The sequence below is a fragment of the Oncorhynchus mykiss genome, chromosome 7 (assembly GCF_057628025.1).
Source record: "Oncorhynchus mykiss isolate SJ-2025 chromosome 7, ASM5762802v1, whole genome shotgun sequence".
Lineage (NCBI taxonomy): Eukaryota > Metazoa > Chordata > Actinopteri > Salmoniformes > Salmonidae > Oncorhynchus > Oncorhynchus mykiss.
In genome coordinates, this window is record NC_143028.1 from 20,741,098 (window position 1) to 20,848,155 (window position 107,058).

Here is a 107,058-nt window from a genome sequence, read left to right on the forward strand (position 1 = left end):
CATACTGTAGGTGTGTGTGTGTGTGTGTGTGTGTGTGTGTCTGTGTGTGTGTGTGTGTGTGTGTGTGTGTGTGTGTGTGTGTGTGTGTGTGTGTGTGTGTGTGTGTGTGTGTGTGTGTGTGTGTGTGTGTGTGTGTGTGTGTGTTAAACCCATAGAGAGCTTAGGGGCTATGTCATAAACCCCAGAACGCAGTATCAGAATGCAGTTAAAATGGCAGCAATATTGGTCAGAGAGAAATCCAAACCAGTCTGAATGAATGACAGTATAGGCATAATCCTGATTTTACTTAGCAAGAAAATAAAAGTAAGGTATGTGATAGATCAGAAATTGTGTAATAGAATATTTGTCAATCTAAAATATTGCAATATAATTATAAATACAGTTTATACTTGTTAAATACAGATTTTCTATATAAATAGCCTCTAAAATATATGTAAACAGACCATAAATGTCTACATTATTGTTTTCTTGTTGCATTTACAACTTGTTTAAATCCTATCATCAACTGAGTTCAGCCAGTGTTTGGCTGTGGATTGACTGCATTGTTTGTATGGAATGTTGGCATATTGGAAGTTAATTTGAAACATTTATGAAATAATTCATCTTAAACTGGCTGGCTAGCTAGCTAACAACCATGCAATGCAGATAAATCCTTAAAATTAATTATTTTACTCAATATCTTATCACAGCATTGGCAAACCATGGTTGACCAACCCCCTGACAAAAATGGCTGACTTTTATTACCATCATAACAAGGTTCTTTCCCATTCTAGTATTCTAATTCCTAATTATGTGGTTAACCAAACAACCTGAGCTGTTTTCATCCTATTTGTAGCACTTTAGCACATGACTGGGCAGTTTTTAATGATCTTACCACTTCGCACTTTTTAAATTGATGTTCTTTTTATGATATTTTTACTGAATTAGTACGTACTGTCCTATATGCGAGAGAGCTCCAACAAAAAAAATCCAATGTATGTATTACTTAATAGCTGTGTGTGTGTGTGTGTGTGTGTGTGTGTGTGTGTGTGTGTGAGAGAGATTGTGTTTGTGTGTAGGCTGTGTGTGTAAAATAAACATACTCAACGCAGAGAAATAGAATCTCAGTCAATAAACTGTACAGAAACTAAAACAATTATGAAAATATAAAAGTGCTCTGATAACCAATATCTTTTTAATAACTAATCAACACCTATAGTTTTGTAGAGAAGATGGGCAGTGATTTTCATTTTTGGATTTATCAATGTTGAGCTCAGTGTCGATTAACCACACTACATTGCGAAATGATGAATATTAAATGACTTGCAAAAATCCTGAATATCAATCCCAGTGGCACTGGAAGAGCTTCCTGTTTATTAAAATCTGTAGCCACAGTAGCTAGCTTCATATTTTGTCCCGGGAGATTCACAGTTGTTTCCTAGGCAACAAGCGGACCCCTTGCCCTTCCCTGTGCTGCTGACGTTCATTTTGGACCATACCAAGTACAGCTATTGGTAGGATGATGGTGATATTTATCTAAACATAATCTAGTTCAATTTGTTGGACAACAAATTCAATTGACATTAATAACTGTGAAAATTAGAATTACTGCAAAATTGAGTGCTAATACATGCAATACATAATAATACCACTACCCCCCTGTAGTCAAGTGCATCCTTCTTTACCATTCTTTGGCCATCCCTGAACCAAAGATATTTATAACTAACCTAAGATAGTTCATCTGTGTCGTTTACAGCGGGAGAAAATGAAGCATAGGGGGCAGAACAAGCGAGGAGGTGGGAAAATCCAAGCACGAGCTGGCGTTGTAGAATGCATTTGCATATTTCCGTTAGTGAACGTCTCCTCTGTAAAGTGCGCGTGTGTGCAGAAACTCAATTCGACCTTGCACTCCTAAACAACGCAATTTAAAACGTTGGAAAAGCGTCAAGTCTATAAAACTTAGTGCACTGTGTTCGTAACAGAATATAGTTTTGGGAAAAACATTGAGATCAGATATTTAATCGATGAGAAAATTAGAAGAACGTCAGACCAATTCCAGCTAGTTCCATCCGCTCCTACTGCCACAGGACTTCCTCTCACTACCATATTTGGTGGAGAGAAAACGTTCCAAACGGATGCTTCAGCTTTATAGCCCCTGTGACGAGTCTGGGTTACCCCTTCTTGTCTGTGACTGAACTGCAAAAGAGCTTGTTGCTTGTGCAACACGATAGCCTTACTGTAAAGTAGTTAGTGGTGAGAAAAAATAATTTCTGCCTTTACCGAATTTCTATTTTTATTTTCCGACTAGAATGTTTGCAACTTGATATTCAATATTATTTTACCTTTCCTGGGAGTTGTTCCGCGTGGGCCGATGAACGTCTCTTGACTGCGCGCGGTGACCAGTACAGCTGGATGCGACAGGTGAGCAGGTAGCCAGCTAGCATAGAATAGCTAAATTCTCGCTAAATTCTTACTTGGGTCGTTATGATTATGGTTAGTTACCTGTTAACTAGCCAGTTTGTTTACCTCGTCACCTTGTGCTTGGCTTTGTGACCGTGGTTGCCAACATAGATAGATTGCTAGCTATGTTATTACCGGCGCGAGCTAACGTTAGTTCGTTTTTCCGCAGCTACTCCAACAAGAATGCTAGCTAACGTTAGCTAGCTAGCATCTCGTAGGCTTTCAAAGTGAGTTGACAGATTTTTTTTGAAAATATTACTTCAGTTAGCCAATGTTGTCAGCTAGCACTAAATTGCCCCTGCGAGGTAGCTTCCAACTATTGGCTAGAACGGTTTCCTAAGTTCACGGCACGCGAACATGTTATTGAGCTGTCAAAGCTTCAGGTGGCTGTCAGTGTCACTAATGTTATTTATGTTATTGACTAGATAGTTGGCTTTGGCAAGCCAATGCTGCCATACCAAAGCCGATGCAAACTAGCTAGTTACCTAAATTAAATTCCATGGCCACATCTTGGTCCAATTTAAAGAGAAAAGTAATCTATTCATTACTAGGATAGGTTGAGCATCTCCTAGATGGCTCTTTCAGGTGCAAAATGACAGTGCGTTGCAGACATAATCAGCCTCAGTAACAGTACATACATACTTTTGTAGGTTAAGTAAACATAATGCAGGTTATATAACTTTGACTTATAACATATATGTTATGACTTAGACATACAAAAACTCACTCACTCACCCACTTTTCTTGTACAGTGTGAGTGAAGGTCAATAGGCTATGCTTGTGTGTTAATGTGCCAAAGATGATTTGATGCTGATCGAGGATGATTTATTTAGTAAGGCTCAATAAACAGTTAGGCTATGCATGTGTGACTCATAATTGTTTTATTCCTTGTTCTGATGTTCATGTTTGCAGGGCAGAATACAGATTTCAGACTCGATTTCAGATGTCAAACTAATGCAATAGCCGAGGCCCGATATTACAAAAAAACATAAAAAATAAACAAAATTGGGTTAACAAATGTTATTTTGCTCAGTGTCCTGGAGAATTGCTAGGCAATGGACTTTAGAAATATGTAGTTAATGGTATAGCCTAGCCTTCAAATAGCAGGTTATTGTGTGTCTTACAAAAAGAGAGATCCTGAAATGAATATGCATTGCGAAGAACTGTTGATGAGATTCACAGAGGATATATAGGTCTATCCGTGGATCTGTTTTGTCCATCTTGGGTATCCATGGAAACCCACTGCTGATTGAGACTTGAAGCTCTGCAACATAGCAGGGGCAAATGAACAATTCAACAAGATGGAGCCTCTTTGTATTGTCAGTCATCTGAACGATGTTACATAGCTGCATTCGGATGTAGTGTAAACCTATCTCATTTCACTCTATTCTATAGTGTTCTGTACATTCTATTCAGTCATGTATTCATTGGTCTTCAGAAAGTCCTTCATCCAGGGGGTTCAAAGTGAAACACAACTCTGCCTCTTGCTATTTAATTACAGCCAACAACAGGAAGGCAGCATCCCATCATTGAGCTTTCACTGGTTTCCATTATTTTCTTTATTCAAATCTTGGAAATGGAGAGATGCCACACCCTTTATTTTATGTGAACGATTGGTCTGCTTGCCTCTTTTAGCCATAGGCTATAAAAATCAAATTAAATGTTTGTCATATGCACAGGATGCAGTGTAAATGGTGCAATTAAATGCTTGCAAGCTTCCTCAACAGGGCAATTAAAAAATATGTACTATTACTATATGAAAACAGGGTAAGAATTTAGCCTAACAATGTTTCCTTACTAAAATGCACTATAAAGTTCATGAAATTCTCTTGGAAATTGCTTTAAAACAAGGGCAAAAAATGTTCCCACAAATTCTAAACCTTCCTCCAATTAAAAAAAAAAACGTATCAAAAAATATCTATGTATATCTCTTGTGTTGGTTGTTTTTGTTTCTTTAGCCTACTCATTGGAAAGTCACTTGTGGAGTTAATAGCCTGTTATTTAATATCACAGTTGGGCACAAGGGTGAACCAGGACAGAGGTTAGGGAGGGGATACCGTGGTGGGAAGGAAGTAGCCTGACTTGTTTGTCTGCAAGGCCTTTGTGTTACTGTTGGTAATCTATTTCTGCAACATTACCTCCTTTATGTCTAGTATCCCATCATTACAAAGTGATTTGGATTAGGTAGAATATTGGACTTCGTTTAGGACCACTTGCTCCCCAGTAGGCTCCTAGGCTATGTTTTCCTGCAGTCATCTCCTCTCCACCTCTGTCTGAAGCACTTTCTAGTGTTGTCAAGCATAGCTGTATTGTGACAGTTTGCAAACTGTCACTTCCAGCCCCCCCCCCCCCCCCCTTCTCTCAGCGTAGGGATGAGAGTAGAGCACCAACTGATTCTATATCACTATTCACTCAAACCAAACAGAAACAAACAGGCTGAAACTGGAGGGACCTACCTGAATATGTCCAATAAGAAACGCTTGTTTACAAAACCTTTTGCTACGATGCGCACTAATGAATATGACCCTGTAAGTTGGGTCCCCTATTACGGTCTATGGGTGGGTCGCATGCAACGATGATGTTGGTGGATGGCGCTAATATAATTGTTTTTAGTCTGTCAACTGCTGAGGTAGGATACACAATTCACTTTGTTTAGGAGGATAGATTAACACCACACCACCGATTTGGATGGTGGGGGAAAAAAAAAAAAAACATCTGTTCCTCTTTTTTTAGAGCACTAGGTGTTATTGTCCGAGCTAGCCTTGAGGGTTATCAGGTTTATTTGGCGGTGGACTGGAAAGAGCATGTCTAGCCTCATCGATGTTGTTGATAAAGCACTCAGGCTCAGGCATGTATGGGAGTGGGAGCTCAACGCAGAGAGGGTGAGTGAGATAAAAAGAGTGAGAGTTGGATAGAGAAAGGGAGAGAATACAGCTGTTGTGTTGTATTGGAATCGAAAAATCATGAAGCCGGCCGGGGCTCTGACTCATCAGTTCTGTGCTGCTGCCGCTCCATCCACCAGGTCTCACGTGATACTAAATAGGCTGCTGTGTGTGTCGTCACCGGGGTGGGGTGGGGAGAAGAGGAGAGACAATGTTCTCTTTCCTGAGGGGATGCTGCAAAGCTTATGTCATGTTACAGTGCAGGTGGGGAGAGCTTATGCTCTACATCAGATCCTTTCACATCAGACGGGTGTAAAACAAAAAACAATACGCCCTGTCTCTCTTTTTAAAATAGACTACTACTTTATAAATAGGTTACATACAGGTATTTAGCTTTATTATATAAACTTTGTGTTTTTGTTTTGCTTATAGTGATACAGAGGAGGATTTGCTGTTTTCATGTTGGTTGCCTTGTAGCTAGATGTTGTCCTTCGTGGAATGCCCAAAAGGGGGATGGATGGCTTGCAACAGTTGAGCTGGCCATGAAATTGGGGAAATACCTTTAAGATCCAGCAGTGTCTGTGTCATTGGGTTGTTCTGAGTTCTGCCTGCCTGCCAGTCAGTACCCTGCGAGCCAACCAGAAAAGCGCTATGCCCTGATATCCCTTTTCCTATTGGGCTGAGCCCTGAGTGGGTGGACCTGGCTGGAGGCGGTTGGGCAGGCAGGCAGGAAGGGGCTGGCTGTGGGGGATGGCTGGAAGTGTTTCAGCCAGATAGTTGAGCAGACACTGCTCTGCTTCCTGTCTGCCTGCTCCGCTCCGCTCCGCTCCCCTCCGTGGCTGAGAGAAAGAGAAAAAAAAATCCCTGTCTAGGCATGGGACTCTGGCTGCTGCAGCACTCGGCAGCTCCTCGCAGGGAATGACAACAGTTCACGTGGTCATTAGCTCCAGACGCTGAAGCAGGGGAACTACTCCGAAGCATAGCAGCTGCACCTGGTGTGTCTATCTATGCTGTGGCTTAAAGAGAGAGGCACGACAGAGCTATTCGGGACTCAGCAAAAAACGAGGTGGGAAGAACGTCTCTCTGATCAATTTTTTTAAAAGTAGTTTGCTGCAGTATGGTGCATACCATCCTGGGTGGGTAGGGAGGAAAGAAAGAAAGAGAGTGTGTCTGTGTGGGAGAGGGAGCTACAGAGAGTGAAAGAGGGGGAGCACAAATGCGTGAGAGTGAGGGGAACTCGCTGAAATGGTCTAACAAGCACTTTGCGGGTTACAGCCGCTTGAGTTTCTCATGCTTGTATTGGGACTTGTTGATGACGAGGGGAACTACCACAGACAGGCAGTGCCTCTCCCTTCCCTTCATGATGCAGACAAATTATGCAGACTTCTCTCTCCATGAAGTTCAGAGCACGTGGACCTCCTAGAGAGAGAATGAATTGCCCGATTTATTTGTAGTCTGCTTCATAGGCTGTTTCAAACTGTACTTTTATGCCAGGATATTGTTTGCCATATAAAAAGAGTTTCACTTTCAATGCAGTTAGTTCATAGGCGTAGCTAAAATATCTTTCTCTTGTACTGGAGGTGGACCTGAAACAGAGCCGAGGGCTGGCTCCCTAATTTGCCTTGCTTGGGCTTCTTACTATTTTAAGGAGGTCCCACGTATTTTATTATCACATAGGAGGTCCACAGCCACACTCCACAGTAAGCTCTTTATCCACTGCTCTGTAGTGTGCTAGTATGGGAGGGAGCTGTACATGTTGACCGGTGCGGCCTGGAAACAAGCAGGAAAACACTAGAACGGTGTCTGTCTAACAGTTGGCAGTCACAGGGGGGCAGTGGAGGAGGAAGTGGGTGTTTTCTGAAATGGAAGACTGTTCAGCCCTTCCTGTTACAAAAATGAACAACAAAAAACAGTAACGTCACAGACTTGCAATGGCTCTTCATTAGCAAGGCCAGGGCTGCAAGCCCAAGCAACTCCCTCCCTAAATTGATTCACACGTGAGTTGTCGCTGCTGACACAGAAAGGTAATTAGCCATGCCTTTTTAAAGGTTTGGGAGCTTTTAGGGAATTTTTTTAGCTTTCAGCTAAAAATATTCCTCCAGACCTTTTAAACATTAACAACAATCTACATTACCTTGAAAAAAATGATCTCTTAATGTCCAAGCACTGGTTTTGTGTGTGTGCTGTGAAAAGAACGCTGAATCATTTGGCCCTCATGTTAGCATGGCTTTTCAGTGAAAGGATACATCTGCTTTAAAATGAACAGGCCACATTGGAAGTAATTTGAGAATTAGCCTGCTAGTTGGTCATGAGTCATAGCTTGACAGTTGAGTTGTTTTCTCTTCCAGAACTACCGAAAAGTCTAAATGCTAGCTAAATGCTCAATTTTAAAAGACAGACAGGTTATTAGAGGATTATCTGAAGTTGGATGATATAATAGTTTCACAACATTTCTTCCTGAGTAACTTTTGTGTGAATGTACAGTTGTACTTACATCTTTTAGTACTCGAGTCAGGAAAGTTCATGACCGTCACATCAAATAGGTCTCCTGTCTGTTACAGGATACATACACTTCAAATCCATCCCTCTCATTGGCTATCAGATCTATACTGAGCTGTAGATGGCCTAATCAGTGCAGGGGATTGGTTAAATATCCTATAGGCCAGTTGCCTGTGTCAGTGGCATGAGATGACCATTGCGGTCACCGAGTTTTAGTTAAGGCAATTAGGATATGAGGCACACATTTGTGCTGACTTTGTTAAATGTTCTCTGCTTTGCCTCTTCCCAGTTGCCCTGCTTAGCTTAGTCCGCTAACCTGTGCTGAGCTAGTGTCACTCATTTCCCCTTACGCTAATAACATTTGATAATTTGAAGCTCCAGGAGCTGTAGCTAATGCCAATATCAATTTGCAGGATGGCATACTTTAATTTCCACCCATTTTATCCTAGCCTAATATTTTAATAGCAGGCCTATGAGTTGAGCTTTGAAAATATGCATTGGTAAGACATTTGTGTAGACTTGCAGGAAATTGTGGTATACAAGTTAAGCTTATTTAAATACGTTCCCTTGTGATGTGAATGCACTTTTAATTTGTGAGTTTAACGAGATCTTTTTAAGAGAAATCTGCAGAACAAAAAAAAGAGCCTAGGCTATATTTTTATGTTGGAATTTTCAGCAAATGGATTGCACGATACGGCAGTTGACCATATGGAAATTCAGAACAAAATACTGTCATCATATATGCTCTTTAGAACCATTATAATTAGGATAGTTTTTTTAAACTAGCCTGATCAGAAAAAAACAGCACTATTACTCTTGTTTTTCCACAACCAATCGATGGACATTTTCGCTTTCATTACACTGAAGCACACTCGCATTCTTTGCTGCTGTGGAAAATGTGGCCTACTTGTGTTCCTCTTGGCCATATGCAAATATATGGTGGATTGCCATGTCTGCATTGTAATCAATTCAAAAGAGAAGGTATTCATTTGCTTGGTTGTTATAGACCTGCTGTTTAACACCTAGCTGGTGCTTTAATAAGATCGTCTGTATTCTGGAAAACGATGTAAAGTGTAGACTTGGCCTTTCTCTCAGGTTGACAACATCCAGGGGAGACGAACACAGCTGATAGGATACATGGGTGGTATTCAGAGGTCAAGCTAATGACTTTCACTTGAGAGAACCCTGCACTGGCCTGCTCTCATTCAAATTCGGAGATGACCAAGATAATGCTTGGCCAGCTGGCCTTAGTAACTGTAATCCATCAAGGTCTTGTCGTAACATGGAGCGTTCCCCAGTCCCCACAAATCTTTGGCCTGCTCTTAGGTCTCCTTTCCTAGCTGGTTAGGCTAGCTGCTCTTTGGTAAAACATTGCATTTTTACTGGATGACATGGCTTTACCTGCCTCTATTCAGGCAACAGAGTAACTACAGTTTTTGAAGGTTGCCTGTCATTTCAGTGTACCAAGTGGGATATTTTTTAGTTTTGTTGCATATGTAATTTTTTTTAATTTTGTAGTGGAAAGCCAAAACAAGCTTGACTGTTGAGCACTGCGCACATCAATCTGTCCTGAAAGCACCAAGAGAGAGCTGGGCGGGGGCATACAGGACTAATCTGTGCAGGTCACAACAAGGGTGTCGCATGGCCCTACCTATCTGGGCACCATCTGTCCCTCCACTCGTCCTCATCAGCACTCTTTCCTGGAGGTGTGTCTGCTAGGCTAGCCTCAATGTATTCATACCCCTTGAATTATTCCACATTTTGTTGTGTTAGCCTGAATTCAAAATGGATTAAATATTTGTTTTTGTCTTTCACCCCATAATGACAGTAAAAACATGTTTTTGGAAATGTTCGCACATTTATTGAAAATTAAATACATAAATATCTAATTACAGCATTACTTTAGTGCCTTGTTGCAAACAGGTTATTATTATTCTGTTCAGGCTTCCTTCTTTTCACCCTGCCATTTAGGTTAGTTTTGTGGAGTAGCTAAAATGTTGTTGCTCCATCCTCATTTTCCTCCTATCACAGCCAAACTCTGTTTTAAAGTCACCATTACATTAGCCTCATGATTTAAATCCTGAGCGGTTTCCTTCCTCTCTGGCCACTGAGTTAGGAAAGACGCCTCTATCTTTGTAGTGACTGGGTGTATTGATACACCATCAAATTATAATTAATAACTTCACCATGCTCAAAAGGGATATTCAATGTCTGCTTTTACATTTTTTTCTTTACACATCTTTACACATCTGTCAATGGGTGTTCTTCTTTGCAGGCTTTAATATCCAGCCGGGATTGGAAGTCCCATAGGGCGGCGCACAATTGGCCCAGCGTCATCATGGTTTGGCCGGGGTAGGCCGTTATTGTAAATAAGAATTTGGTCTTAACTGACTTGCCTAGTTAAATGAAGGTTACATTTGCAAGGCATTCGAAAACCTCCTTGGTCTTTGTGGTTGAATCTGTTTGAAATGCACTGCTCAACTGAGTGACCTTACATATATCTGTATGTGTGGGGTACAGAGATGAGGTATTCATAAAAAACATATTGTAAACTCTATTATTGCAGACAGTGAGTCCATGCAATGTTAAGCTAATGTTTACTCCTGAACTTATTTAGGCTTTCCGTAACATTTTGACTCAAGACATTTCAACTTTTCATTTGAATTCATTTGTAAACATTTTGAAAAAACAAATTCCACTTTGACATTATGGTGTGTGTGTGTGTGTAGGCATAGTGACTAAAAATCAACATTTTCAAATGTTTAAATTCAGGCTGAAAAAGTCAAGGGCTGTGAATTTTCTGAAGGCACTGAATATGTAGCCTATATACTGTACATGGGCTAGCTTAGGCCAGGCTACAGTACAAACACGGGTTCAGTAATATGCTAGGGCTAAGCTATATCGTATGGCTGTATGAGCTCTCTCGCGCTCAAGTAACCTGATTTTTCAGGCCATTCTTCATGATATGTAGGCTACCAGGTATCTTAGCTGTGTTCTTTTGTATTTTCTGAACCAGGAAGGAAGAGTGTTAGAGTAGGCCAATAAGATGTTACACTGGTAATCTGATATTATAAATGCCTTTCTGCTTTTCTTATCTATCTCACCCTGATATGGGGTCATAACACAATTGAAAGAAGACACTGTGTTGCAATTTTGTTTGAATCTTTTAAAAAAAAGCTTTAGAGCATTTTGCAACTTTGGCCCAGCTTATGCTGTAACCCAGACAGTTATTCAAATAACACATCGATTTGTGGGGATTGCTGATGCCTGGAAATTGAGAAATACTTGGCTTCTGAACGATGATGATGATGATTCAGCCTGTCATGATTTAGGAGCATAAAAAATGTTTTCTGAGCCAATTAAACGTAGAAAGAAATATATAAACAATTGGTGATTAAATGCAGAACTGCATTACACAATCCCAACTTTAAGCACTAGTCGGGAAAAATGCTAAACTGACCCAAGATCAGCGTCATGGGGCAAATTCACCCTGCACCGTATTACATGTGGGTTTCTGCACTTTACTATTTATATTTTTGACAACTTTTTCTTCACTCCATTCCTAAAGAAAAGAATGTACTTTTTACTCCATACATTTTCCCTGACTACCAAAAGTACTCATTACATTTTGAATGCTCCTTAGCAGGACAGGAAATTGTCAATTTCATCCACTTATCAAGAGAACATCCCTGGTCATCCCTACTGCCTCTGCTGTAGCTGACTCACTAAACACAGATGCTTCGTTTTGTAAATGTTATCTGAGTGTGCCCATGGCTATCCGTGAATTAAAAACACAAGAAAATGTCTCTACATCCAGTAGGAAGGAATTTAAAGGTAATGTCATGGGCCAATGCTAACTAGTGTTAGCATAATGAATGGTACTGTATCTACTAGCATTCTAGCAGATACCATAGACTAGTTAGCAACTTCCTTTTAAACTGCATGCAGAGACATACAAATGGTATCCACAAGTACATCTTACTCTCGGGAAGTAGATAAAGGGCTCCATTGCCAAAATCCTGAATTTCCCTTTAAGACCTATTTAATTTTGAATTATACGGTGGCCTAGTATAGTATATTACAATGTAACACATACATTTGGCTCTGTACCAACCAGTAAAACAAACCCAAGTGAGGCTAAGTCATTTCGCTGCCAGGAACCGTATCCTTTAACTGTCTTGCACCCCTAATAAAATGAGACCATCTGTTTATTTTATTTTTTTTTTGGGGGGGGGGGGAGGTTGGGCCGATGATTCTAAAAATAAAAAGGTATTAATAGTGAAAGGTCACATCTGACATGGTTCTTACCTGGTTCTTTCATAGCGACTCACTTGTCCCCGGGGAGATGCTGTGGAATTAAATCCTGCCTTTGAGACTGCAGGCTTGGTGTCAGAGAGAGAATGCATCTCATTTCATATTTGCAGTGTGGTTCTAAAGTGGGCCAATTTCCAAGATAACAGGATGGTGTTTTACCACACACACTAGGGTTGGGCCGATATGTAACCCGATTCAGGAAACAAGGCATATGTCTCAAGTCACAATTTTTTTTTTTATCAAAACGAGTTTTTTGCCCGTATATGCCTTCACCGAACATGTGAACTTTCATGCGCCTTTAATAACAAACTTTTATGCCATCTGTAAATACGAATAACGTTTTTAAATTAAGAGCCTGGTTGGTTTAGCCAAAGAAAAAGTCAGGAACCTTCCCGCTAGCCATGATTGACTGAGATGAGTGGGCCGAGAGATGAGTTTCAGATTGTTCTGCGGTGTAGCATCTTGCCTATAAAATGAGTTTTTTCTAAAGATATAACTTTAGCGATGTAGAACTGCAAATATGTTGCTACTGCTCTCTGTAATACTGCTGCCCTGAATTTATCAGGTTGAAATATCAAAACAAACTCTGAACCAATTATATAATTTGGAGACCGGTTAAAGCATTAAACATTTATGGAAATTTAGCTAGCTAGCTTGCAGTTTCTAGCTAATTTGTCCTGGGATATAATCAACCAATCAAATGTATTTTTAAAGCCCTTCTTACATCAGCTGATGTCACAAAGTGCTGTATAGAAGTCCAGCCTAAAACCCCAAACAGCAAGCAATGCAGGTGTAGAAGCACGGTGGCTAGGAAAAACTCCCTGGAAAGGCCAAAACCTAGGAAGAAACCTAGAGAGGAACCAGGCTATGAGGGGTGGCCAGTCCTCTTCTGGCTGTGCCGGGTGGAGATTATAACAGAACGTGGCCAAGATGTTCATAGATGACCAGCAGGGTCAAATAATAATCACAGTGGTTGTCGAGGGTGCAACAGGTCAGCACCTCAGGAGTAAATGTCAGTTGGCTTTTCATAGCCGATCATTCAGAGTATCTCTACCGCTCCTGCTGTCTCTAGAGACTTGAAAACAGCAGGTCTGGGACAGGTAGCACGTCCGGTGAACAGGTCAGGGTTCCATAGCTGCAGGCAGAACAGTTGAAACTGGAGCAGCAGCACGGCCAGGTGGACTGGGGACAGCAAGAAGTCATCAGGCCAGATGGTCCTAGGGCTCAGGTCCTCCGAGAGAGAAAGAGAGAGAATTAGAGAGTACATACTTAAATTCACACAGGACACCGGATAAGACAGGAGAAATACTCCCCCCCCCCCCCCCCCCCCCCCCCCCCAACGACACAAACTGCTGCAGCATAAATAATGGAGGATGAGACAGGAGGGGTCAAGAGACACTGTGGCCCCATCTGATGTTACCCCCGGACAGGGCCAAATAGGCAGGATATAACCCCACCCACTTTGCCAAAGCACAGCCCCCACACCACTAGAGGGATATCTTCAACCACCAACTTACCATCCTGAGACAAGACCGAGTATAGCCCACAAAGATCTCTGCCACGGCAGAACCCAGGGGGGGCGCCAACCCGGACAGGAAGATCACGTCAGTGACTCAAGTGACGCACCCCTTCTAGGGACGGCATGGAAGAGCACCAGTAAGCCAGTGACTCAGCCCCTGTAATGGGGTTAGAGGCAGAGAATCCCAGTGGAGAAAGGGGAACCGGCCAGGCAGAGACAGCAAGGGTGGTTCGTTGCGCCAGTGCCTTTCCGTTCACCTTCACAGTCCTGAGTCAGACTACACTCAATCATAGGACCTACTGAAGAGATGAGTCTTCAATAAAGACTTAAAGGTTGAGACCGAGTCTGTCTCTCTCACATGGGTAGGCAGACCATTCCATTAAAATGGAGCTCTAAATGCTGAAAGGTCCTCAACTCCGACAATTAATCCACACACAACAAAATAGTTTCTAGTCATCTCTCCTCCTTCCAGGATTTTTCTTTTTTATATAGCGATTGGTAACTAACTTTCAAAATAAGGTGAATTACCACTACCGACCTTAGTTCATCTTTCAATCACCCATGTGGGTATCTGCTTCTATAAACCAATGAGGAGATGGGAGAGGCAGGACTTGGACCCATTCAGTGTCAAATAGAACTGACTTCTATTTTATCGACTGGAAGCGTTGGCGCTCGTTGGCGGGTGCAATGATTGAATAACATGTATGTGTCAATTAGTTTTGCAATGCTTGTGTGGTCAGCATGTAATTTTCATCCATATCGAGTGAAAAGTTTAGTAATTACAGCACTTTTTGTACATTATCTCCCCATTTTTAAGGTGATTAAAAGTATTGGGATAAATTAATCTGTGTATTAAAGTAGTAAAAGTGTAGTATTTGGTCCCATGTTCCTAGCACGCAATGACTACATCAAGCTTGTGACTCTACCAATTGGTTGGATGCGTTTGCTGTTTGTTTTGGTTGTTATAGATTTATTTTCTGTCTAATAGAAATGAATGGTAAATATTGGAGTCACCTTTAGTGTAAGAAACATATTATATTCTTAAACTAGATGAGAAAGTAACAGATGCACAAATATCATACCCCAAGCATTTTTTGTGGGGGTGCGATATTTGTGTGACTTAATCCTGACTGAATCGTGAATAATGATTATCTGTAATCATGGTAGCATCCACATTAATGTAGAAGTGTTTAGAAACATTATATTTTTGTTTCAATAAAAGTGACTCCAAAATGACACACTACATAATTTGCCATTCATTTGTAAATATTATTTCACGAGAAATGTGACTATAATATTGTAAATTAGCCTGTAAAGTATGCCTATATGTTGGTTTTCAGGTCCAGAAATGGAGCATCATGGCTGATGATGGGTTAGGCCTACTTTAACTTGGCACCAGCAGCTTGTTGCATGGTTATAGATATGGAAATGCGATGTTTTTTCTTAATTGTTTTTATTCTAACTTTATATTGAAGCAGACCTGAATGTGACAACTGCCCATGATATCGAACCAAGCGATCAAAGATAGAGCGCCTATCTTACGGTAGGCCTCTGCCATGGCTTTTACTGTCTGGACTTGCTTTCTTTCATGACCACTAAAGCTACTTCCCCAAAGTTTTGACTATGATTTGCACATAGGTCTATTTGTTTGTATGGAGTCTGACCAATGTCTCTTGTTCATTGTGGAGTGCAGTATGCTCACTATGCTAGTGTTGTTGTACTTATTTTGCCCTATGTCTTTTGAATGGAGGGATCTGTGGTATATGAAACAGTGAAGGGAATTTTAAACAGCAGCTGCAGGTTTTTACAACCCTCCCTCATTCGCCTGCCCCACCCCCACCCCCCTCTCCCAGTTATCACCAGAAAATATTTCCAGATGGGGGTAACAGGCTCCCTGCGCGGTAGTTGGTTTGTAATGGGTTCAAAAAGCAAGCTAAAGGATAGACTATGTCCATTTAAAAAAAAAAAATATCTAGCGAGTCATCCCCCCCCCCCCCCCCCCCCCTCCCACACACAACCCCAGTAGACGGAGGACAGTGCCTGAAAACAGATGCAGAGCGAGAGCCGCGAGACCTATATTCTCTCTCTATGAATTGAAAATCCACTGGTCACATCGATGATCCGTCGTCTAATTTGACTGGTCCTGTCTGGTGGGTGTTGAGGCGCTCTAGGTACCCGGGCAGTGGCGTAATCGTGTCTGGCACATGCATCTGTCTTGGTCTCTCGCTCTGCCTGTTGGATGGCTTCCCGGAATAATGCTGCGCTGCATGTTTTCTATTAGCTGGCGGCTCTCGCCACGGCATTACTCGACAGGGTGGATGGACCCCGGGGGCTTTAACCCTCCTGTCCCGCACTGGCTCAGTTTACTGCACTCTTGCTGTCTCATTGCACAGGGGTCGTTGCCATTCTCTGCTCTGCTTTGTATTCAACACGCTTGGGGGCTGCGCCGGGCGAGTTGGCACACAATGACGTAAAGTAATGATTGGGAACTCAGACCAAGTGGCAGCTGAATAACCTCGCAACCGCCCTCTGTTGGCTTACACGACACTTCAAGCCAGCCTCCTCTTACCTAGCCCCACACACACACGCCACTAAAAACAGGGCGCCAGACGTCTCTCTATCGATGCGTTTTTGACAGTCATATTATTCTCCTGGTTATTATGTGGCTAAACACTGCTATCCCATTTCTCAATGTTTGGCTTAGGCCCTACATTTCTAGGGCACAAACTTCAGTTTTGGGGGTAAAGTCCAGTGGTGTAAAGTACTTCTTAAGTATTTAAAAAAACATATATATATATATATATATATATATATATATTTAGGTATCTGCTTTACTTTACTATTTATATTTTTGACTACTTTTTCTTTATCTTCACTACCTTTCTAAAGAGAACATTTTCCCTGAAACACAGTACTCATGCTTCGCAGGACAGGAAAGGGATCCAATTCACTCACTAAATAAATGTCTGCATGTTTAACTTTTGATACTTAGCGATATTTTTGCAATTAGCTTTACTTTTGATACTAAAGTATATTTAAAACCAAATACTTTAAGACTTTTACTCAAGCAGTATTTTTCTGGGTGACTTTTACTTGAGTCATTTTCTACAAGGTAACTTTTACTCAAGTATCACAATTGGGTACTTTTTCCACCACTGGTAAAGTCTGCTAGAGCACTAACAACTGGGGTTAAAGTTAGAACAGGACAGAATAGGCCATGACATTGAGATAATACCATTTTTCTTCTAGCTTAAGCTGGTTTCGATTTGGAGGGCTTGATGCAATTCCTGATAATGGATTAGAATTATATTGTTTCCACCGAAACAAATGTGATTATAATCTTGTTATTGCATCGATACCAGTGTTTTTTTATAGATCAAAAAGGGGCTTAGGCGGTGGGCATGTCAGGGGGCGTGGGAATGAGCGTGATCGGCCTGTCTGCACGCCAAATTCTTTTGAAATCTTTGAGTTCCTCATCTTGGCGGTGTATAGTAATGTTGGCTTTTTTTAAGCACATTTTCTGCAGTTCTACAAATTTTCCCAAATTTGTCTGCTGATTTTTAAAGCTAGTTTTCTGCAATTCTATGCATTTTGCCATGGCTAATGCTGTGTTATTTTGCTTGCGTCTAATAACAAAATGTATAATATTGCTACATTTATTGAATTTTTTTCTAATTTCTACATAGCCTACTTTGTATGGTTTAGTCGTTCAAGTTTACACTGACAGTGTTTTTCCATCCCAAAAATGTAATGAAATAAAACATTTTTTAGCAGCCCACCCAAGTATCACAATGGCAGAAAAATCTCTGAATTCTTTTGTCAATGGGTATGTATTGTTAAAGCACATTCACAGCTTCATCTTGTGAACAGTGGATTTATTGCTATTTTATTTATTTTTCTAGAGTTTTCTAATTGATTGTTCACTCTTCTTGAAAGGAGTTTTGGGGAAATAATGCTGTCCCCGGCAATACGTTTCCAGTTTATTTTATTAAGCGTTTTTAGCTTTAAATAAAAAAAGACTGTTGCATTAATGCTTAAGGCAGTTGTGTAGCTACTCTGAAAATAACCTCTCTCTCTCTCTCTCACACACAGATCGTCGACAGAAAGTGCCTTCGACATTCTTACTTGAGCTGCCTGCCTGCACGTCTCCTCCACCGAGCCTGCAACATTCCCTCCCTTCGCTGTGACAGAAGATAGCTCAACCTCAGCCCCTGCCCTACCAACTCACCTTTTTCAGGCTCCGTCGCTGCACTAGAGAAACCCAAGCAGACCGATTTAACTGCAGAGGTTGGGGGAACTGTCTGGCCACTCTGCCAAAACACAGAGTGCTGACTGACTCATTCGGGCAAGTTTAGTCAATACCCAACCCAACGTCTACACCCACTTAATATTCTCGCCCAAGCAGTGCCATCACCCTCGAAATAGCACCAGTTTCAATTCTCTTCCCCCGCCACCCCTTCCTTCCCACTACCACCACATTCAGACGGTCCGTCAGTCCAGCCTGCCTCTGAGCATGCCCCCGTTGCTCTGTCAGTGGCCTGCACCTGGGACTAACTGATTGACGAGCGACGTCTCTTGATTGGCATCTTCTCTGATAGCCGCCATCTCCCAAGCAGCGACCACATCTGGGTTGCAAATCCACCAGCTCTGCTGCTCTGAAGTCTGCAAGGGCAAACGACTTTCACTGATCCACACACCTTTTTTTTTTGCTACACTTTTAGTTGTTTTTCTAGCACACTGAAGAGCCATTAGAGTATAGCCTCTCCTTAAACAAGTGGCTAGCTTTACCCCACCTCGGCATTGCTATGGCTTTAAATATTGCTTCGATGCGAGACACAAAATGGCTGACGCTGGAGGTGTGCCGGCAGTTCCAGAGGGGGACATGTTCGCGGAGTGATGAGGAATGCAAATTTGCGCACCCACCCAAAAGCTGCCAGGTGGAGAACGGAAGGGTGATTGCCTGCTTTGACTCACTAAAGGTAAGGAATGCAGAGCAGAGATAAAGGTGACGTATTTATTCTAAGGCACGTGTCAAACAAGGCCCGCCGGCAGGATCCGGCCCGTGACACATTTCTATCCGGCCCATTCTGTGCACCAAAGGCAGTACATTTTCACACACACCTCCTCCCAGAGACCCACACACACACACACCACCTCCCAGAGACCCACGCACACGCACCCAACCATGAGCCCGCCAATGTGCTGTATCATATCATCACTAAACATTTGCTTTATCCCCAACTGTTCTCCTTAAGGGCACTGACTGATTTTAAGCGTGTTGTAGGAACCGGGTCATTGTTGTACCACAGACAATGTCATATTGGTTGTCAAAAAGTTATTAGATAAAGGATTCACGTGAGTATAAATTACAACACACGTGAGTATGATGAGTCAACAGTTTGATACGCTCCCAAAGTGCGCAGGGGAGGGAAAGTGCATGGACACATGCCACAGTCCTAGGCTACTAAAATGTTGCAGTCTGGCTTCAGTTTTCAAAGCTTGACAATGAATAAACAAAAAAAACTAAACCTGCAACAAAACACCATGCAAAGGATAAACATGTAGGCCTATTACAGCAACATACAGCTGCTTTCAACTTCCTGTGATCCATGCAGCGCGAAAAATGTACAACCTAGGTACGTTTTTGTTATTTGCAGTTTTGAAATACTTTTAGGGTTGTAGCATCTTATGCACCTCTGCAAGCATAGCAGCAAAGGCTGGACAAATATGATTTATCTTTTGTTTAATGTTGAAACGCTCAATACAGCATCCTATGTATGTTTTTAATGGACATTATATAAAGGGGCATACTTTTTCAAGTAAAAGAATGGCCAAAAACAATCTAAATACAAACGGGCTATGTCTGGCCTACGAATTTGTTGTTTTTTCAATATGGCCCTTACGGTGATTGAGTTTGACCCTACTATTCTAAGGGCTTCTGTGATATCTCGCTCCAAATCCTTTGCTCATTAAATTGGGACAGATTTACTGTATATTTAAATTGGGCACTACAGAATGAAGACACTTTAAGTTTGCTACAACCAGGTTTTGTTTCATAATGGCTTCACTTTTGCCCTGGTTTGAATAGATATGTCTTGCTGTAGGCCTAATCATTGTTAAATAACTCCCTAGTTATAATAAGTTTAAAAGAGCCTGTTGAAGAAGGTTAAGGGCCAGGTAAGGTAGCATATCGAAGCAAATTAGCTTGGCCTATTACATAACAATTTTGTAATATGAGGGGACTCAATCTGGAGCAGGTTATGTGTAAACTGCATTGCGCCGTAGATCATTCATACCACAGTATCATGTAAGTACACCTGAATTTTAAACATTTTGCCGTTCCGATGGTAGGAGGCACACGAATTAGAGTGTGTGTCAGTTCTCCACGCAATGCGAGAGTCAAGACGAGCTTTACCCTATGAGCGAAAGGTCGTCGTGATCTCTGCCGCCAGTTGTGGGGTGGGTTTTTAATACGTTTAGCTCTGTTACCATTCCACGTCCATCCTTTTATACTAGTGACCCAACGTCTGACCGGTGTAGAGGTGTCCGATGGTTCTATTTCTAGACTCTGTCAGCTGTGACACATAAAACGACATGTTGAATAAGGTGAATGTTTGTTTTTCTTTATTTGGCTTATGCAAGCAGTTGTTGCAATAGCATAAAACCTACACGAGTATGGTGCATGGTCACACTTTTATTTGGATAGTCCCATATAGATGATGTACAGATAGTCATACGATAAACACACTATCTGTAGATAAGCAAATGCTTGCAACGGTTACGGAAGGGTTAGGTTGAGGATAAGGGTTAGGGTTGGTGGATAGTTAGATGAAATGTTGTTGCTACTCATTGAACTTATACTTGGGACTATCCAGATAGTGTTACCTGGCACATTCAAGGATTTATCCTTTATATTTATTTATCCAGGTTTTTTTTCTGCACTGTGTAAACATTTTGTTTCAGTCATTGAAAAGACCTAGGCCGATACTGGAACCTGCTAAGACCCTCGTATTAAAAGCAGGTTCCCTTACATAACATTACACAGCAAACTACTGCAGTGGGGATGGGGGAGTGCAGGCTCCCTTATATTTAAGACAGTGGTAGCAGTAGCTGCGATTAAACCTTGGAAACCTACCCAGTGACAATGATGAATGACCAGAGAAACTGGAGCAGGTATCTTGCCGAACAATAGTCATACGTCACAATGCCTTAGCTTTTTAGATGAAAGTGGGAGCTATTGCAGCCATTTTAAAGGGACCTCAACCAGAAGGTTATGCAGTGTTTATAACATGGTCTTCAAGGTCATGCTTTGGGTCAAAGGCAAAGGTTTGAGTTTCACACAAGAGTGAGATGCGCTTTTTACATGATACCAATACTGAGAACTCACTGGGGGTCTGCTATTTTTCTGGTGTTGTTCCCACTGTCGCTGACCCTATAAAAGCGTGAGTTAGGATCAATGCGCATTCTACATGATACAACATCTCTGTCCAGCAAGATTTAGGGCAAAAATACTATATATGTTTAATTTGCAAATTGTGAATGTCATCATCTGTAATGATCATCACCTCCTTGGCATGTGTGGAATTCTGCCTGCTTCAGTTCAGAACCAAACCCAGTAACCACTCTATAACTACATGAGTCTTGGCAGCTCTACATCATTTGAGGCAACTCGCTGTTGAAAATGGCGTTGCATTTATGGGGCCATCAGCTGTTTTCTTGGCAACCCCCTTGGTATTTGTAAAGCCCCTTTGAGTTATTGCAGAGCAATCGGCCAATTGACTGGCGGTCTATTACAGCTGCCCGGCTCCGTCAAACCCTGCAACAGCTTAATGGGTGTACAGCTGACTTAAATTGGGATCGATTTGTAATCGTGCCGCGTAAGGACCTGACGTCCGTTCTCCGGGTGTTCGCCTACGTTCTGTCGAGATGCAAGCTACATTGAAACGTTTGATTTGTCACTGACATTTTAAATGTGGTGTTATTGTTCATATGAAGTGTAAAACAGATACTGAGATGCCACAGAGTCAGATATGAAGAAACAAACTGCAAGGCTCCGCTCTGTTGAAACGGTGTGTCCTCCTAACCCTCGTAAGCTCAGTGTTATTCTGGTGGTTATCTGGGGAGCCCTGTTCTGTTGACCTGTCCCCCCCCGAGGCATATCCTCACGTGCCTCGGAAGCCAGTTGAGACATCACCGCCAGGCCAATGTCAAGAGTCCGAGCTCTCTCCTATTATATCTGGAATATATGCCTGCCTGGATCCTCCTCAGCCACCCCATCTGTGACAAGGTTATCTAGCCTGTCTATAGTGCGAGGCGTGACACGGGGAGATCTGAAGGGATCCATTCAAAGGCGCAACCTCAGAGAGAGGTGAGGTAGAGGCACTCTGCTGCATAACAGAACAGTCAGGCCTCCTCACAGAGCCCCTGGAGGTACAGCAGTCACCCAACCAAGTTCAGTCCCCCATGGTGCGGGGACAGAGCAGTGAGACAGAGGCCAGTCAGGCCACTGGCAGCAGAGTCCAGATAAACACTGGCAGGTTTGACCTGCAGAGGTAGGTTGAACAGCAGGCTTTGCATTCTCCCTCTGTGTGCCCTGCATTAACAAGAAGTGCAAGATAAATTAAATCTGTCACAGGCATCGTTTGTTACATTCACCGTTCCGCCGTGACTTTGTCTTACTGTTTTCAGCATTTCGTACTGTCTTGTGGATTGCGTGCGTCCTTTCAGGTGCTTTTCTCTCCCGATGGACAGAAGTTCTGTGTTGCATGGACACTGTGACACTGTGGGTTTTAAAACTAGGTTTGGTTTGAGCTAACAGACACATTCAAGATACGTTGGAGTGAACCTGCCCCAGAGAAGGTTAGAGCTGAAGGATGTGTTGCCATAGCAATTTACCTGGCTAAAAGGTGAGCCACCTTCATGACAACGGTTATCTGGTTTTGATTTCAGAATTGGCCTAAGCTGGCTGACTTACTCTTTTATCACGCTTTGTAACAGGCTACTGGTTTGCTTTGAACTAACCTGACAACAGTTAGACTACTGTCTAAGATGCTAACCAAGGGAACCATGACCGTGAAGGAGGAGGAGGGGTTGGGTGACCGCAACAAAGGACTAGAGGTCGACTGATTTATTAATTTTCAAAGTCGATACCGATTATTGGAGGACCAAAAAAGCCGATACCAATTAATTGGCCGTTTTTTAAATAAAAAAATTAAATGTTATTTTTATTTTTACATTTTTAAAAATGTATATTTATTTATTTGTAATAAGGACAATTACAACAATACTGAATGAACACTTATTTTAACTTAATATAATACATCTAAATCAATTTAGCCTCAAATAAATAATGAAATATTTTCAATTTGGTTTAAATAATGCAAAAACAAAGTGTTGGAGAAGAAAGTAAAAGTGCAATATGTGCCATGTAAGAAAGCTAACGTTTAAGTTCCTTGCTCAGAACATGAGAACATATGAAAGTTGGTGGTTCCTTTAAACATGAGCCTTCAATATTCCCATGTAAGAAGTTTTTGGTTGTAGTGAGTTATTATAAGAATTATAGGACTATTTCTCTCTATACCAATTGTATTTCATATACCTTTGACTATTGATGTTCTTATAGGCACTTTAGTATTGCCAGTGTAACAGTATAGCTTCCGTCCCTCTCCTCACCCCTACCTGGGCTTGAACCAGGAACACATCGACAACAGCCACCCTCGAAGCAGCGTTACCCATGCAGAGCAACTACTCCAAGTCTCAGAGCGAGTGACGTTTGAAACGCTATTAGCGCGCATCCCGCTAACTAGCTAGCCATTTCACATCGGTTACACCAGCCTAATCTCGGGAATTGATGGACTTGAAGTCATAAACAGCTCAATCCTTGAAGCACAGCAAAGAGCTGCTGGCAAACGCATGAAAGTGCTGTTTGAATGAATGCCTGCTGGTGCCTACCATCGCTCAGCCAGACTGCTCTATCAAATCATAGACTTAATTATAACATAATAACACACAAATACGAGCCTTAGGTCATTAATATGGTCGAATCCGGAAACTATCATCTCGAAAACAAGACGTTTATTCTTTCAGTGAAATACGGAACCGTTCCGTATTTTATCTAACGGGTGGCATCCATAAGTCTAAATATTCCTTTTACAGTGGGGCAAAAAAGTATTTAGTCAGCCACCAATTGTGCAAGTTCTCCCACGTAGATGAGAGAGGCCTGTAATTTTCATCATAGGTACACTTCAACTATGACAGACAAAATGAGGGAAAAAAATCCAGAAAATCACATTGTAGGATTTTTTTAAAGAATTTTATTTGCAAATTATGGTGGAAAATAAGTATTTGGTCACCTACAAACAAGCAAGATTTCTGGCTCTCACAGACCTGTAACTTCTTCTTTAAGAGGCTCCTCTGTCCTCCACTCGTTACCTGTATTAATGGCACCTGTTTGAACTTGTTATCAGTATAAAAAGCACCTGTCCACAACCTCAAACAGTCACACACCAAACTCCACTATGGCCAAGACCAAAGAGCTGTCAAAGGACACCAGAAACAAAATTGTAGACCTGCACCAGGCTGGGAAGACTGAATCCACAATAGGTAAGCAGCTTGGTTTGAAGAAATCAACTGTGGGAGCAATTATTAGGAAATGGAAGACATACAAGACCACTGATAATCTCCCTCGATCTGGGGCTCCACGCAAGATCTCACCCCGTGGGGTCAAAATTATCACAAGAACAATGAGCAAAAATCCCAGAACCACACGGGGGACCTAGTGAATGACCTGCAGAGAGCTGGGACCAAAGGAACAAAGCTTACCATCAGTAACACACTACGCCGCCAGGGACTCAAATCCTGCAGTGCCAGACGTGTCCCCCTGCTTAAGCCAGTACATGTCCAGGCCCGTCTAAAGTTTGCTAGAGAGCATTTGGATGATCCAGAAGAAGATTGGGAGAATGTCATATGGTCAGATGAAACAAAAATATAACTTTTTGGTAAAAACTCAACTCGTTGTGCTTGGAGGACAAAGAATGCTGAGTTGCATCCAAAGAACACCATACCTACTGTGAAGCATGGGAGTGGAAACATCATGCTTTGGGGCTGTTTTTCTGCAAAGGGACCAGGATGACTGATCCGTGTAAAGGAAAGAATGAATGGGGCCATGTATCTAGCTTTAAGCACCAACTGTCAGAGCAGCTCACAGATTACTGCACCTGTACATAGCCCACCTATAATTTAGGCCAAACAACTACCTCTTTCCCTACTGTATTTAATTTATTTATTTATTTTGCTCCTTTGCACCCCATTATTTTTATTTCTACTTTGCACATTCTCCCATTGCAAATCTACCATTCCAGTGTTTTACTTGCTATATTGTATTTACTTTGCCACCATGGCCTTTTTGCCTTTACCTCCCTTATCTCACCTCATTTGCTCACATCGTATATAGACTTGTTTATACTGTATTATTGAATGTATGTTTGTTTTACTCCATGTGTAACTCTGTGTCGTTGTATGTGTCGAACTGCTTTGCTTTATCTTGGCCAGGTCGCAATTGTAAATGAGAACTTGTTCTCAACTTGCCTACCTGGTTAAATAAAGGTGAAATAAATAAAAATAAAATCGTGAGATTTTGAGTGAAAACCTCCTTCCATCAGCAAGGGCATTGAAGATGAAACGTGGCTGGGTCTTTCAGCATGACAATGATCCCAAACACACCGCCCAGGCAATGAAGGAGTGGCTTCGTAAGAAGCATTTCAAGGTCCTGGAGTGGCCTAGCCAGTCTCCAGATCTCAACCCCATAGAAAATCTTTGGAGGGAGTTGAAAGTCCGTGTTGCCCGGCAACAGCCCCAAAACATCACTGCTCTAGAGGAGATCTGCATGGAGGAATGGGCCAAAATACCAGCAACAGTGTGTGAAAACCTTGTGAAGACTGACAGAAAACGTTTGACCTCTGTCATTGCCAACAAAGGGTATATAACAAAGTATTGAGAAACTTTTGTTATTGACCAAATACTTATTTTCCACCATAATTTGCAAATAAATTCATTAAAAATCCTACAATGTGATTTTTCTGGATTTTTTTTCTCATTTTGTCTGTCATAGTTGAAGTGTACCTATGATGAAAATTACAAATGGTGGCTGACTAAATACTTTTTTGCCTCGCTGTACATTGCACAACCTTCAATGTTATGTCATAATTACGTAAAATTCTGGCAAATTAGGCGGCCCAAACTGTTGCATATACCCTGACTCTGCGTGCAATGAACGCAAGAGAAGTGACACAATTTCACCTGGTTAATATTGCCTGCTAACCTGGATTTCTTTTAGCTAAATATGCAGGTTTAAAAATATATACTTCTGTGTATTGATTTTTAGAAAGGCAATGATGGTTAGGTACACATTGGAGCAAGGACAGTCCTTTTTCGCGAATACGCTCCGTATCGATTTGTATGCAATGCAGGACACGCTAGATAAACTAGTAATATCATCAACCATGTGTAGTTAACTGGTGATTATGATTGATTGATTGATTTTTATAAGATACGTTTAATGCTAGCTAGCAACTTACCTTGGCTTACTGCATTCGCGTAACAGGCAGGCTCCTCGTGGAGTGCTATGAGAGGCAGGTGGTTAGAGCGTTGGACTAGTTAACTGTAAGGTTGCAAGATTGAATCCCCGAGCTGACAAGGTAAAAATCTGTCGTTCTGCCCCTGAACAAGGCAGTTAACCCACCGTTCGTTCCTAGGCCGTCATGGAAAATAAGAATGTGTTCTTAACTGACTTGCCCAGTTAAATAAAGAATACATTTTTATTGTTTTTTTATCGGCCAAATTGGTGTCCAAAAATACAGATTTCCGATTATGAAAACTTGAAATCGGCCTTAATTAATCGGCCATTCCGATTAATCGGTCGACCTCTACAAAGGACAGAAGGTACAGTGCCTTGCGAAAGTATTCGGCCCCCTTGAACTTTGCGACCATTTGCCACATTTCAGGCTTCAAACATAAAGATATAAAACTGTATTTTTTTGTGAAGAATCAACAACAAGTGGGACACAATCATGAAGTGGAACGACATTTATTGGATATTTCAAACTTTTTTTAACAAATCAAAAACTGAAAAATTGGGCATGCAAAATTAATAAAGTGCAATGTGTGTGAAATCAATATGTTAACATGGCTCAGACATTGTATAGGCCTTTGCTATAATATGCGCTTTTTTGACTCATAAAGGGGGTGTGTCTAGCGCAGTAATTTACAATTCCCACTCTGGGGTAATGTGATGGACTTTCACTGTTAAGACCTGGAGGTCCATCCATCTGTAGTAAGCTCAATACAGGGTGCATTGGCCAATTCATTGACAACTTTGGCTTTAGCTTCCTTTATAGTGGTGGGTAGGCTACTACCTTTTTACTGAAAAGGATGCGAGAGGGCGAAGTTCGTAAGGTGGCTTGAGCACTTTTACGAGGTGCTGAAATTCCCTATTCTTCTCAACCACTGAGAATGGGTGCTTATTCGTGGCTATAAACATACCTAACACTCATAACTTCTTTGTCCCGGTCAGAATCCACTGCTTGAATGCAGTGTGGAGACGAAGTTGTGGTGTTTTTGTGGGAGTTTCCGTCTTGCTCCGGTGGTAGGAATACTGGGGTGATTTCAGTGTAAATGTGTCAACATGTTTGAGGTTTTGGCAGCTGTGTAGGCCATTCTCGTTGAGCAGTGGCAATAAACAATTTTTATCCATCGCCGTTGTAATCTACTGGAGAGCCAAAATGTTCCCAAACTGGAGATTCAAACATTAATGGAATCTTCCTGCTTTATCGACCCCACCACTCTTCATCATACAGAACTAGTTCCCAGCTGCGCAAAATAAAAGGACAGTTTGAAATGCGCCAATTAAGATAACAATTTTGATTACAACGGCTCTAGTTGTTGCAATGGAATAGGCAGAAATGTTTTTTTTCAGCTCAGATTTACTCAAAGCACACAACACAATGTAGGCATAGCAATGTTGTACAATCCAGCTCTTCAAGACTTACCCAGAAAGACTCCGTTGTAATCGCTGCCAAAGATGCTTCTACAAAGTATTGACTCAGTGGTGTTAACTTATGTAAATTAAATTTCTGTATGTCATTTTCAATACATTTGCTAACATTTCTAAAAACCATGTTTTCACTTTGTCATTATGGGATATTGTATATAGATGGGTGAGAATTTTGGGGTTTAATCCAATTTGAATTCAGGCTGTAACACAACAAAATGTGGACTAAGTCAAGGGGGATGAATACCAAGAAGGGATTCCTCAGAATGAAAACGAGGGGACAAATTGAATAAGTGTCTCACAGTAGGGGTGCTGATCTAGGATCAGGTCCCCCCCTATCCATATAATCTTATTCATTGGGATTTAACGGTCAAAACTGCGCTTGATTCTTACAGCGCCAGCAGAATGCTGTTGCGAGGTGTTGGATTATTCCTCCCTCGCCTCCATGCCTGTTATCTTCACCATCAGCGCTACTTCTCGGTGACCACCACCACGCCTGACTTGAGTGTTTACAACCAACCTGTTTTCCAACGCTGCCTCAGCCTATCAGATTTCAGAGTTTTCAAACAGAAACGGTTAGCTACACTAGTAGTAATTGTTGTTACATGTTTTGTGTTTTCCTCTTGTCAAATAAACATTGGTTGAGTCTCAAATGGCACCCTATTGACTACATAGTGCATTATATAGGGTGCCATTTGGGACACAGACATAGTCCCTCGGTGTGAACATCCCCTTGTTTTCTCTCCTCTGTAAGGACATTATGAAATGTGAAAATGGTAGTGTTTGTAAACAAATGGATTTGCGGGGAAGAGGAGGTATGAGAGTGCACTGGCTGGAAGGTCTACGGTGCACACAGCGTGTATAGTCAGGCAGGAAGCCTGGTGCTGGATTTAAACCAATTGTCAAAGACCAAAAACTTCCCCGGACATCTTTGAGCTCTGTGCAGCAGCGACTCCCTCATGCTTCAGTACATGATCTGGGCAGAGGAAACATGGATATAGCTTAACACACTTTTTGAATCTCGTTTTTGAATTTAGATCTTAGATCTTGAATTTAGATCAAAATCCTAATGCTTCACTTAGTCTTCACCTTGACTTCTCAGCTTGCAAACTTTTTAGGGAGTGGGGGGTTGGGGGAACTTGCATTCCTCAGGGTAATTCCCTAAACTGGGCCACACCCTCGCCAGAGCAAACACGCATGGACCGGGGAATGTGTGCCGCGCAGCAGGCAGCAAAGCATAGTAAAGCTAGTGATCCCCCGGGGTCATTCACAGCGACAAAGAAGCGCTGGCTGCTGACCTGAGCTTTAACGGTAGGGCTAGCGATACCGGTGGGGACGAGGCTAGACTTTGATGATCCCAGCAGGCAGCAGCCCCCTCTTAAAAGCGGCCTCTCTTTTCCTCTCCACACCGTAAACACTCCAGACTTAATTTGGCCCCTGTGACGTCACTCTTTCCTGCTACCATCTTGTGACCCCAGACCGACAGTCAGACAGTTGATAGGACGAGGCGAAGGTCTAGCTGTCGCAGATGGTTGCTGCAGCGGATATGAGGCCAGTGTTTCCCTCTTAAATGGGCCACTGCTCTGACCCACGTGTGTGTGTGTGTGTGTGTGTGTGTGTGTGTGTGCGCTCACACCTGCCTGCTATGGCCTGCTAGTCTCCACAGTGCAGTATAGCGCAGTGCGGGACCAGTGACAGTCTCTGTGGGCTGGAAACCACAGTCCTGGAATGGACTTCCTAAACATAAATTACGCTGTGAGAATCGGTCAGACCACTGGCATAGCACAGCCTCAGCTCTGACCTCTGCAGAACTGGTCTAGGCCGTTGAAGCATTGGCTGCTTTACTCTGTTATTGGGAACTGAAGCGTAGCCATTTTGTATTGATTTCTTCCCCCACATGATCTCATCCAAAGATTCAGCACAGGGTGTTAGTGACCCAGTATTACAAGCAAGCCAATAATGGGAGACTGAGAGCATTAAAAAAATCTGTCTGTAGGACAGAGGCTTCACCAAGTCCTCCCTCACTGGCTCTAAATCATTCTCTCTCGCTCTCTCAATAAAACAAGATGCTCTCTGAGAAATGCTTTCTCCTTGAATAATTTCTTCTGCAGAATGTATCCCTCTACAGTATCTCTCACACTTGCTAATTGCACCATCCATCCGCTGTGGTAAGCAGGCACTGCAGCAGACCAAGGGGAGATCCAGTGAGTGCAAGGCAGGCAGGCAGGCCGGAAGCTAGCTACACGCTTGGCCTTGGTGCCATTGTCCGCTTCCGACGTGGCACCCTATTCCCTATGGAGTAAACTACATTTGACCAGGTCTCATTGGATTCTGGTCTGAAGTAAAGCACTATGTAGGTAACAGGGTGCCATTTGGGACGTAGCCATTGTCATTTCCCCCTTTTTTTTAACGGGATTTTGAAATAAAACACAAAGCGTATTTAACTTATTTTGGAAAATAGCCCTAATGTTGTAATCTGTTGTCATCCAAAGTCACATTTATTTGTTTTCCAAGCTATATGTAACGGAGAGACAGAGTCGAGAAGCAGGTGCGATGTTTAATAAAACAACAAACATGAAACAAGACATAATAGTGGTGTCTACGCATAAACACAGGAACAATACTGACTGAGGAAAGAACCAAAGGGAGTCAATCAGGAAGGTAATGGAGTCCAGGTGACTCATAATGATGTGCACGTAATGATTTGATGTCATGTGTGCGTAATGATGGCTCCCAGGACCGGTCCTGGGAATCCACCTGTGGTAAATTCTATTGATTGGATATGATTTGGAAAAGCACACACCTGTCTATGTAAGGCCCCACAGTTAACAGTGCATGTCAGAGTAAATAAAAAGCCATGAGGTCGAAGCAATTGTCCGTAGAGCTCTTGAGACAGAATTGTGTCGAGGCACAGATCTGGGGACAGGTACCAAAGAATGTCTGCAGCATTGAAGGTCCACAAGAACACAGTGGACTCCACCATTCTTAAATGGAAGAAGTTTTGAACCTCCTAGAGCTGGCGAAGGGTTTTGGTCAGGGAGGTGACCAAGAACCCGATTAGTCGCTCTGACAAAGCTTCAGAGTTCCTCTGTGGAAATGGTTGTCCTTCTGGAAGATTCGCCCAACTCTGCAGCCCTCCACCAATCAGGCCTTTATGGTAGAGTGGCCAGATGGAAGCCACTCCTCAGTAAAGGGCACATGGCAGCCTGCTTGGAAGATTCTCTGGTCTGATGAAATCAAGATTGAACTCTTTGGCCTGAACATCAAGTGTCACGTCTGGAGGAAACTTAGCACCATGCCTACGGTGAAGGTGGTGGTGGTGGCAGCATCATGCTGTGGAATGTTGTTTTTTTTAGAGGCAGGGACTGGGAGACTAGCCAGGATCACGGGAAAGATGAACGGAGCAAAGTACAGAGAGATCCTTGATGAAAAGGAAGGTTCACCTTCCAACAGGACAACAACTCTTAGCACACAGCCAAGACAACGCAGGGAGTGGCTTCGGGACAGAAACAAGCTTTTTGCTGCACCTGTGAGATCATCTGCAAATCTTTGTACGTGACCAAGGAACTTTTTTTTTTAGTACACAAAAAACGTGGACCACTTGGCTCGTAAGCACCACTTTCAAAACTACTGGCTGAAATGATGCAAAAGTTTGAGAGTGCATCTTTAAGCTTGCATTCAATTTCCCCTTGATGTTGCTCACAACAAGCTTCCATTCCCCCTGTCACAAGGGGAGTAATGGCTGATTTTAAGATAATCGTCAACCCAGTAAGTCAACCCTGTCCCTTTTTATCGTCACTTTTATAGTATTTTTATTTATTTATTTAACCTCTTGATGTGAAAACATATTAGTTATGAAGTTGAATATGTGCTCTTTATTACACAACTTTAAAATTAGGCGAAATAAATAGTATTTTATTTGTACAAGGACTCCACCTACGTACTTTGTTTTCCTCGTTGTGTTTTGTGAGCCTTGGGATCTGGTGATACAGAATGTAACCACTCTGGGAGCAGCTAGGAGACAGGCAGCCACAGCTGTCTTCAGAGGGGACGGAGTCCCTTTAATGAGCCACAGGCCTCCTTTTAATTGGCCTTAAAAAATGTAATGTGAGGCACAACCACCACCAACTAATTTGACTGGTAAGCTTTAGGGCAATGCAGAATGGGTGCCAATTGGGATGGAGCTAGCCTTGGCAGCCAATAGTGGCCGCTAGATCTGCACTATTGTCTAGGATTGATGTAAAACACTTGTGTGTCCCGTCCCGTAGCCCGGCTCATACGTAAAGTATCCTCCGTTCAGGCTGCAAAAGCATAATTTTCCTGCTTAACTAGCTGTGCTTAACTAATGGTCACCCACCAAAAATGGAAAATATGTGTACTCTCCTAATAGAACACAATTTTCCACCACCCTTTTCGGTTTAAAAAATACAACTTTCCCAGAGGGAGAAACGCTTTTAGTGTAAACTAAAAACACAAAGTATGTAGAAAAGGTAATGGATATATATATATATATATATATATATATATATATATATATATATATATATATATATATATATATATATATATATATATATATATTTATTTATTATTATTCAGTCAAAAACAGTTAATTTAGCACTATGGATTTTATTATGTTTGAGCAAAATAAAACAGCATTATCCATGGCAAAATACATAGAATTGCAGGAATTTCTTTAAAACGGCAACATGTTCTTTCATGTGTAGAATTTTCTTGACATTTCAGCCACGCTGACAAGCTGACCGCACCCATTGCCTCACCCCCTGCCACGCCCACCACCTAAGCCTCTTTTTGATCCAGACAAAACACTATGTTCAATCACGGCTTTATATAGCAGGCCTGTATCCCAAGAGAGTCCTTGAGTGACTTAGTGTACGAATGTAGACTTGGTGGACGTACCAGTATGACTCATCTTTAGGAGACAAGCTACAGTGCCTTGCGAAAGTATTCGGCCCCCTTGAACTTTGCGACCTTTTGCCACATTTCAGGCTTCAAACATAAAGATATAAAACTGTATTTTTTTGTGAAGAATCAACAACAAGTGGGACACAATCATGAAGTGGAACGACATTTATTGGGTATTTCAAACTTTTTTAACAAATCAAAAACTGAAAAATTGGGCGTGCAAAATTATTCAGCCCCCTTAAGTTAATACTTTGTAGCGCCACCTTTTGCTGCGATTACAGCTGTAAGTCGCTTGGGGTGTGTCTCTATCAGTTTTGCACATCGAGAGACTGACATTTTTTCCCATTCCTCCTTGCAAAACAGCTCGAGCTCAGTGAGGTTGGATGGAGAGCATTTGTGAACAGCAGTTTTCAGTTCTTTCCACAGATTCTCGATTGGATTCAGGTCTGGACTTTGACTTGGCCATTCTAACACCTGGATATGTTTATTTTTGAACCATTCCATTGTAGATTTTGCTTTATGTTTTGGATCATTGTCTTGTTGGAAGACAAATCTCTGTCCCAGTCTCAGGTCTTTTGCAGACTCCATCAGGTTTTCTTCCAGAATGGTCCTGTATTTGGCTCCATCCATCTTCCCATCAATTTTAACCATCTTCCCTGTCCCTGCTGAAGAAAAGCAGGCCCAAACCATGATGCTGCCACCACCATGTTTGACAGTGGGGATGGTGTGTTCAGGGTGATGAGCTGTGTTGCTTTTACGCCAAACATAACGTTTTGCATTGTTGCCAAAAAGTTCAATTTTGGTTTCATCTGACCAGAGCACCTTCTTCCACATGTTTGGTGTGTCTGCCAGGTGGCTTGTGGCAAACTTTAACCGACACTTTTTATGGATATCTTTAAGAAATGGCTTTCTTCTTGCCACTCTTCCATAAAGGCCAGATTTGTGCAATATACGACTGATTGTTGTCCTATGGACAGAGTCTCCCACCTCAGCTGTAGATCTCTGCAGTTCATCCAGAGTGATCATGGGCCTCTTGGCTGCATCTCTGATCAGTCTTCTCCTTGTATGAGCTGAAAGTTTAGAGGGACGGCCAGGTCTTGGTAGATTTGCAGTGGTCTGATACTCCTTCCATTTCAATATTATCGCTTGCACAGTGCTCCTTGGGATGTTTAAAGCTTGGGAAATCTTTTTGTATCCAAATCCGGCTTTAAACTTCTTCACAACAGTATCTCGGACCTGCCTGGTGTGTTCCTTGTTCTTCATGATGCTCTCTGCGCTTTTAAGGGACCTCTGAGACTATCACAGTGCAGGTGCATTTATACGGAGACTTGATTACACACAGGTGGATTGTATTTATCATCATTAGTCATTTAGGTCAACATTGGATCATTCAGAGATCCTCACTGAACTTCTGGAGAGAGTTTGCTGCACTGAAAGTAAAGGGGCTGAATAATTTTGCACGCCCAATTTTTCAGTTTTTGATTTGTTAAAAAAGTTTTAAATATCAAATAAATGTCGTTCCTCTTCATGATTGTGTCCCACTTGTTGTTGATTCTTCACAAAAAAATACAGTTTTATATCTTTATGTTTGAAGCCTGAAATGTGGCAAAAGGTCGCAAAGTTCAAGGGGGCCGAATACTTTCGCAAGGCACTGTATCAACCGAAAGCCCATTTGATATAAGAGCTGCTATGAGGTCTGAGGTTTACCAAAAGAGACTAGGGTTGCATCCCAATTGGCACCCTATTCTCTATTTTGTGTATTACTTTTGACCATTTGGGAAGTAGCCAAGTTTTTCTCAACTCTACAATGTACATCACATCAATGGAGTTGAGCGGAGACGACTGTGGGCAGACTGAACCTCTGACTACATCGAGTCGCTGTCTGTTGACACAAGTAAAAATGTAAATTCTTAAACCCTTACTCTGTACCTGTTTGTCCTCTGTTGCTGCGTGCCTTTCATTGTTTGCTGAAATGCATACTTTAAATAAAACTTTCGTCAAATACAACCACTGACTGTTTCCTCGTATCGACTGACAGGAACTTGATGTAGTCGGAGGTACATTCCTCCCAGTCGTCGCAACCCAACTCCACTGAGAAGTACAGTGTTTGCAGAAAGTATTCACACCCCTTGACTTTTTTCCAAATGTTGTTTTACAGCCGGAATTTAAAATGGATTACATTTAGATTTTTGTCACTGGCCTACACACAATATCCCATAATGTCAAAGTGGATTTATGTTTTTAGAGTGTTTTACAAATGAATTAAAAATGTTTGCTTAACAAGTCACGTAAGTTGCATGGACTCTCTGTGCAATACTAGTGTTTCAAGTTATTTTTGAATTACTCTCGTCTCCGTACCCCACACATACAATTATCTGTAAGGTCCCTCAGTCGAGCAGGGAATTTCAAACACCGATCCAACCGCAGAGACCAGGGAGGTTTTCCAATGCCTTATAAATAAGGGCACCTATTGCTAGATGGGTAAAAAAATGTAAAAGCAAACATTGAATATCTCTTTGGGAATGGTGACGTAACCTAACCTAAATGAGAGAGTGAAAAGAATGACTCCTGAATAGAATATAAATATTCCAAAACATGCATCCTGTTTGCAATAAGGCGCTAAAGTAAAACAACAAAATATTTGGCAAAGAATTTCACTTTGTCCTGAATACAATGCATTATGTTTGAGGCAAACACATCACTGAGTACCACTCTCCATATTTTCAAGCATAGTGGTGGCTATATCATGTTATGGGTATGCTTGTCATCAACAAGGACTAGGATGTTTAGGATAAAAAGAAACCGAATATAGCTAAGCACTTTCAAAATCCTAGAGGAAATCCTGGTTCAGTCTGCTTTCCAACACACTGGGAGACAAATTCACTATTTCAATAGGACAATAGCCTCAAACACAAGGCCAAATATACACTGGAGTTGCTTACCAAGACGACATTGAATGTTCCTGAGTGGCCTAGTTACAGTTTGGTCTTAAAGCATTTTGGAAATCTATGGCAATCCTTGAAAATGGCTGTCTAGCACTGATGAACTTGAAGAATAACAAAAATTGACAAATATTTTACAATCCAGGTTTGGAAAGCTTTTAGAGACTTACCCAGAAAGACTCAAAGCTGTAATCACTGCCAAAGGTGATTGTAACATTTATTTACTCAGGGGGTTGAATTTACGTAATGAAGATATATTAGTGTTTTTTTCTATATATTTCTTTTTACATATGTCAATTTTTCTTCCACTTTAACATTATAGTATTTTGTGTAATTCGTTGACAAAAAATGACAATTCAATTTTAATCCCACCTTGTAACACAACAAAATGTATAAAAAGTCAAGGGGTGTGAATACTTTCTGAAGGAACTGTGCATATAGTGGAGTTGAAAAACCCAGCTATTTGGAATGCAGACTAAAGCTGTGCTGACAGACAGCCTAATATGATACAGATGGGGAAGAGACCTAAATAGATTACTTATCACTAGCCCAGTGAATGACTTGTCTGTATGGATAAGAGACTGAATGATTTCTTCTTTCACTTTCTGGGAATGTCGGGGGGGAAGTGAGGCGGTCATCTTGGAGTAATTTAAGCCTTGAAGTGAAGCACTCTTTTGTTTTAGTGAGGTAGCCTTAAAGTCCCACTGCAGTCAATAAATGGATTTCCCTGGGTTTTATATACTGTATTTCCACACTATGAGTTTGGAATAATACTGTGCAAATTATGATAATGCCCTTTTAGTGTAAGAGCTACCACCTGAAATTTCAGCCTGTTTTGGTGGGATGCAGTTTTGGCGTGACCAGTTTTGGAACACCGTTTGGGTCTTTGCTTGTCAAAAAATATACACGTCAAATAACACTATTTGTCGTGTCAAATAAGCTTGTTGACCAATCAGGACCTGAATATGACTGCACGTCACATTATAAGGTAACCTATTCAATTTTTTTTACGTAGTTATTACACATAGTGTAATCAATCACTCGTATTTCATATGTCACAACGATTCATCTATACGTATGCTATGATGCTGGTAAACTTGTCTCGCCCACCTACTGTGCTGGTCATTAAAAAAAAGTTAGCTAGCTCATGGATGCCGACAATGTTCTTCCCCAAAAACATAGCAAAACGACATCTGTTTCAGTAGCTAGCTAGGTGTCATCTAAAATAACCCTAATGTATAAAACAGTTCTGATTTGATTAATGGCCAGACCCATCTATGTGAAGTTAGCCACAATAAGGATTACCCACAGTAGTGGACTTTGCAGTTAGCCTTCAAAATAGAGGTCTGTCATTTACAGTGATGCAAATGAATACAAATAGTAGAATTATGCCATAATTGAATAGATTGTGCTAAACGAGGTTGGCATGTTTATATAAAATCAACAAAAGGCAATCATTTGTTAATTTGACAAAAATCTGTTGAAATCACACTTGATGTATTAGACTTTAGAATTGCATTGGGGGCTTATTTCACTGTACCGCCTTACCTGTGGATTGTGGATCAATGGCATGGGGTATCAGTCTACTCAGTGACACCCAGAGAACATTAGGGTCGTAGCTCTTATTGTGGGACTCTGAAACAACTGAATTGAGCCACATTTGTTGTCAACCCATGTGTATTGAACACTATTCCAGAGGAAAAAAATACTGCATGTATGTTTTGGAGTCTGATAACTCTGAGGAGGACATTGGGGAAAAAAATATATTTGGTATTGAGTAGACTGATACCCCATTTCATTGATCCCCAATCCTTAGGTAAAGCTGTACAGTGCAATATGAATGTCAATACACACATGGCTGATTGGGGAGGCGATTTCATAGTCCCGCGATAAGAGCTACAATGCTAATATTTGCGTAAAATATCTTTGGTATTGAGTAGACGGATACCCCATTTCATTGCTTCACATTCCAACCTTGTTTAACATTATCTAGTCTAAATATGGCCTGCATCATTTTCAACGTGGTACATTTATTTTGAAGGCAAACCGCTAGTTCTAAAAAATATTGTGCTTAATCCTTATTTTGGCTAGCTTCACAACACAACCCGGTCCGGTCAAGCCTCATGAAGCTAGCTGGCTGCTTATAACGTTAGCTTTGGGCAATAGGGTTTAGTAGCTGGCTAGCTATTTATTTTCATGAACTGAAGTTCAATTTCAATAGGTGAACAACAAGTGGCTACCTAGCTAATACTTACTCACAAGGAATCCTAAATCATTGCTAAGAATAATGAAAATGACTGCAGTTTCTTCTGGTCATTGTTTTCATGTTGGTTGTATTGGTGCTAGCTAGGTACCAAGCTAAAGCTAGCTAGCTACCCCATGTTGCGGTCAAACACAACATTCTACAATTAAACAGTGTTATTTGACGTGTATATTTTTTGACACGCAAAGACCCAAACAGCGTTCCATAACCCAGTGACATTACCAAGTGGTAAATTAGTCAATAGACCAATAAGAAAGAGTTCCAAACCTCTGCTAATATTGGCTAGTTTTCAGATTTCCTCTCCGACAGTCCTAGCAAATGTATTTCTTGAGAAATTGCTCTTTGCTAAGATGCTACAGCATTTCTGTTTCTTTTTGACCATTTTATTTGAAAACAATCATCGTGAGATACTTAATTGTTACCCTGAACGGATTTTGAGATTGAAAGGTCAGGGAATGCTTTACAATGGTTCCAATCGCTGAACATGTAAACCGTTAGGTCACATTTCATAATAATGTCTTCATCCGTACGTTCGTCACACACAATATCTCAAAAGGCACTGGCCCAATTTTGACGAAACTTGGGTGAATGATGCGTCTTGCAAATTACACTGACTGGCCCAAGGCGGGAGCTATAGTAATTAACTGAAATGTGTTGGTCACAGGCGATATCTCAATTGGCCCAAAGGGGGGCAGGGTGCTGCATCATTCGTGGGGAACGACATGTTTACTGTTGCCTTGCTATCCTGTCACATAAAGTTCATCTGTCAAAGTCTGCACTGTGCACATGCGTTTCAATTGTGGAAAATGATCCAATGATTACGGAGGCCAGATTGATTACCATTCCAACTGCACAAAGGGTGCCTAATGATTTGACATGAACAAAGTACCTCGTAATTACATAACTGCCAAGTACAAATACTAGATTAGACCAGTCGTTATTATAGTGATTTGGTTCAACATGCGAGGTTGAGAAGTCTTTCAGTCAACATCAGTGTTTTCCATGTTCTCCAGTGCTCTACACACTCCAGGGTTGTATTTACTAGAAAACCAAACAGACTCAAATGGGGAGGGACTACCTGAACATGTCCAATAAGAAACACTTGTTTTCATTGCAAAATGTTGCACTGGTTTGTACTAATGATACGACCCAGTGCACCATCTACTCTAGCAGCATGCCCCCCTCCCCCCTCCAGTGAATGGTCATGTGGTAAAGGTCTAGAGATCCTGCTGGTGGTAGGCGCGGGGGGGGGGGCATGCAGAGTTCAGGGATGAAATGGAGATGGGCAATTTCACACCCAGCAGATGCCTGCGCCACTGACCCGTGGCGACAGGTGGGGGACACTAATTGGCAGCGCACACAGGGCCAGGGCCTACAAACTGACTGTATCCCAAAGGCATCCTATTCCTTTTATAGTGCACTACTTTTGACCAGAGCACCATGGATCCCAGTCAAAAGTAGTGCTCTATATAGGGAATAGGTTACCATTTGGGACGCCTACACACTTCCCCAGACTCAGATGACCCCATGGAGGGAGAGAGGGGTGTACAGAGGGAGGGAAAGATAGATGGGAGTACTGGTGGTTGTGGGGGACACACAAATTGGCAGCGCATATATTGTTGCAGTCCATTATAGTCCATTATAACTATCCTAGTCCATTATAACTATCCTAGGAGGGAGGGAGAGGTAGATGTAAGGAGTGAGGGAGGAAGTCAGGGAGAGGAATGTGGGATCAAGGGCGGGAGGAAAAAAGTAGGTGAGAACGAGGGAGGTGTAGGAGTGAGGGTGGAGGGATGGAGGGGAAGGAGTGAGAGCGTGTTCTTCCGGTGACGCAGGGATTCTAAAGTACTTCCATTTGTCATTGTTTAATAAAGACCAATGCAATTCAACGTTTACATTCATTAACAAATGATGAGATGAGACAAATGTATTGTCTCTGTTGTTTGACAGGCTTTATGAATACTCATAGAAACACAAACTCTCTCTGTCTTCCCCATACTCCCTCTATTCACCCCTATGTTGTTCTACAGAGGGTGTGGTGCTCTCTCTCTCTTGCTCTGCCCTACTCTCCCTCTATTCCCGATACAGGGGTGTTTTGCTTGGTGATTCTGCCGTGTGTGTACGCTTAAGGTAGCACTTGAGCGGCTTGTGTGAGTCATCACTCTTGGGCTCTAATTCACTTCCTGTAGCGCGAGGCAACCTTGGGCTTATATTTAGAGTCAGAAGGCCCATATCACCAGAGAACCTACATAGAGTACCTACCTAGCAAGCTACCTACCCCTGGGTCATGTTCATTAGGGCATGCATCATTTTAAAATGCTTTGCAAAGGAAAACAAAAATGAGCATGTCTCATTGTACAAGTCCAGGTAGTCCCTCCCTGTTTCAGTCTGTCATGTTTTTTGCTGCCTTATGAACACGGCCCTGGCGAGGAGCTGCCACTGCGTCTCTAAGCCCTCAGAGGCTTTTGAGTTCAGCCGTACAGGGGGAAATCTGTCACATGGGGAAACGCTATCCCAACCAGAAAACATTTTGTATGCATATGCTGTCCTCTCTTGGTTGTCATGCTCGCACAAGGTGTCTCCCTAATCGCTCTCTTACTCCTGTGTGGCTCAGTTGGTAAAAGTGTGATGCTAGCAATGCCAAGGTTGTGTGTTCCGTTTCCGTAGGGACCACATAAAAGTAATAAAGATGCACTCACTGTAATGCAAGTCACTTTGGCTAAAAAGTGGCATATTATATAGAAAGATGACGGAAATGCACAGGGTAGAGGAAAAGGTGCCTAACCAACTTGCGAGAATATACTAAGCCACTCTTGAAGGGCAGTTGACATTGATGGGGAAAAAATGCTTCTTTCTTTACGCTACCGGATGACGTCCTTCATCAGGGTGTCTGTGTCCAAATGGCACCCTATTCCCTACCTGCACTACTTTTGACCTGAGGCTGGAATATGGTGCCATTTCAACGTATACGGATGACTGGTGTCTTGTTTATAAGCGCCACTTCGTAGTCTGAGAGTGATTCACTAATACAGCATTCTCTTTCAATGAATTGTGAATGAATAGAAAAGGCCCATAACACAACCGTAACCTTGGACACACTGGCCTGTGTCAGCCATGTCTCCCATATTACAGATTTCCTGGTCTGTGTCCCAAATGGCACCCTATGGCACTACTATTGACCGGAGCCCTATGGGTAAGTAGTACACTAAATAGGGAATGATATGCCATTTGGGACACATCTATGCTCATCCATTTGCTGAGTGTGTTGGAAAGGGGCTTTGATGACTAGATCGGCTCCTGCTCTCCCTCCACCTCATCCCTCCCTCTACCCCCTCCATCTCATTATCCCCCTTGGTCTGGGCTATGGATTTACATCGCTGTGAAACACTAGACACCCGACAAACTATCAATAGCCTCAGAGGATTGGAGAAAAGAAGATGTAGCGTTTTATGTATGAATCTTGAAAAGGAGTGCGAGGGCTCGGGTGAATGGCGGCCGGTGCGTAAGATGAAAAAAATAACCTGGCTATGGAGTTAAGCATGTACTCAAAACATAAAAAGGTAAAACAAAGGCAGAGTAAAAAAATAAATACTTAAAAAAAATAAATATCAAAATTCGAAAGAATGAAAAAATAGTGTCAGATGTAAAATTAGTGGTTTTTATGGTTTGAGTGTGAGGAGCACCTGCTGAGGCTCCCTTGTGTGACTGGCGTTTTCTAGAATATCAATTGAAATTCTAGAGTCTTGATTAAAGGCATCTAACGTGATCGTTGCAGTGCCTTCAGAAAGTATGCATACCACTTGACTTTTTCCACATTTTGTGTTGAAGCCTGAATTGATTAAATTGAGATCTTGTGTCACTGGCCTACACACAATTCCCCATAATGTCAAAGTGGAATTAGGTTAAAACATTTTTTATTTTACAAATTAATTAAAAGCTAAAATCTCTTGATTCTATAAGTATTCAACCCCTTTGTTATGGCAAGCTTAAATAAGTTCAGGAGAGAATTTGCTTAACAAGTCACAAATTCCATGGACTATAATAATAGTTTTTAACATGCTTTTTGAATGACTACCTCATCTCTGTACCCCACACACACACAATTATCTGCCAGGTCCCTCGGTTGAGCAGTGAATTTCAAACACAAATATCAACCACAAAGACCAATGCCTCGCAAAGAAGGGCACCCATTGGTAGATTGGTTAAACTTTTTTAAATCAGACATTGAATATACCTTTGAGCATGGTGAAGTTATTAATTACACTTTGGATGGTGTATCAATACACCCAGTCACTAGAAAGATACAGGAGTCCTTCCTAACTCAGTTCCTGCTGAGGAAGGAAACCGCTCAGGGATTTCACCATGAGGCCAATGGTGACTTTAAAACAGTTACAGAGTTTAATGGCTGTGATAGGAGGAAACTTAGGATGGATCAACAACATTGTATTTACTCCACAATACTAACCTAAATGAGTGAATAGAAGGTAGCCTGTACAGATACAAATATTCCAAAACATGCACCCTGTTTGTAATAAAGTAAAATTACAAAAAATGTAGCAAAGAAATTTACTTTATGTCCTGAATACAACGCGTTATGTTTGGGGCAAATCCAAGACAACACATCACTGAGTACCACTCTTCATGTTTTCAAGAATGGTGGTTGCTGCATTCTGTTAAGGGTATGCTTGTCATCGGCAAGGACTCTAGAGTTTTTGGGGATAATAAGAAACAGAATAGAGCTAAGCACCAGCAATATCCTAGACTAAATTCTGGTTCAGTCTTCTTTTCAACAAACACTTTTCCCACATGTATGTTACAGCCTTATTCTAAAATTGATGAGCAAAACATTTCTTTAATCTACACAATACCCCATAATGACAGGTTTTTAGACATTTGTATTTATTAAACATAAACAGTAATACCTTATTTATATATGTATTCAAACCCTTTGCTATGAGACTTGAAATTGAGCTCAGGTGCATCCTGTTTCCATTGATCATCCTTGAGATGTTTCTACAACTTGATTGGAGTTCACCTGTGGTAAATTCAATTGATTGGACATGATTTGGAAAGGCACACACCTGTCTATATAAGGTCCCACAGTTGACAGACAGTGCATGTCAGAGTAAAAACCAAGCCATGAGGTCGAAGCAATTGTCCGTAGAGCTCCGAGACAGGATTGTGTCGAGGCACAGTTCTGGGGAAGGGTACCAAAAAATGTCTGCAGCATTGAAGGTCCCCAAGAACACAGTGGCCTCCGTTTTTAAATGAAAGAAGTTTGGAACCACCAACACTCTTCTTAGAGCTGGCCAGCCGTCAAAACTGAGCAATCGGGGGAAAAAGGGTCTTGGTCAGGGAGGTGACCAAGAACCTGATGGTCACTCTGACAGAGCTCCAGAGTTCCTTTGTGGGGGCACTGGGGGACTAGTCAGGATCGAGGGAAAGATGAACAGAGCAAAGTACAGAAATCCTTGATAACCTGCTCCAGGGTGCTCAGGACCTCAGACTGTGGTGCAGGTTTGTTCACCTTCCAACAGGACAATGACCCTAAGCACACAGCCAAGACCACGAAGGAGTGGCTTCGGGACAAGTCTCTCTAAATGTCCTTGAGTGGCCCAGCAAGAGCCCGGACTTGAACCCGATCGAACATCTCTGTAGAGACCTGAAGATAGCTATGCAGCGACGTCTCCCCATCCAACCTGGCAGAGCTTGAGAGGAATTGCAGAGAAGAATGGGAGAAACTCCCCAAATACAGGTGTGCCAAGCTTGTAGCGTCATACCCAAGAAGACTCGAGGCTTGTAATCGCTGCTAAAGGTGCTTCAATAACGTACTGAGTAAAGAGTCTGAATACTTAAATGTAAATGTAGGTTTTCATTTATTTGATTTTTTTGTCTAAAAACGTGTTTTTGCTTTGACATTATGGGTTGTTGTGTGTAGATTGCTTTTAGAATAAGGCTGTAACGTAAGAAAATGTGGAATAAGTCAAGGGGTCTAAATGCTTTCCGGCTGCACTATAGATTCATTTTAGATTGGCTAGCAATTGTTGTTTATTTTCTCTCTTGAAATGGCCATTTTTTCTCTAATTGCAGTTTGACGTTGGCCAGTACTTATTCTACAATCCTTTTCCTCCTCGAAGGTGTCAGTGACGAATAGGCCAATCTTACAACTGGTATGCAAGTGTCTGAAATGGACTGAGTGCTCATGACAGTTAGGCTTCGTTGTAAGGAATATTGCCTCGGTCCTGAACCTCGGCCTGTCAACACAGAGGTTGGGATGGTACGTGTATGCACGCCTGTGTGTATGTGTGTCGTCGGATTAGTGCAGCTCAACAGGGTGGGTTTCATGTCTCAGCAGGTCACAGATGATCAGATTAACTGGAGCAGGCACGGCTCACTGGATTACCAGCCCAGCCTACTGGGCTACAGCATAGACCTGGGAGGCACCTGCAGTAAGAGCAGTGAAGACACACACACACATCCTAACTCTCTCTATGTTGACTGGCAAGCAGAACACACACACAATTCTGTAACATACATGCACACAAAAAACTTGCCCGCGCACTTAGGTCAGGGCGCTCCCTCATAACTGGTCCACAACAATATGTCAGACAGTCCTCTGTCAACAAGCGCAGAAGTTAGACTTGCTTTTAGTCCGAAAGACTAAGTGTGTATATTTCTGCTGTATCTCAAGGATCATCATTGTATTAAGAGCCACCCTGCTATTTTCAAGCTGTTTTCTTTCCACGTCTTTCACAGAAACCGTGTGCATGCTCAATGTTCCAGGCAGCACCTCACTCTGAATACACTCTCATTGATGTTACAGTCAAAGAATTAGAATGGGTTCATGTTCTATTTCTGATGTACACACAGTACTGCCTGCCACATTTTTCTACAACGCCCTCTCCCCAGATGGAGATATGTTTTTGGGAGTGTGTGTGTGTGTGTTGTGTGTGGGCCTGTGGTAGAGGGACCCCTGCTGAGGAGCGTCCCTACACAGATGACAGTGTGTGTGTCTGCGTCTGAGAAAACAGGAGGGAGGAATTATCACCACCTATCTTTCTCACTCACTCTCCCTCCTTCTTTCTCGCTCTTCTCTCCTCTGCAGTGGAAAGCCAGGAGGCTTAGGAGGCTCTTTGCCACACTCCTGTGGTAATCTCAGGCGTGTCAGCGGTAGCACCGCTTACCCATCTCTAGGATTACGGGTGTTGAAACAAAGGCATATGTAATTACCGTCGAGCCAACACTGGAATCTAGTAGGCAGCGGCTAAATGCATCGGGGTGTGAGTGTGTGTGTGTGTGTGTGTGTGTGTGTGAGACAAAAAGCAAGAACAAAGTCCTCTGTTCCCTAATTACATTTTCTTAATGGTGACTCTCATTTGTGTTGACGCATAATAGCCTTATGATGAGACTCGCCAGACATGTAGGCTGACACAAAATGGGCAAGGTTTGCTACAGATATATCTACCGTTCTTTCTTCGATTGTACTTTTCACTATTTCTATGGTGTAAGAAACTCTGAAGTTAAAGGAAACGCTAATGGGTATAGTTCATCTTCTCAAATGTCAAGATTAAAAGCCATAGGATATGATTTCAGTATGGAAGTACAGCATTTCAATTAGTGCCTATTTTCTTTTAGAAGACCTGTGTGCATGGAGTTGAATGCCTCAACTTGAGCTAGGGTGGCCAGCACTGCCTACGGATGTCATGGCACCTCGAGTAGTATTCATGGCTAAGGTGAACCTGTTACAGTGGGCATAAGTGGAATAGGGCACCGGAAAGGGATACTACTACCCCTAAGGAGGATGAAGGGACCTCCTGTCTGTGTGCATCCAGCAACGAGAACCATTCCGCTTTCTTCCAGAGCGGTGTCGGGACCTGCTTTTTCTGGGCCTTAACGTGTTCTGTAAGTGCCCATCCTGTTGGGTTCTCTCTCATTGCAGAAGGTTTCGCTAAAATGTCACACTTGACTGGGAATAAGGTTGACATGCCAGCAGCCATTAATGCCCAGAGAGAGAACGAGAGATGGAGAGCGAGACCTAGGGAGAGGAAGACGGACAGAGGGAGAAACTGAGGAAGAGAAGAGGCCACCCGGTCAGGGCAGTGGAGACATGAGCCCCTCTGATATGGTGTAAGGGGATTACAGATATTCCTGGCTTCTTGTCATAGAAATTAGTGTCAGTTCTCACAGCGATCAAAGCCCTCCCCTCGTCGCCGGGGAGAAGAACTAAAGGATAAAGAGAAAGGACTTTGTGTTGTCAGAGCTTCTCCGGAGGTGCAGTCATCTCAGGTGTTGTGGTGGATGTCTCTGGAAACGCAAAGGCATGAATAAATAATGTTTAGCACAATAACTAACGTACAGAGAGATTCCTAGCCCGTGGCGTTCCACTATGTCTCACCAGTGCCTCATTTATTTTTTTTCTCCGTCACTCTTCTTCCTTGATTGAAATGGCATTTGGTCTTAATGGTCTTCTCGTCTGTCACTCTTCTCCCAATGGCCATCGATCCTGGCTGTCAGGATGGTGATAATGTCATAATGTGGGTTTCAGCTATGCGAACCCTGTGCAGCACCTTTCTCCTGAGGGTGAATGAGTAGCTTGTGTCTGACCCTAGTCACACAGGGAGAGCGACAGAACCCCACCACTTCCCTCCATAACTAAAGCCCCCTCTCATTCACGAACATCGTCTCTCTCCCCCGAAGCCATATAGATGTAATGTAATTTCATTTAATTTGTCACATGCTTCTAAGACAACAAGTGTAGACTAAAAGTGAAATGCTTACTTATAGGTCATTTTCCAACAATGCAGAGTTGAATACAAGATACAAAATGTAATAAAACATATAGTGACACAAGGAAGGCCACCCAGCCTTCCCTGAATTAGGGTTTGGCTTTACTTTATTTATATTTTTTGCACCTCTGTCGGCTGGAGAGACGGTGAACCTCTGTCTCGGGCGAGGCAGAATAGAGCCCCATTGAAAGGAAAATGCAAATGGCCAGTAGTTAGCGGAGGCCTCAACTGAAGCGCCATTCTGCTGCCCCTGGTAAAGTGGCCCTCTGTGCTGTGCCACCCACAGACACGCAGTCATCTCTGTCTCGATTCAGGGCACAGCTGATTGAGAAGGTGGGAGGGTCTGAGTTTTTTTTTTTTCTAGGCAGTGATGGGGGCTGGGGGGGAGGCATGCCAATACAGCAGCAGGCAGCCACAGTGTTGCCTTAAAGGTACATGTTTTTCCTTCCTCACGAAGGCCTCGTCGAGGACAGCAGTGTCATTCTGTTTCTGGTAATGTAGCACAATGCTTAAGCAACAACAGTATAGTAGTAGTCTTGCTTGCCCCCAAACTCACAGCAGCTGTGGGAAGAGGCTAACTAGGCTAGCTTATTATTGAGATTCTTGAGGGAAACAACTTTGGCTCCATTTGACTACCCCAATATGACGACAAGGGAAAAGAGCCATGAATTCGATCACAACATGCAAAAACCCAATTTCTCAGTGTTAAAGACTTTGGATTCACATTTATTTTAACCAGGTAAGTTGACTGGGAACACATTTTCATTTACAGCAATGACCTGGGGAATAGTTACAGGGGAGAGGAGGGGGACGAATGAGCCAATTGTAAGCTGGTGATGATTAGGTGACCGTGATGGTATGAGGGACAGCTTGGGAATTTAGCCAGGACACCGGGGTTAACACCCCTACTCTTACGATAAGTGCCATGGGATCTTTAGTGACCACAGAGAGTCAGGACACCCGTTTAATGTCCCATCCGAAAGACAGCACCCTACACAGGGCAGCGTCCCCAATCACTGCCCTGTGACATTGGGATATTTCTTTTGACCTGAGGAAAGAGTGCCTCCTTACTGGCACTCCAACACCACTTCCAGCAGCATCTCGTCTCCCATCTAGGGACCGACCAGGACCAACCCTGCTTAGCTTCAGAGGCAAGCTAGCAGTGGGATGCAAGGTGGTATGCATGGGCATTTATTAGGTGTAATTAGTTAGCCTCCAAGGGGACACGCCTAAATGGGTTAAGTGAGCATAATCCTAATCTGTTCATGAAATAACAGGCGTTCATCTCTGTCCCCCTGGGATTATTCTGGCAATCATTTGGGTGAGGTTTTTTTCTCGCCTGAGAAGCCTCGTTTCACTGCCAAAAATAAAATTAAACCATGTAGTGTTCAGCAAAATAATAACACAATGTCAAATACAGGTAGCCTAGTCCAATCACGTTAACCGTTACACTCTCGCGGGAATTCCTTCTGCTAGCATCAGTAATTCTACATTTGTTGTTAGCCCAGCTAGCATGGACACTGACAGTTGTGAATCTGATGCAACCGAAGAGCTACTGCCCCCTTACCCAGGAAAGCACCGAACAACAGACAGGGACGTCGGACCATCGAAGAGGCGCAAATAGGATGATTTGTGGTTCACTCAGCCACAGTGTGTTATAGACATTGTGTTATGTGCAAAAGTACTATCTCACAACTCGATGAAATGTTCACTCTTGCGCAGACATTTAGAAACAGAACATGCCAATTTGAAAAATAAGCCACAGGAGTTTTTTGAGCGAGAATTAAGACGACTTTCGAGTAGTAAGACATGTATAAAAGCAACGGATACCATTAATAAGAAGGGGCTAGAAGTGCCTTATATGGTGAGCTACCGAGTGGCTAGGACAGGTAAGCCCCATACTATTGTGGAGGACTTAATTCTTCCTGCTGCCGTGGATATGGCTGGAACAATGCTGGGGGAAAAGGCCAAAAAACTATACAGACTATGTCTTCATAAAACACTGTTTCACGACGCATCAGTGACATGGCAGGAGATGTTTTGAAACCATTACTGCTTCGCATACAAGCCAGGGAATTCTATGCGTTACAGCTGGACGAGTCAACAGACGTGGCGGGCCTGGCACAGCTCCTGGTATATGTCCGTTACGTTTATGGGAGGTCAATTAAGGAAGACATCCTCTTCTGGAAACCAGGACAACGGGAGAGGAGATTTTTAAAGTACTGGACAGCTTTGTGACATCAAATGGACTTTCGGTGGTTAAGATGTGCTGGTACCTGTACTGATGGTGCAAAAGCCATGACATGGAGACACAGTGGAGTGGTAATGAGCATGCAAGCAGTTGCTCCCGACGCCACTTGGGTACACTGCAGCATCCACCGAGAAGCTCTTGCTGCCAAGGGAATGCCTGACAGCTTAAAATATGTTTTGGACACTACAGTGAAAATGGTTAACTTTGTTAAAGCAAGGCCCCTGAACTCTCGTGTATTTTCTGCACTATGCAATGATATGGGCCGCAACCATGTAACGCTTTTACAACATACATGAGTGCGCTGGTTATCAAGGGGCAAAGTATTGACGTGTTTTTTTGAATTGAGAGACAAGCTTAAAGTTTTCTTTACTGACCATCATTTTCACTTGTCTGACTGCTTGCATGATGAGTTTCTCACACGACTGGCCTATCTGGGTGATGTTTTTTCTCGCCTGAATGATCTGCATCTAGGATTACAGGGACTCTCCTCAACTATATTCAATGTGCAGGACAAAATTGAGGCTATGATTAAGAAGTTGGAGCTCTTCTCTGTCTGCACTAACAAGGACAACACACAGGTCTTTCAAGGAGGCTTCTCAGGCGAGTCAAAAAACCTCACCCAAATAAAGCATTTAGTAGTATTATACTCCCTGCCTCATTGTCATCGCTTTTCAAACCCCTAAGAGACAATTATCTTCTTAACCCTCTTATATTATTAGGCCTGGTATCACAAATTAGCTAGATGCATAGATCCTTGACTTTGTGCTGACATTTTGAAACAGACCCAGCTAGCAGAAGGGATCCACTGTGTCATTACATCTGAACGATGTAGCGTCTGAAACGGGCTTATTTAACAGGGTAATCATGTGCCTCAGGTTTGAAAAGCCTCTTTTCATAAATGCGTGCTCTGAGGCGATGGTGAGGATGAATAGATTTTTGCTCCGTGTGTGGGTGGTTAAGACAACTGGGCCTCTCTTAACCCCCCCCCCCCCCCCTGGCAAGATAACATCTGACTCAAGCTCTAATGACGGTCTCTCGCTCAGTGTTTCATCATCTGAGACAGGAAGCTTTTTAGCACTGTCATTGTTACATGAGGAATGCTCCGTAGCACTCTCCGGCAGCTCTGCTCCGGGAGCCAGCCAGAAACGCTCCTCTATCTGCAGAGTCAGTGGCTCGACTCCCTCTGAACAGACCGACCCTGCTTGCGTCATCTCACGAGTACCTACTGCATAAGTGTTCTAGCCAGCATCACTGTGACTTCGAGAGCCGGTGGGCTCGAAGTTAATTACGTACGTGACTGAAAAGGACACTGTGATTATCATTTAATAACGCTTATTACAATTTACACCGCTCCTTCAATGCTAATAAGCAGAAGTGCCCCCTACATTTGATACGTTCCTAATGTGTCAAATGAAATGCTCTACCAAAGTGTGTTTTATGGCTGCTTAACTCCTCCCTCAAATGGCGAGTAACGATGCTCAAAACTGGCACCAAATGCATTGAATCAATCATGACACTGGCAGCAAAATGTCACAAAGAAAGCATTGTTGTAATGTGGCTTGTTTCTAACCATGATTTTCAGAGTTTTTCCTGACCACAGAAAATAGGCTATAACTAGGTTCTGGGGTTTGGTCCAGGTGGTCACGGCCCTACTCATGCGATAGTGCTTTGACCCCTGACAATCTAATGCCCTTCAGGCCATCCTCACAGTAACAGGGAAGGCATCCAAAGCTCAGCCTCAGCAGCACCGCATCCCCCATCACTCTTCCCCTCCCAGCAGTCGCCATGGAGTCGGTCTGCCCAGAGCGGCGTCAGTGAGAGAGGCTTTGATTGGTTTTCACACCTCTCAGGCTCTTAGCTACGAGGCGCAGCGATAACATTACTCTTTGGCTGTGGATGGAGTAAAGCGGAGGAGGGATATCGATAGCACTATTATGCGCCAGTGGAGAAACTGAGCGGGAGTACAGTACAGCACTGGCACAAACTAGCTGTAGAAACTGAAGGGGGTGTAGAGTGCAGCCCTGTGGCACCCCATCTGACTGGCGACTTGACTTTCCCCACACTTAACCAAGACCTCTGTGCCCCTCCACTAGGGAAAATGGTGATCATATCCTGAAATATAGGAGTTCTTTGAAGGATGGTGCATGATTGCATTCCTTTTATATCAGGCCTATTTTTTTTATCCACCGAATCAAAAAACAACAACTCTGTATTAGTCTCATGATGATAGATAACTAACAGTGTTTGTTGTTAACAGTGTAGCCTACTTTGCCCCAGGCTTGTCTTAGAGATGATTGTATGATGGGTTTAGTACTTAATCATATTATATCTAGCTACAGCTAGTTTCTTACATAAATAAGGCATACCTTCACACATATAGCTTTGTTGGGCTCAGCTCAACTTCATATCCCAAATCACATCTGTGTGAATGCCAGCTCTCAGTTTGATGCTCCCACTGGTGCTTTTTTTTTATCACAGTGGGGTAAAAAACAGACACTTTCCATCAGGTTTCTAATTTTGTATCGGGCTGACAACACCCGGCTGACCAGCGTGATTACACGTTATTTGCTCTGCGAACTCCCCGGTGTCTGATAACCCCTCCTTGATTAAAGGTCTGCTCACGTTCGTGACCAGAACAATAAGCCGGATTTTGAAACGGGGGAACCGTAAAGCGTGGTTCAGATTTACAACCACCCTTATAGAATTGATGTTGGCATGTGATGTGAAGAAAAATATTTGGTCATCAAAAATACGGTCCACTTCATCTTCTCGGACATGTTGCCTTGGCTAAAAGCAGAGGCATTATGTTCCCATTATTTTAGAAGGGGCACGAAAGTATGCGAGGATGGAGGGGGGTGGTATTCCTTTCGGGAAGTAGGATAATTTAGAATTTTTCAAACATCTGAAACAGATTTTTGACGCATTCTAGAGCCATAATCATTATGCCTAATTCTATGTAAAAAAAAAAAATATGTATATTTTTCTGTATAGGTTATGTAAGCATACCTGTTGAGCTGTCTGTATCCTTGTGACTGGTGGTTATTTAGAAACTACAATTTGGGTAAAAGATTAAAAGGAATGTTTGTCTTATTCTGTACATTTAGTAGTTGCTTGCATTTCTAAGGTCTAGCAACCTTTCCAGCAGACATGCCAGCTAAGATTGTTAGAGTAGCTTTTCTAACTTGATTGATAGCCTGAAATGGCTTGCTAGCTAGTTATGAAGTTGGGAGATTGGGGAACATATCTAGCTAGCTAAAGCCAACTTCATAAAATTGCTTGGTGGCTAGTATTACAACAGAACATTTGTGTTTTATTTACAAAGGAATGAATGGACAAACGCTGTGTGTGTGTGTGTCACTCTACACCCTACACCCTTTCTCTTTCTCCATTGAGTGTCTAGCATCCTGCCAAGGCATCCTTTTACTCCATGCACCTTGGAAGTAACCACTTACAGTACTAGGGAAAATGGGGTGTGGGTGGGGGGGGGGGGGGGGGGGGGGGGGGGGTGTGTAACTCTTTGCCTTGTCCAGTCAGTGTGGGCACCTTCCTCAAAATACCGCTGATAGATATTTGTATAAAAAATTATGAAACAATGTGTGCTTAAATTAAGTTTAGCAATTAAAACAGCACAAATCTGAGGGAGCACGTGCCAATCTGCAGTAGTAAAGACAGCTCTAGGTCAGAGCTAGCTAGGCAGTGTGTGCATGGAGAGTGGCTGGCTGTATGCTGGTTTGTCAGTGGACTGGTAGGGAGGTTGTCCTATTTCAGCATGAACCCATGACTGGGGAGCTGGTGCTCAGCTAATTAGGTCACTGCTCTCCCCTTACTGCCTGGTGGTGTGGAGGTGAGGCATTTCAACAGCAGAAGATACTTCAGATTTATACATCCAGGGAAATATCTGGTGCCTTGTTCTATCTTTGGCGTCATTATCTTGCTAACACACGTTGAAGCCAAAGCTACACATTGTAAGGTTTTAAAGATCCTTTATTGAAGCAGCTAGCTAGCTAGCTAGCTAACGAGCGCAAACCTCTGAGCTAGCTACACGCGCAGCCCCGTCTGGTTGCTGAGGCCAATACACACAACTCCCACAATGTTCGATATTAGGATCCCCATTAGCCGCTGCAAAAGCATCAGCTGTGAATATCAATGTTGCCCCTCAGTATTCAATGTATTGAAGTCTGTCTGCATATGCCTAACCTCTGACCTGTCTTTAGGGTTTATTCATAATCTCGGTCTTTAACAAGGTCTTTCTTTAACTTGTGTTAATGTATTTGTTATTGTATTTTTTTCAGGGCCGATGCACGCGAGAGAACTGCAAATACCTCCACCCCCCGGCCCACCTCAAGACTCAGCTGGAGATCAACGGCCGCAACAACCTCATACAACAGAAGACGGCAGCAGCCATGTTGGCTCAACAGATGCCTTTCATGTTCCCTGGCACGACCATGCAGCCTACCATGGTGAGTAATGGACTACTTGTTTATGTCTCTACCTCTCTCACCTCTTTAACATTTCTGTCCCTCTCTGTCTCCCCTCTTCACCCCCCACCTCACCCCCTATTCCTCGGTAGCAGTCGTTTCCTATTAACCAGGGCCTGGGCTCCAGCCCGGGTCTGAGCTATGCTCCCTACCTGACCCACATGACCCACAGCATGGGCATGATGCCCACCGAGATGCTCCAGCCCAGCACCCAGAGTATCATCGTTCCCGGCAGCCCTCCCTGCTCCATGCAGAGCTCCTCCTCCAACCAGAAGCTGCTACGCACGGACAAGCTGGAGGTACACCACCACTAACCAATAACAATACTAGATGTCCTAGTATATTAGCAGTTAGGAGACATCACCAACTAACCAATAACAATACCAGGAGTTAGGAGAGCCGGCCTCTGGGCAGTCACGATACAAGGAATCAAGAGAATTATTATCTCACGACATCATCCTTACCCACCTAGGTTGAGGTAGAAGTTATACCTTTTAACACAGATCTTATTTTTACCTAGTCCTAACCTCACCCATCAGAGAGAACATTTTATATTTTACATACTCCCTTTCCACACACCTTGACGTTGAAAGAATAGAGGACTTTAGGAACTTGAGCGCTGGCCAACAGAATTCTAGACCTCACCGTTGTTTAAATCTACTTAAGATAGATGAGGTTATTTCAATGGGGGGGGGGGGGGTTTGTTTATACAACAACTAAGCACCCAGGCCATTGTGTCGTAATGAAAACAAAGAATAGCCTTGGAAGGATGGCAAGCAAAGACAGGCCTCGGAGTGTAGGTGTATTGTGTGTTTATCTCAAAGTGCCGTCACTTAGCAACAGAGCCATGTGGTTGCTAATGAGAGACCGTGTTCCACTGAGGAATGGGGACACTCCCCACGCTAAGTGAGACTGTTTACCTCCTTCTGCGCGTGTTTGTAGAGGGGCTGTGTGTGTTCTTTGTGTGTCTTTGCGTGTGTGTGGATTTGAGTGTGTGTTTGCGTGTACATGTGCGTGCGTGTTCTCCCCACACTTAGTGAGTGTGCGGTGTTGTTTTACATCCCAGGCTGTGAGTGAAGCCCCCTGTGATTGACTACGCCCAGGCTCTGAATAGATAAACACATCAATCTGTTCATTATTCAGTCTATAGTTATAAACCCAATGATAAGCTGTTGTTATGTTATTGGCATGTGTATTATATTGTATGATATATTAAACCAATATTTGTGTGTGTCTGTCTGTGTGTGTGTCTGTTTGTCCGTGTGCACCCCACCCTCCTTCCCAGGTGTGCCGGGAGTTCCAGCGGGGCAACTGCGCGCGTGGCGAGACGGACTGCCGCTTCGCTCACCCCAGCGACAGCCCTATGATTGACACCAGCGACAACACGGTGACCGTGTGCATGGACTACATCAAGTCACGCTGCTCCCGGGAGAAGTGCAAGTACTTCCACCCGCCGGCCCACCTGCAGGCCAAGATCAAGGCTGCGCAGCACCAGGCCAACCAGACAGCCGTGGCCGCACAAGCCGCCGCCATGGTGAGACCCTCCGCCCCCCCCCCCTCACAGCCTGTAGTGTAGAGTAGTGAGCACCTCACAGCACACACACTAGAGTAGGGTGGCAAAAAATCTGCTAACTTTTCCAAATTCCCTGGTTTTGCCTGAAATCCTGGTTGAAATATTCCTGAAATCAGGAGGGAATCCTTGAACCGTAATTTCTGGAAAACCTGGGACTTTTGGGAAACTTACAAGACTTTTGTAGCCCCAGCAATGTCAGACAGCACACCTGACAAAGGGCCAGATCAAGAAATATAATTTCTAATGTTTATAATATGTAATCAACTATAGACAATTAGTTTGGTAAAGTACACAAACTTAAATCTTGAAAATTCTACTTTACACATCTACAAAAGAACACAAGTACATAAAATGTGGAGCACTGCTTTATTTTTCCATACAGTTTATATACCATCTTCCTAGTATACAATTATGGACACTTTTATACAATTCACGGAAATGTGACCACTCAACCCACACTCAGGTCATTGTATAGGCTCTATAGTTATCAGGCTTTAGAGAAGGTAAAGTGAATGTATAACACGACCACAACAGTCTATGCTTGCGTCCCAAATGGTACCCTATTCCCTATATAGTGCACTAATTTTGACCAGGGCCCATCCCAAATGGTTTCTATTCCCTATATACTGCACTACTTTTGACCAGAGCCCTCTGTTCAAAAGTAGTGCACTATAAGGGATTAGAGTGTCATTTGGGACATAGTCTTTCCCATAGTATAGCTTCAGGCTAGGAGCTTTTTTTCCCACCCTTGATCATCCATACAAAGACGATGCCCACCCTCCTCTCAATGATAAGTGTAGAGCTCTGCAGATTAGTACAAATTGAATCAAGAGAGATGGATGAGAATGCGAGGCCATTGGTCCACTCCCTCATTATTGACTCTGCCTGCCTTCACTAAGGCAGGCAGAGAGGCAGGCAGGAGCAGGTTTTGGCAATAGGAGTTTCACTTGGCTGTGACCCTCCCTCTCACTCGTGTCCCTCTCACCTCTCACTACTTCGTGTCCACATTGGTCCGAGTCAGTGGCTGTTGAATGGGTGAACTTGGCTCTGTCTTGCCCGCTGTCACTCACACTGTGCTGTCACTGCTCTCGCGCTGCTGTCTGATTCCATGGCATCGTCCAGCATGCTTTTCGTCTCATCAGCTTGCTCGTCCATCGCTGCTAGCTCTAAAAACACAACCACACCTCCACTGATACTGGGTGAAAAGATGACCCGAGCACAGTTATGGTTGAAAAGAAAAAGGACCTAAACAATAGGAAAACACACGTCATCCAGTGCTGAAGCCATGATTATGAGTTTGACAACTCGCGCTCTGTTTTCTTAAGCTGGCGTGACCTGAGATAAAATATATTGGCGCGACAGGGCTTATGGTTTACCGGAGGACAGAGAGCTTTTTAGTCAGCTCTATGGGAGCATTTCCCCCACTGCAATTATCTCAATAAATGTATCATGTACTATAAAGCCATTACAATGTATTGACACAAGGTACAGTAAGTTACATTCTGTTTTAGTTTTTTACAAAGGAGAACTTATGTATATTTATCATTTCTATGACAGGATAGGAGCAGGAGCAAAAACCGAATCCCTGCCGAAGGGGGAAGCATATGGTTCCAGAAGCGAGAGGATTAACCTCTCGACCAGACTCTTGTCCTAAGTTAGATACAGTTACAGGCACTGAAAAGTTGTACCATAGTACAGTTTGTTGTGACAAACTATCAAAAGGAGTCAGAGTGCCATGTTGCTCATGCATTGTGTAATTTTCTAGTGCCCGGAGCTGTACCAACAATACATGTATCATGAGCGTACATTCCCCAACGATTTGGTCATCTGGAAATATGCCCCAGACAGAACCAAGTTTATAGTACATAAGATTATAAACAACAGGTCGAGGTGGTTGAGTTTTACGCTATGCAGTTACACTGAGGTGTCATTTGATTTCATTTTGCTCCATTTTGTCTTCATAGCCTGTCGTGTCCCAAGTTGAATGCTGCCATCTTTGCTCCCCCCCCCCCCCCCCTTAATTAAAACAGAACATTTCTACCCCCTCCTCCGTTTGCTTCCATTAACCATAACATTTCAGTCTGAATCTAACACCGAATCTGAGGTGTATTCATTTGGAATGATGGTAACACTTTATAAAATACCTAATACCTTTTATAAAAGGTACCGTAATGTAAAGTGTTAACGAAAAATCACAGTTTTATCCTACACGTAAAGGAAAGGCTTGTGCATGGTCTCGTTATCATAAGTGCCTTGGTTGTCCCATCGATGTTTGCTGTTTCCTTTGTGCAATGTCATCGATTTGGTTTCATTCAGAAGGCTTGCAAACAAACGCCATTTTTTAAATCTTCTTTAAATGTTATTGCATTGAGCAAATATCTATTTTTCTTTTACTGTAGAAACCAAGAGGAATGTAGAATAAACAGAGCTCCACATTCTGTGATGACTTTCCTAATAACAGATATTGTTACAATTCACATTTTGACTTTCACCTCTCCAAAGTTGCCCATTAACCACACACTAACAAGTTACACATTTGGGTTCACTCATGTATTAGTGCAGTTATGGAAAGAAAAATAATAGTTTTGCTTTTACCACCTAAATCTGAATTTTTCTACCCCGTGACTGAAATGGATGTGACCGACCAGCTGCCAAAACATTGTCCTTTCTACCATTGTCTGCCATAGGGCATCTTCTATCAAACCATTGGTCATAATGGCCTCCATAAAATGTGCATTGGTTCCAAATTGCACTGCTTTTATTGTAAAAGCGAATAATTCCAATCGACAAGACATGTGGTCCTTCATTGTCCAATCAACAATACTTTTGATTCTCCATTGTCCATTGAGCTGAAAACTCTCACTTGCTGAGAACATCTAGTCCCTAGTAGCCCATTCCCTTAGCCCCTTATCTTGTTTTTGTTTTCCCAGATCTAAAAGGACTGGATAGGTTGAAGCGACGGTGATGGTTCCATCCTAGCCCTCTAATATGTTTGCTTTCACCTATCCAGTCCTTTCAGCTCTATGAACACAATTGTAAGGGCTAGAGCAAAGACTCAGGTTTTTCGGTGAAAAATGTATGTTGCGCTCACATCCTATTCTGTCATGGTGGCCAGTCACACCAAAGCACCAAAAACAGAGCCAACAATATTCCATATAGCAGATAGTGTGTTTACAGAAGAGGCCGAATCCTACCTTTTTAGATCTGCGAACATAACTCAAACTTTCACGTAAATCACGATGTCAAAGGGAGGTTTGTGAAAAATATTGACTTATGCGCACAGATCTCAAGTTAGGATTTGGCCCAACTGAATGTCGATTGTGTTTATATCAATAATACCCCCCAAGATATTTTGATACATTGATTGATTAGATAGCAGATTTACTTGTAAAGAAGTAGCTAGCTTTACAGAACTAATCCAAATAATTTGTTTACTTCATCAAGTACATTTGTAAATCTTTGTATTTCTTAAACTTTTTAACCAAAGGTATAGTTGATGCTTTTTTTGCTTTCGTACTAATTCAGAACTTTAGCGATACGTTTCTTTAAACAAACAAACAATTTTTTGTTTATGTGCATGCCTATTGTTTTGTACGTGGTATACTGCATTCAGATTATTTTGTTTTGTTTTTCCTTCTCACCTATCCACAATGCAATGCTGTCCCCCATGACGCACCTCTGCTTGCTGTTACCTGTATGTTAATACGCTTGACTCCCATTGGCCCACTGCCATCATGTGCTCGCTGCCTGCTATTTAAAGACTCAGTCGACTGCCAAAGCAATGAAGCGACCCCTCGAGGCAACTGTAGAACTGGTACTTTGACCTTTCACCTTTTGCTTTGCATGTAGCTTCTTTAATGTACTGTAGCAACTCACAATAATTTTAATTTGGCTTTTTGCTGTTTTAAATGCCCAAGTATTTGTATTATGCAATTAATATCCACCAATATGATTTGTGTAGTTATTCTTTTAGTATGCTTTACATTGATTGATCGTATAACAACAATGAGAATGTTAATTCCCAAGTATCAATTTGTTTGTTACTGTACTGTAAATCATTGTTTTATAATTGCCTTGCTAGATATCGTGTGTAGTTCCTTCATTGTCCCCATGTTGTTATTTAAACCTAAGTTGCCATTGTGACTTCTCTGTCGTAACTTTGTGCTGTTTTGTAGCTAGTCGCCACAAAAGACCCCGAGCAGCAGGGTGATTTCTCGTGTTATAGTATAGAGAATAGTCATGTGAATGTAGTCATTTTTGAGGCCTCCGCCTCGTTGTATCTAACGTCTCCTCGTCCATCCTGTACAGGCGTTCCCCCACGGCTGCCTGCAGCCCCTACCAAAGAGACCAGCGCTTGAGAAGAGCAACGGGGCCAGCTCGCTCTTTCACCCCAGTATGTTGCACTACCAGCAGGCCTTGGCCAACGCACAGCTGCAGCAGCAGACGGCTTTCTGTGGCTTTCCCACAGGTAGGGGGTACACCCGCCCGCAACACATGTTCATGCACACAGACACACACATTAGTATGTAGGCACACACACCTATACACAATTTATGTACACACACACACGTTTGTACACACTCTTGTACACAGATACACACCCATGTAGCACGTAGACACACACTGGATAGAGCTTCCCCAACTTTCCTTTTCCCCATAAAAGCATCAAAGGGCAAAGTTCAAGTATATAACCCTTAAAAGGTTTCACCAGGTGAGCTTGTGAGGAAATAAGATCTTCCCCATATTTCCAGTCTCTCTTTAAACCAACAGAGTGATCAAGCGCTTTTCCTCAAGTGGAAATCAAGTTGCTATGGGCCCTGTTCAAAATAATGCAGTGCACTATATAGGGGATAGGATGCCATTCGGAATGCAGCCACGGTATGCTCGCGTCTCATATAAATGTGTAATTGCAGCCAGGTGCCAGGACAAGGTAAAGGCATGGATATCCTTTGATCACAGCGGTAAAACTCTTTTGTGGCTGATGATGGGATACATTGCTGTATGATTATATTAAGTACACTAGGCATTTTAAGGCCTACTTATAAAACGGCAGACTTCCAGTCTTTGCACTAAGCTTGCGCTAATGCCAGTTGCAATTGGCTCTCAAAACGACCTCCTATCTTCCTTCATACTGGACGCAGAGTCATACACATGGTATCCACAAGTTCATCTGACTCTGGAGAAGTAGATAAAGGTATTCATTGCCAAAATCCTAAGCCTCTTGTGGATGAGACTACCTTCCCTAACCCTCTGTCCCTCCCTAACTACTCCTTTCTTTAGTGTCCAAATCAAAGTGTATTTGTCACGTGTGCCGAATACAACACACCTTACAGTGAAATGCTTACTTACAGGCTCTAACCAGTAGTGCAAAAAAAGGTATTAGGTGAATAGGTGAGTAAAGAAATAAAAACAACAGTAAAAAGACAGTGAAAAACAGTAGCGAGGCTATATACAGACACCGGTTAGTCAGGCTGATTGAGGTAGTATGTACATGTAGATATGGTTAGTGTTTTTATCCTCCATGGCTTTTACACCCTTCCTCTCCTTTCCTAGTGTAGGAAGCTTGTTCAGAATGCTGTGTCCACACCACACATGAGTTCAATTAATATCGGTTTCTCTATGAAAACTCTAGCTGTGCTTTATTGAACCAAAAGTGCAAACCCTGCCCATCTGGCACTCCAGATCCAACGCATAAAGTCATTTGAAAGAAGACTTACTATTTGAACTCAGGTCTGATTCGTTCTCACTGCATGGTCCAAGCATCCAGTCCTTAACCTTCCCTAGCCTGAACCCTTGAAATGTGTGTGCTGTCTAGCCAGCTCCTATTGCCAGTGTCACGCCATGTGTCTGCTGTGACAGAGACCATATGAGTTGGCAAGATGGCACACACATCTGCTATCTGAGGCTAATTAACCTCTGACACTGAAAAAGTTTCATTTGTAGTATGTGTGACCTTACCTTCCCACCCCCTCCAGAACATATTTTTTCATGATTTATTTGCAGACCAGACGTTATTTTTTTTTTATGTAACCTTTATTTAATTAGGCAAGTCATTTAAGAACAAATTCATAATTAAATGACGGCCAAACCCGTACGACGCTGGGCCAATTGTGCGCCGCCCAATCACGGCCGGATGTGATACAGCCTGGATGTGTAGCATAAAGTATGGCATAAGACTACAAATGGAGTCAAACTGCACAGTCCAGTTATACCAATTGCAGGCTTGTGAAATGTGTTTAAAGGCATGTTGTTTATATAGCAACTACCAAAATCTCCAGCCTGGTCCCAGATCTGCTTGTGCTCTCTTGCCGGCTCCTATGGTCAATGGCATGCCATACCGTACAAACCGATTTGGGACCAGGCTACCACCAAAATCTCTGTCTTTCTTCTCTAACATGTTTTTCTCCTTCCCTTATTAACCCTCTGTTCACTCTTTTCCACTGCATGATCACACAGGGTCAGTCTTGTGCATGACTCCTGCTAGCAGCCTTGGTAGGTTCCTTCCTTTCCCTTTTTCATTCTCTCACATATTCATTTAAAGGTTTAGGGTGAATTTGCCCCTAGACTTTGATCTTGGGTCCCCACTAATGTTTAAGGTTAGGATTGGGGGAGGAGAAGCTGATCCTAGATCTGTACCTAGGGGAAACTTCACCATGGAGCCTATTTAATTTGGGGGTAGAGCGGGAACAGGCCGGGAGATGTAAGCGCTTACAGGTGACACAAAGTTCGTGGATGTTGTGACACAGTGAGTGGCACGGTTGTAGAACATTGGGCTAGAGTGCATGATTGATTGTTTTTACTGAAAAGCGCCACAAAGTGCTGCAAAGTCCTACATGGCAATTTGAGCTCCCCGGTAAGAGATGATTGTTACTTACTGTCTTATACCCTAATTATGAAATGTGAAGTGTTATTCTTAACATTATTAGTATATATGAAGAAAAATGCATTCCAAATGAATTGTTTGTTGAAAAGTAGATATTGTATTGTTTACTGTGCTGTGTTGATCCCAGAGAAAAATAGAAAGAGGGTGAACACAATTGGTAGTAAAGCTCTCGATCTTGATGGGGCTCTAATTGTTTTCTAGTTAATCACAATCTTATAATATCACTCTTCGTATCTCACTCAGTCCTCTGGGAACAACTAATTGTCGGGACAAATTTCCTTGATTGTAATTCAGGTTTTTCTCTTCTTTTTTTTTCTCCCATGCTTTCTCTCGCTTTTGCATTGTGATGTGCACGCCTTCCGCTGGGCTAACCTAACGATGGCTCGCCCCTCTCTGTAATATGCGTCATGCCCAAAAACAACAACAACCAAACAATCAACACACGTTGCCATGGTTACCACACTGCCTCCACTGCCAACCTGTTCATTGCTTCCATGGTCCCCCCTTCCTGAAAAAGTACCCATGATGTACAGTGCTGCGCCTGCTACTATCTCTGCAACAACAACTCCTGCCACAAGTGTCCCCTACGCAGCAGCAGCGCCAGCCAATCAGGTTTGCTCAGTTTAAAGCTTTCTTTCATACAGTCCCAGAGCTCTAAATAAGTGCTTGACAACCGTAGTCCATAGAGCTGATCTACTATCATTTCAATTAAAGTAGTCAATTTCTTATTTTACTTCTATGACTGCAGAAGAGTTGACTACTTCAAAATGGCGAAAGCCCTCACTGGCGCTGCCTATGTTAAAACAGGTTTTGGGCCAAGTGTGCCCTCTATCCAACTCTATGGCTGAGCCCAACCTCAACATCCTTCAATTAAATTCAAACTTTATTGTCCCAACAGGGAAACTCATTCATGCTCTAGTCTAGTCTGCTACTGTGGTATATTTCAATGTCTGCCACAGGTGTCAGAATGTGTTGGCTTTTATTTCAGAGGACTGCTGTACGTTTTGTACAAGTATATGTTTAATAATTTATTGGCCGTGTCACACAATGACCCAGTGAAGCACTTATTCAGAGCTCTCACATTTGCAAATAATAGTTGTCTTGTGTTGCATTAGATCCTAGTTTTTGTTTTGCATGGATGTTGTTTTTCATCCACTTTGATGTCAAGTTTCCCTCTTCACCTGCGTTAGAAACATCACCTGTATGTTTCGTGACACACGCACGCACATACACTTTTTTTTCCACCTAAAAAAAGCCTAGCCACTCCATCTCCATCCACCATGTTGGCTCCACCATGTTGACTCCCTCTTCGGCGATGGGTGAGGACGAAAGCCTTGAGGAAACTGTCGATCCAGGGTGGCCATCTCTGCTATATATTAGTGTTGCAGGAGACAGGACGATGTCGCCGGCCTAAAATGGCTCCAGATAAGCACAGTTACTAGCTAGACGTATGGCTCTGTGTCAGCTGGGGCCGGGAAGTTGCAGTTGGGTGCGTAAGTCGGGTGACGCACACACACACACACACACACACAACCCCATTTAAACCTGACAATTACAGTGCACTGCCAGGTGGAGTGTCCGCAGCAAACAATCTCCCATTAACCCCACTTAGCAAGGCCTTGAGCGGTGGCCACGTTACAGGCTTGATGAGATTTGATTTACATCTCAGTGGTCAGTGAGCTTTCCCAGAAATGTATTGGACGGATGACGTCGATCCATGATCATCAAGACTTCCGGTTGCCGGTGAATCTTCATCATTTCACACTGTTCCCTCAAATTGGTTTATATTGAGAGATTCTCAGTGTAGAAAGTGATGGTTTGTTTTCTGTTGGTTTCACATCATTATACATTCAATCCCAGGCTTTAGTTGGTCAAAAAATTAACCAGAAAATGTACTCTTACACATCATATATTGCCTTCAGAAAGTTTTTATACCCCTTGACTTATTCCTGAATTCAAAATAGATGAAAATGTTTTTTATATTTGTTTTTTGCTTTTTGAAAATGTAATACCAAATCTCCTTTACATAAGTATTCACACCCCTGCGTCAGTACTTTGTAGAAGCACCTTTGGCGGCGATTACAGCTTTGAGTCGTCTTGGGTATGTACCCATCTTGCACATCTGGATTTGGGGGTTTTCTCCCATTCTTCCGTGCAGATTTTTTTCAAGGTCTCTTAAGTTAGTTGGGGAGTGACATTGAACAGCAATCTTCAAGTCTGGGCTTTGGCGGGCCACTCAAGGACTGAAGGAATTCATTAAAAAAATCATGTTTAACACTTATTGCACACAGAGTGCAACTTATTATGTGACTTGTTAGGCACATGTTTTACTCCTGAACTTATTTAGGCATGCCATAACAAAGGGGTTGAATACTTACTGACTCAAGACATTTCAGCGTTTAATTTTTTATTTTAAAAAATACAGAAAAACACTATTCCACATTGACATTATAGTGTACTGTGTGTAGGCCAGTGACCAAGAATCGCAATTTAATACATTTTAAATTTAGGTTGTGATCACAAAATGTGGAAAAGTCCAGGGGTGTAAATACTTTCTGAAGGCACTGAAACTTTAACATGTTAAACGCCTTTAATCAAGACTCTCTAGAATTTCAATTGATATTCTAAAAAATATTCTCTCTCTACTGATTCTCCTCCCAGCATCTAGTCTGTATGACCAACCACGCTAATGTTATTACTGGCACATGACTTATTATTGCTGCCTATGATGTTTTATTATTGTAGGTCTACTATTACGGATAGGTCTCTCCACCCTTTTGCTCAAAACTCAATAAGCAGCCTCACTTGCTATTTATCATTCATGACTAGCAATTTCCTTGATATTGTTCTGTTTTTGGACCATGACCAGGGAGAAATATGACTTTGCCCTGAAGGATTTTTAATGATTACCTTAGAAGCACACACCCGTCGCCATTTTGTAGCCTCTCCATAGGGCATTCCAAATGGCACCCTATTCCCTACAGTGCACATAAAGCCGTTTGGGCCCTGATCAGTGATGTAGTGCACTATTCTGGGAAAAGTGTTCCATATGGGGGACTAACCTGAATCCCAAATCATCCCCTAGCCCCAATGCACTTGTGTAGATCTGAGCGGAGTGCATCTGTCTCTGTCACAGGAGCGGTCCAAACAAAAGACAATAATTCAATTGGAGAAAAAAAACTGGTAAATGGAATCAAATAAACCAAAACTTGTTTCTTACAAGTGTAGCATAGATTGTGCACTCTGCAAACAATGTGTCCACTCTGACAATGAAAACGGAAAGACTGGAATAATGATATTGAATGCATTAACAGAAATTACCATAACCAAAGTAACAAACTTTGTAGATAAGAAATTATAGGAATTAACGGTAAATGTACTACTGGTGATATACAGTACCAGTCAAAAGTTTGAACACACCTACTCATGCAAGGGCTTTTCTTTATTTGTACTATACTATTTTCTATATTGTCGAATAATAGTGAAGTTATCAAAACTATATAAATAACACATATGAAAGTGAAAAAAAGTGTTAAACATATCAAAGCTTTGCACACTCTTGCCATTTTCTCAACCAGCTTCACCTGGAAAGCTTTTCCAACAGTCTTGAAGGAGTTCCCACATATACTGAGCACTTGTTGACTGCTTTTCCTCCACTCTGCGGGCCAACTCATCTTAAACCAGCTCAATTGGGTTGAGGTCGGGTGATTGTGGAGGTCAGGTCATCTGATGCAGCACTCCATCACACAGCCTGGAGGTGTGTTGGGTCATTGTCCTGTTGAAAAGGATTGACTGACCTTCAAGCGCTATGATGGACTGTTGTTTCTCTTTGCTTATTTGAGCTATTTTTGCCAAAGTATGGACTTGGTCTTTTACCAAATAGGGATATCTTCTGTATACCACCCCTACCTTGTCACAAAACAACTGATTGGCTCAAACATTAAGAAGGAAAGACATTCCACAAATTGACTTAACAAGGCACACCTGTTAATTGAAATGCATTACAGGTTACCTCATGAACCTGGTTGAGAGAATGCCAAGAGCGTGCAAAGCTGTAATCAAAGCAAAGGGTGGCTACTTTGAAGAATCTCAAATATAAAATGAATTTTGATTTGTTAAACACTTTTTTTTTGGTTACTACATGATGTAAAATTTTCTACAATGTAGAAAATAGTAAAAATAAAGAAAAGCCCTTGAATTAGTAGGTGTGTCCAAACTTTTTGACTGGTACTGTATGTAATGGAGAATTGTTATACACTAATAATCAAATGCAAACAATTCACACAATCAAGTTATGAAATAATGAATGTGCACAAATTGGCGGGAGAGTGCACATTCTGGAGAGAGAAGTGCATTGTGCATCTGGGCGCATTGTCAAACCGACATCTGCATTGGCCTTGGCCATGCAGCATTTACGTGGATACAGCCTCAGCAGAAGTCAGGGCATTCATACTTCTTGCGCTTCACGGAGCAGTGCAGAGCTATTGTAAAGGAAGTGAGTTTTGTTTTCTGCAGGATGTACCGCCCCCACCTACCGTCAACCAATCATGTCAATGCGGAGCTATGCAGAGCCCTCCCGCATTGTTACAACATTTGGGAGGCGCATTGCGATCCAGTTTGGCCTCTGGATGCATCTGGAGGCTCCGCAGTTGCGTCACAGGCTTCATATGAAGCCTTCGACCACATTTTTGGATCAAGCATAAATTGTTTTAAAGTCTAGGCCTCCACAATGGAATAGTTCAGAGGGGGCACAAATGTGTGTGTGTGTATATATATAATTTGTTACTGCTCGACTAAAACAATCTGGGTCGACCAACAGCCTAACTACCAAACAATCGACATGTCGACTAATTGGCATCAGCCCCACAGACAGTAGTCTTGATCATAAGTACCTGCAGGTCAAACATCTCACTGCCCTGACACGGATGTGGGGGCTCCCTCTTCTGGCTGAATTGGGAAATACACCAAGATACAGTTGTGGGTTTTGTCACATTGGTTATAAAAAGTAATTAGCGTAGACATTGGTTCACATATTTGCAGGACGATTGTACAATATCCCCTTTGGGGCTGCTGTCTGCAATAAGGAGTTCTGTGCCATCATAGGCACAAAAAACAATCAAGTGTCACACACAACATCATCTGGTGTTAGCTTTTCTTTTATGGTGGGCCAGGCATCCACCCCTGACCTGTCATTTCCTTTTTTTCTGTCCATCATGACTAAAAGGGAAACGCCGTTATTTCAATGCCGTAGCTGGTACAGCGCATCATGGTGGTCCTCTATGCATCCGCCAGCTCATCTACTGTCTGTCTGCTTTCTAACTGAGGCCTTTCACCACCATGATAAGCCAATAATTTGCTCTCTGTGGTCCTGTCCAAAAACGACCCCTAGACCCTACCACCTAAACAGTGGATTTATTTTGTATATTTTTAAGAATTGGATAGGTTGTAGCTCAACCTTTTTCTCTGATGTTACTTACACCCATCTAGTATTCTTGGATCTACGGAAGTGCCTAGGGGGGTAGAGGCAAGGGGCTTGGATAGGGCCTCTGTCTGGGTAACCAGCGGTAAGCGACTAGGAGCCAACGGGACCTCACACAACATCAATATAACATTCAGCTTTTTGTTTTGTTTTATTAATTTTTTTGCTCATAAGTCAAACGACTCCACTCGCGTCATTAAAATGACTTATTATGAGCTTGCAGGATTGACATTGCATACACATACACTATATATACAAAAGTATGTGCACACCCCTTCAAATTTGTGGATTTGGCTACTTCCGCCACACCCGTTGCTGACAAATGTATAACATAGAGCACATAGCAATGTAATCTCCATAGACAAACATTGGAATTAGAATGGCCTTACTGAAAAGCTCAGTGACTTTCATAGGATGCCACCTTTCCAACAAGTCAGTTTGTCAAATTTCTGCCCTGCTAGAGTTGCCCCGATCAACTGTAAGTGCTGTTATTGTGAGGTGGAACGTCTTGGAGCAACAACGGCTCAGCTGTGAGGTGGTTGGCTTCACATGCTCACAGAACGGCATTGCCGAGTGCTCAAGCGTGTAGCTTGTAAAAATCATCTCTCCTCGGTTGCAACCGTCACTACCAAGTTCCAAACTGCCTCTGGAAGCAATGTCAGCACAAGAACTGTTAGTCTGGAGCTTCATGAAATGGGTTTCCATGGCCGAGCAGCCGCACACATGCCTAAGATCACCATGCACAATGCGAAGTGTCAGCTGGAGTGGTGTAACGCTCGCCGCCATTGGACTGTGGAGAAGAGGAAACGCTTTCTCTCGAGTAATGAATCACGCTTCACCATCTGGCAGTCTGACGGAGGAATCTGGGTTTGGTGCATGCCTGGAGAATGCTACCTTCCTAATGCATAGTGCCAACTGTAAAGTTTGGTGGAGGAGGAATAATGGTCTGGGTCTGTTTTTCATGGTTCAGGCTAGGCCCCTTATTTCCAGTGAAGGGAGAGCTTAACGCTACAACATACAATGACATTCTAGACGATTCTGTGCTTCCAACTTTGTGGTGACAGTTTGGGGAAGGCTCTGTCCTGTTTCAGCATGACAATGCCTCCGTGCACAAAGTGAGGTCCATACAGAAATGGTTTGTCGATCGGTGTAGAAGAACTTGACTGGCCTGCACGCAGACCTGACGTCAAAGGGAGGGACCAACTCCATATTAATGCCCATGTTTTTGGAATGAGATGTTCGACTTGCAGGTGTCCACATACTTTGTCATCTAGTGTATGTTAGGGATTAGTTTTTTAGCCACCCTACAACGACAATCTGGCTCTTGTGCAATCTTTTCCTGGATTCCTTGCATCCTCTCTTCTCACCTCCTTCTCAAAAGGCATTGGAGAAGGTCAGAGGGAACTTGGATCTTCTCCTCCAATATGGTTGAGAAGAAGGCGAGGGGATCAGATGTGAGGAATCACGGAAAGATTAAACGAGATGGAGCCAATCATTTGAAAAAGGTATAGACAATGAACTGACGTTTTTGTTTTCCATTTTTCTTTTTCTTCACCTCTCCCGCAGATTATCCTGAAGTAACTGTCAGGAAAGAAATGGAGTGTCAAGAAGCTGCACTACAAAGCCCAAAACAGCCCTTCTGTACATACTACCTTCCCCTCCCACTACAGCAACCTGCATGCTAAGAGTGTAATACTACCAATTAACCATAAGACTTGAGTGCTGGTGTAAGAAGATACACATAACAAAAAGATGTATATGTATTGCTAGGAAACTATTGCCATGAAAATTATGACAAAAAAATGATATGTACTGAACTACAAACACTTAGTGGAGAGATGGTGACGAGTTCATTTTAACTATTGTTTTCTCTGTTAAAGTAATATGGGTCCTTTATATTTTTGTTTTCAAAACGGAACCTCGATCTGCACAAATGTTCACCCTTTGAAAACACCTTATTTGCACTATAAGAGAACTAGTGCTTATTGTCAAAAGTGCTTCATTGTTTTAAACAGGAGAGTCACAGAGAAGCCCATGGTTGCAACTGGCGCTCCAGACCAAGCTAGAAGGGATTGTTTAACTTTTTGTTTGTTTTAATTATTTTTTTAAAGACAAATGTTAGGGCAGACTATAGGCTTATGTTTACTCAATGACTGTCCTCTTAACAATGATTTGAACGTGCTCCCCCACCCTCCATCACACCACCCCTTTAAAACGGTGTGGTATGCGCTCCATATGAACCACTTGCCAACATTTAATCTCTGGAAAACCAACGGCTTGCCAAACGAAAGTCATCGCGACTGACCGATTTGACGGACAGAAGCGATCGGAGTCGATCTGCAAGGTAACAGACGTGGAACAGCTTCGTGGCCAAAACGTGCAGTCGGGCCTCGTTTTTGTGCACATCCTGGGGGGGGGGGAATAACCTAGAATTTCAATTTCTTCTCAATTTGTAAAATTTTCAGTTTTAACTTTTGGATGGGTGCTGACATTGGCTTGTGGGTGTATTTGTGTGTATGTGGTTGGTTGGGTGGGAGCCTCAGAGGGGTCCGTGTTGGGGAGAGTTATACTGGCATCAGGGAGTGCTACTAGCCTATATGGCTCCGGTTTGTGTGCCATGGGCTTAACGAAAGCTTGCGGGTGGCTGAGAGCATGTGGCGGGAGGGAGCCTCAGCCTGATGGGCCAAGCCATAGACATCTGCCAGCAGACTGGAACAGGCAGAGTAAGTCCACCAGCGGCCCCAAAGTCAAGACCACAAGGACAAGGCCTTTGGGGGAGTTAGGGGTGGGGCTAGAAGGAGGGATAAGGGTGAGATCGGCTAGGGGTGAAACAAGTGCTACGACTCCAAAAAAAAAAAGAGAGTAAAAAAAGGTGCATTCGAAGATGCTAGTCATCGTCGTGAGATGACTTGAAGTTTTTGACTGGAGGGCTATCTGTGACTGTCAGTCGTCACCCTGCTATCGCCGAGAATCCTGTTTCTATTTGAGAAAAACTGTAGAAGTGCCTAAAAATCCTTTAACTTTAAAACAGCAAGCATCTGGAGAAACATACTTTGTCAAAGAAAAAATAGGAATATACAAAAGGATGGTTCAAGCAAAGTTCCCAAAAGTATGTTGACCTATTTAGAGAAAAGACTATTCACTTTTCATGCAGATGCCATGGTTAAAGCAGTACCCTAGTGTTATTGTAAACATATATTTAACACGACAAAAAGTAACTTTCTGAAAAGAAAGTATATAAACTAACCAAGATAGCTTGGTAGAATGTTTGATAAATATTTCATTATGTAATATTTTGTTCTTACCATAGGTTTTTAGTAGTTTACATTGGAAAAAGTGATTGAGAATACAGGAAATTGTGATGTGTGTGTGTAATGTATGTAACGTGTCTCATACTTTTGAGAGTTTATATTCATGGTTGTAGCAGCAATGTATTCACGTTTATGTTTTATGATGTTAAGCATCAAGGTATGTGTGTCACCAGAACAATCCGTTATTTTATGCCATGATATAGTTAATAGTGTACTAGCATTGTTTTAGACCAACCTCCACGTTATTACCTAATATGTTTTATGAGATGTATGTATTTAGACTCTAAATCACATTTCTTGATCCTACACAACCAATTATTTACCTTGTATGTGTGTTCAACAAAAAAAGATCAGAATCATGACATATTTTCATGGCGCTTGATCAACACAGACAATCCACAACGAGACACCTTTGGTTAAAAAATAATATGGCACTGGTCTTAGAATGATTTTTTTTCTTTATTTTTGTTCACTGAGATTTTCTTCTAAAAAGTTACAGTTTTAATGTAATTTTTGGTGTGGAAGGTGATCGAAGATTTTTTGGTAATTTATCGTATTTTATTGTTTTGTCAAATGAGTCAGAATGATGTAACCTATTCTATTTTGAAATGAATGTAATTTATTGAGCTGTGCGTCCCAACAGGGTCTGGTCTCTTTAGTCAGCCAATGAGATGCAGATCAGGAGCAAGGCGGTGGAGTCTTAAAAAGCCACCAATAGAATGCTACTGGATCTCCCTGGCCTTGTCATCAACACAGTTCATCGCATTACAGTAATGAGCAAAGCTTTAGAATTGCTTATATTGTTCAACAAAAAAAAATAGAAAATAAAAAAAGAATGTTAATTGTATAGGTGACATTTTACCCAAAAAATAATTTTAAAAATATGTACTTTTCACTCTAGTATTTCATAACAATATTAAGTTGTTGCTGTGGCAACATAAAGTTGCAATTACTAAAGTTCTGTATTTTTGTAAATTATCTAATCGTTAAGTTTACTTTTTTTCTAGAACACTGCACACATCACTAGATTGTAAAGCAGATTTCAACATTTCTTATTTGTCGTGATTATGACAATTTTCCTTAGCAGCCTCTATAAAGGTGTAACTTTAACACTAAAGATGTAATAGACAAAGTTACCAATGATATTTAGGATGAAATTATAACAAATGATCTATTAATTGAGTAGTTAAGATGTACAACTTTTCCCCTGAGAAAGGACCACTGGTTTCATGCACACCAATGGGAAAATATTTATGAATGTAGTTTAAATTGTTTATCATCAGTTAAGGATTGCACTTCTTCTGGTAAAATAAAACATTTCATTATTACCGATGGAACATTTCATTAGGTATGGCAAAGTTACTATACACCAGTAATACAGTAATTCTGTATAATAGTCACTACCAGTTTGTATCACAGAAATAACCTTTGAACATCTTGCATGAAAAAAAAAAAAAAAGTTTTTATTAATAAACGATAACGTACTGAATGTTTCTAGTTATACCGAAAAACACAAAAAATAGTCTGCACATGAGACAAATAATTCAAGTTGTCCTCAAATGGGGTCATGGTTGTGCCCAAGAGAATGGAATTGTGCTGAGAAATGTAATTTATTTAAATGAAATGTGTTGACATTGACTGACTGATGATAAGAGTTAAATATATAAGCACTTGGGTCAGCGGAGCAGACACAGCTTATCCAAACACTTTGCCTTGTCGTTAGTCCATCGTGCTTAAGGTTTTATGTTCCAGCGCTGTTGAAAAGAAACTTTTAAAGGCTGTAAACTGGTCTCTGCTGAACATACTTTTTTGTTTATATATATATAATGCTAAAATGTAAACTTAAAACTATTTTTATTTATATACATAAATTAAATTGTTTGAAGTTTTTACTTTTTTGCATTTTTTTTTAAAGGTGAGGCCAAAAGGATTGACTGCTGTACAGAAAGCTGTCTTGTGTTCTAAGCCCCGTTCCAATACTTTAACACACCCTTCCTTACTTACTTTCGGATCTAACATTATTTGGTAGGTGTAAGCAACAGTTCTATCACATAGCTTTCCCCAATCCGGCCATGTCAGATTAGGTATTTCTTCAAGGAAGGAAGGAGGAAGGAACGATGCATTTGTTCAAGTATTGGAACAGGGCCCTATTATGTCCTTGTAGAGAGCTTGATGATGAGGGCTGTGGCCAACATGCGATGCTGAATGGTCCCTAAAAGGACTGCCGCTAGGGTCGTATTCACTAGGAAGCAAACGTGCCGAAACAGAAGGGACTAACTGAACTTGTCCAATAAGAAACGCTTGTTTTCGTTTAACATTGCAAAACGTTTCGCTACAGTGTGCACTATTGAATATTACCCAGGTAATGAATTGACTGCTTTGTCATCAGAAATGCAGTATCCCATCTACTTTGCAAAAATATATATAGAGAGAGTAAAAGACCCTCATTGGATTTTTAGTTTTGATGTAACCATTTTTCAGTTTTCTTTGTGCGTATAGTTTGTGCTATTTTATGTTACTATAGTCAAATGTTTTGGTTCCAGCAAGATAGTGTAAAATCTATTGAAATAAAGAAAAAATGGAAAGGATGTTTGTTGAAATGACCTTATTTATGTGAATAATGACTGCGATATGCGCTTTTCTTACTTACCTTAGTTGAATGCCCAGACTGTATGTCGCTCTGGAAATGTGTATGGTAATGGCCAAAATGTAAAAATGAATAATGCTCTTATGGATGTGGTGAATGACAGACATGCTACAACAGGGTTCCCCAACTGGCGGTCCATGGGCCGAATTTGGCCCGCAGCTGATATTATGTGGCCCAACGTTTTCTAAGTAAAACATTTTATTCATTTTTTATGTTTTATTGTTGGACATAAGACTATAAAAATGACACAAATCAGCTCCAAGTGATTTACAATTTGGAAATCTGTTCCAAAGTATCCCCACACATATAAGGTTTGAAATGACTGTTTTCGTCAAATATTATATCTGTTTGGGTTTCTTGCGGTCAATTTGCAGTCTACAAATGATTTGTAATTATGTTCCAGCCCCCTGACCATTCGCTCAGGAAAATATTGTCCCACAGCTGAATGTAGTTGATGATCCCTGTGCCACAACATGCATGTTGCAGATCAATAGATACGAGGAACAGAAAAAAAATACATTTCAGAATGTAAGAAGCGAAGGCACAGTGGCCAGCAAAAACTCCCAAATATCGAGGAACCTAGGGTGATTTTTATTTTATTGTATTTATCATTTATAGTTTACTTAAAGTTCTAAAGTTTGTCCTGTTGCTTAATTGACCAAGGAGCAGGACCATTTGAAATAACTGCCACTGTATTCCTGGGGTTCTCATTCAAACCTTGTGGTTCAAATCCATGTTCATTTATGCCAATTTAAAATGGTTAGTATTCAAAAAAGTATAAATATGATACAAAATCGGAATGTAAACCATCTAAGTTGGGTCAGTCTGCGTCTCAACGTTGGTTTGGTGTTGATAGCTTAAATGGTGAAAGGGGAGATGGGTTTAGAATTATCATTATTATTTTACCATTAATGTATTGGGAGCTCATTTAATATTGTTGTAGTACAAAAAGTATACATGCTTTCAAAAATATTTTCTCAGACCATTGGGTTAGTCTGTACATTTGGAAGTTGGTTTTGTGTTAATAGCTTTAGTTTGAACATTCTGACAGTTCTGTGGCAGTTCTTCCGCCATTGAAATGAATGGCTGTCCGTCTGCATGTCAACGTTAATTTGGGGTTTGTAGCATAAATGGTTCAAGAACAGTGGAGGATCCAACATGGAGGTGTGTATGGGCATTGGTAGTTTGGGTCTGTTGGTGGGAATACAACGCTTTGCTAGTGTGTTTTGAAGCTTTTGGAGGTGGAAAAAAAAACTCATGCTATGACGCTTAGGTGGAAACTCTGGATACAGAATTGTTTGAGCAGCTGAGGTAGATTGTATGGACAAAAACAAATGTTGTTTTTTCCATTTTGCAGTGCCTTCTCACTACATGATAGGTATAGTTCTGACATGACAATTTCACCTTACCTGCTCCAAGTAAGAACACCATCTAGAAAAAAATGTAAGGAGAGTCGCACACTCTAGGAGCTCAGATGCAATAATTGAATAACCTAATATCCAACGTTTCGACAGACAAGCTGTCTTCATCAGGGTATAATGACAAACACTGCAGGGTGACTAGTTTATATAGTGTCAAAGGACACACACAGGTGTCTGTAATCATGGCCGGGTGTGGCCTGATATCATTGGTTAATTCTCAGATGTAAAAATAACATACCAAAAACATGAATGAATAGCATACGATCATAGATACAATTTGGCTACAAAGGCCTACAAACATTTACAATAGCAAAATCACAATAATGGCTTCAGATCAAAATCTAAATTGAGACCGAAGGGTGCAAGGGTCTTTTAAATTAAAGATCCAGGCAGCCTCTCGTTTTAACAATAAATTGTTGAGGTCACCCGTTCTCCCTGTTAGGGTGACATGTTCAAAGTCGACGAAATCGAGTTGTTTGCATCCAAAAAGTGGGCCGCAACCGGATAAGTCGAGTTTTTGTACCTAATGGTGCTACGATGCTCCGAGATTCGTACTTTTAATTTGTGCTTTGTTTGACCCACACAATTTTTATATCTAAGAATTAACCAATGATATCAGGCCACACCCGGCCATGATTACCAGTGATGCCAATTTAGCAATTTTTTGGCCAGATTTAGCCACTTTTTAGACTACCCTGGCAACATTCTTTTCAAACAACACCTAGCAACAAATTTAGCTACTTAAAAAAAAATATTTTGAACTTTTAGAAACTTTTGAAAAGTGACCCAAACGCTAAAATGTACGCATTTTCCCTCTAAAAGACACAAATGGTTTTCTCTGTCACACACTCAGTCACAACACACGTGCCTGGCTGCAAAAGTGCATTGTGAGTGACGTCAGCAGCAATATCAGCAAATTGCAAATCATTGTTGGCTCACGCAATGACATGACAACGTAATTTAGAAACTTTTAGCAACAAATCAACCTGCCTCTTAACCTGAAAATTTGTTGACAACACTGATGATTACAGACACCTGTGTGTCCTTTAAGGCTGATCCAACTTTGATGTAATGTCTTTAAAACAAGTCAAAATGAGGCTCAGTAGTGTGTGTGGCCTCCACGTGCCTGTATGACCTCCCTACAACGCCTGGGCATGCTCCTGATGAGGTGGCGGATGGTCTCCTGAGGGATCTCCTCCCAGGTCTAAAGCATCCGCCAACTCCTGGACAGTCTGTGGTGCAACGTGGCGTTGGTGGATGGAGCGAGACATGATGTCCCAGATGTGCTCAATTGGATTCAGGTCTGGGGAACAGGCGGTCCATAGCATCAATGCCTTCCTCTTGCAGGAACTGCTGACACACTCCAGCCACATGAGGTCTAGCATTGTCTTGCATTAGGAGGAACCCAGGGCCAACCGCACCAGCATATGGTCTCACAAGGGGTCTGAGGATCTCATCTCGGTACCTAATGGCGAGCACATGGGGGCCCCTCAAAGAAATGCCACCCCACACCATGACTGACCCACCGCCAAACCGGTCATGCTGGAGGATATTGCAGGCAGCAGAACGTTCTCCACGGCATCTCCAGACTCTGTCACGTCTGTCACATGTGCTCAGTGTGAACCTGCTTTCATCTGTGAAGAGCACAAGGCGCCAGTGGCGAATTTGCCAATCTTGGTGTTCTCTGGCAAATGCCAAACGTCCTGCACGGTGTTGGGCTGTAAGCACAACCCCCACATGTGGACTTCGGGCCCTCATACCACCCTCATGGAGTCTGTTTCTGACCGTTTGAGTAGACACATGCACATTTGTGGCCTGCTGGAGGTCATTTTGCAGGGCTCTGGCAGTGCTCCTCCTGCTCCTCCTTGCACAAAGGCGGAGGTAGCGGTCCTGCTGCTGGGTTGTTGCCCTCCTACGGCCTCCTCCACGTCTCCTGATGTACTGGCCTGTCTCCTGGTAGCGCCTCCATGCTCTGGACACTACACTGACAGACACAGCAAACCTTCTTGCCACACCTCGCATTGATGTGTCATCCTGGATGAGCTGCATTACCTGAGCCACTTGTGTGGGTTATAGACTCCATCTCATGCTACCACTAGAGTGAAAGCACCGCCAGCATTCAAAAGTGACCAAAACATCAGCCAGGAAGCATAGGAACTGAGAAGTGGTCTGTGGTCACCACCTGCAGAACCACTCCTTTATTGGGGGTGTCTTGCTAATTGCCTATAATTTCCACCTGTTGTCTATTCCATTTGCACAACAGCATGTGAAATTTATTGTCAATCAGTGTTGCTTCCTAAGTGGACAGTTTGATTTCACAGAAGTGTGATTAACTTGGAGTTACATTGTGTTGTTTAAGTGTTCCCTTTATTTTTTTGAGCAGTGTATATTGTTACTATGAAAACTCATGTATACAGAAATATATTTTGTGTAAGCAGACTTATATTTAACCGGGCAGAAAGTAACAATTTTTTTATTTTATTAATTACTCAGATCGCTAGAGACACCATATGTTATGGCAAACAACTTGCATATGTCCTCTATCATTTAACAACTGTAATTTCATTTCTATTAAATATACCGAGAACAGAACTACCACAACGTTACTTTTGTACCTTTTGTACCAATATCTGTCTTAACTTCATGTTTCTGGTTTGTAATGCTTGTTACTTTAAACAAATGTACTATTAGACATAGTTTCATGTTTGTGTCAATTTGAATAATTATTGCTATAGGTTCGTAATTTCTGAAAATGAACCATGGGTCAACATTGCAATGTTGCGCAGCCACAATATTTTGACATAAGGAAATTGACCACCAGAATCATAAAGATGTATATTTTAAACCACTAATTTGTTGATAAAAGCTTATGTGAGAAGATGATCCTACAAGTCAATTGATTAATGCATAATTCTAATGTCATATATAATTTTCAAACATTCAGTCACTTGTTGGTATTTTGCTAACATTATAAAAGCCATATGAACTAAAGGAGACAATGGCCTGTTCTTAAACATTTTATTTTATTCAAGGTCATCAGTTTACTTTCGGCACAGATTTCTACAGGAGAATTCCAGGCCATCCGTCTACTTTCGGCACAGATTTCTACAGGAGAATTCCAGGCCATCCGTCTACTTTCGGCACAGATTTCTACAGGAGAATTCGAGGCCATCCGTCTACCTTCGGCACAGATTTCTACAGGAGAATTCCAGGCCATCCGTCTACCTTCGGCACAGATTTCTACAGGAGAATTCCAGGCCATCCGTCTACTTTCGGCACAGATTTCTACAGGAGAATTCCAGGCCATCCGTCTACCTTCGGCACAGATTTCTACAGGAGAATTCCAGGCCATCCGTCTGTGAGCTGAAGCATAGCCGGTTCATGCAGCAAGACAATGACCCAAAACACACAAGCAAGTCTACATCAGAATGGCTGAAAAGCAACAAATGTAAAGTTGTGGAATGGCCTAAACCCGATTTGAGATGTTATGGGAATACCTAAAGAGAGCAATTCATGCTCAAAAACCTACAAATGTCACTGAGTTAAAGCAGTTCAGTGTTGAAGAGTGTGCCAAAAATCCCTCACGGCGATGTTACTGATCAACAACTACAGGAAGTGTTTGGTTGGAGTCATTGCAGCTAAAGGTTGCAGAACCAGTTATTGAGTGAATGGAGGCAAATACTTTTTCACACAGAGGCATTGGGTGTTGTATAACTTTGCTTACGAACTAAATCAAATCAAATGTTATTTGTCACGTACACATGGTTAGCAGATGTTAATGGGAGTGTAGTGAAATGCTTGTGCTTCTAATTCCGACAATGCAGTATTAACCAACGAGTAATCTAACCTAACAATTTCACAACAACTACCTTATACACACAAGTGTAAAGGGATGAAGAATATGTACATAAAGATATATGAATGAGTGAGGTTACAGAACATAATAGGCAAGATGCAGTAGATGGTATCGAGTACAGTATATACATATGAGATGAGTAAATGTAGGGTATGTAAACATATAAAAGTGGCATTGTTTAAAGTGGCTAGTGATACATGTATTACATAAAGATGGCACGATTCAGTAGATGGTATAGAGTACAGTATATACATATGAGGTGAGTAATGTAGGTTATGTAAACATTATATTAAGTGGCATTGTTTAAAGTGGCTAGTGATACATTTTTTATATAAATTTTTCCATTATTAAAGTGGCTGGAGTTGAGTCAGTATGTTGGCAGCAGCCACTCAATGTTAGTGGAGGCTGTTTAACAGTCTGATGGCCTTGAGATAGAAGCTGTTTTTCAGTCTCTCGGTCCCTGCTTTGATGCACCTGTACTGACCTCGCCTTCTGGATGTTAGCGGGGTGAACAGGCAGTGGCTCGGGTGGTTGTTGTCCTTGATGATCTTTATGGCCTTCCTGCGACATCGGGTGGTGTAGGTGTCCTGGAGGGCAGGTAGTTTGCCCCCGGTGATGCATTGTGCAGACCTCACTACCCTCTGGAGAGCCTTACAGTTGTGGGCGGAGCAGTTGCCGTACCAGGCAGTGATACAGCCCGACAGCATGCTTTCGATTGTGCATCTGTAAAAGTTTGTGAGTGCTTTTGGTGACAAGATTAATTTCTTCAGCCTCCTGAGGTTGAAGAGGCGCTGCTGCGCCTTCTTCAACACGATGCTGTCTGTGTGGGTGCACCAATTCAGTTTGTCCGTGATGTGTACGCCGAGGAACTTAAAACTTACTACCCTCTCCACTACTGTCCGGTCGATGTGGATAGGGGGGTGCTCCCTCTGCTGTTTCCTGAAGAACACGATCATCAAATGTATTTATCAGCTGATATCTCAAAGTGCTGTACAGAAACACAGCATAAAACCACAAACAGCAAACATTGCAGGTGTAGAAGCACAGTGGCTAGGAAAAACTCCCTAGAAAGGCCAAAACCTAGGAAGAAACCTAGAGAGGAGCCAGGCTATGAGGGGTGGCCAGTCCTCTTCTGGCTGTGCTAGTTGGAGATTGTAACAGAACATGGCCAAGATGTTCAAATGTTCATAAATGACCAGCATGGTCAAATAATAATAATCACAGTAGTTGTTGAGGGTGCAACAAGTCAGCACCTCAGGGGTAAATGTCAGTTGGCTTTTCATAGCCGATCATTCAGAGTATCTCTACCACTCCTGCTGTCTCTAGAGACTTGAAAACAGCAGGTCTGGGACAGGTCGCACTTCCGGTGAACAGGTCAGTGTTCCATAGTCGCAGGCAGAACAGTTGAAACTGGAGCAGCAGCACAGCCAGGTGGACTGGGGACTGCAAGGAGTCATCATGCCAGGTAGTCCTGAGGCATGGCCCTAGGGCTCAGGTCCTCACAAATTTTCTATGGGATTGAGGTCAGGGCTTTGTGATGGCCACTCCAATACCTTGACTTTGTTGTCCTGAAGCCATTTTGTCACAACTTTGGAAGTATGCTTAGAGTCATTGTCCATTTGGACCAAGACCCATTTGCGACCAAGCTTAAACTTCCTGACTCATGTCTTGAGATGTTGCTTCAATATATCCACATCATTTTCCTACCTCATGATGCCATCTATTTTGTGAAGTGCACCAGCCCCTCCTGCAGCAAAGCACCCCCACAATATGATGCTGCCACCCCCGTGCTTCACGATTGGGATGGCGTTCTTCGGATTGCAAGCCTCCCCCTTTTTCCTCCAAACATAATGATGGTCATTATGGCCAAACAGTTCTGTTTTTGATTCATCAGACCAGAGGACATTTCTCCAAAAAGAAGGACATTTGTCCCCATGTGCAGTTGCAAACCGTAGTCTGGCTTTTTTATGGCGGTTTTGGAGCAGCGGCTTCTTCCTTGCTGAGTGGCCTTTCAGGTTATGTTGATATAGGACTCGTTTTATTGTGGATATAGATAATTTTGTACCTGTTTCCTCCATCTTCACAAGGTCCTTTGCTGTTATTCAGGGATTGATTTGCACTTTTCACACCAAAGTACATTAATCTCTAGGAGACAGAACGCGTCTTCTCTTCCTGAGCGGTGTGACGGCTGCGTGGTCCCATGGTGTTTATACTTGCATACTATTGTTTGTACAGATAAACGTGGTACCTTCAGGCGTTTGGAAATTGCTCCCAAGGATGAACCAGACTTGTGGAGGTCTACAATTTATTTTCTGAGGTCTTGGCTGATTTCTTTTGATTTTCCCATGATGTCAGGCAAAGAGGCACCGAGTTTGAAGGTAGGCCTTGAAATACATCCACAGGTACACCTCCAATTGACTCAAATGTTGCAAATTAGCCTATCAAAAGCTTCTAAAGCCATGGCATTGTTTTTGGAATTTTCCAAGCTGTTTAAAGGCACTGTCAACTTAGTGTATGTAAACTTCTGACGCACTGGAATTGTGATACAGTGAATTCTAAATGAAATAATCTGTCTGTAAACAATTATTGGAAAAGTTACTTGTCATGCACAAAGTAGATGGAAACGGCTGATTTTTTTTAATGGAATATCTACATAGGCGTACAGAGGCCCATTATCAGCAACCATCACTCCTGTGTTCCAATGGCACATTGTGTTAGCTAATCCATGTTTATCATTTTAAAAGCCTAATTGATCATTAGAAAACTATTTTGCAATTATGTTAGCACAGCTTAAAACTGTTGTTCTGATTAAAACAATAAAACTGGCCTTCTTTAGACTAGTTGAGTATATGGAGCATCAGCATTTGTGGGTTCAATTACAGGCTCAAACAAAGCACTTTCTTCTGAAACTCGTCAGTCTATTCTTGTTCTGAGACATTAAGGCTATTCCATGCGAGAAATTGCCAAGAAACTGAAGATCTCGTACAAAGCTGTGTACTACTCCCTTCATAGAACAGCACAAATTGTCTCTAACCAGAATAGAAAGAGGAGTGGGAGGCCCCAGTGCACAACTGAGCAAGAGGACAAGTACATTAGAGTGTCTAGTTTGAGAAACAGACTTGATTTCCACGAAAAAAAGCTAGACATTATCTCACATTTCTTTTAGACTAACATTTAGTTTTCAACAGTGGAGATTTGTATAAACCTGTCTCTACTACATTTGCAACATTGTTTCAATATTCAAATTTGATCTCCAGGAGTCTCATAGTAATGAACGTGTCGTGAGTTGGGACGAGACAAACAGGTGAACGTGTCGGGATGAGACAGGCAGGTGAACGTGTCCGGACGAGACAGGCAGGCAGCGTTTCTCAGCCAGTTGAAATCATGAATCAGCTGGCATCATTTTTATGGATATACAAAGAAATGTCAACGAAACGAAGTGCGGCTAGTTGTCAGTCTTTCCAGCTTCAGTTTGAAGTGATTGTGTTAGCTGTGTTGTTGGCTAGCTCCTCTGAACAACGGTGTCCTGCCAAGAGAGCACATTATCTATGCCAGGCGAAATCGTGCCTCATTAGCTCATTGTTATGGATGTGTGATACGAATGTTGCCAGCCAGTATGTCAATGAAACATTTAGATACAGAACAAAAAGACCGAACGAATGGGTCGCTTGTGTCTGGCAACCGAACCGATGGAACAAACTATGCTAAATGTTGAATGCAAAACTAACTGCACTTTTTTTGAAGGCGTAGCGCAATTGGAGTAGGATTCTATTGCATTGACAGGTACGACTCTACACAGACCGGTGCGCCATAATCAATCAGAGGCGCAGTAGGCCTTCAGTATATGCCACAGTGGCGGAGTGGTTGCTTCCAATAAAAGCACAACATGTGCATTTCTACCCATCAGTCAGGTAAAGAGCTTTTTTTTATGTCTTTAAGGGGAAGTGTTGTATTTTAAGACAGGCTTTAACAAGCTAAGTAGCCACTAGGCAGAGTGTAGCATAATTTGTCTGATACGCTGTAATACTGATATGGGAATAATTAATTGTATTTTGTAAAGTGTTTTCTTTTCAGTTACTTCCTTGCAGAAGTCACTTCCTTCCCTGCACATTTTCAGTCACTTCCTTGCAGAGGTGTGGACTCGAGGCACATGACTTGGAGGTATGATGACTTGCAACTCGACTTTGACTAACACCAATGAATCGTGACTTGACTTGCTTGGACTTGAGCCTTATGACTCGACCTGACTTGATACCCTCCCCAAGCCCAAATATTAAAAATGATGCTATTAAAAAAAGTGTGCAGCGCATCAACTCTTCATTTAACGGACTACAGTTTGAATCGGACAGCAGCCAATCACATTGTCTTTCTTCTGAAACTCCTCAGTCTATTCTTGTTCTGAGAAATTAAGGCTATTCCAAGCAAGAAATTGTCAAGAAACTGAAGATTTCGTACAACACTGTGTACTACTCCCTTCACAGAACAGCGCAAACTAGCTCCAACCAGAATAGAAAGAGGAGTGAGCAAGAGGACAAGGTTATTAGACGCCTCACAAGTCCTCAACTGGCAGCTTCATTAAATAGTACCCGCAAAATACCAATCTCAACGTCAACAGTGAAGAGGCGACTCCAGGATGCTGGCCTTCTAGGCAGAGTTCCTTTGTCCAATGTCTGTGTTCTTTTGCCCATCTTAATCTTTTGTTTTTATTGGCCAGTCTGAGATATGGCTTTTTACGCCTCTTCACTGTTGACGTTGAGACTAGTGTTTTGCGGGTACTATTTAATTAAGCTGCCAGTTGAGGACTTGTGAGGCGTCTGTTTCTCGAACTAGATTATTTACAAACTACATTGTATACCTTTTTTTCACATTTATTTAACCATGTAGGCCAGTTGAGAACAAGTTCTCATTTACAACTGCGACCTGGCCAAGATAAAGCAAAGCAAGCCATTCATTTCTACTTGGCACAAAATAATCTGAAACATAAATAAATGAAAGTTGGTTTTGTGTTATTTTCTTCGGCTCACTTTAAGATACTAAGTAATAGCAATAATGAGTACAGTATGTAAGAAATGTATAGTTTTTTCCTTCTGCAAGCACACTAATAAGAAGTATGTAATACATCTAGTGTCTTGTCTTCAGCAAGCACACTAAAAAGATTATGTACGGGTGCTAGAGTGGCCTTGCTTTCAGCAAGCACATTAATGATTGCACAGCAAGCACATTAATGTCAAAGCAGAAAGGCACGCCCTTCTGGTCTGCTAAAGGTGACTATAAAGGCACCTTCCCTTCCGGGCTTGTAGGCAACTGGAACTTGGTAACCATTGAATATAGTATAGTTAAGTCAATTCCAGACGATTCTCTAGTCTAGACGAATAACATAACTTCTTAAAAACGCGGGTATAGTTCAGGACTAGCATACATAACGGTATCAAGCAAATGAGCGTTTTAGCGACAGATGTACAAACATTGCTTGCACATCCTCTTGGACTGGGCTGTGGAGTTTGACACACACTTCAATTCGCACAAACGTTTAAACGTTTTGATTGTCCAACTGCGTCTTTTTTTAATAACAAGTAAGTGAATGACCATGTTTTGATTATAATTTTTAAAAATGTAAATGGTTAAGAATACTTTTGTTGTTGTCCAGTTAGCAGATAATGGACCCTAATAGATATATTCATGTAGTTGGTGCTGTATATTTAAGCAATAAGGCACAAGGTGGTGTGGCATATAGTCATTGTACAGTATATTGGTCAAGGGCTGTTCTTATGCACGATGCTGTGATGAACACGATGGAAGACTGGAGAGCTGGTTTCAAGCGCAGGGCGCAGCAGGTGTTTATTGGAAAGGACCACAGGAGGAGGTCGGTAGATGGGTCCAGGGGCAGGCATAAGGTGGTCCAAAAAGGCAACAGTACAAGTAGGGAAAAGGCTAGAGGCGGGCAAAAACTATCATACACGGGAGGAGCAAATTACGGGAAAACCCCGAATAGAAGTGTCACAAAACAAACAATACCTCACAATGATGGGGTGCAAAGAGGTGAACTAAATAGTGTGTGATAATGACATACAGGTTTGTGAACAGGTGATTGGGGTCTGGAGAGTGAGCTGCGTTCAGGGGATCTACGTGTTTGGGAGTAAGTTGGAAGCAGACTTTGCTGATGCAACACTGAGTGCCTGAATACAACCCTTAACCATGGTAGATATTGGACATGTACCACAAACTCCAGAGGTGCCTTATTGCTATCATAAACTGGTTACTAACGTAATTAGAACAGTAAGAATACATGTTTTGTGATACCTGTGTTATAATGTCTGATAGAGCCTACCACAGCTTTTTTTATTTCCTTATTACTCATGGTATATTTGCATGGTATAGTGCAATGCCTATAGTTCATTTTACAGGTTTTATTTGAGCTGCTTTTGAAACCAAAAGTCGAAATTAAAACAGTATTAATATTGTTGAAACTCGATTTTCATAATAGCAAACTGATGCTAGGACTGATGGTCTGGTTAGCAAATAGCAAGTCTGTTTACTTGGTTACCACTACTGTAGCTGTCAAACTTGCTAGTTACTTCAGTGAATGTTTAACACAGAAATCATCTCACTATTCATGTTGAATAAATGAGTCTGTCAATTTCAACTAAGAAAGCTGCTAAATCGTTCAGTTTACATCTAGCCTACATCTTGTCTAGGCTACTGTAATCTGAAATTAGGTGTAAACCTATCCGGGGCTATAGGCTAACTGCATTTATCTAAACAAACCATGGCAAAATTCAATGACAATCATAAACTCAGATTTTAATTTGTAGTCTATGCCTATTGAAATGACAAGTCGATCTCCCAAATGGGCCATTTATAACTAATTGTAGTCTTAACATCTGGCACATGATAACAGCACAATTGCCAGAAAATAGGCTAATACCCTGTCTACACCGCTGGCATCGCATGCGCGAGCGTTGCAAAATAAATGTAGAAATCTAAGTTATTCAATTATTGCATCCACACTGCTTGTGCGCGCCAACGAGCGTCTGCGCTTTCAATCTCTAAAATAGAAGTCAGTTCTATTTGTGACGCAGATCGCGCTGCAAGTCCTGCCTCTCCCATCTCCTCATCGGTTTATAGAAGCAGGTACCCACGTGCCATCTCCTCATTGGTTATACCCACGTGGGTGACTGAAAGACGAACGAGGTCGGTGGCGGTAATGCACCTAATTTATGAAAGTTGTGCATTTCAGGTAAAATAACAACTTAATGTTTATATCCCAGGACAAATTAGCTAGCGATCCTAAGCATTTTTTGTTGTTGTAACTTTCCCATTGAGAAAAATCCACAATTCACCCCTCCAAAGAATGCATGGATCTGGGCTTCTCTGAAATGCCACCAGATCCGTGATCGCCCCCGCACTCAGCATACTGTATAGAAAATTCCACCAGAGCTGTAGAATGGCCGAATTACCGCAACACCCAGCCTCCACAAACACCTTGAAGACTTGCTCTATACAGTAACATTTTTGTTCTGAAGGTTGTGGGAATGTTCCCTGATCATTGCACCAATCTTTCCTGAAGGTTCAAATGGATGGTTTTCTTAACATTCTTTGAACGTTCTCCTTTGGCTGTATTGAAGGTAGTGGGGAACGTTCGTGGAATGTTACAAAGTTAGGAACGCTCTCTGAAGGTTACAGAGTTTGTAACATTCTGGGAATGTTCTCTGAAGATTACAAAGTAAGGAACTCGATAAATGTTCCCATAGATGGTTTTCTTAACTTTCTCATAAGGATGCATGAATAAAACAAAATATATTTAACATTTTATTTAGAAGATGTACACACACACACACACACACACACACCACGCTGGATTACGCAATTAAATATAAACAATTAACACATTTTTATAATTTCAACAATTCTTTATTAAAACAGGTTTGGCAAAATCTGTAACCTTATTGGCACACACATATCATGAACACACAACCCACACACAGGCTTGGACCAATTAAATATTAATAATTAACACATTTATAATTTCAACAATTCATTTTTTCAAACAGGTTCAGAGCAATCTGATTGGCACACACACACACACACACACCGGATTACCCAATTGTCTGGACACCATCTATGGAACAGGTGTAACGGCGTTCTTCGTTTGTTGAGAGAGAGGACCGAAATGCAGCGTGGTGATTACTCATGTTCTTTAATCAATAATTGACGATACATGAAATAACTAAACGAATACGAAAACAACAAACGGAACGTGAAACCTAATACAGCCTATCTGGTGAACACTACACAAAGACAGGAACAATCACCCACAAACACACAGTGAAACCCAGGCTACCTAAATATGGTTCCCAATCAGAGACAATGACGAACACCTGCCTCTGATTGAGAACCATATCAGGCCGAACATAGAACTAGACCAAAACATAGAAAAACAAACATAGACTACCCACCCAACTCACGCCCTGACCATACTAAATAAATACAAAAACAACGGAAATAGAGGTCAGAACGTGACAACAGGGGAGTCGAGGGCTCACTACTCTACAACCTCCACTGCAACCCTCTCCACAACCTGTAAAACAAACAAAGAGTACCTAATTAGATAAGTACTATTATCAGGGTTCTTACAGGCATTGTATCTTTTCCAAAAAATGTAGCATTGTGCATTGATATTCAATTTATGTTATTATGAAAAAAAATGTAACCGATAAAATGTGTTCAGTCCTCTTTGACCAGAAAGGCTGAAATCATATGCTATTGCTGGGTTTTAAATACAAACCAGATTGAAAAAAATATATAACTCAATCCAATGCTTTAAAGTCAATGATGAGGTGTGCCATTAGTGCACACTTAGGGAGGTAAAGCAGAGTTTCTTAAACTGTGGGTCGGGACCCAAAGTGGGCCCTGGGCATGTGAGAGGTAGGTCACGAGTTAATACATTTATAATCACATACAGTTGAAGTCGAAAGTTTACATACACTTAGGTTGGAGTCATTAAAACTTGTTTTTCAACCACTCTACAAATTCCTTGTTAAAAAACTATAGTTTTGGCAAGTCGGTTAGGACATCTACATCTAACATCTAGTTTGTGCATGTCTTTTTTCCAAATATTGTTTACAGACATATTATTTCACTTATAATTCACTGTATCACAATTCTAGTGGGTCAGCAATTTACATACACTAAGTTGACAGTGCTTTTAAACAGCTTGGAAAATTCTAGAAAATGATGTCATGGCTTTAGAACATTCTGATAGGCTAATTGACATAATTTGAGTCAATTGGAGGTGTAACTGTGGATGTATTTCAAGGCCTACCTTCAAACTCAGTGCCTCTTTGCTTGACATCATGGGAAAATCAAAAGAAATCAGCCAAGACCTCAGAAAATAAATTGTAGACCTCCAATAGTCTGGTTCATCCTTGGGAGAAATTTCCAAACACCTGAAGGTACTACGTTCATCTGTACAAACAATAGTATGCAAGTATAAACACCATGGGACCACACAGCCGCCATACCGCTCAGGAAGGAGACTCATTCTGTCCCCTAGAGATGAACGTACTTTGGTGCGAAAAGTGCAAATCAATCACAGAACAACAGCAAAGGGCCTTGTGAAGATGTTGAAGGAAACAGGTACAAAATCAAAGCTGAACTAATTCATTCTCTCTTCTATTATTCTGACATTTCACATTCTTAAAATAAAGTGGTGATCCTAACTGACCTAAAATAGGGAATTTTTACTTGGATTAAAATGTCAAGAATTGTGAAAGATTTGAGTTGAAATGTATTTGGCTAAGTTGTACGTCAACTTCCGACTTCAACTGTAGGTGTATTATTCTGTGCTTGAGAAAGCCTCTGAGGTAGGTGCCACTTGTCCTAGGCACAACAATGTGTGACATACATACTTTTGGTATGAGACAAATTAAACTGTGCCACTTGTAGCCTATTTTAGGCCTACTTCATATACAGTGGGGAGGACAAGTATTTGATACACTGACGATTTTGCAGGTTTCCCTACTTACAAAGCATGTAGAGGTCTGTAATTTTTATCATAGGTACACTTCAACTGTGCGAGATGGAATCTAAAACAAAAAACCTGAAAATCACATTGTATGATTTTTAAGTAATTAATTAGCATTTTATTGCATGACATAAGTATTTGATCACCTACCAACCAGTAAGAATTCCGGCTCTCACAGACCTGTTAGTTTTTCTTTAAGAAGCCCTCCTGTTCTCCACTCATTACCTATATTCACTGCACCTGTTTGAACTTGTTACCTGTATAAAAGTCACTTAATCATACACTCAATCAAACAGACCTCTCCACAATGGCCAAGAGCAGACATCTGTGTAAGGACATCAGGGATAAAATTGTAGACCTGCACAAGGCTGGGATGGGCAACAGGACAATAGGCAAGCAGCTTGGTGAGAAGGCAACAACTGTTGGCGCAATTATTAGAAAATGGAAGAAGTTCAAGATGACGGTCAATCACCCTCGGTCTGGGGCTCCATGCAAGATCTCACCTCGTGGGGCATCAATGATCATGAGGAAGGTGAGGGATCAGCCCAGAACTACACGGCAGGACCTGGTCAATGACCTGAAGAGAGCTGGGACCACAGTCTCAAAGAAAACCATTAGTAATACACTACGCCGTCATGGATTAAAATCCTGCAGCGCACGCAAGGTCCCCCTGCTCAAGCCAGCACATGTCCAGGCCCGTCTGAAGTTTGCCAATGACCATCTGGATGATCCAGAGGAGGAATGGGAGAAGGTCATGTGGTCTGATGAGACAAAAATAGGGGTTTTTGGTCTAAACTCCACTCGCCGTGTTTGGAGGAAGAAGAAGGATGAGTACAACCCCAAGAACACCATCCCAACCGTGAAGCATGGAGGTGGAAACATCATTCTTTGGGGATGTTTTTCTGCAAAGAGGACAGGACGACTGCACCATATTGAGGGGAGGATGGATGGGGCCATGTATCGCGAGATCTTGGCCAACAACCTCCTTCCCTCAGTAAGAGCATTGAAGATGGTCGTGGCTGGGTCTTCCAGCATGACAACGACCTGAAACACACAGCCAGCGCAATTAAGGAGTGGCTCCGTAAGAAGTATCTCAAGGTCCTGAAGTGGCCTAGCCAGTGTCCAGACCTGAACCCAATAGAAAATCGTTGGAGGGAGCTGAAAGTCCGTATTGCCCAGCGACAGCCCCGAAACCTGAAGGATCTGGAGAAGGTCTGTATGGAGGAGTGGGCCAAAATCCCTGCTGCAGTGTGTGCAAACCTGGTCAAGAACTACAGGAAACGTATGATCTCTGTAATTGCAAACAAAAGTTTCTGTACCAAATATTGAGTTCTGCTTTTCTGATGTATCAAATACTTATGTCATGCAATAAAATGCTAATGAATTACTTAATAATGATACAATGTGATTTTCTGGATTTTTGTTTTAGATTCCGTCTCTCACAGTCGAAGTGTACCTATGATAAAAATTACAGACCTCTACATGCTTTGTTAGTAGGAAAACCTGCAAAATCGTCAGTGTATCAAATACTTGTTCTCCCCACTGGTACCAGTTCCAATTCTGTCTCCTTGTGGCTAAAAAGTGGTATGCTTGCAATTCTTTTTCAGAACCATGAGGATCCTCTTCAGAATCCAGAGCCGCAGTAGATGGTCCCTTGTCATTGGCACTGCGTTGTTGATTGGCGTCCTCAGACTATTGCACGTGAACCACACAGATGGGCCCCGGAACACTTCTCCCTCTGCCAAACCACCACCTTCACAGTCCGCTGTGGATGTCTTCAAGTGCTCCCGGAATGACACTGTGAACAACATTTCATCCTCTATTCCACCTACCCACCGCAACTTCCTTGTGTACAAACACTGCAGGACATTCTCCCGCCTGCTGTCTCCGACACCCTGTCAGAATGACCTCTTTCTCCTGCTGGCCGTTAAGTCCACAGCCATCCAGGTTGATCGCAGGTCTGCACTTCGGAACACATGGGGGAAGAAGGGATATGTTCAGGGTAAGACGGTGAAACTATTGTTCCTAGTAGGTAAGTCTTCAGACACAATACAGGGTTACCCGCTGCAGCAGGTACTGGAGTGGGAGAGCAGAGAGTTTGGGGACATCCTGCAGTGGGATTTTGACGACAGTTTTTTCAACCTGACCCTAAAGGAGATCCACTTCCTCAAATGGTTCCGCCTGGAGTGCCGCTGGGCACACTATGTGTTCAAAGGGGACGATGATGTTTTTGTTCACACCAGCAATCTGGTGGAATATGTTAAGGACAACAAGCCCTCCGAGCAACTGTATGCTGGGAACATCATGTCTGGCTATCCAGTCCGGGACAAACAAAGTAAATATTTCATACCAGTGGAGATGTACCCCAACAAGCCATATCCTCTATACGCTGGGGGTGGGGGCTACCTGATGTCAAATCAGACTGTGCTGAGTCTGGAAGTGGCAGCGTCCAGTATTGACCTGTTCCCCATTGATGATGTCTTTGTGGGCTTGTGCCTACAGAAGATGAACATCACGCTGACGCACCACTCTGGCTTCAAGACCTTTGGGCTCAAACAGGGGGTGACACACTTCAACCCCTGCATTTACAGGGAGCTCATGGTGGTGCACAAACTGAATCCCACCGAGATGTGGACAATGTGGTCTCTACAGCAGGACCCAAAGCTGCAATGCTTTAGATCAAGGACGTGAGACATCTGGCATTGTGTGTATATCATGCTGTGCTTATCTGTCTCGCTACCTTAAATTGAGAATTCCTTTCATAGATAAATTATCCTTATGAATGGTCTAAAATAGCATACTTTCCTTTACCCAAACTAATATTTGAATGTATTCTGACATTTGCCTTCCCTTATCCTGTATGTTCAGATCGGCACAGACAGTGTAAGATCCATTTAAGAATACTGAGATGCATCTAGTGCCATTTGACACTTCCGATGAGGACGTTTGTAGAATGTTTCTAGGATTCTATAAGGTTGGAAAAGAGATATTGATGGGAAACTTTAAAAACAGGTAGAGTGGGTTACAGAGGTATTGATGGGAAACTTTAAAAACAGGTAGAGTGGGTTACAGAGATATTGATGGGAAACTTTAAAAACAGGTAGAGTGGGTTACAGGGGTATTGATGGGAAACTTTAAAAACAGGTCGAGTGGGTTACAGGGGTATTGTCGGGAAACATTAAAGCAGGTCTGAACTCGGGAACTGACTTCTCTCGGCGTATGTGACATCGATATTAATCAGAAATCTTTTTTCCAGTACCAAAATTGACTAAAAAGTGCAAGTAGATTAATTTAGGCCGTAAAGTCAGTATCTTCCTAAATAGAGGCATAAGGCTATGTAATAGAATAAGTGGTATATTAATACGTCTTTTGATAGCTTCCAAAATATTTTTTTGAATGGTGGAGGAGTGCCAAGATCAGAGTATATGAGCAAGTTGAGTGGAAGGAACAAGTGGAAGGAACAAAAATGAATAATTTAGGCTATTTTATTAGCCTTTTATTTCAATTATTTCAAGGCTATAGTCTACAAATAAATAAATGAAGCATTTGCAAGTCCAACACTCTAGACTGGCAGGAACATTAAGCGTCCAGCATTTAAACAACATTTTGTTGTATTAAATCATTTTAGTCTAGAAATTGCGCATATAGGCTGTGACTTACTTATAATTAAATACAAATGAAATGAAAAATTCCTTTATTAAATGCCTTTGAATTCACTTTAGAAAACACAAGTTTGGCCAGAGTCTGTGGCTTCAGCCTCATGAGATGGTACCTAGAGAGCAGGCCAGCAGTGGAATATACCCTCTATCTATGCACTTGTAGAGCCACTGGGGATGCTGAACACACTTTGGGCATAGCCACGGGATATAGGGGCGCTGAGGGTACTGCAGCGCCCTCTGAAAAAAACAAATACAGGAGTGGTAAAGGCACAGTGCACTTCTTTGTGAAAAAAATAACAATACAAACAATAATAATACAAATACATTTTTATATTGTGATTTATTTCACAAAAGTAGTGCACTGGGCCTTTACTACTCCTATATTAGGACTGCAGCGCAGGGATACTTTTTTTTTCTCTCAAAGCAGCACCCCCAAACATCTTCCCGCAGCTATGCCTTCAGGACACTGGCCACACTGGCCAGGCTGGGCAGGAGTGCAAAGTAGTTTTTTTCTATTGGCAGGCCCAAAGGTTTTTAGGCAAAATAACCATATCAAAACGGAAAACTCCATGAAAGATGTAATATGTCAAGATCAATGATTGCCTATTGTATAGATAAAAGAACAAAAATGAACAAAACATTTAAGAGTTCTGATTTGTTGCTTATAATTACTTTGCTACAATGACACACTTACCTAGCTACCCACCTCATTTCTTTCTGATAGCATACATACACGCTGTAATTTGAAATGTGTTTAAAAGGTTAATTTCACACGAGCTCCTGCACATGTTTTGAAACACATAATATTGATATTTATTTTTTTAATGTATTTTCTATTTTTGTTACAGATATTTTACATTCAAAAAGTTATGTACAGAAACTCATCAGCATCATACCCTCTGTTTCCAATATTTTATATGCTCATTTAAAGATGCAAACTTTGAAAGGCAAATAAAGAGAATGCTAGCAGACAGAGCATGTAAGACAGAGCACAAGAAGGCCACGCCACGACGATGAAGGGAAAATTGATGCAAGAAAGCATCAATGCTTAAATGTAGAACTGTTTCCATTGCCGCCAGACAAGAAAAGCCAAACGAGATCGTTTCTTGACACTTTGGGCTCTATTCAATCCGTGTTCAATGTTACAGCGTGATTGAAAGTTAAAGGCAATGTTTCCACATTAGCGGAGACTACGTTCCCGGTAAACGCTGCATAACCGGCCCAATCGTAAATTACCTTTTACATTTCTGTGGCGCAATCTGTAACGCTTCAGCGACTAGATTTGGATTGAAATGAACCAGCAAATTATATGCATAACCATGGTAGCAAATGGGATGGGAACAGTTTTGAGATAATGGGAAAATAATTAGACCAAAGGTGAGTACACAACACTTCAATTCAAATCTATAAATATATATATAAATATATATATATATATTGAGGGGGAATAGGCGATGTCGTGCCCTCTTCACAACTGTCTTGGTGTGTTTGGACCATGACAGTTTGTTGGTGATGTAGATACTGTCACGAACCGGCTCAAAGCCCGTAACAAAGGGAGACAACATGGAGATAAGGAGTAACAAAATATATATTTATTAACTAAAGCAACTAAGGAAAATATACAAAGCAAACAAACGGCCACCAAGACCCACAACACAATCTACAAAGGTGTCTGCATGGAGAGAGTCTCTCCATGAATGTGGAAGAGGTCTATTTATCCTGGGACACACCTGGCCCAGGTGTTTCCCATGTAGCTGACGACCCTCCCAACTCCGCCCACCGGCATCCTAATAAGTAACTAAGAACAAAGACAGAATACGGCAGACAGAGTGGGAGGGTCGTCACAATACCAAGGAACTTGAAGCTCTCAACCTGTTCCACTACAGCCCCGTCGATGAGAATGGGGGTGGGCTCAGTCCTCCTTTTCCTGTAGTCCACAATCATCTCCTTTGTCTTGATCACATTGAGGGAAAGGTTGTTATCCTGGCACCACACGGCCAGTCTCTGACCTCCTCCCTATAGGCTGTCTCATTGTTGTCGGTGGTCAGGCTTACCACTGTTGTGTCATCGGCATATTTAAGGATGGTGTTGGAGTCGTGCTTTGCCATGCAGTCATGAGTGAACAGGGACTAAGCATGCACCCTGAGGGGGCCCCTGTTTTGAGGATCAGCGTGGCAGATGTGTTGTTACCTACCCTTACCACCTGGGGGCGGCCCCTCAGGAAGTCCAGGATCCAGTTGCAGAGGGAGGTGTTTAGTCCCAGGGTCCTTAGCTTAGCAACTGACACAAGACCAAATCCAAAATTACACTGTTGATATTATGTGCATTTTACATTTACTGTACTGTTCAGTTGCATTTGTTGATAACGAAATCTGAAAATATTCTGGCTACATTCAGTAGCATGATAAGACTATTCCTGGAAAATGTGGGGTAGGTGCAACATAAGACAAAACAATTACAAGGGTTTGAGTGAGAGGACTAACTGGTGTTTCCAAGTGACGTCTTTCAAAAGACATAGAGTCATCTTAATTTACAGCATTTCCCTCACTCAGACAACAACAACAAAAAAGATTAAAGTTGCCCAATACCAGGAGGGATGGGGGCAATTTCTTGTTGCTTGTTGCGTGGTGCTGAGGCCCACTTCTTTTTGTGTTTTCTTTTCCTGTACATACTGAATTTTATTATTACTTCATCTGTAATAGGATAAAAATGATCAATTGTAGTTATGTACCTTTTTTTAAATGTTTTGTGGCACAGGTACAACAATAATATATGTACATGTGTGAAATAATGAATGTGAAATATGATCTAAACGGAATATAACATTTTGATATTGTACCCATCAATGAACAAAAAAAAAAAAAACTACATAAAGTCACTAAAAGAATGTCTGCCACTTAAATGTCTGAATATTGAATGTCTGAATACTTTTGAGAGCAATGAGCTATAACTGGGTCGCTACATGAAGAGTGCCTTTTCTGTACCGTTGTGGTATTTTAAGTAGAAATTGTGTACCAATATTTACATTTTAAAAGCCTGTTATATTAAATAAGTGTCGTTTAATGTAGACCACGTGGAAGATTCTATACAGTGCATTCAGAAAGTATTCAGACCCCTTCCCTTTCTTCACATTTTGTTACGTTATTCTAAAATGTATTCATTTGTTTTTTTCCCCCCTCATCAATATACACACAATACCCAATAATGACAAAACAAAAACGTTTTATTTTTTTATTTAGCAAATGTATTCAAAATAAAAAACAGAAACAAGTGTTATGTTTGGGCAAATCCAACACATCACTGAGTACCACTCTTCACATTTTCAAGCATGGTGGTGGCTGAACCATGTTATGGGTATGCTTGTCATCGGCAAGGACTAGGGAGTTTTGTAGGATGAAAATAAACATAATAAAGCTAAGCACAGGCAAAATAACTATGCACAAAGCCAAGCGTCAGCTGGAGTGGTGTAAAGCTCACCGCCATTGGACTCTGGGAACGCCTTCTCTGGAGTGATGAATCCCGCATCACCATCTGGCAGTCTGGACAAATCTGGGTTTGGAGGATGCCAGGAGAACACTACCTGCCCCAATGTATAGTGTCAACTGTAAAGTTTGATGGAGGAGAAATAATGGTCTGGAACTACTTTTCATGGTTTGGGCTGGGCCCCTTAGTTCCAATGATGGGAAATATAAACGCTACAGCATATAATAACATTCTAGACGATTCTGTGCTTCCAACTTTGTTGGGGAAGGCCCTTCCCTGTTTCATCATGACAATGCCCCTGTGCACAAAGCGAAGTCCATTTAGAAATGGTTTGTTGAGATCGGTGTGGAAGAACTTGACTGGCCTCCACAGATCTCTGACTTCAACCCCATCGAACACCTTTGGGATGAATTGGAATGTCGACTGCGAGCCAGGCCTAATCGCCCAACATCAGTGTCCGACCTCATTAATGCTCGTGGCATGCAGTCAATGTAGCAATGTTAAAGTATCTAGTGGAAAGACTTCCCAGAAAAGTGGATGCTGTTATTTCAGCAAAGGTGGGTACCAACTCCATATTAATGCTCATGATTTTGGAATGAGATGTTTGATGCCATCTAGTGTATCTGTTGGCGCCAGACCCTATTGAGGAGAAGTGAGTATACCATTTGTGTGTGCATGAGAAGTGAAGCCCATCACAAAAGCCCAGATTCTTCTCTTCCCAGCCACACCGTCCACTCGTCATCAGTGGAATCTCCCTGTTTTGCATGTTCCCAATGTGGTCAATAAGATGGCTTTGATAGTCAGCTGTGTATGTACAGTATGTATCCATTTATTTTTCTTGATAGAAGGAATGCAAACTTGCTTTCTTTTCGCCATGCTTGTGTAACGGGGTGAGTGACTGGTTGCCGGGAAGTCAGGCGCAGGAGAGCAGAGATGGGTGATAACAGGAGAACTTTAATATACACCCTGGCCCAAAGGCACAGGCGAGGCAGCACAAAGCACAACCACGGTAACATGAACCGGATTATACAAAACAAACAACAGGCTGGCTTGCGCTAGGTTTGTTTCAAACCTAGCGCAAGCCAGCCTGTAGCGTAACACCCTACACAAAGAACAATTCCACACACAGACATGGGGGAAACAGAGGCTAATATACATTTAGTCTGATGAGGGAATGTGAACCAGGTGTGTGGGGAAAAACAAGACAAAACAAATGGAAAATGAAAGGTGGAGTGGCGATGGCTAGAAGACCGGTGACGTCGACCGCCGAACGCCGCCCGAACAAGGAGAGGAACCGACTTCAGCGGAAGTCATGACAGCTTGTAATCCTTCTCGCTCTGACATTTACATTCTGAGTGTAAATACATTACACACGCGCACTGGGTATTAGTTGGGTCGTTCCACCAATTAAATAGCCTACCTTTTGGGTAGTGCAACTTTGTAAAAAAAAAAATGGTGAAAACTCAGGAGAAATGTTGGAGATAAGTGGGTTAAAATCTTCCAAGGAGTCAGCAGTAAAAAAAAAATTTTGAAATTGCACTTTAGCAAGTCTATAAAAATTGGATTTACAGTGCATTCGTAAAATATTCAGACCCCTTGACTTTTTCCACATTTTGTTACGTTAGACTTATTCTAAAATTGATTAAATTATTTTTTCCCCCTCAATCTACACAATACCCCACAATGACAAAGCAACATCTTATTTTGTATTGTTTGCAAATGTATTAAATATAAAAGACTGAAATATCACATTTACATAAGTATTCATACCCTTTACTCAGTACTTTGTACCATTGGCAGTGATAGCAGCCTCGAGTCTTCTTGGGTATGACACTACAAGCTTAGCACACTGGTATTTGGAGTGTTTCTCCCATTCTTCTCTGCAGGTTGGATGGGGAGCGTTGCTGCACAGCTATTTTCTGGTCTTTTCAGAGATGTTTAATCGGGTTCAAGTCCGGGCTCACTCTGTCAGAGTGACCATGGGGTTCTTGGTCACCTCCCTAACCAATGCCCTTCTCCCTCAATTGCTCAGTTCACTAGGAAGAGTCTTGGTGGTTCCAAACTTATTTTAATTTAAGAATGATGGCCACTGTGTTCTTAGGGACCTTCAATGCTGCAGACATCTTTTGGTACCCTTCCCCAGATCTGTGCCTCGACACAATCCTGTCTTGGAGCTCTACAGACAATTCCTTCAAACTTATAGCCTGGTTTTTGCTCTGGCATGCACTGTCAACTGTGGGACCTTTTACAGACAGGTGTTTTCCTTTCCTAATCATGCCCAATCAAGTGAGTTTGCCACAGGTGGACTCCAATCAAGTTGTAGAAACGTCTCAAGGTTGATCAATGGAAAGAATTATCATTGCATGCCGCCACTTTCAACGTCCAGGAAACCATGGTGGAGAGAAGGCGGCATTTACCCTCGATGGCTACCAGAACTGGAAGAAGTCCACAAGTTCATTCAAGACACAACTCTAGTGTGGAGCATAAATATGCAATGCTCTAAGTGATGGACATTCGAAACTAGTCCGAGAGAACAGAGAGTATATGAGAGGAGGTGTGGAGTCATTGCGTTGCACTGCATACCAGGTACTTTCACAGAGAGGAGACGTAGAAAACGACATGGCTGTCACACTTGGTGAGTAACTGAAAGGCCTTTCATTTATTGACAGAGTGCGCATGTCCGGTGGTGGGAACATGATTCAATCCCGCTGATCTGGATGGAACAAGAAGACGCAGCATATTATCGGCCTACAATAGAAATATAATCACTAAGATTGTGATGATAGCCAGTTCGTTTTACAAGTGTGTGCACAGTTAACAGGCATGGGTTAAATGCATTGCACTTCTCGTTGTGGCTGCACTTTGGATATTATTCATTTCTGACGTTTTTGTCATTGCATTGTGGTCACCTGTATTAGGTTTATAGCTATTTTGTTTAATATTTGGTCAAATTCAATTAAAAAACACATTTACATCTAATGTGCTGTGTGCCATATCTGCTTTTATTGAAAAAGCGAGAACTTCCTTATAACTCTAAATTCATGAACATCGACTATCTTCTTAGCACCCGCACATATTGGTCAAACCCTCCCTTAGCCCCGGGAGAGAAAAAAATCCTTGCGCCATGCCTGGACACACTCCAATCCGTTTCTGAAACAATTGCCCAGACTTTGTAGAGTTGAATAATGCGCAAACCATCTTCATCAAAGGGACCAACTCTGAAGTATGTCTACTAGTATGTCTACTGTATGTATGGGTTGTTTAAATTGCATCTCATTATATTCCCAGTATTACTTTTATCAAATCTCTAGTAATCTATTATACACACATACAATTTATCAGATGTTCATGTCTTCACAGAATCCATATCGAACGTTAGAAATTCTTAGGTACTCACATCCACCAATCCATGTTCAAAAACATTCTCCCAGCCGGGGGAAAAAAACGGAACTTTCCCAGACACTGCCCTGCCCTGTCATGGGATCCGAAATGGCTCTCTGTCCTCCCAGAAACCACGGAAAAGTCCAGCCTCCCAGAAACTATAGACTTGCTGCTAACATCCCGCTTTCAATACCACCCCGAGATATTCTATGATGCCCAGTGATGGCCGGAACCCCACGATAACATGATATCAATACTTATTATGCAAATGTCAATCATCTTATTATGCAAATGTCTATATATTATTTCACTTAAACAATTTTTATCACCTGCAGGAATATTTTCTTACTTCAATAGGTGGATTTGGTTTATAGCTTTCACATATGTGCCTAACTATTTAAAACCATTGCATATGGTTTGCATTGCATATAACTTATCTACTAATTGTTATTTCTCTCAGGCTCGCACAGAACCTTAATGATCACCCGCACAGGATTGATCAAATGCTCACACAAAACATTACTAAATAACCATCCACACAGGAATGGTCAGACCACTGTTGGGGAATAATCAGAATTAGGTGGTAACATAGGTAAGATGTTTTATATTCATCATATGTTTGTAAGTTACTTCTCATCAGAATGTTATTTTTGTATAATACTGTGGCGGGGTTGCAGTATCTGTTCTATGTCAAGACTAAGTTGCTTGGGCCGGAGAGAGGGGAGAGGTCAAGGTGTCATCATGTGTAAACATATCTTTTGCTCCACTGTGTCTGTGTGCCAGTCACTCCCTACTTTTCCCATCGGGGAGAGGAGGATGGCAGTGTCTGGAATCATTCTATGCTCCCTCTTTTGTTGCTCCTATCTTAACCTATAGCCTCACTCTCCTCTCCGTGAGCTTGGTTGTATTTAGAATTGGTTGTATCTAAATGACAATTTGATATATATAATAGGGTGGGGGTAATGTCTTGGTACCGTTTTGTACCAAGGACGAAATAAGAGCTTTGTTTAGGAGACCAAACTGAACGATAATTTATAGCCAACTCTGTCTGGCTAGGGGATATTCCTCTCTGAAGTAAAGTTTTTCTTTGTGTAAGTTCCTAAGACCTGTGGTTTGTCATGTCGTCTAGGGGGGGTGGATCCTTGCTATAAAGGATCCCATTTGCCATTATGTTGGGACTCTCAACTTTTCATTAGAGATACTGAACTGTTGAAAGTCAAAATGCTATTGCAAAAGCTTCATTATTATTAAAGGTGAAGATTAAGCATAACTCTGACTGGTGTGTGGTTTGCTCTCATGATTTGGCAAATAGAGGACATTTCCACGACACCACTCACACAGACTTGGTCAGATGTCCACACAGAACATCATTGAAAGATCACCCTCACAGAGTCAACCTACCACGCCCACACAGAATGCTTTTACAAAGATTACCCACACAGGATTTCAAACCCTGTCTATATGAACAGGGAAACCCATAACATTATCAAAATATTACCCAAATATAAACATTTCATTATAGTTATAATTTCAACTTCACCAAGCCAGATGCCCTCGCAAGGCGTTTCCTGCACTCTAGTTCCTTGTTCAATAAGTTAACCTCACCAGTCCAACTGTGATCAAACCCAGAACCACGGATCTGGACTTTTGGTAGCCCGCAACTGGCTGATTAACAATCATGTCCAAGGATACCTCACTTAAGAACACTCTTATCAACTCAACTCAGTTGCCCCAGCTGTGGCCCTCTTAAGGAAGACCTTGTGTCATGTATTGTCATGTTGTGTCTTGTTTCTGTCCTTTCCCTTCACCCTGTCTCCCTCTGCTGGTCGTTATTAGGTTACCTTTTCTCCCCCTCTTTCCCCCAGCTGTTCCTTGTCTCCTCCTAACTACCTCGTCACCCCTTTTCCCACCTGTTCCCTTTTTCCCTCTGATTAGTCCTCTATATCTCTCTCTGTTTTTGTTCCTGTCTTTGTCGGATTCTTGTTTGTGTTATTCATGCCTGAACCAGACTATCGTCATGTTTGCTGCAACCTTGTCCTGTCCTGTCGGAATCTGCCGGTCCATCTGAGCCTACGTTTGTTTTGTTATTAAAGAAGCTCTGTTTACGTTAATTCGCTTTTGGGTCCTCATTCACGCACCGTAACACCTTGCTCTGAGCATACCCTCAACGGGAGCTTTTATCTTTTTCTTATCTTTATTTTTTCTTATCTTATCATCGCTTATTGACAGATTGTCCACTCCGACATCAATGTTCAATTAATGTCTAATTAGTACTATCAATTCTGTGCACTTTTAAGTTCAAAGATTGTAAGAAACCAGTCTCAATCCAATTCTGTTCTAAATGATGTATCCATTCAGCTGACGCTCCCAGCCAGGTGGGGATCCGATCTGCTCTGAATAGTGGAGAGTGGCATTCCCCAACTGCATCTAATGCAACTCCCCGTGCACGGTTAACCTGAATTTCACCGGGAACAATCAGAAAAATGAAGTTCATTCATCGTCGCCAAAATTGTCATGAAATTATTCGAATCAAAATTGAATTACATTTCTTAAAAACAAGTTAACTTTATTATGTAATTACTGAAATAATGGAGTTTGTCAACCACCCTCCCGTAGGTGATTCGTTGAGAGCCCAACCAGCAGGATTAAAAGCCACAGCATTGTATAGCACAGTCCATCCTCCTGGATGTTCATGACAAATCACAGATGAGAGAATTTATACAAAGGTACATTTTGCTCTCATGCAACAGACATCAAGATTTATATGGTGCCAAATATCTGTCTCGAGTTCATTTACTGCTTGCTTGTACAAAAATACTAATGCATCCTAGAATACTAAATCCTTTCTCTCAAGAAACTGGAGATTGGTTCTCCCTGTTACCGACAGACAGACATTAATCATGGAATGGAATGCTGTTTTATCACCAATCCATCGTAAATCTACTGTCAGTGTTAAATCTCCCAGGCACACTTTCAGTCCACACTCAGATGAGTGTTCTAAAACCCCCGTATTTTGATGCAATCACAGTATTATAACATAATCTTGCAATTTCTGTTCTCACAAGTGACACCTCTAGCACTGAGATGCAGTGCCTTAGACCACTGCGCCACTCGGGGGCCCCTTTTCACTCTGTCAATTAGGTTAGTATGGTGAAATCCCTTAGTGGTTTCCTTCCTTTCCGGCAACTGAGTTAGGAAGGACGCCTGTATCTTTGTCGTGACTGGGTGTATTGATACACCATCCAAAGTGTAATTAATGACTTCACCATGCTTAAATATATTCAATGTCTTTTTTTTTTTTACCAATCTACCAATAGGTGCCCTTTGTGAAACATTGGAAAACTTCCCTGGTCTTTGTGCTTGAATCTGTTTTGGAAATTCACTGCTCGACTGAGACCTTACAGATTGAACAGTACAGTTGAAATCAGAAGTTTACATACACCTTAGCCAATGAAAGAGTCTTTCATAATTCCTGACATTTAATCAGAGTACAACTCCCTTGTTTAAGGTCAGTTAGGATCACCACTTTATTTTAAGAATATGAATTGTCAGAATAATAGTAGAGAATTATTTATTTCAGCTTTTATTTCTTTCATCACATTCCCAGTGGGTCAGAAGTTTACATACACTCAATTAGTATTTGGTAGCATTGCCTTTAAATTGTTTAACTTGGGTCAAATGTTTTGGGTAGCCTTCCACAAGCTTCCCACAATAAGTTAAGTGAATTTTGGCCCACCGAGTCAGGTTTGTAGGCCTCCTTGCTCGCACACGCTTTTTCAGTTCTGCCCACAACTTTTCTTTGGGATTGAGGTCAGGGCTTTGTGATGGCCATTCCAATGCCTTGACTTTGTTGTCCTTAAGCCATTTTGCCACAACTTTGGAAGTATGCTTGGAGTCATTGCCCATTTGCAACCAAGCTTAAACTTCCTGACTGATGTCTTGAGATCAGAAATAATCTGTCTGTAAACAATTGTTGGAAAAATGACTTGTGTCATGCAGATGTCCTAACCGACTTGCCAAAAAATATAGTTTGTTTGTTAACAATAAATTTGTGGAGTGGTTGAAAAACTAGTTTTCATGACTCCAACCTAAGTGTATGTAAACTTCCGATTTCAACTGTATGTGTGGGGTACAGAGATGAGGTAGTGATTAAAAAATCATGTTAAACACTATTATTGCACACAGAGTGAGTCCATGCAACTTCATCCAGGATCAGATCGATCTGGCTGTTTTTGAGGCAGTATTTCAGAAAATAATTGGGTAGGATGTCTCAAAAGTTAGCCAAATGTGTAGGTAGAAAACAGAAACTGCTCTGTTTGTCACAACCGCTAATAGCAGATATCAGAGGTTACTCACATAACCGTGATTCTATGAACTAACCGGGGGGGGGGGGGGGGGGGGGGGGTACGTTTATTGCTGCACATGTATCTAACTTGAAAGTCTTCTTGTCTGAACTGGAGAGGTGGATCCATAGACCAGTCACTCTACATGAACACAGCTGGGTACAGGTGATTCTGGTCTCTCCTGCTGAAGCCTGATTAAAACAACATATTTAGCTATAAGTCTTATGTATTGTGGTTATTTAGTTCATCCCGAATTGAGACATTGAAATTAGAAATGGATGTAATTTGCTTTGAATTCATTGCAAATAGCAGTCCACTTTTGTTACAGGCATAAGCTTGGGTATTTTTTATTCACTGCAATGAATGTTTTATTTTATCTTCTGCATTGTTTGATTTTATTCTTTGCTCCAATCCACGCTCATACAGTACATACGATGCTTGAATATTGAGATCCATCCCACGTTTCTGAAGCAACCTCAGGTCATAACCACCTGCACATAGGCTAGTTAAGGATCAATGAGGAAGATTGGAGGTAGATTGGATGTAGAAGCAACATATCCCTGCTGTTTCCTTAGGTGAGGAGCAGTTACCATTGTTTTTTTTAGGTGTTATTTCTTATATTACTAGGCCAGAAAAATGTTTGTGTTATTACATACAACCTGGATGAACTTTTGGATATCAGAGCGGCGGTAACTCACCAGCATTACCAGCATTACGACCAGGAATACGGCTTTCCCGAATCGGATCCTTTGTTCGTACCCCCAAGGGCAATTGAACTGATTCCAGAGGCTGACCCAAAACATTGCCGGCATAGAAGAGGTACTCGGAGTGCACTTCTAGTCCGACTCAGGAGGCTGGCACACCACCCACAGCTTCCAAATGTCATGACTCTCCTGTGAGGATCTCCGCAGAGAGGGAGAGGGATGGAGTTGAACAGTTTTATAACGGTCGTAAATGCCTTGCAGAAACTCTGCCTTTGGGCTCTGCAGGATTGAGGGGAAAGAACCCTTTTGCAACAAAACTTTCTTCCCACCAAAACTCCATCATCCAAAAGTGGAGAATGAAACAATATTTCTAATATAAATAATGTTGGAAATGGTGGGGGGGACTTAAAGAACAATCATGTCGAATTCGTTACTAATCTGTGATGTAACTAAGGACAGTAGAACAACATAACTGTATCTCTGAGTGTGTATATTTCCCAGTTATCAGATTTACATCTAAATGTTGTGGGACTTATATGATTACATATGAAACTATTTGTGAGAAGATTAAATGTGATCTTACCCTTCTAAATGAGAAAATGTTTTTCAAATAAAGTTTATCCAGTCAGTAACCACGTGAGCACAGACATTATGCCAAACGTAATGGAACCGGCCTTTTTCCAGAGTGTGTAAAACGACATATGACGAAATTCACATCAGACCAATAGGTGGAGGGTAAGCCGGACGTCACGAATGGTTAGACACCAGTATACGGACAGTAAACCGGACATGTAAAATGGTTAGACTCTACATTAGACCAGCGTAACCAACAGCGTGAGCTGAAAGGGACAAAATGGTTAGAAACTCTGAAACATTCAGTCTGCAGCTGTTTAAGTACTTTAGTCTAGTAAACTCGACAGAGAACCACCAGGTGGTACTTTGAAAGATCCACTCTAACAAACACTTCCCCTAAAACTGGTATTCCCAAACTGGGAATACCTGTTCACATTTTCAAACAGTCCATTTATATTTTCCAACGTTTGGGTGAGGTTTTTGTCTCACCTGAGTAGCCTCGGTTCACTGCCAAAAATAAAATTAAACCATCTAGTGTTCAGCGAAATAACAACACAATGGCAAAAACAGGTAGCCTAGTCAAATAATGAACATCCAATCACATTAACTCGAAAATGGATAAACGCTTTTTAAAAAGTACGGCCCGCGTCCTTAGAGACACTGACCAGCTCTACTGGTAGTATTGCTACTACCAGCACCTGTTGATGACACAAGTCGTTCTGCTTCCACGAGCACATCCAATGCCAGCATCAGCAATTCTACACTGACAGTTGTGAATCTGATGCAGCTGAAGAGCTACTGCCCCCTTACCCAGGAAATCACCGGACACCAGACAGGGACCATCGAAGAGGTGCAAATATGATGAGAACTACATTGATTTGGGGTTCACTTATTGGGAGTAGTGCCTTTCCTCAGCCACAGTGTGCTATATGTGCAAAAGTACTGTCTCACAACTCGATGAAACCTTAACACATGTGCAAACATTTAGAAATAAAACATGCCAATTTGAAAAATAAGCCACAGGAGTTTTTTTTGCGAGAATTAAGGTGACTTTCAAGTAGTAAGACATGTATAAAAGCAACAGATACCATTAAATAAGAAGGGCCTAGAAGAGTCTTATATTGTGAGCTACCGAGTGGCTAGGACAGGCAGGCCCCATACTATTGTGGAGGACTTAATTAAAAGGAATGCCTCACAGCTTGAAAGACGTTTTGGACACTACAGTGAAAATGGTTAACTTTGTTAAAGCAAGGTCCCTGAACTCTCTTGTATTTTCTGCACTATGCAATGATATGGGCAGTGTCCCACCCTGACCTTAGTTATCTTTGTTTTCTTTATTATTTGGTTGGGTCAGAGTGTGACAAGGGTGGTTTGTGTAGTTTTTGTATCTAGTGGTTATTTGGTATGTTTATGGGGTTTTTCTAGTCTAGGTGTGTCTATGTTTGACTAGATTGGTTCTCAATCAGAGGTAGCTGTTTATCGTTGTCTCTGATTGGGGACCATATTTAGGTAGCCATATTCCTTGGATAGTTTGTGGGTTGTGTTTAGTTGCCTGTTCTGCGCTAGCCATATTGCTTCACGGTTCGTTTTGTTGTTTTGTTTAGTTCTGTTCAGTGTTCTCTCTTTAATTAAAGAGTTATGTTCGCTTACCACGCTGCGCCTTGGTCTCCTCTTTATGATGACCGTGACAGGCAACGACCATGTAACAACCATTTTACAACATACAGAAGTGCGCTGGTTTTCAAGGGGCAAAGTATTGACACATTTTTTTGAATTGAGAGACGAGCTTAAAGTTTTCTTTACTGATCATAATTTTCACTTGTCTGACTGCTTGCAAGATGAATTTCTCACACGACTGGTCGATCTGGGTGATGTTTTTTCTTGCCTGAATGATCTGCATCTAGGATCACAGGGACTCCCCTGAACTATATTCAATGTGCGGGACAAAACTGAGGCTATGATTAAGAAGTTGGAGCTCTACTCTGTTTGCATAAACAAGGACAACACACAGGTCTTTCCGTCATTGTATGATTTTTTTCTGTGAAAATGAACTCAAGCTTACGGACAATGTCAAATGTGATATAGTAAAGCACCTGAGTGAGTTGGGTGCGCAATTACGCAGGTACTTTCCCAAAACTGATGACACAAACAACTGGATTCATTATCCCTTTCATGCCCTGCCTCCAGTCCATTTACCGATATCTGAGCAAGAGAGCCTCATCGAAATTTCAACAAGCAGTTCTGTAAAAATGTAATTTAATCAGAAGCCATTGCCAGATTTCTGGATAGGGCTGCGCTCAGAGTTTCTTGCCTTGGCAAATCGCGCTGATGCCCTTTGCAACCACGTACCACGTATGTGAGAGGGGATTCTCGGC

The 107,058-nt window shown here is 41.9% G+C and overlaps 2 protein-coding genes across 2 annotated transcripts; both read left to right on the forward strand.

The window, feature by feature from the left end:
• Positions 1 to 6,049: 6,049 nt before the first annotated feature.
• LOC110527576 (muscleblind-like protein 2a) lies at positions 6,050 to 69,032 on the forward strand. The gene is given in 10 exon segments (XM_090240538.1): positions 6,050 to 6,387; positions 17,746 to 18,632; positions 53,161 to 53,328; positions 53,439 to 53,645; positions 54,632 to 54,880; positions 58,680 to 58,733; positions 59,228 to 59,387; positions 61,376 to 61,411; positions 68,848 to 68,936; positions 68,939 to 69,032. Coding segments are annotated over 9 exon segments (1,173 nt in total). The 5' UTR covers positions 6,050 to 6,387; positions 17,746 to 18,458; the 3' UTR covers positions 68,975 to 69,032.
• Positions 69,033 to 83,814: 14,782 nt separating this feature from the next.
• On the forward strand, positions 83,815 to 92,229 carry LOC110527578 (N-acetyllactosaminide beta-1,3-N-acetylglucosaminyltransferase 4). The gene is made up of 2 exons (XM_021608958.3): positions 83,815 to 84,089; positions 90,148 to 92,229. The coding sequence occupies exon 2, from the start codon at positions 90,152 to 90,154 to the stop codon at positions 91,229 to 91,231; it is 1,080 nt and encodes a 359-aa protein (XP_021464633.2). The 5' UTR covers positions 83,815 to 84,089; positions 90,148 to 90,151; the 3' UTR covers positions 91,232 to 92,229.
• The last annotated feature ends 14,829 nt before the right edge of the window (positions 92,230 to 107,058 follow it).

Excerpts from the sequence above, each read along its gene's own strand:
- LOC110527578 (XM_021608958.3), top strand. The coding sequence starts at position 90,152 with ATGAGGATCCTCTTCAGAATCCAGAGCCGCAGTAGATGGTCCCTTGTC.